Source organism: Peromyscus eremicus, chromosome 7, assembly GCF_949786415.1.
Source record: "Peromyscus eremicus chromosome 7, PerEre_H2_v1, whole genome shotgun sequence".
NCBI lineage: Eukaryota > Metazoa > Chordata > Mammalia > Rodentia > Cricetidae > Peromyscus > Peromyscus eremicus.
Genome location: NC_081422.1, coordinates 26,934,808 through 27,057,535, shown reverse-complemented (window position 1 = coordinate 27,057,535; position 122,728 = coordinate 26,934,808). Strand labels below are relative to the sequence as shown.

Sequence of the window (122,728 nt, the reverse complement as noted above, 5' to 3'; positions counted from 1 at the left end):
GTAGAATGCTCTGGTATATTTCACAATGATTTCTTTCCCTCTACTTCTGCCGGGGGCATCAGGGAATCTTTCTCAGTATTTACTATGAGAACCTGATAAGCTCATAAAAACCTAGGACTCTTCCTTCCCCAATGTTTGGATCCCCTGGAGTTTTTTTTTGTTGTTGTTGTTGTTGTTTTTTTTGTTTTTTTTTTTTTTGTTTTTTTTTGGTTTTTCGAGACAGGGTTTCTCTGTGTAGCTTTGCACCTTTCCTGGAACTCACTTGGTAGTCCAGGCTGGCCTCGAACTCACAGAGATCCACCTGGCTCTGCCTCCCGAGTGCTGGGATTAAAGGCGTACGCCACCACCGCCCGGCTTCCCCTGGAGTTTTTAAAAGTGTGTGTGTGTGTATGTGTGTGTGTGTCTGTCTGTCTGTCTGTCTGTCTGTTTGTGTATGGATGGGCATGTGCACATGAGAACAGGTGCCTCAAGAGGCCAGGAGCATCAGATCCCCAGAGCTCCAGTAACAAGTGATTACGAGTCACCCAACATGGAAGTTACTGGGAATGGAATTTGGATCCTTTGCAAGAGCCCTCTAGCCCTGCCTTGGAGGTTTTTCTCTCTCAGATTCCTCCATACTGAGCCTCCAACAATTCATCACAGTTTACGTTTTCCTATCCCAGCTAAGCCCGGTTCCCCTGAAGGGGAGCCCGTCAGTCTCTCCAGTTGTGAAGGCAGTTCGTTCCATGACCTTAATTTTTGATGAAGGGACAGCTCGAGTGTAGGAGCATGGCTCTGGCAGGCCTTGCCCTTCTCCCCAACTCCCTTTGCATTGCTAAAACAAACAAACAAACAAAAACACATTAGATTATATTCTTGAAGCTAGCCACCAAGGTCTAGTCCCTTATTTGGCCACTTCCTCCTCCTGAGGCCGACTACCAAAGTTCAGCTATCAAAGTATTGAAGTCCAGCAATCAAAAGCCCCCACTTGGCTCACCCAATTAACCTGCCCAATTAAAATTAAACCCCTCATCCTAACACGGGTTTTCCCTTTACCTTTATAAACCACCATTTGCCTATTGGCCATGCATGTCTCCTCTTTATCCAGAGGCCGTCCTTTGTCCCTCCAGAACAAATGTCCCTGCCCTCTCTCCCTTGTCCCTTCCCCTCTTCCTCTCTCTACTGCTTGTCTCTTATCCCTACCCTCTGTGCTGAGAGCTTGGTCTTGGAGGTCCTGGGCCCACAGTTCCTTTCAGTTGAGTTTTCAATTTGTTCAGGAAGATCAAGAGAAATCTTTCAAAGTTCTGAAATGTCAGGTTGGGAACCAGAAACTAAAGTGTAGTATTTTGAGGAGGAGAGTGTTGAGACAGGGTGCAATATTTAAAAGAAAATGTTGAACCAAATCAGTAGTCCCTGTACACACACACTCACACACAAAATAAGAAACATGATTATTAAAAAAATATTTATTAATTTTTACACTTGCTGGGTAGCACAAGACTATTAACACTATAACTCAGTGACTATACAATAAGTGTTCACATTTAAATAACAGCATAGAATCAATACTTTCAACCAATGGGCCAGCTACAGCATCTCATTAGGTGCTTCTTAGCTCCAGATATTTTGAGAATCTTTTTTTGAAAGGATAATTCCAGGTCAGAAAATAATTCAAGAACATCAAAACAGAAAGTCTTTCCAGAAAAACAGGAATCTTACATGATGAAATATCCATTTCTCTGGGCACAGACTAAACAATAAAAATGTAAAAAATCTATATCCAACCCACTTCAAAATATTCACACTGTACTGAATACTGCAGTCTACAGTGTCGTTGATGTATCTGGGGAGAGATCACCATGTAGACATACACATCCCCAAATCAGGCTGTCAGAGGGATTAGACTCTGCCATCCCTTCTGATGCCTCGGGATAAATTCATAAAATACCTGATCTTAAAGTGATGATGTCTTCACTGTCACCCACATCTCTGGTTGATGATAGATATTATGGTATTTATTTACTCCACATAAGAACCAAAAAAGGAAAAAAAACTTAGAAGGAAAAGAGACAAAAAAGTCCTTCAACAGTATTTTTCCTGGGTATTTTAAAACTTAAAAAAATAAATGACACAAAACCAACATTCCTTCAGTGATTGGCTTGTTATTTTAATCACTGGGCTATTCCTGAGAAGAAGGGAGATACCTTGCTGGCTCAAATAAAGAGAATCCAACAGGCCTAATTTATTTATTTATTTTGTTTTGTTTAGTTTTGTTTTGTTTTTCAAGACAGAGTTTCTCTGGGTAGTCCTGGCTATCCTTGAATTCTTTGTAGACCACAGTGGCCTACAACTCAAGAGATCTGCCTGCCTTTGTCTCTCTGTGCTGGGATTAAAGGCATGGGCCACCACACCAGCTCTAACAGCCAAATTTAAATTACAAAAACTCAAACTGTACCTTTGAGATGATCTAGTGCTCTTCGCCTTCCAAGTCCCTCTGGCTGAGACCCTGGGATAGTTAGTTATTACACCACAGGACTTTGGGAACCGGAGTCTTGCATTTTGTGACTTGGAGTCAACATTTCATGTTGAAAATATTGTTACCTTTTTGTTGTCAAAGATACAGAGTCCATTTTCAGTTTCCACACATTTTTGAGGTAATTTTCTCAAGTTCTTTTCATGCCCAAATATTCAGACATAGTCTATGAACGAGATCTCAAAAGGAAAGTGCAGGATCTACATAATAAAGTGACTTCAAAACCAAATATTACTTTCCAGGAAGGCATCTTTACCACACAGAAGATAATCTATTTCTTAATTCACAGACCCAGTTTTCCCTCAGAAATGTAAATAAAATAAATTAGTTAACTTCATTTGAAATGAACTTAGGTCTTCCTGATCTGGAGTGATAAATTCACTCTACAATAATTATTTTTAAAATGTGTGTCACAAAAAGTTGTTAAAATACAGGCTTTTCAGATGTCTTATGGGTACAAGTGGAATGTGCCATAGAAAGAGGGCAATATTCCCCACTAGGGCCACAGCAAACAAGACTCCCAAACAGGAACACGTAGAAGACAACTATCACACAGAAAACTGCTTTCCTCTCCCAACTAACTGTTACTATTCCTCCACACCCATCCTTTTACCTCAATGTATTACAATGGTCCCCTTATTTTTATTTTTGCCCTAAGTGGGAAGTTGGTCATCTTTAACAAGATCTGGGAGAGTTACAATATGCTTGAAATTTAAAATGCTTAGAAAGACGAAAGGCCACCTTTCTACCCAACTTCAAAGAATCTTCATTTTTAAGACAGCATTGAAAGTACTAAAATACACCCAATGCTGTGAACAAAAGTGGGATGTAGGGGCTAGAGTTGTAGCTCAATGGTGGGGGACCTGCCCAGCATGCAAGAGGCCCTGGGTTTGATTCCCAGCATCACAAAAAGTGTTATACATATACCTGATGAACCCAGTAGGAGTAAGAAACTCAACCTTTATTAATGAGCAGTAAATGGATCCTGCGAGGCAGGACAAGGTTTCAGTTCTGTCTGTCTCTCTCTTCATATGCATATGTATATATGTGTCTACATATATATACTGCATATATACATGTAGATACATATATATTCAGTTTATAATATTTAGTAATTTTTCATGGAACTACTATCTCCTTCTTAAACACAGTTAAATATAACCGGAAGCCTGGAGGCAGAGCTTTAATGTGGGGGCTTTAAATCCTGTTGAGATCATGCAGCCTTTTGTCTTCCGGGGAGTCTATGCTTGTGGAAAGTGAGGCCAGATCTGCCTGGGGTCAACATCTGTGGGGAGCACCACCACTGCCCAATAGGTTTCCCCAAACAAGGGAGTTTAAAAACAACTGCCATGATGGTGCCTGACTGTAGTCCCAGCTACTTGGGAGGCTAAGGCAGGAGGATCTCATGAGCCCATGAGTTCAAGGTTACACTGGGCAGCACAGTGAGACCCCATATAGGAGAGAGAGAGAGAGAGAGAGAGAGAGAGGTCAGCAGTAAGAAAATTTTTAGATGACAGTTTTTCCTTCAGAACACCATCATCAAAACTTTATCTTATCATTTTAATTTTTTCATCCAATAAGCTGCCTTTGTTAAATTACTGAAAACTCAAATGCATGAGATAAAGTGGTTCTGACCTAATCACACCCATGAAATAAATGCTCCTCCTCTTTTGATGCCATAGCTTGGATTTCAGAAGTCCAATGACCATGGACTTGGTACATCCTGTGTCCACCTTTGGTATGAACATAATATGCCACTTAGTATTTCCACAAAGGGACAGTAAGGCTTGTCAGTGTGTTCAAAAACGAAAACAAAACAACCAACCAGCTCAAGAGCAAGGCTGAGTTTCTCCATCTGGAAGTCAACTTTCCCTTGAAAGAGCTGCGTTCCATGGCAGAAATCCCAAGGGTTTGAAGAGTCAATAAGGTAAAGATGACCTTGGCAAAAATCACCCCTGGCATATTGTGTCAAAACTGTAGTTCCCAAACTCTTGAGTAAGTAATAAATCTTTAAAAAGAGGTCTAGGTGTTTGAAGCTTCAGATTTCGAATAAAAAGATGTGGTTTGAGCTCTGACTCCAGGTGCAGGATGAAGGCTACGGCTTGGTGATATGCACTTCGCTGCTCCCGTTCCCATTGGTGGTGGTTGTGATGATATACTGTGTGGTCTGTTGTTGGCTGGGGCTTGTAGAGTCCAAGGAGTCACTGTGTGTAGAGGGTTGAACCTGGACTGCACCGGAGAGGGTAGAGGTTTGCTTTTCCTCCAATTCTGGTTGACTCTCTGATAACACATAATGACCCTAGAGCAAAAGAAAAAGATTTTTTAAAAGAGCTGGGGTCTGGAAGAGAGCGAGGGAACTACTGGAAGAGAGGAGGAGCAAGTATTCAAAGAAATACTTCAAGGGGACCCAGATAGGTACCTATGAGAGATGCTTGACCTGTGTCCTTTAGGGAGGGTGGACAGGTCATGGTAATTGACTCCAAAGGTAATTCAAAGGAGCACCTTTGCTGTGTCATCAGCTAACACAATGAGGAACCTTACAGACATTTGTAGCATGGTGGTACCTTACTTGACAAAAGAATTTTTTTTTTTTGAGCCAGAGTTTCTCTGTGTAGCTTTTTGCGCCTTTCCTGGAACTCACTCTGTAGCCCAGGCATGTGCCACCACTGCCCGGCGAGTTTTTTTTAATTAAAAAAAAAAAAAAAAAAAAAAAAGTGCTTTTTAGGAGTTGCTCCTGAGAATTTAGAAATTTTTAAAATGTTGCCAATTAAGTGTTAAAATTCATCCAAAATGAATGACAAAGTCTCTGTAAAGGGGCAGACTGGTGTCTAAGACAGGTCTTCAGCATTAATGGTTCCCAGCTAATGGAATTTCAAAGCCTAATAACATTTGAAATAATACTTAATGGGGCCGAGGAGACAGCTCTGTCAGTTAAGTCTTTGCTGCAAAAGCAAAGAGAGCCGAGTTCAAGCCTAGGACTGGACCCTGCCGCAAAGGCCAAGTGTCGGCACACTCCTAGTAGATCCCGGGCCCAGAAATCCATGAGCTCCAAGTCAGTAAGAGGCCGTTTCATTAAACAACCTGAGGCTGACCTCTGGCTGGCCTACACACACACACACACACACACACACACACACACACACACACACACACACGATATATTAAACGAACCCTGAGTTTTAGTTTTCCAAGTAAAGATGTTTAGAATATACTAGAACAAAGGCTGGTGAGATGGTTCAGCAGTTAAGGACATATGTCCTCTGTTTACAGAGAGAACACAGGTTCAGTTCCCACATCTGAACTCAGCTCTAGAGGATCCGATGCCCTCTTCTGGTCTACTCAGGTACCTGCATTTACATGCATGTACCATACCTACTCCCACAGACATACATAATTAAAAATATTTTTAAATCTTTAAAAATAAAATAAAATTTGCTACCCTCCTCAAGTATGTACATTCTACTTGAGAACAAAGGAAAGGGGTTGGGGTGTAGGTCAGTGGTAGCATGGGTGAGGTCCTGGGTTCAATCTATAGCACACAAAAATAAACAAACAAATAAATAAATATTTTAAAAAGTGCAGGAAGAATATAGTCTTAGAATACGGTGCCTTGCACTGAATAAATTTAAGGGACTCTCACATTGTCTTTACCTTTTTCTCATTTTTTTTTTCCTTTGATCATGAGAATTTCATACATATAAGCTGGGCATTTATTCATTGTATTTTTTTTTTTTTTTTTGAGACAGGGTTTCTCTGTGTAGCTTTGTGCCTTCTTTCCTGGATCTTGCTCTGTAGACCAGGCTGGCCTCGAACTCACAGAGATCCTCCTGCCTCTGTCTCCCAAGTGCTGAGATTAAAGGCTTGCGCCACCACCGCCCTTGTATTAGTTTTTTTAGATGAGCTCTTATATAGCCCAGGCTAGCCTTAAACTCACTATGTAACTGAAGATGACCTTGAACTCCTGATCCTTCTGTTTCCACCTCCAAAAAAGCTTGGATTACAGGCATGCACCACTACACTTAGCTTTACATTAACATTTTTGTTGTTGTTGTTGTTGCTGTTTTGTTTTGTGAGACAGGGTTCCTCTGTGTAACTGTCCTGGAACTCACTTTGTAGAGCAGGCTGGCCTTGAACTCACAGAGATTCGCCTGCCTCTGCCTCCTGAGTGCTGGGATTAAAGGCGTGTGCCACCACCACCTGGCTATATTAACATTTTTAAAGAAATAATATTTCAGACAGAAGGGCAACTGGTCTTCTATGGAAGCAAGATGCTCATAGGTGTCCCTGTCCCTCAAAAGCCCATGTTTTAGTTTTTTGTTTGTTGGTTGTTTTATTAGTTTTTTGTTTTTGTTTTGTTTTGTTTTGGTTTTTCGAGACAGGGTTTCTTTGTGTAGCTTTGTGCCTCTCCTGGAACTCACTTGGTAGCCCAGGCTGGCCTCGAACTCACAGAGATCCGCCTGGCTCTGCCTCCCGAGTGCTGGGATTAAAGGCGTGCACCACCACCGCCTGGCTTTTTTTTTTTTTTTTTAAAGGCAGGCTTTCTCTATGTAGCCCTGGCTGTCCTGGAACTCACTCTGTAGACCAGGCTGGTCTGGAATTCACTGTGTAGACTAGGCTAGCCTCAAACTTATAGAGATCCAAAGGACTCTGCTTCCCAAGTGCTGGGATTAAAGGCATGTACCTACTAACACCCCACCCCTGCAGAGAGCATTTTTCTTCAAGATCTGTATTCTAGGGGCTGGAGAGATGGCTCAGTGGTCAGGAACACTGGTACTTCCAGAGAACCTGAGGTTCAGTTCCCAAAATCTACATGGCAGCTCACAACTGCCTATAACTCTAGCTTCAGGGAATCCCTTGCCCTCTTCTGGCCTTAACAGGCACTGGACACTTAAGTGTACAGTGTATACATATATAATGGGTATATTATGTATGTACATACATAAATGCAGGTACACACACACATAAAAATACTCAATCAAATTTTGAAAAAAATTATGTACTATTCCAAATAACTTAGAGATAAGCCAGCATAAACCCATGAAAATAAAAACATAGTGCATATAATCAACATTGTACCTGCCCAAGTTAAATATGCTAATTGATGGTCATGTCTCCCTCTCTCTCTCTCTCTCTTTTTTTTTTTTTTGAGACAGAATTTCTCTGTGTAGCTTTGCACCTTTCCTGGAACTCACTCTGTAGCCCAGGCTGGCCTCGAACTCAGAGAGATCCGCCTGGCTCTGCCTCCCGAGTGCTGGGATTAAAGGGGTGCGCTGCCACCACTGCCCGGCGATGGCCATGTCTCTTTATGTAGTTAAATTATGTCGAGTAGCTCGGTACTAGCCAAGCATGAATGCTCATGACTATCGTCATACAAGTTCCAGGCCAGCCAGGGCTACATAGCAAGACCCTGTCTCAACACTCCTCTTCTCCCACAAGAGCTCTACAAGCCAGGAATGTTGGTGGTACCTGCCTGTAATCCCAGTACACAGGAAGCTGAAGCAGGAGGATTGCAATTTTAAGGTCAACTTGGTTTACATAGTGAAATCCTGTCTCAAATACACACACACAAAACACACACACACACACACACACCATATAGCTGATTCACTGTATTCTCTCCAGTTAAAGTCCTGTAATATTTATAGAAAGTCCATAAAATTGTAATCGTATGGATAGATCTGGGAAGTCTGTCGTAGTTAGGAGCTGAATCGACATTCCCTGTGCACAAGCCTCCTGAGCAATGCACTAAGGACAAAAGAATAAAGAACCAGTTTGCGAACCATCAACTATGAGAAAACAGACTACAACAGCCCTGGCAGAGACTTACCGGAGTCACGGCTTTCACTTGCCCAGAAGTGACAGGAGTTGCTACGCCACTGTCTGTGATCACAAACTGACCCGGGGGCAGTGTCATCATTTGAATTTCAGATGCTGAAAACAGGAAATAAACAAATTCAGTGGTCTTAGATTTTAGTGTAAGTGCTGTAAGAAGCAAATGCTTCTCTCCTTATATTATGGGTTATATCCCAGTAAGTCCATGAACTGAAAAGACAGTAAAGTGGAATGCATTTAATACACACAATCAGGTAGGCACTGTAACACACACCTTTAATCCCAATACTGGGGAGGCAGAGGCAAGGGGATTTCTATGAGGTCAAGGCCAGCCTTGCCTACATAGTAGTTGCAAGGTAGCCAAGGCTTCAAAGTAAGAACCTGTTTTTAAAAAAATATTATATATACAAAAAGAACCCCACATAAATTACCAAGCATTATAGCTTAGTCCATTCTACCCTAGGCATATTTAGAACCTGTATATTAGCCACAAGAGACAAATCTACCAGGACAAGTCACAGCAACAAAGTAAGACCCCCACCTGAAAAGCAGAAACCCCAAATGGAGACTGTTGTGTTCTTGTCACACCAACAGTAATCCTATGCTGAAAATCCTGCATGCACTGGGCCTGCTGGCCCAGTCTGTAACCCAAGCACTCTGGAGGCTAACACAGGAGGGTCTTGTTGTTGTTGTTTTGTTTTGTTTTTGAGACAGGGTCTCATGTATCCCAGGATAGCCTCAAACTTACTGTGTTGCAGAGAATGACCTTGAACTTCTGAGTTTACAGGCATGTGCTCCCATGCCCAGTTTATGCTCTGCTATGGCTTAAACTCAAGGACTCTTGAATGCTAGACAAATGCTCTACCAGCTGAGCTACATCTCCAGCTTTGGCTACATAGTTTGCTTGAGGCTTGTCTGAGCTCTATGGGACCAAAAAGCCAAGAGAAGAAAGATCCTAAGTGCTAAGTTGGAGACCATCCACAACTGCCAGTGCTCACATTCCTACTGAGATAGTTCCCAAGGTTTCCAACGCTTGCAAGACCTTATGGCAGTGTGATCCCCACCCCTCCTTCATCCTTTTTGTTTTGTTTTTTTATACCCGGTTTCTCTGTGTAGCCCTGACTGTCCTAGAACTCACTCTGTAGACCAGGCTGACCTGGAACTCAGAGATCGGCCTGCCTCTGCCTCTGGAGTGCTGGGATTAAAGGCATGCGCCACCACATCTGGTCTGATGTGATTTCTTTCTTTTTTTTAAATAAATTTATTTATTTATTTTCCCTGACGTGATTTCTTGAGTGACTGGACCTCTAACAATAATTGCATGTGTGTGAAGAGGTTAATACAGAGGGACCAAATATAAGAAACAACCAATGTCTCCTCACTCAAAAGTGGCTTTCCAAATATTCACAAAGATAAATACTCAACTTTTGTTTTGTTTTGTTTTGTTTCCGAGACAGGGTTTCTCTGTGTAGTTTTGGTGCCTGTCCTGGATCTCGCTCTGTAGACCAGGCTGGTCTCAAACTCACAGAGATCCTCTGCCTCTACGACTAAAGGCATGCTCTTGTTTACTTGTCTGTAACAGTGTCTTTCCATGCAGGCCTGGCTGGCCTGGCTATCCTCCTGCTTCTCTGCCTACCAAGTGCTAAGATTACGGGCTGAGGTTACAGGTGTGTGCTACCATATCCAGCATAATTTCTTTTTCTCTGTATAAAATGTTTCTACCTAATTAATGAGTAGGAATAACAGAATCCAATCAGAGTACTACAACTTTGCAAGCCCGATGAAACGAAGAACCTAGAAACTATAAACACTAGTGGCTCCTAACATCACAGGAAGAGAAGCAACCCACCCCCACACCAGCTGAGTGCCCTGGGGGAAAAGAATCTGACCCTGATTAAGCTCTAGATCTAGCTGCTAGTCTACAGGAAATAAACGGAAGTACGTCAAGCAATAACATGAGGATGCTCCCAGCAAAATCCAGACAGGAACTACAGGACATGTAGCCAGTTTCTTTAACACAGACACACCAGCTGCAAGGGGAGAGCAGGGACGTCGTGTGAAAAGAAGCTCCAGAGATGCAGTCAGCTGCAATGCATGGCCCTTGCTCAGACTCCAATTCGAACAAGAAATTAAAAACCTTTCTCAGGCAATCAAAGAAGCATGGATACTGACTGGGTATCAGAACTATATCTGAAGATGTTAAAGAATTATTTCCATTTACACAGAGAAACCCTGTCCCGTGGGGGGGGGGAATGAAAAGAGAAGATTTCTATGTATTTCTTTAGACTAAATAATAGCAATAGCGCAAATATATATATATATATATATATATTCAAATACATATATATAGTCAAATATATATATTTGGGTTTTGTTTATATATATATATATATAGTCAAATATATAATATATATTTGTGGGTTTTTGTTTTTGTTTTTTTTTTTTGGACAAGGTTTCTTTGTGTAGTTTGGAGCCTGTCCTGGAATTCACTCTGTAGAACAGGCTGGCCTTGAATTCACAGAGATCCACCTGCCTCCGCCTCCCAAGTGCTGGGATTAAAGGCGTGCGCCACCACTGCCCAGCTGTAACAATATTTTTTTTTAAATGTTTTGGACTAGGGATTGCTCAGTAATATAGCACGTACTTAGCATATGCAAGGCCTTGTGCACCAAAACCCAAAGTTTATTGTGGGTTTTTTTTTTTATTTATTTTCTTTTTGGTGTTTTGTTTCTCTCTCTCTCTCTCTCTCTCTCTCTCTCTCTCTCTCTCTCTGTGTGTGTGTGTGTGTGTGTTACATGCATGCACATGTGGAAGTTAGAGGAAGACATCACTTATCTGCCTGTTTCAACTGTATTCCCCGTATTACAACAGGGTCTCTCACTGAACTTGAAACTCCCTTTTCACTGGGCCGCTGACCGGTGTGCTCCAGTATCTGCCTGTATCCACTTCCCAACTGGGGTTACAGGCGTGAGCTTTTATTTGGGTACTGGGATTTGAACTATGATCCTCATACTTGTGTAGCAAGTACTCTCACCCACGAAGACGCTTCCCCAGCCTCCTCTCTGTTTTTTGGAGACAAGGTCTCAAGTAGCCCAGGTTGAGGCTGAGGATGACTTTGAATTCCTGAGTTTCCTCCTCCACCTTCCAAGTTCTCAGATTACAGGTGTGTGCCACCGTGTTCAGTCATTTCATTTTAGATACATACTAAAATGTTCAGAGCAAAAGGATGTAATAGTTGGGGGTTGGGGAGAAAGATAAGGCAAGGCTAAGCAGGACTTGGGAACTGGTTAAGGCAAACAGAGGGTACACAGGGTTCATATACTGTGCTCTCCACTGTGCATAACTCTGGAATCTTTTCCTAATAAATCATTTCAGTCCCAGAACATTTTTCTCAAGTTAGAATGTTAATTTGTGCTATGATTACTGTATGTATATACATCATTTCACTTTCTTAAGTAAGTGTAAATATCAGTCGATCTGCCAGGTTCTACTGGCATTTACTGAGTAAATGTCTTTTCCTGACAGAAACTAGAATTAGTCCTCATTGCAATCACCAATATTTCACTGAAAAGATTGGAAACATAACTAAACAGTAGAGCTTGCTCTTGACTCCAGGCCAAATCTACAAAACACAGACAAGGATGATCAGAACAAAGACAGGCCCTCCCAAAGAAACCAATGATAGAAGGTCAAAATGTGGTAGTGCATGGCTGTAATCCCAGCACTTGGGAGGCAGAGGCAGGTTGTTCAAGGCCAGCCTGGTCTACATAGCAAGTTCCACAGCTACATAGTAAGACCCTGTCCAAAAAAATGATCAACTTTCCTTTCTCGGTCAGCCTCTAGTTCTCCTACTTGCTACTGCTGGGGTCTGTCATCTGGATTTCTGATCCTTCACTATCTGCAGTGATAAAGCTCTCATAGCTGCCAACTGATACCCAAGGCTCTTATCCAACTGCTGTACAGCTATGTCTTCCAGGGAGAAGAGAGGTAGCCTCCCAAGGAATCCTACTGGGCTCAGGAAGTCCAAGAAATCCACCAGGTCCTGGAAGTGTAGAAGTTCCAAGACTCACAAGGCCTTCCTACGCTGGGAAAGCAGCTGGAGAAGAGGCCCTCCATGGAACTAACTGCAAATTAGACAGGGAGCTCCAAAGATGCTGCTCTCATGGGTCACCATCCATGCTGGAGATGGCTCTGGGGTGATGAAGCTGCCTCTGTGTCACCTGTAAGGAACCTTTCATCCATGCTCCTGTAGGCAACCCCAACATACTCATGAGTTTGCCAAGCTAGACTTGGGTGGAACACTTTCTGTCTGTCAGTGCCCCATCTGGGATAAACAGACATGTCCTCATTTTCTCCAGGAAAGGTCACACAGCCTCACTGGCACCTCAACAGGGACTGACAGAAGCAAAATGAGTTGAGAAGAGTGGCTGCATCGCAATGGTCGGTGACACATGTGCCTGAAGCCAGTCCAAGTGAGGGTTGTGCATCTGCGGGAGCAATCTCAATATGACTACCTTTTCCCATGACATACAGGATGATGTGCCTCTCCGCTATAGTGGCAACTGCGTGTTTTCAGAAATAGATGACAAGATACGTAGCCAACGCCAAGCTATTTGAGAGCAGGGGTGAGGGGAGAGCAGATCCCAGGACGGCCATCTTCCTCTCCATAACATGGAGTAGCATATCCTGATGATAAGTGAGGTCTACCACATAAGTACAGGAATGTCCCTCCCCAACAGCTGATGTGTAAGAGAATATATGTCGGTCCCTGAAAGTAACATGTTTGAGATAAGAGAATAAACAGACTGTGACAGTTGTTGTATGGTCTTTGCTCCGGGCAATAAGACACTCATGCAGCCGAGGCTAAACTGTCTGTCCAGAAGGAATTTTCCCATGTAACAGTGGAGTTACAGTGGGAAAAAACATAAGGATGCCACCCTCAGCACTCACCTCTGATTTTGTGGGGGAAATGGGAAAACGGGAGGATGAGATGAAGTTATTGGCTTGTCATATTTTAGAGCTCATGGAATGCATGGGAAAGAGAATCCAAAAACTTGGAACCTGTGGGAAGAATTAGACAGCAAAAAAGAAGAAAAGGAGTAGAAGCCATAGAAGAGACCTTAGGTCTGACCTTTAATACAGAGGAAGAGAAAATCTGATTCAGCATGTGGATGAGTGAGCTTAATCATGGCCAGCACAGGAAACTATGATGACCAAGAGTTACTCTGCCTCTGAAATGCTAGACTGGGAAAGACTTTTAAACAAGAAATGAAATAACCTTGTCTCAGTCTGGATTATGGAACTGTGGCATGTAGGGACAGATGGGATCAGTCTGAGTGCTACAGAAGCAGAGAAACTAAGAAATAAGACTGTCTATCCTTCCTTGAAACAGATGCTGTATAATCTAACACAGACCAAGGAAATAGGTGTCTCATAGACTGGCTCATACAAGCCACCAGAGACACTTGGTCATCACTGTTTGGGGTTCCCATCAACATCAGGAACCAGAGGACAATAGTGGAAGGGCAGTTATTACTAAAGAAATTGAGTAAGAGAGAGGCAGAGCTTGGTACTCAGGTCACTGGTTCACGTTCTACTGTGTTCACCAGAGTTAAGAAGTTACTTCAGGGCTGGAGAGATGGCTCAGAGGTTAAGAGCACTGGCTGTTCTTCTAGAGGTCCTGAGTTCAATTTCCAGCACCCACATGGTGGCTCACAACCATCCGTAATGAGATCTGGTGCCCTCTTCTGGCCTGAAGGGATACATGCAAGCAGAACACTGTATACATAATAAATAAATAAATCTTTAAAAAATAAAAAATAATCCCAGAACTTGGGAAGCTGAGGCAGGAATTCAAGGCCACCTGGTATGTTCCAGTGCAGGCCTGCTTGAGCAAACAAAAACAAAAAACAAAAGCAAGCTCATAATAAAAAGCATTAAAAAAAAAAAAAAAGAAGTTACTTCAGCATGGACTTAGGGACTGGTAGAGAGTTTTGGTGACTTTGCTGTGTCCCATAGCAAGATATGATGTTGATGAAGAAGGAGAGGCTCTGGCAGATCTGAATGACTTAGTGCAGCAGACCCATCAGGTTTATAAAGTACAAAAGTGATCAGGAGGGAGATGAGAGAGGAACAAAGCAGACAAAGGAGCCTGTTGAGTCACTCAAATGCAAATGCAGAAAGACTTGTGTCACAGTGACATTCCTAGGAAAAAAGCTGACACTAAATCAAATGCTGTGTTAGTGAACCTAGAAGGCTTTAAAGCTAGAGCTATAGTTCACAGAAGACATAATGATAAAAAAAAAAAAAAGGTGAAAAAGATTTAAGCTTATTCTAGGGGAAACCAGTTAACTAAGTAAAATATGCTACATAAATTGTTCTCCTGAAAGTATACTGGGTGTGGAGATTATCCACTTAGCCTTGACCCTTTCAGCAGCCAGCCACAGTGCTGGCCTGTCAGAGCAGAGCTAGAAAGCCAGTTCAGTGGCAGGCACATCAGGATAGAATGGGAGTCCTGGTCCCCACTTAGGCCTGAGTCTAAGACCCACCAAGATGTCTGGGGCTGGGGATCCCATGCAGTAGCATTACCCCGGGAAAAGAAGGCTGGAAAGTCTTTGTGGGTTTCCACTGAGGCAGGAAATCATTGTGGAAATCCATTGCGGGCAAATGGAGAAGTGTCCTCCTCCATGCTGCTACACCCAACACTGCTCTTTCCACAACTGATGCCAGTGATGGACTTTTTCATGCTATATTAGACCTTTGTAGTATCCCCTTAGTCACTCAAGACCAAAGAACGCTTGGAGTGGACAGTAGCAGGCCTTAGAGCTCCTGCACTCCCCCCTGTAAAAAAAAAAAAAAAAAAAAAAAAAAAAAAAAAAGGTTCTATTATATAAAGCCCACTGTATCTCACGGATTTGGGAAAGTATCTTAAAGAACAGCGAAATCGCCGGGCGGTGGTGGCGCATGCCTGTAATCCCAGCACTCAGGAAGCAGAGGCAGGCGGATCTCTGTGAGTTCAAGGCCAGCCTGGTCTACAGAGCAAGCTCCAGGACAGGCTCCAAAGCTACAGAGAAACCCTGTCTCGAACCCCCCCCCGCCCCCCCCCCCAAAAAAAAACCGAACAGCGAAAACAACAGTTGAAGAGTCTAAATGAAGGCACATGGTATGGACGGGAAAAGGAGTTTCCTCGGAGCTATAGCTATTGAATAAAAGCACAGTATGAGTTGTTTGCCAGGGGGTCCCTAGAGACCTACAAACCATAACGCTATCGCCACTGCTGTTGGTTGCATGCCAAAACAAGGTGGTAAGACCCTATTGCTTCAAACACTGTACTTCTTGGCTCTAGGGCGTGGAAGGCTGGAATGAGGTTGGAAGCTCCCTTCTGCTAGCTGGCTTTCACTGTTCTGACTGCATGGAAGGCCCAATACACTGGAAGGAACTTATGCCTGATATTGTAAAGCCAGGACAAAATTTGTAACTGGAGAGATCATAGACTGTTACGAACTATGTACACAGGGGAGCCAAGGCTGGCAGGACCAGGGCCCACCACGTGGAAAGTCATTCACACCTAGGCACTGCAGCATCTGCTCGGAAATGGTTTATTATAATAGGAGATAAAGAGGCAGAGAAGACATAAAGGAGAGAGAGAAAGAGAAGTGTGCACACCTCACGGCGGGAAGGAAGAAAGCAGAAGGGAGAGAGGTCAAGGGTGCGAAACCTCATGGGAGGAAAAAGTGGAAGAGAGAGAGGAAGAGGAGGAGTTTTTCCATAGAATGAGGCTTTTACGTGAGGATGCAGGGCAGTGCCAAGGGGTGGGATTTCAAGGGGCAAATCAGAATATCGACAATAGACCCCAGTGGGGAAGTAACTGTATAGACAGATGTGATGTGTCTGTCTGTCAAACTCTTCCTCACCATTTGTGTTTATGGCTCTTTTTTGCAGGGACTAGTGCTTACTGCAGAGAATCCTTACTGGTCAAACTTCTAAGACTATGGTGTGTTATAGTAATCCAGTAGCTCAGCCAGAAATGAAAGAAAATAATCAGGCATCTCTATCACTTGCTCCATGACTCAGGAAACATGGTGGAAAGGGGCAGAAAGAATGTAAGAGCTGGGCTGGAGAGATAGCTCAGAGGTTAAGAACACTGGCTGCTCTTCCAAAGGTCCTGCCTTCAATTCCCAGCACCCACATGATGTCTCACAACCATACATAATGAGATCTGGTGCCCTCTTCTGGCCTGCAGGCATATATGCAGGCAGAACACTGTATACATAATAAATAAATCTTTTAAAAAAAAATGTAAGAGCTGGTAAAAGGCCTAAGTGTTGTGTAGCCAAGGGAGACTTACAAGACTTGGAGAGCCAAAGAAAAGCATAGGGCCCACAGAGTGCAGTGGCTACAAGCTCACCAGGCCTCTCTCCTGAGTTATAGAAGCAGTGAAAATTGCTGGGGAGAGACTCTCTCCAGCAGAGCTGACTACAGATCGGGTAGACAGCTCCCGGGATGCAGATCTTATGAGTTGTCACCTATGCTGAAATGGGCGTTTGGGTGATGGACCTGCTTCTGAGTCGTCAATAAGTAACTACACCTATAAGTAATCCTCCTGCAGATAATCCCAGCAAACTCACTGGTTCACTAACCTAGAGTTGGGTGGGATCACTTCTGTGAGTTGTTGTTGGTGCCCTACCTGGGGTGAACAGAAGTTTGTTCATGTTCAACCAAGAAGTTGTCAACTCTCACCCCTGACAATCAACCTTTTCATGCTTCCAGAGCATGAACCTCAGGATTCCAGAACATACTTCTCATATATACTAACCTCTCTGCTACATGATAATCTCAAAGCCTTTAGGAGAGGCAAGACAGTAAGGTGCTTTAGCATGTAAGCTCTGGAGCCAGGATTCTTGGATTCCAATCTTCTGTTGATTAGTTATGTCTCTTGGACAAGTTATTGTATGTATATATTTTGATATACCTGGGTTAGAGTCATTCCTGCCACACAAGAAGATCTGAATGAAGTTGTATGAGGTTATTTAATGAAGTAGTATGAGGTTATTACTATTAACATCAATATTAATCTTTATATATTGTAGTGGATGAGATGAAAATGGCCCTGATAGGCTCATAGATTTGAATACTTGGTCCCCAGTTGGTAGAGCTGTTTGGGAAGAATTAGGAGGTGTGTCCTTGTTGGAGGAGGTGTGTCATGGGGGATGGGCTTTGAGGTTTCAGAAGTCCACGCCATTCCCAGTTAGCTATTTCTGCTTCATGGTTGTGTTTCAACATGTAGGCTCTCAGCTACTGCTCCAGCAGGATGCCTGTCAGCTGCCATGCTCCCCACCATGATAGTCCTGGACTCTAACCCTCTGGAACTGTGAGTCCCAAATTAAACACTTTCTTATATAAGTTGCCTTGGTCATGGTGCTTTGTCATGACAATAGTAAAGTAACTAAGACACATATACCCAGGGTCAAGCATAGTGATTAGTACATAAACAGGCATTCAATGAGACTCTGGGTTTGATTCTCAATATGAAAAAAAAAAGTACTGGTAAAAGGGATGAAGCATCACCACCAATATAGCCCCTATCCATCTATTCCACACCTTAAGTCACCTCTTCACAGATTCCAATAACATATGTAAAATCTCTGGAAATATCAGACTGGCATTCTGGATCAAAACACTGACCTGAATTTTGCTTTGACATTCATTCAAATACACATACCATAGAGAACTAAAAATGAGCAACAGATACTTCAATCCAAAAACCTATTATAAAGCTGATGAATTAAGACACATGGCCAGAGATTTCCCCACCCATGGACTGTCCCGTTCTTCTTACAATAACCACGGAAGGAGTTCCAAGCATTGGGGAGGTATGTGTGTTGTACGGAGGAATTCTGCTGCTGCTGTAGAGCCTGCCCTTGTGTGGAAGAACTGCCTTGGATATGAGAAGGGCTGAGCCCTGGCTGTGCTTGCTGAGCAGAGGGACTCAATGGCTGCCCAGCTACCTAGGGAAAAAGAAAACAAAAGAAGGAAATGTGAAGTTCCAGTAGACTTCAGACTCCTAAGTAATCTTTTAAATAAGAGTAGAATTAATGAAAAGCAATCATAACTCTGAAACATTGTATTGTTTTCAAAGGGTAATCTACAAAGATATTAAAACAATTAATTTCAATAAAATTGCCAGGAAGGCAAATGAGTGGAAGTATATAATTGCTTACCTAGCTAAGCTTAAACCAAAAGAGGTGAAACCGCTTGCCTACTCACAAAGGTAACCACTGTGTATAAAACACAGCCCAGAAGTCATGGGTTCCATTGAATTGCCTTGGCCAGTCCACCCAGTGTACAACTAAGCGTAGGTGCACACCAGCTATCTGCTGGAGAAGCCGTCTCCCAATTCCAGTGTCAAGTCCACACTCCACTATCTGCCATTAAGGCCTTTGTAGTCCAACTCCTAACTACTTTCCACCTCTTTCCAAATATCACTTCCTGTTCCTAAAAAGAATAACAGTTTCCTATAAATGCGTTATAATTTCCCATCTCTTTGTATTCAAATGTTATTATTCAATTGTACTCAAAATGCTATTTAGAACATAATGCTTTCCCTCAATGTCGGGCCAAACATTAAAAGACCTAATTAAAAAACTAAAGGACAGACGTGTCCTTGATACCCAGCTAACCAGAGTTGTTCCCTTCTCTGAATTTCCATACCTTTCTCTACCTCTAAGTGACAGACTCAACCTTATTCCACAATCATTGTCCCAAGTCACAGAAGCAATTGACCTACTGCTGTAGAATGGAAAGGCTGGTGTTTTGTTTTGATTTGGGGATCATATACCACAGAGCTCCCCTGGCAAGCCAGTAACTTCATAAAAAAATGTTTGCAATTACAACATAAAAAGTAAGGGCAACAGTAAAACTGATAAAGTGCAACTATAGTGACATCATCTCAATGGCCAAAGATAATGAGTTCACTGCTATTAATCTGATGGTCCCTGACGGCACCTGAGCTCACTGCATGCATCACCTAAGGAGAAATATACCTGGGAGGATGACGGAGCTGCAGCGGTGGGCTCTGTGACCTGGATGTGCTGCACCTGGATGGCATGCTGCGTGTAGGTCTGAGGATCATGCAGCTGGCCGACATCCACGGTGGACTGCTGAGAGTGCTGTGGGGAAGTGGCCTGGAGGGAAAAAAGAACGGAGTCCAAACCGAATACATACTAACTAAGGTTAAAAGAAATCCCCTAGAGAGAGAGGTCACCTGGGAGGCAAAACTGGAGAGAGGTTTTGAGTGTGAGGCCAACTGGGGCTATGTAGTGAGACTCTGTCTTCCAAACAATAAATCAAAGTTTGGGCTTGGTGGTGTATGTCTTTAATACAGCACTCAGGAGGCAGAGGCAGGTGGATCTCTGTGAGTTTGATGCCAGCCTCATCTACTATAGAGCTCAAGGCCAGACAAGGCTACATCAGTAAGACCCTGTTTCAAAATAAACAAACAAACAAACAAAAACAAAAAAAAACCTAAAATAAGTAAATCAAGTAAAGAATTGTGGGTGACAGGGTTACAGTGATAACTACCAATTTTCAAACATTTAAACTGTATTGGTTTCAAATGTTTTAGAATGAATAATTTGAAAATGACAATGTTCACTTACGTCTTAGGTCTGCTTCCTTACGGCATAACTGCTATGGGATGGTCTGTATGTCAAATGTGTTGCTGATTGGTCAATAAATAAATCACTGATTGGCCAGTGGCCAGGCAGGAAGTACAGGCGGGACTAACAGAGAGGAGAATTGAGAGAACAGGAAGCTGGGTGAGGGAGACACTGCCAGCCGCCACCATGACAAGCCGCATGTGAAGATACCGGTAAGCCACAAGCCACGTGGCAAGGTATAGATTTATAGAAATGGATTAATTTAAGCTGTAAGAACAGTTAGCAAGAAGCCTGCCACGGCCATACAGTTTGTAACCAATATAAGTCTCTGTGTTTACTTGGTTGGGTCTGAGCAACTGTGGGACTGGCAGATGAGAGAGATTTGTCCTGACTGTGGGCCAGGCAGAAAAACTCTAGCTACACATAACTAAAGGGAACAGCAGTTCTGACAGACATCCTTCTCTAGTCTCCAGTGAGCAAGAGTGAGTTAGTCACTGTCTAGTAGAGGACACAGTAATAGCTCTATTCCAGATGGAGCCGACTGGGGCTGGAGGGATGGCTCAGCAAGTAAGAGTACTTGTTGTTCTTCCAGAGGACCCGGGTTCAGTTCCCAGCACCCACACCTCACAATCACCTGTAACCCCAGTTCCAGAGGCTCTAACACCCACTTCTGACCTCCACAAGCACCAGACAGAATGTTTTAATATATATAATAATAATATATACTAAAGGAGCTGATTGATATGAAGACTGAATCAAAATTACTCCCTAAAACCTCTCACTGGAATAAATTATTCAATGCCCACATAGGTATTTCTCAAACTAGCTCATCGTGAAATAGTCAGCCAGGTTACTAAGAGACAGGATATTGCTAGTGACACCTATTTCTGGAAGAGGCGTCACTAGAGCTCTACCAGCTGGCTGAGACACACAGGAGCTGAGACCTTCTGACCACAGCAGAAACCTCTTACTCTTCTGAGCCCAGAGCCATCATTAGGGCAGAAGGAAGAAGACAGTGGAGATGTTATTCTCCTAATGCCTCAAACCCAGCACCTCTACACAGCTGCACCCCACGGAAAGCCAATGATGCTTTCGGTGACCCCTGCTATATCATGTTGGCCACTGGCAATACGGCGTCCACAAAGGTAAAGAGAAATAAATGTCCCAGTACCGGAGCCACCTGCAACACTTGAAGCTGTATGTGCTGAGGTTGCTGCAGCCCAGATGCCGACTGAGACACAGGGATATACTGAATCCTCTGGTAGTCCCCCTGAGGTGTTCGGTAATCTGTCGTTAAGGTCTGGGACAGTTCTGTCATTGCCTGAGTTAGCAAGTCTGTTGTCTAGAAATTAAAACAAAACAAAACAAAAAAACACAGAACATATTAGTAACAACACTGTAGCAACACGCTGTAGCAATTCCAGTGTTCTTAAATCCTATAACAATTCAGTTTAGCATAAGGGTCATCATAAATACAAACTGGCCTGAGAGCCTGAGTCTGACCCAGTGAAGCTGCTCTGGAGCTTCTGACATTATCACTGTGAAGGGTAGCATTAAACATGATTAAACACATCCTGCTCCTCCTTTGGCAGAGAGATTTGGAAAGCACTGGCAAGAAGACCCAAGCATAAGCACAATGCTGTAAGGTCTCGGGCTGAGGGCAGCGGGCCCACCTGCGTCAGTCAATAAAATGATGGACATGGCTTTGGTGTTTAGAGAGGATGCGCACTGCAGGGACTACAAGGCTCTTCCTAGTCATCCACTTACCACCACAGTCTCTCCAGTGGCACTATCTGTGGTTAAGACAGCTGGGGTGGCGCTGATCACGGCTGTCGTCAGCGGTGTGTGGATGGTGTTGGGGAGCTGGGCGTACTCTGGATGTTTCTTTCGAATGTGCTGGACCATCTTGGTCTGGAAAATGAAGGAAAAAGAAACAATTACTGCAGCTAAAGCAGGAAAAGTATAAGTTTAAGGCCAGCCTGGGCTAATAGCAAGAACTTGTCTCAAAACAAAGCAAAAGGGACAATGATCAGAATTAGCCACTTTTTCATAGGCAAGTCCTCTAAAGGTTCTTAAAGCATTTCATTTGATGCCTTTAAAATGTTGCCTGTTTGTTTATTTTGCTAGGCACAAATAAGGCTCACCTCCTTGGGAAGTTAAAGCAGAAAAGATCACTTGAGCCCAGAGCTGAAGGCCAACCTAGGAAATACAGAGAAATCCTATCTCCTAAATTCAATAAAAAATCCCAGCAGCACTGACAATGCTTGAGAATAACCAGCACCAAGAGCAATACAAGGGTATAGGACGGGGGAGAAGAGAGGAAGAGGAGGAAGAGGAAGAATAGAAACTCATACAGTTCTATACCATCAAGCAGCATCCAAAAAACCTCCCGCTTGTTCCCAATCCCATGAATGCCTGAAGCAATCAGTCACTCCTGGCCCACAGAAGTGACTTCCTTTTCAAGAACCATTGCAGTTCCTGAACAGTGATTCCACAGGCTGAGCTTGTAAACTGTGAGGCCGACACTCGAATATAAGGTCCCGAGCAGGCCAAGACAAAGGAAAACAGCTGAGTGCTCAGAAATAAACAGCAGTAATTTGGAGGAGTCCACAACATTCCCTTCCCATTTTCTGTTGTGGTCCGTGCCTATATAGGTCTTCTCCAGGCCAGCCATTCAGCAGCAGCCACGTAAGACACCTGGATGAGAAGTCTATCTATTAGAACATCGCTGGTGTAAAGGTTCTGATGTCAGACTTGGGCAGAGCCGTACCTTGCTGCTATACTGCTTGGAGCAGTGTGGGCAGCAGACAGGAGGGGTGGCGATGGTGCCAGTCAGCTGGGTGTGGGTGCTCAGCATAGGGTCAGGCTCTCCAGGGCCAGCAGGACGAAGTTTCCGAATGCTTGGTGGGAGCTCAGCTCCTGGATGGTTCTTCAGAATATGGGCTTTGCGCTTGCTGGCACTCTTATAAACCTGCAGTTTAAATATTTGGCCATGAAAGCAATGTACGGTTCTACTTTCTTTTTTTCTTTTTCTTTTTTTTTTTAAGATTTATTTATTTATTATGTATACAGAAGAGGGTGCCAGATCTCATTACAGATGGTTGTGAGCCACCATGTGGTTGCTGGAAATTGAACTCAGGACCTCTGGAAGAGCAGCCAGTGCTCTTAACCTCTGAGCCATCTCTCCAGCCCGGTTCTACTTTCTTACTTAAAGCAAAATAAAAAAATTCATTCTAAGGAAAGGAGAAAAATGTATTGATATAGGCCCAAATAAAACATATCAACAAGCTACAGTATATGGCGGGTCATGCCTGTCATCTCAGCTCTTAAGAGACTGCAACAGGAGACTTCTGGCTGAATGCCATCTTGGGCTACTCAGTGAGTCTAAGGCCTGTGTGAAGTAGAGTGAAACCCTGTCTTAGAATAAGAAGGTTGTCGGGTATGATGCCCACACCTAGCTCTCAAGACTCAAGGGCAAAAGGATTGCAATGTCGAGGCCAGCCTGAGCTATACAGCAAGACCCGTCCTAAAAAACCTAGAGCTACGGATGTGAGTAGTGTATATTAGAATTAAGAGAATCTAATATAGATATGCTAGGCAATTCCTTGAATTTTCTGTATAAATCTAAAATAATAACTATAAAAATATCCTTTCTCAAAAGTCTAAAAGATAAAACCACACCCAACAGCCTTTGTCTTTCTGTGTAACTGCAACAATACAAGCAGAGAACTCGCCCACCAATCTTTTCACCGCCTACTCAACCTACTAGGAACCTCAATCTACCACCTACCTTACAAGCTGACAGACTGTTTTACAGCTTGGAAATTTCAAATGAGTTCATATTCTGGGCTCTTGGTAGTAAGTATTTGTTAGCATTCAGGCATCTGTACTGGCCTGCTCTCAGGGTCCTGACAAGATATATCCTCAGCTGCAGCCACTAAGAGCACCCCTGTACACGTTCACTACGTTTCCTTATAAAGGTGGGCCTTGCCCACTTCCCGTCTCTTTCTCTTTCTTTTCCTTCACTCTCGATCCCAGGGACCGGTCTCTGCTCCCTTCTCTGGCCCCTTCTCTCCCTTCCCCTCAATAAATCTCCCATGTGGGCCCTGTGGTATGGTGTGACTCCTTCGTGCCACTTTTAAAATACAACCTTTGGTGCTGTGACTCCACAGGCTCTCCTGGCAGTCTGAGAGGTGCCCAAGACAGCCCAACTTTCCACCTAAGGATTGCTGGGACTCTCCATCCAACACTGACAAATGGTAAGCCCCTCCCCACACCCTTTCTTCACTGCTGGCCATTGCCCACAAGTGAGGCTTCATTTCTTGAGCACAGTGTTCACCTTCTGGCTTTTCTCGAAGTCCTAGTACCAGGTGACTGTGTCTCTCTCTGACTCTTGGCCCATGGGCCCCTGCTTTTTTTGGATGACGTTCCACTGAGCAGCCTGTGTCTCCTCATTGGTCCTTGCTGAATTTCTGGGATGCTAGAGATTCCAGCCCTTGGATCTTCTCTACATCACTCATGGAAAATGCGCCTACCACTATACATACCACTCAACTTAAGGACTAAACTTACCCGCCTTTGCCCCAATACCTCTTAGATATCAATTCAAATGGCCGCTTACTGGCACCCCATTTCCCAGTATTTCACAGGACCTTTGTAACTTCTGTCTGCAATGCAATAGATGGAAGGTGGTACCCTGTTTTCAAGCTTTTCCTAAGCCCTTCTCTCTGTTCTTTCTTCCTGCTCTCCTCAGTTCCTGCTAGCTACGAAGCCTGCTGCTGTGCATCCCTGTTAAGCTGCATGTCCCCTGCCCAGCCTCTGCCAAAGCAGTTACATCGGCACCCGTCTTCAGGTCCTTTTCCTTTACAAGTGCCCGCCAGGCAGAGCTCGTTCTCTCTGCCTCATCTCTTGCCTCTTCCTCCTCTCCTTGCCTCTAATTCCCTCTCTCGCCTCTTCTTTTCTCTCTTCTCTTCCTCTCATCTGCCTCCTCTCAAGTCCCCATTCTGATGCGGTCTTTCATTCTTTCACTCTTTGCCCTCCCCCTCCCAATAAACCTCTTGCACTAACTCTGTTGCATGTACCATGTTTGCTTAGTGGCATACCTTGGCAGGGTCCACCAAAGGTACCCACTTCATGCTGTGACCTTATCTGCCCGCTCCACCCGCAGCAGATCTGTTCTCTTCCACCTGCAACAAATCTGCTTCCTCATTCACGACAGCTTTGCCTTCCAGTCAATACCAACAACCGGTCTCTGGTGGGGCCACCCGCCTCTGACCCTTCCCCTGGATGTGAGGCTTCATTTCTCAAGCACGGGCCTCTCCTGGCCTTCTGGCTTTTCTTCAAGTCCTGGTACCAGGCGACTGTGTCTCTCTTGGGCTCTTAGCCCTCAGCCCCTGTTCTTGTGTGACAACGTACTGAACAGCTTGTGCCCACTTAATCTGATCCTCCCTGGATCCCTGGGATGCCAGAACATTCAGGCCTTTGGATCTTCTCTCTGCCTCCAAAAGAGCGAGGAGGTGTACGATAGTTCCCAAGGATGAGGCAGAGAGAAGATCGTACACCTCCTCGCTCCCATTGGGATGTCTTTTGGAGACCCACTGACCATTCTTTGGACTAGGCAGTTGGGGAACCGAGAAAGAATTCTCATTTTCTTTCTTTTCTTTGCTCAAGACCTGCTTGTGTCTGTCTGCTCTTGCTCTCTAAGTATTCTGTTTGCTGCAATGTGCAAATCAGAGACAGAGAAGCCAGTTTAGTCTTGCTCGGCACACACTGGTTCTCCCTTTCTATTTACTCAACTCCTGTTTAATTCTGTGTGTATGTGCATGTAACTAGTAACAGCAACCACATGGCTCTCCTCCATCTCGGCTGGTGACCTCATCATGATTTCTTGTGAGCTCTAGGGAGCTGACTTGGATCCACTTTGAACAGTATCTTGCCAGGTCCAAGTGGCACCGGACAGTTCCACAGAGCCTGGACAGCGAACTGAAACAGCCAGCTACCCCAGGATGTGGCCAGTGTCCTAGTTTTCTCAGGTCCCCCAAAGATGACCGACACTCCCAGGCCAGCAGGAAGCAGTCTCGAGAACACAGCGCCCTCATCTCTGCCTTACCTGCTACCTCTTTCTAACTCCTTACCATTTTTTTGTTTTGTTTTGTTTTGTTTAAAGATTTATTTATTATGTATACAGCATGTATGACTACAGGCCAGAAGAGGGCACCAGATCTCATTATAGATGGTTGTGAGCTACCATGTGGTTGCTGGGAATTGAACTCAGGTCCTCTGGAAGAGCAGTCAGTGCTCTTAACCTCTGAGCCATCTCTCCAGCCCATCACCTTTTTATAATAAACAAAAAGGGAGGAATGTTAACATTCAGGCATCTGTACTGGCCTGCCCTTAGGGTCCTGACAGGATATACCTCAGATGCAGCCACTAAGAGCACCCCATGTGCGCATTTGCTACATTTCCTTATAAAAGGTGGGCCTTGCCCACCTCCCTTCTCTTTCTCTTCCTTCACTCTCGTCCCAGGGACCGGTCTTTGCGCCCTTCTCTGCCCCTTCTCTCCCCTCCTCAATAAACCTCCCGCAGGGGCCCTGTTGTATGCTGTGACTCCTTCTCCCCGCTTTGAAAATACAACAGTACTCTCTATTGTAAACATCACAGACAGAAGGGATAATAAGAAAACAAAGTCAGTGAATTCCTCAGGAAAAAAATGGCTTACAATTAATTTTTAAATTAAATTTTTGTAAAAAAAAATATGTGTACACATGTATATCAGTGTACGTGCATGTATAAATGCAGGTGCCCACAGAGTCCAGAAGACGGTATCAGTGCCCATGGAAAACAGGAGAGGGCATCAGATCCCTTGGAGCTGCAAGAGACTGAGCTGCCCAATGTAGATGTTAGCAACAGAATCCTTGGCAATAGTGGTAACTGCTTCTTCTTACCCACGGAGCCATCTCTACAGCCCTTGGCTTACAATGAGGCTGCCTTTCAGCCTTACTGTCTAAATGAAAAACCCCAGTAGGCATCCCTCCAAGGCCTAAGCTCCCACTCTGGCAGCCTAGCCAGGAGGAGGGTTTTATAAACCTTTACCTTATCACAATACTGACAGAAGTAATCGCGGTTGGGTTTTATGATGGGGAGGGTTAACTCAGGCACCTCTTCTATCTTCATGTCTGGATGCCTCTTGGATAAGTGATTTACCTGGAAAAGAGAGAAAGAGACCCACAGAGAGAGTACCATTACAAACAGAAATTAAACAGAAGCCTCTGGTAATGAGTGCTAAAAGTTAAACTCTGAAGCAAATGCTCAGAACAGTAAGGCCTTTGCCCAGAGCCAGCATCATGAGACACACTGGACACCAAAGTGTCAGTGGTCACTGTTATCAGTAAATCATTCAGCAAATGACTGAAGGTTAGTTGGTCAACTGGAGTCCCATCAGCAGCCTCTGTCTAAAAATGACCATTAGGGAAAGGAAAACTGCCTAGCATGAACTTCCTGAAGAATGAATCTGATGTAAACCTGGCTTTCATTATCAACTGTCTTACCAAGACTGCTGAATGGATACAAAGTACGGTTCTAGATTTGAACTACTAAGACTTTCTAACCACGGTAGTAGAAACATATTCTGTAACTGCACTGGCCCGAGTCAGCTGAAAACAATGAGCTGTCCTGACGCTCCCCTAATCTGGGACCACACTCCCTGCACTGAAGAGAAGTTTCCTTACGTCACTGCTGACTGGACAAAGAAGACACTGATAGGGAACAGTGAGAAGGAGATAAAAACCCTACCAGAAAGAATATTCAACCAAGGAGAGGAGGGAAGTAAAATGAGACAAGACCAAGAGATCAAGTAAAGAAAAACAAACTAATAGTGAATAGTGACAGAGGTCTAGGGATGTAGCTCAATGGCAGAGCACACGCCAAATAGGTACAAGGCCCCCGGGCTCCGAGCATCAAAAGGGGGAAAAGGAAGGGCATGGGAACTTCCTTTCAAAAGGTCATCCAAAAAGTGATTCAGAAGGGCAAAGCGTTTCTGTCACAGAAAGCAAAGAAGCTCAAAGCGGGGAGCTGCTTGCTTTTCTTCTCCCCAGCCACTCACTGACACATCCACAGATCTACTTTGTTAAGGCTCACTGCCACTGGCAGGATGGGGTGGATCTGGAGACAGGAACTTGTTCATCTGGCACTGACCAGCATTCCTCGCCTCCGGAAACCCATCATGCAGAGACGGCACTTGAACGTGAAGCTGTCGTAGTCTGTGGACGTGATGCGGGGTTTGAAGGTCTTGGAACGGCTGATGCGGTCAGCTTTCTTGGCCTCCCTTTCAGGGTTATGCATCCTTTGCATGTGCTCCCGAAGTTTGTCTTTTCGCTATTTGGAGAGATTTTGTTTAAAAAGGGGCAGGAGCAAGAATAGAAAATTTTTAATTGAAGGGTAATTTTTTTTTTTTAAACCAACCGTGATTCCTGGGAAACCCACCAGCCACTTCAGCCAGGGAAATAGGTAAGCTGACTGCAGATCTTCACTGCTTCCTCCTCTCCTCCAAAATCAGTCCCCAGGCTCATCCCAGCTCTGTAGCAGACACCTGCTTTGGCATCCTCTTCCTCTCTGCCCCCACCTCCAGTGGATCACACATATCTTCCCCTGCAAACTTCTTTCTGCCCCACTGATCCCATTATCTCAGCCCCTAATTCCAGCAGGCATTCCCTGGGAACCAGCCAGCCAAGCCTGCCAGAGAAGCAAGTAGACCAGCAAAGCAGGTAGACAGGCTTCAGATCTCTACTCTCTCTTCTCTCCTCCACACCCAATCCCCCAGTCTCATCCCCAGCTCTGGAGCAGACGACCGTGGCCTCTCCACACTCTGCCCTCACTCCGGGGGGACTGAGCAGACCCTGGTGGGACACCCTGCTTTCCTCCCTCCTGTGGACCCCTCGGCCTCCACCTTCTAGCCCATCTCCATTCCTTAGTGTCAGCCCCCAGTATCTAGAAACACTCCCCCAACAATGACAAGATCAGACATCAGCACCTAGAATTATAATAGTCCTGAGCCCAAGGTTTCTCTGTGTAGCCCTGGCTGTCCTGGAACTTGCTTTGTAGATCAGGCTGACCTCAAACTCAGAGATCCTCCTGCCTCTGTCTCCCAAGTGCTAGAATTAAAAGCGTGTACCACCATTGCCTGACTATTACATATTTTTTTTTGTTTTGTTTTGTTTTCTGAGACAGGGTTTTCCTGTGTAGTTTTGGTACCTGTCCTGGATCTTGCTCTGTAGACCAGGCTGGCTTCGAACTCACAGAGATCCGCCTGGCTCTGCCTCCCGAGTGCTGGGATTAAAGGTGTGCTTTACATATGTTTTATTTGTAGGGGAGACTCACATGCCATGGTGCGTGTGTGGATGTTAGACGACCACTTGAACGAGTCAATTCTCTGTGTGTAGGGGTCCAGTAACTGACTGAGGTTGTCAGTCTAGGCAGCAGGTGCCTTTATCCACTGAGCCATCTGGCTGGCCCAACTCTTTTTGTTTTTAACTTTCTTAAGCATTAAAATAATATCTGGTGCCAGGTGGTGGTGGGGCAGAGGCAAGTGGATCTCTGTGAGTTCAAGGCCAGCCTGGTTTACAGAGTGAGTTCCAGGACAACCAGGACTACACAGAGAGACCCTGTCTCAAAAAAAACAAAACAAAACAAAACAAAACAAAACAATCTAGCAGAAAATAATAATCCAAAAGTATAGTGGCACATCTCAGCACTAATCAAGTGGAGGCAAGGGATCAGGAGCGTAAGGCCAGCCTTAGTAACACATCCCATTTGAGGCCAACCTTGGCTACATGAGGCCAGCCTAAGCTACATGAGATCTTTTCTCAAAGTAACAACATTAATAAAGTGTTGGAGGGATGGGCAAATACTAACATTACAACACAAGGATTTCTTTACAGAGAACGTCGTTTTTATGGGTTTGGAGATGTAGCTTATCAGTAGAGTCTGTGACTAGCACACACAAAGCCCTAAGTTCAAACCCCATATCCAATACAGAAGGTGTGGAGAGGCAGAGGAAAAGAGGAAAGGGGAATAAAAGAGGGAAAAAGAAGATATGGGTGGTGGTGGGAGGGAAAAGGAGAGAAGAGGAAAGGACAAGAAAAATGAGATGTAAAGGAAAAATGTGAATGGAGAGAGGCGAGGGCCTGGACCACTGGGGATGACTTCAAGGCTAGAGTTTTGTCACAGCAGCTGAGTAGGGTGGTGCATACAGGAAGGGAATGGGGAATGGGGACGGGAAATGGGGAGACGGGAGAGGAGAGGGAAGGGAAAGGAGAGGAGACGAAACTATGGCGGTCCGTACTGTGGTGCTGTGTGCCTGTAATCCCGGGACTCGGGAGGTAAAAGCAAGAGAACAGTAAGCTTTGAGGCCAGTCTGGCCTACCTAGAAAACATCATCGGGACAAGAAAACAAAGAAAAGGAAAGGTGGGAGGGAAGGAGGCTGGAAGGGAGAGAGGAAGGAGAGGAAGAAGGGGAAGGAGGAGGAACCAGAAGAAGGAGGAGGAGAGAGGGAAGACCCCAACTCAATTTATACTCTTCACATTGGTGGTCTTTAAAAATCATATGCATGCATGTGCACGGGGCATGGTTTGCATGCACAGGCCAGAGGACAAGCTGTGGGATCAGTTCTCTCCTCCTACTGTATGGGTGCCGAGGAACACACAGCTAAGCACGGTGGCAAGCACCCTACCCTAAACCATCCATCTTACCACGCGGTGTGTTTTCTGAGACAGGGTCTCAGCTATATACCCAGGCTGGTCCTTAATTTGCTATATGGCCTAAGCTGACCCCAAACTCATGGCAATTCCCCTGTGTCAGCCTCCATACGCAGCTCATAGTGGAACTCTTCAGAGATTTCAATCATGACGATACACTGTAAGCCATCACAAATATAATCCATAATTGGTCTATAATGGATGTACCACAAAGCTTACGTTTCTTCTCTTTAATGTTCATATTCTATAAGAACATACCTCTTACTTGTCCGCTCCCAATAATCTCCAGTTTCTTTTTACTTTTTTCATCTTATTGATCACTAATGTGGCGAGGACATTCAAGTACCACAAGCACACAGAAGGGCACAGGACAACTTTTAGGGGTAGCTTCTCACCTTCCACTGTGGGATCTGGGTATCGAACTCAGATCCTCAGGTTTGTTGGCAAGCGCCTTCACCTACTGAACCACCTCCCATCTTCCCAGTCTCTCGGACGAGTGACCACAGCCAGCTTAGCAGTGCCTCGCAATAACGAATACCTCCAAGTTCCCGCAGACTTCTTCCCCTTGGTTTCTCTTTCATTTCAGGCAGGTTGAGGTTTCATTTTGTTTTCTTCTGGGTTCCCTAGGCACCACCAACTGGCTTGCCATTCACTATATAGCTCAGGCTAGCCACAAGTTCATGCTCCTTCTGCCTCTGCCTCCTGAAGAGTGGGATTCCTTGCCAAACTACTTAAGTCTTATTAGAGCCCTTGAAATCATTGCATCCTCCAGAGCAGTCTAGCCCCTCTGCTCCGTCCCTCAGATATCTTTCTTTCCATATCCCATCCCTGCCGGGAAAGATCCTGCTTACCCACAGGCTCCCATCGCATAAATGTTCAACAATGACCACGAAGACCTCTTGATTTAACTAGTAAGTACCTGGACTGGTCTCTTAGGCCTCTCTCCACAACAATCTAGTTCTACTGACCGTTCCTTAGGACATGTGCACAAAACCATGAAACAGGCCGGGGTCTGTCCTTAGCCTGACTTAATCCTCGGCAGGACAGTCCCCTCAGGCTGCAGGCTGGCGCCCTACCTTAAACTGCTTCCCACAGGTGGAGCACAGGAAGTCCTTGCGGTCGGAGTGCCGGAGCATGTGCAGCCTCAGTTTGTCGGGGCGGCAGAAGGCCTTGTCACACTCGGTGCACTGGTAGATCTTCTCCGAGTGGAAGCTGCGCACGTGCTTCTTCACCTGGACAGGAGGACGGGGTGCTCAGGCCAGAGGAAGGGACCAGCGGCGGCGGTGACGCTAGAGGGAGCCAACGCACCGCTGAGGACGGCCAGCAGCCTGGCCAGTCATCCAGTCACAAGGGACGACTGCCCTGGGCAACACACGCTGTCCTTGTCACAAAGAAACAGCACAGGCCAGAGAGCCCTGTGCATCTGAACCTCCCAGGTATCTCACAGGGAGAAAGAGCACTGCCTCAACCTTTGTACAAGTTTCTTCTTCTTTTTTTTAAAGGCTAAAATGCGGGGTTGCTTTGGATTTTAATGAATCTTGCCTATAAGAAAACAAAAGTCACCGTGCGGTGGTGGCATGCCTTTAATCCCAGCACTCGGGAGGCAGAGGCAGGTGGATCTCTGTGAGTTTGAGGCCAGCCTGGTCTACAGAGCAAGATCCAGGACAGGTGCAAAGCTACATAGAGAAACCCTGTCTAAAAAAAAAAAAAAAAAAAAAAAAAAAAAAAAAAAAAAGAAAGAAAGAAAGAAAGAAAAAGAAAACAAAAGTCATTTGTTCTCATTTTTGTTTCTACATATGCAGAGGTAGGTAATCTTGCTTTATTAGTAGCTGACCCTTTCAAATCTTCCTATAAAAGCAGGTCTGGGATATAGCTCGCTATAACACAACTGCCTGTGGCCACACACGCTTGAGTCCTAAGTTCAGTCTCAGCACTAGAAGAAATGGGTCAGGTTCTAAAGAATGAAAGATAGGAATCAGATGACATTGGCAGTCGTTCATCAGTGAACACTGATTTCCTTCCTCCTGACTGAGACATGTTTCCTTTACTTCAGATCATTTTATAGCTGTACCCTGCCTGATTCAACTCCAGTACGTGGGTGGGGGTGGAGGGCACAGAAGGACTTAGGTTCTGAGCTCTCTTAGCTACAAATAATAAACGAAAAAGCTTTGGGAGGGGATACAACTCAATAGTACAATGTGTGCTTAGCATGTAGGATGCTTTGAATCCAATAGCCAGCACTAATGTGGGGGGCAAGGGGAGTAAGTAAGCTGTGGACAGAAGCTAAGCAGAAAATCTAGCAAACTGTTCTTTAAAGCACCCGGCTTCCCTAAGGTTGGAGTTCCTTTTGCTACTGCATTATGCCTTAACAACTTAACCGTGTGAAGAAAGACTTCCCAAGACTCCCACTGTTAGAAGAGCTATGGTTAAACCACAGTTCTTTTGATTTTGTAATTTTTAAAGAATATTTTTATGAGATACTGTGATTTAATTATTTACTGAACATAAAAATAGTGTCACTTAAATTAAATCAGGGACACTCTGGGACTTCTCTAGTCCGTGCCTCACACAACAGCATAATTATCTGCCAACTCTCTGTTTCCTTTCAAGATACACAACCTTAGTAAAGCAAGACAGGAAACCAGAATGGTAGAGAGATGTTTACCATCCAGAAATGAAGGAATATGTTCTATAAATTCTATCCTGTTTTATGATTAATAGATATCTGACAAAAATTTTTAAAAGGACTTTTTAAAAATAATAACCAGAGTTGGTGTTTCAAGATTTTTTTTTTACGTTTATTTTTAGTGCATGTGTGCTACAATGAACATGTGGGGCTCAGAGGACAATTTGCAGGGGAAAGTTATCATGTGGGTTCCAGGAACTGAACCAGATCATTGGGCTTGGCAGAAAGCATCTTTACCCCTTGGCTATCTTGCCAGCCCCAGATCTCATGTTTATTACTAGAAATATAACTTAAGACACTTAAATAACAGTAATCTGGAGAGCTAAGGAAAATAATACTCTGTACGTGAAATGTAGTTTGAAACTATTACAAAGTTATTTCAAAAAAAAAAAAAGATGAAAATATAGGTGCTGGATGGTCTCAGTTTTCCAAAAATGGAAGTTTCTTTTACCCAAAGACAGAAGCAGACAGGAATCTCAGGCGCAAACACTCACCTGGATAAAATCTGGGAACCGTTTCTTACAAGTTGGGCAGGTGAAGTAGCCATCATTGATATGAATGGCCACATGATCTTTCAACAAATCAAGGCGGTCAAAGGATTCTGGGCAAAAAATGCAAGAGTAAGTCTTCTGGTCTGAATGGAGCTTCATGTGGCTCTCCAGGGAGGCGCTGCTGATGAAGCCCTTGTTACAGAGGTCACAGGTCAAAGGGCAGCTCCCCTCCCGCCCATGGAAGCGCAAGTGTTGGTCCAGTTTGTCCTTTTCCCTGAAGGCCTTCCCACACTGCAGACATTTAAAAGGCCGGAAGGACTTCCGGATAAATAAATGCTGAAGAGCTGCATTCTGAAAGACACAAACAGAACCGTGTGGTGAGGACCAAGAGTGACAACGGCAATCAGACTTCCTAGCAAAGCTGAACTCAAGCTCACACAAAAGGAGTCTGGTGAGAACGGCTCAGCCTGAGGCTATCCCAAAGAAGGTTGTCTTGAAGAGACAAAGTTTTGGGGGTTCACTTCATGGGGGTTCATTTCATATCTTTTTTTTTAAATTTATTTATTTATTATGTATACAGCGTTCTGCCTGCATGTATCCCTGCAGGCCAGAAGAGGGCGCCAGATCTCATTACAGATGGCTGTGAGCCACCATGTGGTTGCTGGAAATGGAACTCAGGACCTTTAGAACAGCAGCCAGTGCTCTTAACTGCTGAGCCATCTCTCCAGCCCCTCACTTCATATCTTTACATGTGTACTTCCTTTTGAAAGGATTTAAGCATATTTCAAAGCATTTTTTGTTTTTTGTTTTTTAAGACGGGGCTCACTATATAGCTCTAGCTGTCCTGGAACTCACAGAGATCCGCCTGCCTCTACATCCCATGTGCTGGGATTAAAGGCATGTACCACTACAGCCTGCTCAAAACATGTTTTCACACAGGAAAGTAAAAAAGAAAGAAAACAAACCCAGAGCAGAACAGAACAAAAATTAAAGATTTGGAAGAAAAAAAACTTGGGTAAATCACACATGCATGAATGAGCCCAGAGTATGTCAGTCAAAAGTCCTTGATGAAGGAATCTGAAACATTTCACAATCAAATAACAGAAACTGAAGGGCAATTAGGCCTTCCCCGGAGGGAGGCAGAGAAAGAAATAGGTATGGGGTTTCTTTGGGCATAAGAAATTAAATCAGTGGATTTTATGCAATGTGAATTACTGGTCTCGATGTAAGACAATGAGCTGAAAGGAAAATGAAGATTTATGGGAACGCATTTGTTGGTGGGACATGACGTGAACACACCATAAATGGAATACATGTATTTCAGTTCTCTACCACAGCAGTTGGTCAGTTCTAGGTAGAATGCCGCCTAACAAAGCTATGCCCACCGTTGTGCTTCCGGTCTAAACAGGTCGATTCTACTCTTTCCTTTTCAGAACAGACTGCCCTTCTAAGGCTGGTTAGTGATCTTGTAAATCCATGCAGTTGTCACAGGGACCCCAAGCCAGAAAAGACAGACACTCAGTGGAATCTGTCAAAGCTGCTAGACAAATAACTGGCACTCCACTGGGAGCAAATCCCTACAGATATCATTCACACAGAGAATACAGAATCAATATTTGTTCTGCCACAAGGGAGACTCATTCCTATGTTCCTCAAAGCACAGAGGGCAAAGGTCTAGATGGCTTTCCGGTGGGGAAATCCTTCAGCATGGACCTGTGAATGGGTGTGCCTGGGCAGCTAGAAGGGAAGAGTCACTGAGAGATTAATGGGGGAAAGCAAAATATTTATTTGTGATTCACGGAAATTTCTGAACATGGTCCAATTCACATAACAGGAAGTGTCTCTCCAGGCTTCTCTAACAAGGCCAAGAGAGGCATTTGAAGGTGCTACCTAGTCATTTATTTGGAGTGCTGAATGGAAATTCTGTTGTCTTCCTAATTTGATGGGGGCTACTTGAAGGATAGGAGTAGGGCATCACATTTTATTCCTTTCTGTGTCTAGATCCCTTAATAAACTACTTAATCACAGGAAGTCTCACATATTGGCTTGAAAATTAATAAAATATATTTCAGATAAAATTCTACACTTATTCCGAGGTTCTTCTCTGCAGTACCCACGACAACCTGAAGATCAGATCTTTATGCATCAGCCAGTTGCTTGCCTTTCCTCAAGCTGCTTGGCAGTTCTCTAACCCTTCCAGTTGACCCTGACACTCTCTTGGCCAACAGCTTCTTCCTATTTTCCTCCCTTTCAGAATGCTATGGAAAGATGCCAGGTAAGCAGATGCTCCTCTACAGCTCAGTGAAGATCGGGATCTGGAGCATGTCTGCCATGGAAGAATCTCTTCCTTGGTCCAGCCTCGCTCAGGTTTCCAAGGACAGACCTGCTGCACAACAGTGGACGGTCCCACAGGGGAGTCCATTTCTGCTGGGTGCCAAATCCAGAACTCAGCTTCGTTTTGCTCCATTATGCTCCTCAGTCTCCTGTCATTTCTGATTAGCATGAGTACCTTTACATACTTGATTGGAATGGAGCAGCCACCTGGCTCTCCTTCCTTGGTCCTACTGGAACTCTTATCATCTGTCATTTCCACAGAGCCCTGAACACTGTCTGAGTGTTCAAGGGCCGGCCTGCTTCTGTGTGAGCCGATGGCACTCGTGTTACAAGGCAGTGAGAGCACTGGGCTGCCCCCACCTTTGACCCACTTCCAGGCTGGCTCTGCTCAAAGGTAGTTTCCCCTGTGCACAGTGGGCTACTCCCCCCCCCCTTGACCTACTTGCAGGCTGATTCTGCTCTAAGGTAGCTCTTTTGTGCACAGCCACACCTGGGCCACGTCTAGAAGAACCATCACAAACAAGGAGGCTGCACACAGATGCAATATGGGTCTCCTAGTCCCTGACCTCCCTTAAGTCAGTGTCGCCACACCGTAAGGTACAGTAGCTGCTCAAAGGACGCCAAGATAGTATCTTCCTTCTAAACTCCGTTACACTACAGTGACTTCTCAGAGAGGAGTCTTCATTTGTTCAATGATTCTCAAGTTTGACATGAAGAGCTAAGGGAAGCCACACTCTTAATTCATTTTCATACTACTGTGATCCTGACACTAAAGCGAATAAATCAGCTTGTTTGTTGGGTTTTGGTTGTGTTAAAAAAAAAAAAAATTCTATCATGCACCCAGCTTTCAAAACCTTTGGTGGGCTAAACCCGCCCACCACCCCTCCCTCTGCACTCTCCTTCACCGACACCCGTACCAGACACTGTCTGCACTGTACCAAGTACATCTTGTGCCTGGGCTCTGATCCTGTGGTTGACTTCCTACGGAGTTATCTACCTTCCACAGGAAGACAGTTTTCCAAGGGCCTGTCTCCTACCTACAAATTATTTCCTGCCTTCCCCATATTGGGACTTTTATTCATCTCAGTTCCTAGAGCGGTCACAGGCTGCACTTGTACATTTGACACGGAAATGCAAACCGCCCTCTGTCAATGAATGCTGGCTCCTTATTAGACTCTGAGCCCCTAGAGCCCCAAGCTCTGTTGGTGCCCAGACACTGCTGAACATGCAGTCCGAGTCTAGCACCACAGCACAGATCACTGCAATTGTTCAGAGCTGGAAGGGGCCTTGGAGATCACTCAGTCCTAGTCTTCATCTGCACAGGAAGAATCTGCAGCCCACAATTTACTCACTTGTCTATTTGCAAATAAATTCTCAGTATCATTAATTTGCATTTACAGAGGCATACAAATGTGTTCTCCATCTGGATTTAGTAAGTACAGGATGCAAGGAACAGCGGGTCAGCAAACACTTAAATAACATTCTGTTATGTGAAACACAGGAAACAAACCTACCTGCAGCTCCAACTGAGCAGGCAGCATTAGAGGAGAGAAAAATAGTTACATTACCAATTGGACTGGAAGACTTCCCTTCAGTTGGTCATTACCAATCTGGATAAAAAGATGAAAAAATATATAGCCCTACTTTTTAGAATGTGTGAGAGGAAAAATCAAGACAGATCACCTAATATAGACCTCCAAAGGCTTCACACATGTGGCTTCCGCTCTGATGCAAGGAACCTAGTGCTGGAACCAGTACCCCACCTCTTAAGAACCAAAGTACACAAACAGCTATACTATGCTTTTACATTCCCAGCTTGATGACAGTGTAAGCTGTGATTCTTTTCCCTTCAAAACAATTAAAGGGAGGAAGCATTTCCCTCAACTTGGTAGGCATCAGAATTACCAAAGGAACAGTGAGGGTGGGTAGCTGGACAAGAGGACAGGTACAGACTGGGAAGTGATGTCAGTGATGATGGACAGGAGGACAGGTGCAGACTGGGAAGTGACGTCAGTGATGATGGACAGGAGGACAGGTGCAGACTGGGAAGTGACGTCAGTGATGATGGACAGGAGGACAGATGCAGACTGGGAAGTGACGTCAGCGATGATGGACAGGAGGACAGGTGCAGACTGGGAAGTGACGTCAGTGATGATGGACAGGAGGACAGGTGCAGACTGGGAAGTGACGTCAGTGATGATGGACAGGAGGACAGGTGCAGACTGGGAAGTGACGTCAGTGATGATGGACAAGAGGACAGGTGCAGACTGGGAAGTGACGTCAGTGATGATGGACAAGAGGACAGGTACAGACTGGGAAGTGACGTCAGTGATGGACAGGAGGACAGGTACAGACTGGGAAGTGACGTCAGTGATGATGGACAGGAGGACAGGTGCAGACTGGGAAGTGACGTCAGCGATGATGGACAGGAGGACAGGTACAGACTGGGAAGTGACGTCAGTGATGATGGACAGGAGGACAGGTGCAGACTGGGAAGTGACGTCAGTGATGATGGACAGGAGGACAGGTGCAGACTGGGAAGTGACGTCAGTGATGATGGACAAGAGGACAGGTGCAGACTGGGAAGTGACGTCAGTGATGATGGACAGGAGGACAGGTGCAGACTGGGAAGTGACGTCAGTGATGATGGACAGGAGGACAGGTGCAGACTGGGAAGTGACGTCAGCGATGGACAGGAGGACAGGTGCAGACTGGGAAGTGACGTCAGTGATGGACAGGAGGACATTTGTTCACATCATTTCTCCTTCAGACCTACAGTTATGAATTCTTTTTTTTTTGGTTTTCGAGACAAGGTTTCTCTGTGTAGCTTTGCGCCTTTCCTAGATCTCACTCTGTAGACCAGACTGGCCTTGAACTCACAGAGATCCACCTGCCTCTGCCTCCTGAGTGCTGGGATTAAAGGCATGCACCACCACCACCCAGCTAGTTATTAATTTTTGAAATTATATAGAGCGAGACAAAAGTTGTATGTATTTCGATTACTATTTGTTCACATGATATATCTTTCGGTCCTCTAGTTCCGAATTCTTGAAATTATATAGAATAAGCTGAGAGTTGTACCTACTTCAACTCTAGGACCCTCATAAAGGATATTTAAACAGTTTTCAGAGCCCTTTGAGGCTGTCATGTGACTAAGAATGTGTAAATGTACTGTTAAATGAAATGCATTTCCAAGGGCCCTTCTAGCTTATAGGCAAAGAAGCAGACCAAAAGAGGGAGCAGACCAAGTCTGTCTCACTCATAGCAAGAACCCAGCCAGGAGTCACTATCCCTATCTCCAAAGCACACCTTCAATGCTCTGACTAATCATCATTAGAAAGAAAGGAAGAAGAGACCAGAACAACCCTAAGCTAACATGACCATCCATCTAGAAAATGTAAAGGCTAGCAAGCTTGTGTGTGTGTGTGGGGGGGGGGGTTTCTCTTTTATGTACAAGTCAAGTATCTACAAATCTTTTTACACATTAGCTGCCACAAACACAAGTGTATATCCTTACTTGTTGTCGACACAGACGTCACACCAAACCATATTTCTTTCCATACACCCTCACTGCAGTTCCTAACTCAGGCCCAAATGCAGTCCACAACATAACAAAAGAAGCATGTTAGAAACGGAAGACAGAGGACCTCTGCAGCCTACAGTCTAGAGCCAAGACACCGACAACACAACTGGCATAGTGACCAGCTCCCAAATGGCTGCTCTGCTTCAAGCTGGGCCAGGTGTAGATCCTGAACCTGACACTTGCTAGTCCCCCTTGGAACCACAAATAACCACATCTAGTTCCCCATAATTCCCCTGAGAGCTGTGACCAGAGAGAGATTAGAATGGCTGTGAATATCAACATTTTAGGTTGGTAAATAGAGCTTAGGGGAAGAACCCCTGTTCAGCCTGTGTAAGACCTTTGGTTCAATCTATAGCACCAAAAAGAAAGAGAGGAAGAGAGTGAAAGAGAGAGAGAGAGAGAGAGAGAGAGAGAGAGAGAGAGAGAGAGAAAGAAAAAAGAAAGGGGGGAGGGAGGGAGAAAATTAAGTAAAATATAAGTAATTATTGTAGTTAAATACACCTAAGTCCTTATTTTGAAACTCTGAATTCAGAAATATAAGGAGCTAGCCTATTTTAAGGGTACTAGTCCATGAGCGGCCCAAAGGCCGGCCTCTGTGTGCCATAACTATGTTTGTTGATTGACTCTAGGACAACCATGTCAGCTTGCCATGAACAGAAACACTGAGAAAAAGCACTTTTGCAAAGTAAGGCGATACAAAGGGCATTTGGAAGGCTAGATGCAAGATTTCGAAGTGAATGGTCACCAGGCTGGGCCACAAAGCCCTGAGAGAGCTGGCCAGGAGGAGGAATGTAACCAGCTAGCCAGGGAGTGCATACTTTCCCACTTACTCGGATCCGTTTGGCCCTTCGCATATCATCCGCTGTCAAAGTGGTCTGGGCAGGCACTACAGTCTCTTCTTGCTGTGGCTGCAGGTGCAAGGTGTGAGTTTCTGGTTCCTGCTCCAGAGAAGTCGGGGTTTCCTGTGGCAGCTGGGGGATTGGGATGGACGCTTGTTCTGGCTGATCCAGTCCGTTCAGAGCAGCTGGTTCAGCCTCATCGAACTGCTCCTTTGTGGGGAAATGCAGCAAGTCCTGAATTTTGCAAACACCAGGAGTTACCTCCCTGTCTCCATAAAGATCAGTAGTACAAGGACTATTGGCTCAAATTCAAATCATTGCTATTTAATTACTTAAGAGGAGGGTCTCGCTACATTTCTAGGCTGGCCAAAACCTCCTAAGCTAAAACAGTCCTCTTGCCTCAGCTTCCTGAGCAGCTAGGACTACGGAACATGCCACCTAGCCTAGCTACAATTTTTAAAAAAATGGTTAGCATTATGGTGCAGAAAATAATACTCTTCCTCTGAGAAAGTTAACAGGTAAATGTGTGCAGAATGCAAAAACTGTAAGACATCTCTGGTCACAGAACAAGGAAACTGACACAATCTTTCTGGAATATCAGTCATTCTAAGGGATTAAGTGAATTAAGTAAAGCCCTCCTAGAACACCTCCAGTCAATTTCAAATCTTTAGGACAGCAAAGTTAAATCTGTATTGTAAGCAACATTCGAAAATACATTTTTTGGGTCAGGCAGCGGTGGCACACGCCTTTAATCCCAGCACTCAGGAGGCAGAAGCAGGCGGATCTCTGTGAGTTCGAGGTTAGCCTGGTCTACAGAGTGAATTCCAGGATATCTAGGCCTACACAGAGAAACCCTGTCTCAAAAAAACAGAAACAAAAACAACAACAAAAACCCCACTGTTCCAATCCCACTTTAGTTAACAGGACAATACTCTAATACGACAGGATTATAAACATCAGAAGGTACTTCAAGCCAGGCACAGTGGAGTATCCCCAAACAAGCGTCTAGAAGGAGCCCCCTGGACCGCAATACCTGTGTCCCATCGTCACTCTTTTCACCATTTTCACTGGTGATTTCCAAACGGATAAATTTTGGAGGACGCCCGGGTCGCCGGCCTGGGCCGAATCTCCTCTTGCCTCGACCCCTTCCTCTGCCTCTTGTTCTGGGGACAAGAGACTGGGTTACATACAGTCACCACGTGGCACCCCCAGCATCACTCCCTAAGCGGTTCTAGTTGCCCTCACCTCATCACTCCCACTAGCTCTTCCTTCTGATGGACACCACTGCGCTGCTAATGTGTGCTTCCTACATCTCTCACCTTTTCTCTACAGCCCAGAGATGTCTTAACAATTTGGGGGGAAATAAGAGCTAAAATAACGACAACACGTTGCTTTTGAAAGGACTTGAGGAACGCAAACAGGACAGGCCATGCTTGCCCTACTGCTCGCTCCAGGATTCAGTCCATTCTTCTTCCTCCTTTCCTCGGCTCCTACTCCTTCCCAGAAATGTGGCTAACTTCACAAAAGTCTTGCTTTCCACAGCTTTCTAGATAGTCAAAACCAATCTCTAATTCAACTGTTCCATAACGAGTTAAGTAAACACAAACTGAAGTCATTCCCTTTATCTGATTCCCAAAAGGCAAAATGTCCCTATCAGATGAGACTCCTGGGCTGGGGATGAAGCTCGGCTGGTAGAGTGCTTGCCTAGCATCCCCAGGACTGCATATGCTAGATATGGTGGCACACACTTGTAATTCCCACACTCAGGAAGTGGAAGCAGGAGGATCAGAAGTTCAAGATCACCCTCAGCCACATAGCAAGTTCAAGGTTAGCCTGGACCACAACAAACTGTATCTCAAAACAATGAGAGGAGGGGGAAGGAGGAAGGGAGGAACAGAGGGAGAGAGAGAGAGATTGGATTACATACAGTCAGCAGTATAGCACTTGCCCAGCATGTGTGAGGCCCTGGCTGAGGCAAGGAGTGGGGCAAGTGGATTCAGAAAGAGCATCATACATTTATTTTGGAAGGTATGTGTGCCGGCTCACCTTGACTGCCAACCTGACTAGGCTGAGATGCACCCAGGACATTAGCAATGCACACCTGTGTTGTGTGTGCATGACTGTTTACAGAGAGGGTTTACTAAGTGGGAGAGAGCTGCTCTAAATACAGACAGCACCACCCCACAGACTGGGAGTCTCAATGTTCTGAAAAAGAGACTGCTACAGCACAGGCGTCCTCTCACTGCTGTGTGGCACTGTGAGGTGCATTAGCTCTTCTCTGTCATGCCCTTTCCACCATAGAAGACTGAAATTACAAACAAAATAATCCTCTCCGCCTTGAATTATTTTTCTCACTTACTTTGTCATAGCAATGAAGAGCTAACATGGCGTGTGGGGTGCACATGATATCAATGAGATCATGTTTCACTCTTCCATGCAGCCATTAAACAAATATATTTTTCCAGGAATTTTTTTTTTTTTTTTTTTTTTTTGCTTTTTTCTAAGATGGGGTCTTACTATGTTGCCTAGGCTGGTCCAAAACTCCTAAGCTGAAGGGATCGTCCTGTCTCTGTGTCCACCTGACTTGTCACTACAGGCACCCAACACCTCACCTGGACTCCGGGAACTTTTAAAAGATTCTTTATTATGGAAAATTCTAAATATAGGTAAATGGAGAGAAAAGAATTATGAGCCAATATATTCATACTCAATTTTAAGACTTATGACCAGTCTATGCTATCTATATCCCCACTACCTCCCTACATATATACCCATTAAAGTTCAGGCATACTTTTATCTGTAAATACCTCAGGGACCATCTCCAAATCCTAACAATTCTACATATGTGTGAATGCATATAAAAACATGATGGCATTATCACACTTAAAAATTTGATAGTTGTGCCAGACGGAGGTGGCACATGCCTTTAATCCTAGCACTTGGGAGGCAGAGCCAGGCGGATCTCTGTGAGTTCGAGGCCAGCCTGGTCTACAGAGCGAGATCCAGGACAGGCACCAAAACTACACAGAGAAACCCTGTCTTGAAAAAAAAATTTTTGATACTTGTTCATTATTAGTAGTATATATCCAAAATTGGAACTTTATTGGTCGTGACAAATTTAACAGGTAGTTAGTGAACATTTTATCTATGTGTCAAATGCTATGCTAAAGCATCAGAGACATCACAATATATGTGACAGTTCTTGCCCTCGGAGATCAAGCAGACACTGCAGGCATGCCAACCAGAAGTCATAATGTAGTACAAAAATATTACAATGAGCCATGTACACACTTTTAGGATATGCGAACATTGTGTTGTTCCCTCCCAAGACCTTCACTCCTGTGGTCACACCCTAGCCCTTGTCATTCCTAGTATAAAACTCCATTATCCCAAATCCATGCATTGTCCACCAGAAATTATCTTCTCGCTCTCCAGATCGCTCCCTCTAGTATCTGGATTTGGCTTCTAGCACCCACTTCTAACCCTGTCCTTCTTCTTCCACAGCAGGCACTCCCAGACCATCATTATAGTCACACTGTTTGCTTTTGATCCCCACCCTTATTGCTGCTTCTTCATTTTCCCTGTGTTGACGTGTGTAATGAAACCACAAGCCTCTATCGTTCAGTTCTCTCTCTACTAGTACTCTTGTAGCTGGAAAACAGCACACATACTTTCCTATTTGTGACCATGATCCCAAGATGGACACTCAGTATTGCAGGCAATTACATGGTTCCACCCTAGAGCATCTTTTTTCATACTTTTCTAAATATGGTTTTATGTCACTGTCTATCTTTCCAGACCCTATAAAAGTGGACCTGTTCCATTACTACCACCTTTCTCTAAATAAGTCTCATCCTCCACTTGACCTGTTGAATAACTTCTATCAAGACTCTCCGTCTTCATTCTTACCCCTGTATTAGCTAGACTGATGTTTTCATTGTATCCTAAAGACTATCCATCACACTTTTGTTAAGTTTAAATTTTGTACCATCTGAGCCGGGCAGTGGTAGTGTACACCTTTAATCCCAGCACTTGGGAGGCAGAGCCAGGTGGATCTCTGTGAGTTCCAGGCCAGCTTGGTCTACAGAATGAGATCCAGGACAGGCACCAAAACTACACAGAGAAACCCTGTCTTGAAAAACCAAACAAAAAAATTTGTACCATCTGATCTGGCTCCTGCCTACTTCATCCCACATGACTCTCCTCTGTCTCTCTTTTTTTTTCCCCCAGAGCTGAGGACCAAACCCAGGGCCTTGTGCTTGCTAGGAAAGTGCTCTACCACTGAGCTAAATCCCCAACCCTTTTTTTTTGTTGTTGTTTTTTGTTTTTTTTTTTTTGTTTGGTTTTTTGAGACAGGGTTTCTCTGTGTAGCTTTGTGCCTTTCCCGGAACTCACTCTGTAGCCCAGGCTGGCCTCGAACTCACAGAGATCCGCCTGGCTCTGCCTCCCAAGTGCTGGGATTAAAGGCAGGCACCACCACTGCCCGGCTCTCTTTTTTATATAGTGTGATTAAGCATATAATTTACTCTCATGAAGAAATCATAGTACTGGGAAAAGTGTGAAAGTCAGAGACACATATTACTTTAAATGTATATGCTGTCTTAAGAATTCCTGATTCAGGGGGCTGGAGCATTAACTCAGTAGTTAAGAACATTGACTGCTCTTCTAGAGCACCTTGGTTCAATCCCCAGCACCCTCACAACGGCTAATAATGGTCTGTAATTCAAGTTCCAGGAGATCTGACGCCCTCTTCTGGTCTCCACCAGAGCACGCATATGGTGCACAGACATGCATTTAGGCAAACCACCCACAGATATAAAATAAAATAAATAGTTAAAAAAAAATAAGAATTCCCAAATCAGAATCTAGTTAAATGAAATTTATCTAGGGTAAAACAATCTCCCAATGTAGGTATGAGTTATTCTGGAAAAAATAAATAGCAAATAAAGAAGATATTTCCCGCCAGGCGGTGGTGGTACACACCTTTAATCCCAGCACTCAGGAGGCAGAGCCAGGTGGATCTCTGTGAGTTCGGGGCCAGCCTGGTCTACAGAGTGAGATCCAGGACTACACAAAGAAACCCTGTCTCGGGGAAAAAAAAAAAAAGGTATTTCCCAAGGTATTCAGCAGCCTACCTGGTTAGCGATACATATATGCATTGTGTACATACATACATACATACATACATACATACGTACACACACGTACATACACACATACACACGTACACACACACACTTTCCCACATCAACTGTGGTTTAGAAGCATTAAGAACCAAGTCCGTGAGCCTTTGCCTCATACTCTTACCTGGTAAACACGTCTAGTTTCTCATCATGAGAATTGAGATGCTGCTGCAATTGCTCTGAGCTGATGAACCGACGATTGCACTCATAGCAGGGCCAATTCTTCTCTTGCTCCCGAAGAACTAGCCATGAGAGAGAAGTCATAGTTTATGGCTATGATCAACAGACACCAGGAAGATACAGCTCCTGCTAGCTCTACCAGTCTTTTTTTTTTTTCTTTTTCCAGAGCTGAGGACCGAACCCAGGGCCTTGAGCTTGCTAGGCAAGCGCTCTACCACTGAGCTAAATCCCCAACCCCATGCTCTACCAGTCTTATTTCATGGTAGACAATAACTGCTATTTGAATTAATTTCTTGTTACAAAATCAAAGGTTTGGCAGAGAACTGGTGTTTAGGATCTTATTCTCTAAAACTTTTATATAAGACATCAAAGGACCCACACTATCACACCACCCTATCTCACCCCCTCGACACACAAAAAAATCTATTAAGGAGATCTATGCTTAGATAACTTCCCGTTTCAGATCCAAGACTCATAATTAAGGGAATGTCTTAGCACAGCAAATGTCAATGTCCAATACAATCTAGCAAAATGTCCAACCGTATCTCCCAAGCCTGAATATATGCATACCCCATGACCCAGCAGCAACTCCTTTCCCACTTGTACACCCAACCAGAGTGTGCACAGATGCCTCCTAAAACACACACATAAGAGTAAGTCCAGCTGTACTCAAGACAGTCAACAACTCCAACAGTTGTATGATGGGGAAAAATCTGATACCCTTTATGCCTGGTCCCTTGTGGGTAGCCTCTAAGTCATTGGAATTTCCTGAATGATAGGAGTCGCTCATCCTACTTGACTTTATTCTGAGGTGTCTCAAGGTGGGAGCTGATCTGGCTAGAAAAACATAACCGTGCGATTAGAAGGTTGGTGCTTTGGGCTTGCTGATGCCAGTCATATGTCAGAAAGGAAAGGAAGCTAGCGACTGAGTTCAATCACATGGCCAACTGCTCCACTAGTCACACCTATACAATAAAGCCTCAATAAAAGCTCTGGACAACAAAATTGAGCCTTTTGGTTGGGTACAACACATCACTGCTCCAGGAAGGCTTATGTCTTAGAGACACAAATACTCCATTCTGAGACTCTTTATGTTTCTTTATTTGGCTGGTCCTGATGTATATATATATCCTTTATATAAAACTCTAATCATTGACTTTAGTACTTTCCTGGGTCCCATGATTTGTTCTAATAAATAATGAAGCCTGCAGGGGTATGGGGAGTCCCCTAAATTGTGGCTAGAAGTATAAGTGGCATGGGAACTTCAGAACCCTGGAGCTGGTGTCTGAAGTGAGTCTTGTGGAAGACTATGCCTTTAACCCTTTTTTTTTTTTTTTTTTTTTTTGGTTTTTCGAGACAGGGTTTCTCTGTGTAGCTTTGCGCCTTTCCTGGAACTCACTTGGTAGCCCAGGCTGGCCTCGAACTCACAGAGATCCGCCTGGCTCTGCCTCCCGAGTGCTGGGATTAAAGGCGTGCGCCACCACCACCCGGCCGCCTTTAACCCTTTAATCTATGAAATGTGACCTAATTCTGGGTACTTACCATCATAAATATATCACACAACTAAATCTATAACAAGGTAGACAAACTGTTACACAGTCGTGAGTAGAGTCACTAACAGCACTGAAAATATAAAAATTAATATTCTATATAACAATGTGGATGTATCTCAAAACTGTGTACACCTAGAAGTTAGGGGTTTGGCTCAGTGGCAGAATGCCTGCTGAGTAAGCCCAAGGACTTAGGTTCAGTTCCCAGCTCCAGGAACAAAGAAAACAGCATGTCCAGGCAAAAGATGCTCAAACACAAAAAATGTGCATGTACCGTATCATCCTGTTTACGAACAATTCGTTCATAAACAATTAGTGTGTGATATTAGAAATCAGGACAGTACGCTTGGGAGTTTTTTGCTCAGGTGTGTTCACTGTGAAAATTAACCAAGCTGTATACACTTCATTATTTGTGTACCTTTCTGTAGGTAGATTATACTTCAATCACATTTACATTAAAAACAAGGTCAGTGCTTGCCTTGCTATGTATGTATTCAGATATGATTAATTCCAGATAGGAATCTTCCTCTGTCTCTAAGGTTCTAATTTGATAACAGGAGGAGGTTTTCATTATATTAAGTACTATTTTCAAGCACCCAGGAAAGAAACGCAAACCTGCCACTGTAATTTGGTGCTAGGATTAAATGGAGATGTGTAGCTCTGAGAAACCTGCTCTGGTGAGCTATACTGAGATGGGAAAATCAGATGGTACATAAAGGTATTATATGCATGTAAAAAGGCACACACAAAAGTCCAGGCACCTTTCCTTTCTTCTTCAGATATATCATGGATTTTCTGGTTCACGAACTCAGCATAGGAAGCAGCATACCACACCTGTAAGAACCAAGGACACCATCAAGAACCAACAGATGTCACCAGCTGTGCTTTGCATGCTTAAATTACTTCTCCTGCCTGCATATGTGGACATTTCATTAACACATCTATTAGCAACAACAGCCATACTGAGCCCCCAGGATACCCATCTGGCAGGTGACCCATCAGGACATCTAGGATCCAGATACATTGCCTGTTTTCTTCTTCCTTCTTAAAAATTGTTTGTGTTATTTAAAAATTTCACAAGGCTAACATTCATAGTATCTTTACCTAAATAAAGTTCAAAATTCTACGTTTAAATATGGGTTTTTATACAGCTGTAATCATAGACACTGTCACTCAGCTTAACACCAGAACCATGGGGCTATCTGGGGCTGTATCAAATGCTCCTGTGTTCTCCTGGGACTGGTCTTCCTTCCTATCCCCTTAGCCTCTGCATCTGTCCATTCTCCCTAGCTGTCTCCTTCCCTCCAGCCCTGTCTACATACCATCTGCATATTGCTGCTCCTCAAGGCTTAGTCTAAACCCTGAGCCATCTTCTTTTCTCTATGGTGTCATACCCATTGTCAACCAACTGTATGTCAATAACTCCTAAACCTTTTTTTTTTTCTTTTTGTTTTTTGTTTTTTTTTTCCCCCAAGAGTCTCATGTATCCCAGGCTGGCCTCAAAACTCAGTAAGTAGTTGAGAATAGCCTTGAATCTCTGATCGTCCTGTTTCTAGATCCTGAGTCCTGGGATTATAGGCTTATGTGCCATATGTGGTTTATGTGGGTTTGAAGATTGAACCCAGGAATTTATGCATGCTTTGCAAACAGTCTACTGCTGAGCCACATCCCTAGCCCTTTTATATTTTTATTTTTAGACAGGATCTCACTATGTTGCTCATACTGGCTCTAACTTGTAACCTTCTGCCTCAGCCTGTTGAGTAGCTATGGCTGACATGCTCAGCTTTCATCTAATACTTAGGCAAGAATGGTTTTTGCTGCCTTGTGTTTGTAGTGCTGGGAATGCATCCCCTTGTATGAACTAGCAAAGTGCCCTACCACTGGCAGCCCTTCTTATGCCCAAGTTTAAATGTCCTACTCCCAACAGGTGCTTGGACTTAAAACCTACAATGTCTTTTGTTTCTCCATTTGCTTCATAATCTTTAGCAAGGGTTGTCCTCAGATGTGACACACCACCTATTCAGTGTTTCAGCTACCAGATTCATGCCAGCACCATCTCTTGCCTAGATTACCACCTGACCTTCTACTTTCCTTCTTCTTCTTTCTCTTCTTCTTCTTCCTTCTCCTGTTTATTTTATGTATATGAGTATTTTGTCTGCATATCACATGTGTGCTTTACCTGAAGAGGCTATCAAAGGCTTTGGAACTGGAGTTAGATAGTTGTGAGCCATTATGTGGTTGCTGAAAATTGAGCCTGGGTCCTCTACAAGAACAGCAAGTGCTCTTAACCCCAGAGCCATCTCTCCAGCCCCATGGTGGTCTTCTTAAAACACAAATGGCTTTCGTTGTATGTGTTTCCATTTGGCTTCTTGTTTTATGATAAACCCAAAAGGCTGAATCCCCAAACAACTCTGTAATCTCCCTGCTACATTGATACATACCTCAGCCCTTGTCACTACCTACCAACAAGCCCAGAGGACCTGCTCTCAGCTACCCAAACATGCCCAGTGCTTTCAGGCCAGGAGCTGTCCTGACCCAGGCATGCAGTGTTGGTCCCTCCCTTCTGCCATCCATCCTCAGCCTTTGTCTCTTGGTGAGCCTTCAGATCCAGCATATCCAAATTGGTCCCTGCCCTGTTACTTGCTCTCTTTGTACCATAACACTTAATCTACTTGATATTGTTTGTTTTACATCTTTCTGTTTAGCTCTCCCTCTAGATACAAGTCTGCTAACACAGAGAAAGCCTGCTTTTTTAAATGTAGGAAAGATACCAGAAGTTCAATATGTATTAACTGCTAAATGAATTAATCATGCACAATTTTTATGTGCATTAAATATATGAGGGTATTTATATAAGGGGAACTTCGGTAGAACAACATCTGAGTTCCACTATTCCTTAACTATGCCCTCTGGTTATACTATTTTATGAAGTTTGTCATTTTCCTATTACAAATTCTGTCCTAACCCATTAGTTCCAAGATGTATGTTTTTCCGTATCAGAAATCAGAAGCTGGGCACAGTGGTAGACATCTAGAATCTCAGGACTTGGGAGAGGATGGGGCAGGCTGAGTTTTAGGACAGCACAGAAACCCTGTCTCAAAAAAAAACAAAACAACAAGCCAGGTGGTGGTAGCTCACACCTTTAATCCCAGCACTTGGGAGGCAGAGGCAGGCAAGATCTCTGAGTTCGAGGCCAGCCTGGTCTACAGAGTTAGTGCCAGGGCAGCCAGGGCTACACAGAGAAATCCTCCTGTTAGAGGAGGAATCAGAAAGTATGTCACACGCCAGCACCCAACAGCCCTGATGAACTAGTGCTAGTAGCCTGCGCATCACTTCTGAACAGTCCCTTAGGCTCTCCTTACTTCCTACTGGGCCCCGTGACCTGTAAACAATTGCTAGGCAGTGCAAGCAAAGCCCCTGAACCTGTCATTTCCCTCAAGAATAGAAACTTCAAAGCAAAACAAGGTTGGTGAGCATCTGCAGACTCTCACTAAGGCACCACGCAGAATCGTCAGGAAGTCCCTGATGGTTTGATCAGAGACCACATTAATTTCTATGCACAATTCAACTCTGGAGAAATCCAAATGAATGGGAAAGTGCAGTGTCCAGACCTGCAGACAGGAGAGCAGTCATGTGGGAAAATATCCCAAAAGCAAGAGTGTGATACTTACTTTGAAAATATTTCAGGGTGTCCAAGATGGTGGGATAGCCTGTGATCCCAGCACTGGGAGGCTGTGACAAGACAGCCAGTCAGTTTGAAGACAGCATGGGCTACACAGTGACACAGGTCAGCCAGGCCTACATAGTGAGACCCTGTCTTTAAAGAAAAGGACTTGGGGCTAAGTGTGCCTTGTTATTCATGCACCAGTGGGGCATAATTTGTAACTGAATTCTAATCAAATATAAAGTAGCTTCCTTGATAATGATGAAGTAATCATTTTACTGATTTTGTGAGGGGACTATAACAGAAAAATGGACAACAATTTTCTTAATGGAGCATCTAGAAAGCTATTACGTCTTAGAGTCACGAAATATAGTATTATTGTATTCTAATATAGCTAGCTTTTCTTTTTCCAGAACTGTTTCCTCAGATTAACTGAAGGATTTGTCTCACTTGGACAAGAATATTTTTTGTATCAATTCAGAAATATTCATACTATACAAGTACTGTAACTCTGTAATCAAAGTCTCTGTTTTATTCATTCATTCATCCACTCATTTTTTCATTTTTATTTATTTATTTTCATTCACTCATTTATTTATTTATTTGTGTGTGTGTGTGTGTGTGTGTGTGTGTGTATACACCTGTGTACAAGTTCAGGGAAGGATATGTGTGCAACAGAGGTCAGAAAAACCCTCAGGAGTTGGTTCCATCTTACCACCTTGTGGATCAAGGGACAGAACTCAAGTCATCGGGCCTGTGTGTGCCTTTCTGTACCTGCTGAACCATCTCACAGGCCCTGGTGTCTGTTTTCTGTTTGTTTGGTTTTGTTTTTTTGAGACAGGGTTTCTCTGTGTAGCCCTGGCTGTCCTAGAACTTGCTCTGTAGACCAGGCTGTCCTCAAACTCATAGAGATCCATCTGCCTTTGCCTCCTGAGTGCTGGGACTAAAGGCATGTGCCACCACTGTCCTGCTTGGTGCCTGTTTTTCTAAAACCTTCATCTTCGTTATACCTTACCCATTTAGTTTTGCTAATTTAAACTAACAAAGACAGTAACTCATATTTTGTCTTCTGCGATGTTGAGGATTCAACCTAGAATGTTACACACAGTAGGCAAGCGTTCTCCACCAAGATATAGCTTCAACCCTTTAAGCATTTTTCAGATTATTGAGAAATTATTTTAACTTGTCTTTACTATTTGTTTCTTCCAAATAAGGTCTCTTCCTGCATTTCTCCATAGGTATCTAGTGACGCTGAATTGTGAAAAACACTCTTCCTGTTTTCATCTAAACATGTACACTGTATTATAAAGATTTCCATTTAATTGCTTCCTTTCTACTGTTTTTGTTTGTTGGTTGGTTGACTGGGATCTTTTTTTTTTTTTTTTTTTTTGAGGCAGGGTCTCCCACGCAGTCCTTGCTGGCCTATAACCAGCTATGCAGACCAGTCTGGCACTGAACTCTGCCTTCTAGTGCTGAGATTAAAGGCATATGCCACCACACCCAGCTTTGTTTGGTTTTTGTAGTGCTAGGTATCAAACCCAGGGTATTGCTTATGCTAGGCAAGTACTCCACCACTGAGCCAGATTCCGCAGCCTTGGTTATTTATTATACCTAACTATTCTTATTTGGTTCTGTCCATCATTACCCCTAGAGTTCTGTCTGCTGTTTTCCAAGAGAACCCAGAACTGGGGATGCAGCTCAGTGGTTCTATACCCAGCACCCAGATAAGAGGGGATGGAGGCAAAGTGAGCAAAACGATATTTCCACAACTAAGAAACATTCTTTTCAGGCCTTTTTCTTTATTATGTGTGTGCCAGAAGCTACACTGGTGGTCTACACCTGTAGTCCCAGCAGCTGGGAGGTGGAAGGAGGAGACCAGCAGTTCAAGGTTACCTCTTAGCTATGTAGTGAGTTAGAAGCCAGCCAGAGCTACATAAGGCCCTGTCCCTTAAAGGTGTGGTTTCTAGAAGACTGACCACAATCCAGTGGATGCCCACACTCCCAGCAGAAATTGGAATCAATGGGTTATTGTTTTTTTAAGGATACAAAGTTGGGGAGTAGGGAGAGGCAGGTAGATCTGAAAAGAGTTAATGGAAGGAAGATGGAGTGACAATGACCAAAATACATTGCAGGGGACTATCAAAGAATTAATAAAAGTACTTTTAAAGACCCTAATGCAAATGCAAACAAACAAAAGTTCCGTGTCAACTGAGCACAGTGGACTATGACTATAATAAGAGTACTAGGGAGACTAAGACTGGGAGAGTCTTAATTTAAGGCCAGCCTGAGCTGTGCACAGAGACCTCACAGGCTGGGGGTGTAGCTGAGGAGGTGACTTCTTGCCTGTCATGTACAGGTACACAAATTCAACCCCCAGCAGTAGGAAAAAAAAAAACAACAAAAAAAAAAAAAACCAGAATGTTCACTTACATACAGAATCGTAGCACAATTTTTATTATGTCATTGATTCATAAATAAATTCTAACAATTATCCTCAAAAAATTATTTCTGAAATCAGAAGCCAGCACATAGAATTCTTTGAAAAAGTTAAGTTGTTAGATAAAGAAAAGGAATCTTGGACATACGTCTGAATTTCATTTTACAGAATCTCCCATTTCCCAATTCTTCCTTAGTACATACAGTGGCACTGGTGACTTCAGTCACCCTGTCACTGTTGCCAGCTCCCCACCCCCACCCCCTCCCCCCCAGCCCCTGCAGTTACAAGGCACCTTCCCCACACTCAATGCCTTGCTGTAGGCCTTTGATGAACACAAAAGTGACCTATTTTCATTCTGTTTTGTTGAAAGGATTATTAAAAGTATTCAGTGCACAGTACAGTCAGCCCTGCTTATTTGGGGTTTCACCAAGTACAGAATGAAAATATATGAATAAAATCATCACCCATACTGAAGTAAAGACTTTGTTTGCCATTATTCCTATACATTAAGTATAATGATTATTTATACAGTGTTTGTTTTGCAGGAGATGTTATAAATAGTCTAGAAATTATATGAAATGTGTGGGAGAACAGTCATGGGTTCTGTGCATATACTTATAGAAGAGACTTGAGCATCCATAGACTTGTAACTGTGGGGAGAAGAAGGGTCCTGGAAGCAAAAGGAAGGCTGAAATCACTCAGTAAAAGAAAGACAAACCAGGAAAGGATCCTTTTATAGGAAAGAGCCCTCATCATCACTGGTTAGCAGGCTGCTGTGGATCCTGTTTTGTACCTTCAGTTCCTGCTTGGGCTCCACGTTCTTTATTGTTGTATAATACACATGGTGGCCATACTGGTAAGCTACCAGGTTCTGTTCTAGGTGGTTCTGGGCTGGGCGCACAAACATCATCCAGTTACAAAGGGTCTCATCAGACAACTCAAACCACAGGTCTTCATGCAAATCCCTGTCTTTTCTGTCTCCTTTATCAAGAGAAACCTGTAACCAAAGAGAAGGTAAACTGAACTGAAGTCCTCTAGGAAGGCAATACACATTTGTAACCGCTGAGCCATCCCTCCAGCACCGATGGGCTATACTTTTCTTTTAAATATGTTCTTATCTTGTTTTTTGTGTGTGCCTGAGTGTTTGTCTGTGCACCAAATGCACGTGGGAGCCCACAGAGGTCAGAAGGAGCACCAGATCTACTGGAACTGTAGTTATAGATGGCTGTGAGGGGCCATGCAGGTGCTGGGAACAAAAGCCTGCTCCTCTACAAAAGCAGCAAGTGCTCTTAACAACTGAGCAGTGCTCCACCACTGCCATTCCCTCTGAAATATTCTCTTTTTTAAAAAAATAATTTATTTAACTTCATTTTATGTGAATTGGTGTGAAAGTGTCAGATCTCCTGGAACTGGAGTTACAGACAGCTGCGAGCTGCCATGTGGGTGCTGGGAACTGAACCCAGGTCCTCTGGAAGAGCAGCCAGAGCTCCTAACCGCTGAGTCATCCCTCCAGCCCCATGTGAACTATTCTTTAACACAAAGAACGCCACAGGTCAGACCCGTTCCAAGACTGAAAGTGTCTCAGTGCAACCGTTCCAGGACACGGAGTATGTGCAGCCACAGGCTTCTCCATATTCTAGTTCAAGTCTTTCTTTTAGACACAGGGTCTGGATATGTAGCCCAGGCTACCCTGGAATTCACAATCCTCCTGCCTCAGCCTTACAACTGCTAGGATTATAGGCGTGTTTGCTCCCACACCCAGCTCTAAAGTAAAAATTTTTTCCAGCTAGGTTCACATGTAGCCCAGGCTGGCCTCAAACTCACTGTGTAGCCAAGAATGACCTTGAACTCCTGATCTTCCCGTCTTTCCCTCTTGAATGCTGGGATTACAGGGTAGACAAGCACTGGACCATGTAAGCTATATCTCCAGCCCTCTACTATCATTTTGTTCAGAATAGAAAATATAGTTGGGCGTGGTGGCATGTGCCTTTAATCCCAGCACTTGGTAGGCAGAAGTAGGTGATCTCTGTGAGTTCAAAACCAGCCTGGTCTATATAGGGAGTTCCAGGACAGCCAGGGCTACATAGAAAGACCCTGTCCAAATATAAATAAATAAATAAACAAACAAACAAATAAATAAATAAATAAATGAGAAAGTACACCAAGGCCTCTATAAGAATAATAACTATTAATAAATAAATGAATGAATGAATGAATGAATGAATAAAATAAATAAAATTAAAGAAAAAATACACCAAGGCCTCTGTTAAGGGGACTTTATGTCCCCTGCCCCTAGCCCTAAAAAAATTCATTTGAGAATCCTGTAACTCTGATTCCTCAGAATGTGACTATACTTATGTCAATACCTTAAAGAGGTGATTAAGTTACCATGGCATTATCAGGGGAGACTGTAATCCAACAAGAGGGAAAACGAACATAAACATAGGGGGTAGAACCTGTGAGGACACATCAGGGTGACCCAAACCCTTTGAGACCCAAGAAGAGACTGCTGAAACCTGCCCTGCCAACACCTCAGTCTTGGCCTGGCAGCCTTCAGAACTTTAAGAAATGCATTTCCATTATTTAAGGTACCTACCCAGCAGGTGTATGCAGACTGCACATGTGTGTTCATGCATGTGTAGGCCAGAGGGGGACACTGGCTATCTTCCTCAATAGCTCTTTATTTTATTCACTAAGGCAGTGGACCCAGAGCCTGTTGTTCAGTCTAGCTAAGCAGCTCCAAGGACCCCGGCACTACCTTCAGATTACTGGGACTGCATGTGGGTCACCATACCGTCTAGGCTTTTTATTATTATTTACTACGTGTGTGTGAGTGTTTTGCCTGAATGTATGTCTGTGTACCACATGCACGCCTGGTGCCCATGGAAGCCAGCAGAAGGCACTGGCTCACCAAGGACTGGAGTTCCAGATGTTATGAGACACCATATGGGTGATGAGGATCTGAACTCTGGTCCTTGTGCTTGCACGGCCAGTGCTGTACCTCCCCAAGCATCCTGGGATGTTCTAGGATGGAAGCCCAGCACACTACTTCTGGCTCCCAGGAACCACCTATCACCAAATGAACACACAGTGCCTCAAGCAGCCACCCTTACTGTCTCTCGGTTTACTGAGGGCAGAGGGCAAGCTTCCATTTAAGCAACTTAAAGCATGACAAGAAAACTACTAGCGAAAAGCTAGTATGAAATGGAAAGAAGTGAGTGCTTCTTGGAAAGTCTTAACGGAACAAGTGAAGCAGGAGAAAGACCGAGTTACCTTGAGATGAATGTAGCAGTCTTTCAGCTCTGACCCCCTGACCAGAGGCCCCTCCACAGGACCAAACTGGGTGCGCTTGGGAATCCGCCTCTTGGAGAACACTCCCCCAAGGAACCTATCTATGTAGAGGACCAGAGGCAGACTTGCTCTTGCCCGAGTGAGCACAGGCCGGTTAGGGATCGGATGCAAGGGGCCATGCTTTGGGCACACAGAAGAATGTGCGTTGTTACACTCTTCACACCCTGCAAAAGAAAGAAAGCTTGAAGAAAAGTCAAATGCCTCAAAGCTTCTTGGTCCAATGACAAAGTGCTAAACTTAAAAACATCCCAAATCTACCTTTTCAGGACAAACTTCAGTTGACTCCTACAAAGGTTCTGCCATTCTACTGGAAGGCATCACCTTCCACAGCTCAGTAAGAATGGTATAATCCCACCCACCCCCCAAATCATACTAATCTCCTTATATCTGCTAAAAGTACTATGTAAGTTAAGACCTTTCTCCCTGCTGGATAGTGGTTCAAACAGTGGACACAATTTACAAATCAATTCTAAGAAAAAAATGAAAAGCTTATTAGTTAAATGTTGAGAAATCTGATGAGACACAATTATTTTAACACAGCTGTTGGGGGATCAACCCTGACAATACTGTTTAATCCACTTCCTTCCAGGGAGTTTGAGAAGCTATAACACAGGGGCAGTCTAAGGCTAACAGAGTGCTGTCCACTTCAGGGTGCAAGGCCTGAGGATGCTAAATTAAACATCACCAGGATCCCCTCCTTTATTACTAGACAGCACCATTAGTCTAATCCTGGAGGGCCATGCATTTTCAACTCACGCTGGAATCTGCCTCCATTTGCCTCAAGCCAGGCGTGTTCACTCCCTTTGCTAAAAGAGCCCAGAAGATATACTCAGGGCCACAAATCAGAATAACCAGGCCAAACAGAGTTCATACTCATCACGCCCCACCCCCTCTGGCTATGTGGTGACCTGGTTTAGGTATTCACAATTTCTACAATTTTCACTTTGTATTAATATTTACAAGATAAAGTAGGTTTCAGTGCATTTGATTAAGGAGTTGCCTTGAAAACTTGAGAATTCAAAGAAAAACAAAACGAAGTTCTTTGTTACATGGGGCTGAGTACTGGCCCCACACAGACAAGTTTTACCAGCACACAGAGAAGGCCTGTGAGGGGGGTGCAAAGCCACAAACTCTGAAGAGCCTGGGTCACTCAAGTGAACGAGGTCAGTCTTTGCCACATGGGCACGGAAACCCACAGAAAGAAAACAGTGAGTTGGTAGGTAAACACAGAAGGCTGAGCAAGAGGCCAGAAGGACAATTTAGGGTGGGACCAGCCACCCAGAGCTAGAGTCCAGATCTCCAAGGCACTCAAAGTTATGACCTTGAGAAAGAGGCCAACCTATAAAGGCTGTAGAGTGCATCTGTGCTCCAGTGCCTGAGAGCATGTAAGCATTCTTAAAGGATTCCATGAAAGAGACAAGCAACACAGCGCAAAGACCTGACCTAGCCAACTCACTGTAGCAACTTAAGCCCTGCTGTGGACTCCCCATTGCCCACTCACTTGACCCTGGACAGGCACCTAACCTGTTCTGGGTTTCAGACTCTTTTTATCAGTAAAAACAAAAGCAATGGTCATGACCTCCCTCCCAGGGCTGCTGGGAAGACAAAGAGAGATGATGTGCCAGTAGATGGGATGGACAATTTCTGTGCACACGGGTACACTCACACACATCTTCCTGGGAGAGTCCAGGGCCTGCACTTACACAAATCATGGGGGTCAAAAGGCCGGGGTGGGTCAGGCTGCCAATCATCCACATCGGTGTCTTCAGCATCCTCTTCTTCCTCTTCCTCTGTATCCTCATCCTCATCTTCTTCCTCTTCCTCTTCCTCTTTTGCATCTAGTCTGGCAATTGGGTTCTGCAGAGTTGCCAGAGGGTCGGAAGCATCCACACTCTCAATGGAAGGCAGCACCTGGTTATGTACAGGTAATGAGGCTTGGACAGAAGCTTAAGGGATAAAGCAAGCAGGAACCTGTCTTAAGTCGATTGGGACCCACATACATGCATGACATACATACTCTTGGAAGAATATGTTTTTTACACTAGCTTCTTACAAGACTCTGAAAAAACAGCTTCTGTTCACAGGTTGCAAGGAAAAATTTAACTCCCTCTCAGATGTCTAATGCCCTTATCTTTCAAGCTCCATCCTCCCTCATCACCTTCTGTCTCACATCTGGGCAGACTGAGAAGCCTTGGTCTCTCTGTTTGACACACACAGGTCCAATTTAGTTTGAATTTGAATCTAACAGGTTTAAATCTAGTTCCTCTCCTTGCTTGCATAAGTCATTTCACATTGGCTTAATGGACCCGCCCTACCTCCCCAGAGACTTCAGGTGCACACACAGCATCTTTCCATTGCCTCCTTCAGAGGATGTGTGTGGGATCATCAGTCTTCATATATGAATGAAATCTGGGGCAAGGGTCCCTCCTTCCTTTTAGAAGTGACTACCATGCCAGGCGGTGGTGGAGCACACCTTTAATCCCAGCACTCGGGAGGCAGAGCCAGGCGGATCTCTGTGAGTTCGAGGCCAGCCTGAACTACCAAGTGAGTTCCAGGAAAGGCACAAAGCTACACAGAGAAACCTTGTCTCGAAAAACTGGAAGAAAAAAAAAAAAAAAAGAAGAAGTGACTACCATGCAGGGAAGTGAATATATGGTTTCTTCAATTACTTTGCTTTTCTAGAAACTTGTGTGATGTACACATAAATATGTGCATGAGTGGGTACATTTGCCTATGCATGCATACGTGGGGGGGTCAGATATAAACCCTGAGTTGTTATTTGGGTTTGGTTTGTTTTTTTTCAGACAGATTTCACTGGATAACCACCTTGGCTGACCTGGAACTAGCTTCATAGCCCAGGCTGGCCTCAAACTCATAGAGATTCACCTGCCTCTGCTTCCCAAGTGCTGAGATTAAAGGCCTGTGTCATCACTGCCTGGAGAGTTGTTATTTTTTTTTTTTTTTAAAGCTGATCTTTTTTTAAAAAAAAAAAAAAATTGTGTATACAGTGTCCTCCCTGCATGTATGTCTGCAGACCAGAAGAGGGCACCAGATCTCATTACAGGTGGTTGTGAGCCACCATGTGGTTGCTGGAAATTGAACTCAGGACATCTGGAAGAGCAGTCAGTGCTCTTAAGCCTCTGAGCCATCTCTCCAGCCCAAGTTGTTATTTTTTTAATCATTCTCCATCTTTTAAAAAAATTATGTATATGTACATGAATGCAGGTGCCCACAGAGGCCAGAGATGCTGTATCTCCCTGGAGCTGGAGATAAAGGTGGTCATGAATCCCCTGATGTGGGTGCTGGGATCTGAACTTGGATCCTCTGGCAGAGTAGTATATACTCTTAGCCACTGAGCCATCTCTATAGGCCCACTTAATTTTTGAGGCAGGGTCTATTATGGAACCTGGAGCTCATTAATTCGGCTGGACTGTCTGGCCAACAAGCCCCTGGTATCTACCTGTCTCTGACCCTGCAGCACTGGGGTTACAGGCACTCACCACCATTCCCATTTCTGTGTGTTCTGAGAACTTTTTTCCCACTGAGCCGCCGGCCCAGCCCTGCTTGTTACCTGTCAGAGACAGAATTACTATGCTGCCCAGGTAAGCTCTCCAAACCCCTAGACTCAAGTGGTCCTCCTGTCTCCTGAGTAACTGGGACTACTTATTTCGTCTTCGTGTTTTGTTTTGTTTTGTCTTGTCTTCAGTGCTAGGAAGGGAGCCCACAGCTTTCTACACACTAGGCAAATGTTCTACCACTAAACTACATCCCCACTCCACTTTTAAAACTAAATACAGGGTATAACAAGTTGGTACAACTTCACAGCTGATAGTTCTCCTGGGAAACACTCGGAGAGGCTTAAGTGTTTTGGAAAGAATGAAAGGGGTGAATGTTCGTTTCCTCGTGCTCAAGTCAGTGTTGCAAACAAGCAAACATTCAGGTAACATACAGGATTGAAGGTGCTCAGCACACATGCAGGACAGAAATGGCCCCTACAAAATGAGTGTTAAAGCGTTACAGACCACCTGACCATATTCAACCCATGTCCTTCTCAGTCAGGTAACCATTTAAACGTTCCCTCTGCTCTCTTCTCTGTCTTCCCATATGCTGCTTCCCTCTGCTAGGAAGCTATTCCCTCATCTGCCTTCTAAACGCAACCATGTTCCAGTTCCCCAACAAGCCACATCTGGTGCCCTGAGCCTCCTATGCTCTGAAAATCTACCGCCGTTGGAGCCGAAGTCTAGTTCTCCAATAGCTCTGGGCCTCATTTCCTCCTGGAGCAGCCAGAACATTTGGGAACAGCCTAATGATATCTCCCTGTACATACCTTTCTGTCAGAACCTAGGCCTTTCCCCTGGGACTCAGGAGAAAAGTCTAAACTTTCACGTGACACAAATATTCAAGGACTCAAAACCCCTAATTCATCCGATCATCTCTCATGCCGGCAGACTTCCAGCTGATCGTCTTGCCTGTTTATTCCCCAGTGAATTACATGTCTGTGAATGTAGCATCAGCCCACACTTAGCATATGACAGCCACCTTCCTACGGCAAACTTAACTTGGACTTAGAGATAATGGGTCATTTTCTACTCATTCTCCGTCCTCCAAACTTAAATAGTTGATGTTTACTTACATGAGGATTTGCATTTATCTCCAGAGATTTTCATTTTATTACCCTGTTTTGGAGGGTTTTTTTTGTTGTTGTTGTTGTTTGTTGACACAGGATCTCAATTAGTCCAGGCTGGCCTTGAACTAGTTTATGCAGCCACGATGACCTTGAATTTCTGATCCTCCTGCCTCTACCTCCCATGTAGAAGGATTCCAGGCTCGTATTATCATGCCCAGTTTAACTACTTTTATTTGTTCTTCTAACATATCCAGACTTTGTAGATTCTCGATTCTGACATCTGACCTTTACCATGGCTCACAGTCTTGCCAAACACCACCTACTTTGTCCACAATTAGGCATTTTCTTGGGGGGTGGGGCAGAAGTTGAAACAGGATTTCTCAGTGTAGTCCTGTCTGTATTGGAACTCACTCTGTAGACCAGGCTGCCTCAAACTCTGAAATCCACCTGCCTCTGCTTCCAAAGTGTTGGGATCAAAGGCGTGTGCCGCCACCCCCAACAATGATCAGGCAATTTTATGAGAGTCCATCTTGCCTCTCCAGCCACTCCTGAGAGAATAGAACAGGCTCTAGAATCAGTCAGAGAATACAGTCCTGGCCTCCCTTGAAAGTTACTAAACTTCTGACCTCAGCTTCTTCATTTAGGAAGTGAGCATGTGAATCAAAACTATTTTGATTCTTATAAAGCTTAAGTGAAACAGGGCCTGGAAGAGACGGCCCAGCCAGTAACATGCTTACAGTTTAAGTGTGAGGACTTGAGTTGGGATCCCCAGTTCAGCGATTAAGAGCACTTGCTGCTCTTGCAGAGGCCCGATTCATTTCCCAGAACCTAGATGGCAGCTTACAACCACCTGTAACTCTAGTTCCAGGGGATCCAACACCCTCTTCTGGCCTCTGTGGACACATAAGCACATAGTCCACATCTATACATTCAGGCAAAACACCTATACACATAAAATGAAAATAAATAAATCTTTTAAAAGGCTGGGTACAGCAGCATGTACCTGTAACCTCAGTGTTGGGGGAGGAGGCATGGAATCTGGAAGAGCCCCAGAGCTCACTGGCTAACCAGCTTAGGGGTAGGGCAGTGAGATGGTGAAGGAGCTAAAATGCTTCTTTGCAAGCCTGGTAACCTGAGTTCAATCCCCAAATCCCACAGTATCTTCTGACCTACACACCCCACAGCACGGAGCAAAGCAAATGAGGAAAACACCTAACACTGACCTCTGGCCTCCACACATGTGCACTCACGTATGAACACATGAACATGTACCACGTGAAACACATGTATGCACCACACACATACAGATTAAGAGAAGCCATCTGTATGTAAGGACAGTAGTAAAATGTTTGGCACTTAGGAAGTACCTGGTAACGGTAAGAGCATATTTTACATATGTTTCTTCTTTTTGTTGTTGCTTTGTTTCGCTTTGTTTCAGTACTGGCACTGGAGTCCAGGACCCTATTCGTGCTAGGCAAGCACTACTTACTAACTTATGTTCCCAAGCCCTAGATTTGTTGTTCTTTTATGTTTTTCGAGACTATAATTTTTTTTAAAGTTAGTCTCGCTATGTAGTTCAGACTAGCCTTCAACTTGTGAATCTCTTGCCACTGCCTCCTAAAATCTGGAATTACAGGCATATGCCACCACATCTGGCAACCCTTTCTTTAAGAGTCCCACATAGCCAGGCATGGTGACTTTAATTCCAGCACTCAAGAAGCAGAGGTAGCCGGGTGGTGGTGGCGCATGCCTTTAATCCCAAACTTGGGAGGCAGAGGCAGGTGGATCTCTGTGAGTTTGAGGCTAGCCTGGGCTACAGAGTGAATTCCAGGAAAGGCCCCAAAGCTGCACAGAAAAACCCTGTCTCGAAAAACCAAAAAAAAAAAAAAAAAAAAAAAAAAGGCAGGCAGATTTCTTTGAGTTCAAGGCTAGACTAGTCTCTATAATAAGTTCCAGGACGGCCAGGGATACATAGACCCTGTCTCAAAAATCAAAGAGAGCTCTATATAGCTCAGAATGACCTCAAACTCATGAATCTTTTTGTTTTGTTTTGTTTTTTAAGACAAGGTTTCTCTGTGTTGCCCTGGTTGTCCTGGAACTCACTCTATAGACCAGGCTGGCCTCGAACTCACAGATATCTGCCTGCCTCTGCCTCCCAAGTGTTGGGATTAAAGGTGTGTGCCACAACCACCCAACTGAACTCATGATTCTTGTCATCACCTCCCAAGTAGCTGGGATAACAGATATGCACCTGCATGCTTGGCCTGCTATGTTTTAACATGCATTCATTTAACCCAAAGGCCTAGACTTTTCACAACATTCTATCTCTGTACCTCAGGGCCTTTCAGAAAGGGGCAGGGAGGGGGGGATCAGGAAGATACTCTGCTTCAGCCTCAACAAACACAGCATGGATGCCTCCTGAAGGTGAGAAAAGGAACAGGAGGTTTCTGGCAGTGCAACCTCCTCACCCTCCTCAGCACAACTTGCAAGGAAGCAACTTCATTTCCACTCATCACCTCGAGCAATTTACTACACCGCCCTCTACTCTAGGCCACTTAAACTCGAGATGCTGGGGTCAGTGATGAATGTCATCACATACTGAACCACAGCACATATAGCCCTCTGCTCCTTGTAAATTCTTCATCTCTCTGCAGAGCCCACCAAAAAGATGCACTCGACAACTCAGAGTAATTCTAAAGCTCCAAGTTTTCTCAACAGATATGGTTACGAGAACTCTGGTTCAGCAAAGCTGCTGCGGGCTTCTCGACGCTGCTGAGAAAGCTGACATGACAAGTGTAGCGACGACCTTTCCCACGCTTCTGCATTAGCTTTGAGGACTACTGCTGAAGCAGACATGAACACAGAGTACGACCTGAAGCACAACCAACGTGGAAAAGGCAGGAGAAGCATCAAAGAACATTTCCGGGCAAGAACTGTCTATCTGTAGATAGCACAGACCTGAACACACAGTGGGCTGCTCTGCAAACTAGGTTAATTCAAATTCACCTGCTATTTACTGAGCACTAGGTATGCATCTAAGTTCCACTGAGATGAGGTATGCTCTCAGCCCCTAAACTGCAGACATGAAATTCAAGTTCTGCCACTACTTGGTTTTTCCACTATGTCACAACAGCCCCTGTGGAATTTAGTCTATTCAAGGAAGGCAGCAGAGGAGATAAACACCCCCTACTTCACCCCTCCCTGAATACTAGGCAATAAGCTAACTATGCATGCTCCTGGTAATGGCCAGGCAGTGGGTAAGTGACCAGTGTGTGCCTGATTTACACAGAGGAAAAGAACTTAAAACAAAGCTGTTAGTCCTGTACATTTCAACCACTATACAATCAAACACAGTGAAAGGAAAAAGAATTTGCTAAACTTGCTGTATACTTTCTTCCCACTTAATGGCACCCTGTGATTAATTCCAAATCTATCTCTGCATTTCAGGACACGATTCATCTGAGAAGTGAAACAGGAAAAGACACTGGACAGCAGTGAGTATGACAGAATGCTCTGTGACTCCCACTGAGCCCAATTATCAGGGAAGCATGTTTTCATCTCTGTGTGTGGGGAGTCCCACATGCTCACTTTCGGGAATAAAGAGGAGTGGGCGCTTCCATGTCTACACATCACTGCTACCTCTTCTAAAGACAAAGAAATGAACACGCAAGGTCTTCCCATCACCAAAGACAAAAACGAAAGCTTTCCGCTAAGGCAGAAAGAAAGACACAGACAGGGGTGGGGATGTAGCTCAGTGGTAGAGTGTGGGCTCCACTTGTACAAGGACCTGAACTTGATCCCAGAATGAAGAAGAGGATGGAGGGCAAACTCAAGCAAGGCTCTAAGCCAACAACTACAGTCACACTAACTTATAATGCCATGGTTCACAGCGTTATCTAAGTACAACTTTCCTTTCATACAAAACATCAAAGGACCAGATGTTTCTGGAGATTGGAGAAGATGAAGGGCCCTTTGAGGTGCAAATGGAAACAGACCCATCAATTAAAACATGCCTCAGTAGTAAAACAACAGAACACCATTTGTCTATCAGATTGGCAAAATTTGAAAAGAATTCAAATATACTAGTGGTAGAATGTTGAAAACTGGCATTCTCCTATAGTTGACGAGAATATAAATTTCTTCAATAACCCAGAAGCAATTTACAAAGAACTGTCAAAATTATTTTCTTAAACAAGGCATGGTAGCTCACACCTGTAATCCCAGACCATGAGAGGCTGAGGCAGGAGAGTATCATATTTGAGACCAGCTTAGGCCACACAATTAAGACACTGTCTCAAACAAACATACTGTTTTCTTACTCACAAGGACAAATCTCAAATGCATTAAACAGAACAATGCAACAAACTTCATATATGTGCCATTTAGACTCAAAACACCAACCGATCTCCCACCCTCTTTACTAGATTACTGTGAAACAAAAACTACACACACAATATATATATGTATATGTATATATAGCCTGTCATCTTTAAATAGTTCAATGTGTGTATATGTATTTATATATAATGACCTTTATAGTTTACATATTATCATTTCTAAAAACTTAACTATTCTTTAGTATAATTAAAAATCCATTAGTGTTACTATATTTCCCAATTGTCTCCCTCTTTTTTTTTTTTTTTTTTTTTTGGTTTTTCGAGACAGGGTTTCTCTGTGTAGCTTTGCGCCTTTCCTGGATCTCGCTCTGTAGACCAGGCTGGCCTCGAACTCACAGAGATCCACCTGGCTCTGCCTCCCGAGTGCTGGGATTAAAGGCGTGCGCCACCACCGCCCGGCGTCTCCCTCTTTTTTTATACTTAGTTTTATCTAATCAGGATCCAAATGAAAACCATATACAGCATTTACTGATACATCCAAGCCTGTTAGTCTCCCCTCCTCTTCTTTTCCCTTGCGATTTATTTGTGGGAAAAGTCAGGAGACATAGCTCAGTGGTAGAATGCTTATACAAACTAAAACAAAACAACAACAAAATCCAAACAGGTTATCTGGCTTGGATGTAGCTCCACTAATACAATGTGTGCTTAGCATGCACAGAAGCCTTGGGTTTGATCCCCAGGACACATAGAGTGTGATGGCACATGCCTGTAATCTCCGTGTACGGAAGTGAAGGTGAGCAGATCAGAACTTCAAAATCTCCTTTTGCTCCATAGTGAGTTCAAGCCCAGCAGCTTAGAATACAGGAGATCATCTCCACAACAAAATAAGCAAAAAAACCAACAACAAAACAAGATTAAAAAGAGCCCAGGTCACTTCTCCTGGAGTCCATGGGCTAGATTTCTCCACTAAGTCTCATATGTCTTTTGACTCATCCAGTATGTCCACCGGGCATCCTGTCAGCTTCAGAACACCCTACAGACTTGGTCAGATTCGGGTTTGATTTGCTGGGACGAACTCTCCACATAATACGACACAACAGGAAGTATACATCACTAGGAGGCACACAGTAACAGTCATCTCTCTTCCATCATAGGAAAGCCGAGGTACTCGCTACCATCTGGTTTGTCCATCAAAACACCCCTCATCAGTCTTTTTCAGGCTGCTATTGACAGCAACCACCCCAAACCACACTTCATTAATTAGGGGATGAAAATGGTGCTGTGTTTCTTGTCTGGAAAAGAAGTTTCTCTTTCAAGTAACTGATGAGGAACTCCTGGAGAGTGTCCCTGGTGACAGGCTTGCCAGCTTTCAGAAGGTATGGTGGTGTGCCTGTCTTTGTCTCTCTGTTTGTCTCCGCCTCTCTCTCTTCCTGCCTCTCTCCTGAGACAGAACCTAGCTATATAGCTCAATCTGGCTTAGAACCTGTGACTCTCCAAACTCTGCCTCCCAAGTGCTGGTATTATAATGACACCAGGTCTGTCCCCCAACAAAAGACACTTTTAAAACTCATTCTTCTACTGGAAACATGAACAAATATCCTGTTTGTCTGATACAAAGACTCACTGTTTGACCCAGGCTAGTCTTGACCAGGTGGATCAGCCAATTGTCCTGTCTCATCATCCCCAGCAATATATGCTTACTTCTTACAACTTCCTTAACCAACCACTTCTTACTAGCAGGCTATTCCAATACACTCATGCACTGTGTTAGCATTATGTTCTGCTTTGCTTTGTTTACATTAAAGAAGTTAGATAATGGACATTAAAAAATAAATAAAATAAATAAAAATTTAAAAAAACCACTCAGAGATGGCATAGGGGTAGAAGGATTCTGCAGGAACATGATAGCCACTCTATACTCCCAAATGTCACAAAGCGTTTTTTATTACCTGTTGAGCTGTAGCATCCTGTTGGACATAAGCTACCTGAGTTGGATCTGTAAACAGAGTCTGGAGGAAAACAAACAAATGTATCAGTAGATCTTAGACTGCTCACCCACACAGGAAGAAATCACTCTGCTAAGCACCAATGTAGGAGAGTTATCTTGACTCACAGCTGGTAATCCTTCATTAATACAGAGATAAAGACAGTGTTCTTGCACTTGCCTGGAGTCTTTCATTCAAAAGGCTCCAGAGATTGAATAAGCAGCCATCCCAAAGGCTAACATCCTTCAATATTCTACTCTCGAGCAAAGCCTTTCTTGGGGATGAATGTCACAGCTAATTAAAACAGCATGACATGAAAACATAAAAGACACGCCATGAACAGAGTCCACCATTTACATTGAACTCTGCTCGCAGAGGAGATTTGAGTCAGTAGAGATGGACTGAGAGGTAGGAACACAGAGAAGTATCAGGAACACAGGTTTGTAAGCCTTTACAATATGAACATATGTTTTTCATTAGAAAAGTAGAAAAAACATAAATTGAATATACAGCCCACAGGCTCTTTCTTTCTTCTTCTTCTTTTTTTTTTTTTTTTTTTTTTGGTTTTTCCAAACAAGATTTCTCTGTGGGGCCCTGACTGTCCTGGAACTAGCTCTGTAGAATAGGCTGGCCTCCAACTCACAGAGATCCTCCTGCCTCTGCCTCCCAAGTGCTGAGATTACAGGCCACCACCTGTAATTACAGGCCACAGGTTCCCATTTTTTTGTTTTTTGTTTTTTAAATAAAGCCAGCAGGTATAATAATAATAATAATAAAGAAATTTAGTCATTATAAACACATAATAACTAAAGGAGGAAATGTCCATATTGTTACAGCTAAGATATGGTTAGTATCTGCAATCAAGAAAAAGTCTCTTTTCTACATCATTTGAAAGAATTTAATTTGCCCAAGACTTTGGTAAACCTATGGAACTAAAATAAAAACTGAGCTACACAAAGAAACCCTGTTTGGGGGCGGGAGGAGAAAAAAAGAAAACTGGTTCAATCTGAATTCCAGAAGAACATGAAGGAAAGTTGTAGGAAGTCAAAATTTTTTCAGTTTGACATTTGAAAAATTATTAAAATTCAGACATTTAGTAACATTATAATAAACTAGCAGTTAAGTACAAGGCATCCTTTACATATGCTCTCTGGTTATACTTTATTTTGTTGTTGTTGTTATTGTTGTTTTCTGAGACAGGGTTTCTCTGTGTTGCTCTAGCTAGCCTGAAACTCACAGAGATCCACCTGCCTCTGCCTCTTCCTTCTGCTGGAATTAAAGGCATGCACCACCACCGCCAGGCTTGGTTGTACTTAAATACAGTTGGAGAAATAACATTAAGCCAAGACACTCCAAAAGGACCACATGAGCATTTGGCAAGTTCATTTCTATATGGACTAGAAATGTGTTAAAAGGAAGGGAATCTCATTTTTTCTTAGAAGTGATATGAGCCTCTTGATGAAATATTATATAAGGACAATTTTATGACAAGGGTCATACTATAAAAATATGCATTTAAAAAAACCAAATGAAGCCAGGCAGGGTAGCAGGTGCTTTTCGTCCCAGCATTCAGGAGGCAGAGGCAAGCAGATCTCTGTGAGCTCACAAGGTCAGCTTGAACTATGTAATAGTGAGTTCCAGGACAACCAAGGCTATGTAGAAATGTAGAAAAACCCAGCCTCAAAGATAGATAGATAGATAGATAGATAGATAGATAGATAGATAGATAGATAAATGCTGTTTAGGGAATGACATTACAGGCCACTGGTAGAGCATTTCTTAGCATGCATAAAGGTCTAGGTTAAAATGCAATACAAAATGAAGAAATAATAGTAGTACAATGTGTTGCATACTTACTATATCCTCAGCCTTCATTAGTATGTGTGAGTATGGTAGTAAGGCCTGTGAATATGTACTGTAAGTAACACATATATATGTATGGAACACGTTATAAATACTTTGTACATTGTAAAGTGCCAACAATATTTGTGGAATATCTGTGTCACTCTTTTAGAAACTCTAAGTCAGTGGCAAAAAACAAAAGCCATATTGTAAAGCTTTTGTGAGAATGTGCCTTGGCTTCTGTTAGAGTTCTATAAACCAGTAAGTTACTAACAAATAACAGTAGAAGCTGGTAGGACCCTTTGCTTATACACTGAACTGAAATAATCCGGAGGCTTTCATAGAGTCAACTGTGATTTACCTAAACACTGTGTCGTGTGCAGAACACAATGCTTAGTCTGAATACTCAGGAAAGGTAACAAATTGATAACCACCTCACTGGTCACTGGAGAGAAAGCCTGACATGAGACTGGGGTTCTAACTCATTTTTGCACTCAACTGAAATAAACGAATCATCTCTTTCATTGCCAAGTTAGTTATATGCTCCTTGACAGCACAAATCTTATCTGAGTGTTTATTGAATCAAAACATCTAGGATAACAACTGACCCACGGCAAACATAAGTAATTAGTGTATTAATTAATAAACAAGTCAAAACCCATCCTTCACATGCCTGTGCAGCTTCCACCGGGTGGATGTAGACCAGTGTGTGCTCTGGACCGTCCACTGATGTGTAGGAGGCACCATCTGCTGTGTACACCACCTGCTGGGGTGGACGAACTTGGTCATCGGTGTACACAATCTGAGCCACAGTGCCAGCATCCGGGACAAAGTGCACCTGGGGGAAAAGCAGGCAAGTATGTAGCATCTATCCTTATAAAGCAAAAGCAAGCTCACAAAGGCATATGGTCACCAAGCGTAACTGAACTGAAATATCCCTAATGCAAGAAAAAAGAAGACTGATGTGCCTTCACCCACGCTGAGCTAGAGACCAGAAGGCAGGATGCACGGACCTTGTCAGTAATTTACTGCTTAACATTAGAGAGCTGACTTGAATTCTTTTGCCTTAAAAACCCAATGCAAATAGATAACTTCTGGTGACTCATGAGGAGGCAATTAATTGATCCTGGAAAAGTGACTGCAGATTCCTGCATGACACCACTGACAAAATACAAAACACACATGTGATGTAGCCCTAAAAGCAATTGCTTTCAACACATCATAAAAATTCTATTGAATAATGAGTAATGCTTTTCAGCAGACATATTAAAATAAGGTCACTTTTACTCCTACACGTTATTTCATATGTGAAGGACATACTGCATGGAGGCACATCAGGAAATGTCACTGAATCAATGGGGGTGATGCAACTCTTCCCCCACTAGCTAAGTAAGAAGCTGAAAACCCTAATGAAGTACTGTTAAATGGTCCTGGTCAAGTAGTTCGGCTGTCCCCAGGGAGATAATCATCTGTGTCCTAATACCTAAAGAACTAAAAGCAAAACTGAGTTGTATAAAAACCTCTCTGAGTGGTCAGCAATAGAAGATTGACTCTGAGGCTCCAGCACGGCATTTGCCTGGTGTTTGAAATGGAAAGTCTGCAGGCAGACAACCGAGCACTCATCTGGGGGAGAAATAACTGATGTGCTGATGTTGCTGGGTGGGCATCCTTGCTCCTTTACTGACTTGCCTCTGGTCCTAATGTTTTCTATGGCAGTGGGAAATAGTATATTTCACAGATGACACATAAACTAACTTAATGCCCAGAAAGAATGCCAGAGGCCAAGTATAACTGAGCACCATAGGAATCCAACAGATTTCCTGCTAGGTGATTAGCCTGTCTTCTGTATACATTCAATTTACGCCTGAAGATAAAGCATACACATGGGGGAAATTAGGTTCACAGCGTATCTGCACAAGTTTCATTGTCATAAGGAAGTCCTGTGACTTCAGATTGATAATCTTGTAATTTTCAGTTTTCTTATTCATACCAAAGCTTTAAAATGGGAGAACAGATATTTTCCTCAAAAAAAGGAGAAGGCTAAGCTTTTCTATTTGGCTTTCCTCATGGAGCGTCTATAAATAAGAATTTGCAGAACTTAGGAACAGAAATGACTGGAAAGAAGGGGTACAGTGTGGTATCCTGACCTCAACTCCCCCACAGGCAAGGACCCTGGTCATCACAGAACCTCACAAAAACATTTTGTTTGGTTTTGCTCTTTTTTTTTTTTTTTTTTTAAAGACAGGGTCTCACTATGTAACCCCGACTGACTCGGAATTCACTAAGTAGAGCAGACTGTCCTTAAACTCACAGAGCTCAACTTTTCTGTCTACCCAGTGGGCAGGTGCCACCACGCCTCACCTTCTATCTTCCTTTTGGGTAAATAAAATACATAAAATCATGAAAGTAGTCATCAAAACAGTTTCCATGGGAAAAGTAGTGTTCTGAGTTATTCTGCTGAAAATACCTCTGGAACCACTTTTCTCTGAATTTTAGGCTGCAACCTTTAAATCTTATTATATAATCATTATTACTTATTACAGCATTGATTATATAGCCTAAATTAAGTAATATTTGCACATTTAAATATTTCAAGGTTAACTTTCTGATTTTGATAATAGTACTAGGATTACACAATTTAGTGAAAAACTGGATCAAAACCTTATGTTTATACTATTGTTCAAAAACGAGTTTATGGGCCAAGCATGCCTCCCATCATCACTTGGGAGGCAGAAGCAGGCAGATCTCTTTGAGTTCGAGGCCAGTCTGGGCCATATAGAGAGTTCCAGGACAGACAAGACCCTGTCTTAAAAGGGACAATAGGCCACTCACTTTATAAGCACACCTTAGGCTTCATCACTCATGAAAAACTGAACCCCTACACTGGCTAGTGAAAAAGAAGTCAGCAATGGTTTGAGGTTTTCAGGATCAATAGCACAGATAAAGGAGGGTAGTTAGACAGCGTCTACCAGTAATGTGCACAGGTGAAGCCTACGGTGACCAATGAGTTCTTCTACCTCACAGGAGACCTGTCAGTGAAGCAAAGTGCTGATGCAGTCCAGCGTCTCACAGCCAATTCTCACTTGGGCTCCCTCCCAAGCACTCTCACTACAGAGACAGAGACGCTGGTATTTCTTTAGCTGTCAGCATCCACCCGGCTAAAACACTGCCGCCAGCAGTGAGCTGGAAGAGGCTGTCCTTCACCTGTGCAGTATTCTGTTCATGGTCCGCAGACGTCGGCCACACATGGGAGCTTTCATCTTTGGAATCCATCTTCCCCGTTGGACAGCTCCAAGTCGGAGCTACCTACAGTAGCAGCTCAGGAGAGAGGACACTCATTTGACTTGTACATCCTGTACACACGTGTTCATGGAGGGTAGGAAGGTCTCTGCAGTGTGCCTGAGGAAACACAGGAAAGGTTTGAGTGGGTGGCTGCATTTTAATAAATTACTTTCAACTGACAGAGGGTGAAAAGTTTCATTACAAGGCAACACATTTAGGCAAAAGGGTAAAAATATAATATTTGTGGCAATAATATAATGTATTGCATACCTACTATATTTTGGACAATCATTAGATGTATGTATGTGTTTACACGCATGCATTGTATATAGAATGTAACCCTCATTAAAAATATTGAAGGCAATCTTTGTTCTTTTGAGAAAAAAAATTTTTTCCATATATTAGCTGCAGGTTATATTGGGCTCCAATCTGATTGCTGTATAGCCCAAGATTTTTCATGGTAGACATGACCTCGTATACCACTACCACTTCTACTCAGAATGAAGAGCAGAATAATGAAAACGGTAAAACAAGGGAGAAGCAGCTGATGAAAGAAACTGGACTGTTCAGGTCATGGTTTGGTGAATGCAAATACAAACCTCGTCTTCCATCCTGTCAGTACAGGAATGAATAGTGGGCAAGTCGAAGCCTTTCCAAACATCAACACGCAAAAAAACCTACATTTGAAACCTCTTCTACTTTCTAAGATAAGACTCCTTAAAATGTTATTTTCTAAAAGATTTACTCTGAAGCTGCCTGTGCCGACTACAGAGCAGCCACCTCAGCACCTGTGGCCAGCCTGTTCCTGCCCTCCTCACCCTGCCCTACCCTGTCCCTACCATGTTCAACAGTACCTGACATATTGCCAAAGAGTGGAACTTAAAGGGGCACGGGGAACTTTCTAGACAAACGGGAATACCCTGTTTCTTCAATCTGGACTGAAAAGGTTGTTATGCAGGAAATAAATGTGTCAAAAACCTTCATTGAGATTCTTCAAATAACATGATTTACCAAGTTTACTTTCCTTGTATATGGCATACGCATATTATATATTAGTATATAGTTACTAATATATTAGTTACTTTTCTTCTGCTGTGATTAAACACCATGACCAAGGCAACTTAAAGGGAAGAGCTATTTGGGTTTTCAGTTCCAGATTCGAATCCCTAATTGTACGGTAGAGGCAGCAGGCAGGCATTTTAGCTGACAGGATGCCAAGAGCTCACTTCTTGAACATAAGCACAAAGCAGAGAGACCAACTGGAAATGGCCAAATGGCTCAAGTCTTTAAACTCTCAAAGGCTGCCTCCAGCAACATGCTTTCTCCAACAAGGTTACTGGGCCTAAACTTCCCCAAATAGCACCCTAACCTCCCTGAATAGTTGTACCAACTGGGGATCAAGCGTTTAAATACAGTGTGGGACATTCTCATTCAAACCACCACAATGTGCTTGCGTGTGTGTGGGGGGGGGGGTACTTGCACGCACGTGCGTGTGGAGGGCCAACGCGACACTGTCTTCCTTAATCACTCCCCACTTTATTTACTGCAAGGTCTCTCACTGAACACAGCTCACTGGCCAGCTTGCCCTGGGAATTCCGTCTGTCCCTTCCACATGCAGAGACTGCAGGCTTGCCACCAGCTGTGTCTGGCTTCTGTGTGGCTCTGGGGACCCACACTCCAGTCTTCATGTTTACAAGAGCTTTTCCAACTGCACCATCTCTCCAGTCACAGTTTTCTCTCTTTTCTCTCTTCACCTCAACCATTTCAGAGTCAATTACAAACACTGCGTCTCTGCCTTTTTTCCCTTTGATGGGGTCTTGCTAAATTACCTAGGCTAGTCTCAAACTCCTGGGCTCACATGCTCTTCTGTGGTCTTCTTTCCGAATGACTAAAGTTACAGGTGTGTGCCATCCTCCAGCTTACCTCCAAACTCTTAAGGAACTCGTTCCTAAAACTGAGACCATTCTCTTGGAGGCACAGGACCACAGTCAGCATCACAGAGATGACACTTGAACTGCCATTTCACTTTACTCCCAGACCTTCCTAATGTTTTGTCAGCCATCTAATTCACCGTCCTCAACAGCCACAGGAACATTTTCCTCTCTGGCTCTGATCCAATCTGGCAGCAAACACTGTTCACTGTGTGTGTGCTCACTGTCATGTCCCTGTCTCCTTCAGTCTAAGAGCTTCCTGTTCCTGGTCTTCTGTGACCTTGACACTTTTGAAACACACAGAATGGTCTTCAGCTTACCTGATGTTTCTCCATGGTTAGATTCAAGGTATTTTTATCCCAAAAGATATGCAGTACCCTTCCGATATGAGAATTAGAAAAAGTTTTCAACCTGATCCTTCTAAATACTCAAGTGCACCTAGCCGTGAGAATACTTCATGGACCGGGCAGTCACACCCATGTCCTTGCAAAATGGACACAGCCCCAAGTCCCCACTCTTTGTTTTCATTTCTGGAAAGGCGCTTTGTACTTAGAGGGAAAGTGGAACCCAGGACCTCACAAGGTGATAAGCAAGCACTTCACACTAGCTAATGCCTAGCCTGTTCTATTTCTTTCATCTTAATTTTACTTATGTCTAGTTTAATAAGTATTAAATACAATCAGCTGAAAATTGAAAGGACACAGTGGACAATCACCCTCCCAGAATCTCTTAGCCATTTTCCAGGAACTTTACAAAATCTGTTTTTCCTTCCAAAGGCATTTCATTCACATACAAGCAAATATATATACAATATTTGTTTGTCTCCAACCACAAACAAATAAATTATTGATTCCTTACAAAGTAGCAACTCTTCTACATTTATTTGTTCTATAAAACAGCCTATCTCGTGCACTGTTCCATCCACATATATTTTCTTCATTTTTTTGTGTGAATATATTGTAATTTATTAAACCACCCTTATGTCAATAAATGTCTAGGTTCTGGGACCTGGGAGATGTCTCAGTACATAAAGTACTTGCCTAGTAAACACGAGGACCTGAGTTCAAGCCCCAGGAACCATCTAAGAAGCTCAGTGTTGTACTTGGTAAGTTCTACACCAGTGAAAGACTCCAGGGATTGGAGGCGTGGGTGGTAGTCAGTTTCTCAGGACTGATGCCTCCACAAGTAAGTGTACATCTATGCATCCACATCCATAGCCAATTCTTACACACAAATGAGTACTGGGGTTAAAGACATGGACCACCACACCGGGCCATTTAGGTTTTCTTTGATCTTTTACTATGACATGTGACATGATGCCAATGAACTGAGGACATCTCTTGGGATTGCGGAGGTTAGTATCTCATATTCTTGTTTCTAAGAAGATACCGCAGCAGTTGAAGTGGCTGTGTGCACGGACATCATTATTAGTTCTGAACTCCCACACTGGTGCTCACCTACCCTGAACCTAGTACTCTGAGTGCACCTGAGGTACAGCGCACAGGAGCACTAACAAGTGTCTGGGACAGCCTCAGCTGGGAGAAGGTGTGGAGGGTGTGGGCTCTTGACCTGAGTCTTAACAGCACAGCTAACCTTGGGCAAATCCCAAATGGCCTTTCTCTTTTTTCTCTGTGAAATGGTCGTCATATGTTTATGGAGAGATGACATAAAACAGTAGTTGGAAAGTGCTTTAGCATAATGTTTGCTACATAAGAAGCAATTGCTTTGCAAAAGTTATCCAATCCTGTTACAGTCTCCTCCCTGCCTATCTTGAGTCTCTAAATTCCTTAAAGTCAATGGCTATGTTTTGTTAACTGCAGACAAGAGGAAGGACTTGGGTGATTGTTGTTGAGTAGTTTAAAGATGTCCTGCTGTGCAAGGGGAGGAGGGATGATGGAGGAGACGATGCCTAACCTAGAGGTGCTCTGAGATCACTTCCTAGAGATGAAATGTAATAGATGTTAGGAAGAAAGCAAAAACCAGAAGAAACAGGACAATCATTCCAAACTGAAATGTCATTGTTAAATCTTACTGGATCAAGAAAGGGTACATGATGTGAGACATCTGCAGCTACATAAAGCAGGGGTTGGGAGTGGCTGGTATGGGACTAACTCCTTATGGTGTACAGAACAGGAAAGACACGGAACAGTCACTTTGTTTCTAGGAAAGTAACTACAGTAACCTTCAGTAATAAGGATGAGAATCACATCCACAGAGGCAGTTCCCAGTAAGTTCAGTATGCCCATAGCAAATAAAGCCTGGTGTGGTATCAGGAAATACACATTTGGTCTTTGTCGCATTTATCTGGCAGGTAAATCTTAAAACCCTGGTCTCTCCAAAGGGTGCCAATGTTAGCAACCTGGGGAGGTTCAGGATAGGTGCTGGTTGCCAAAAAGGCCAAGGCAAGACTAAAGTGGCTTCTGTTCTCTGCATGTTGTCATCTGTCCAGGCTCCTCAAATACCTTCTCAGTCATTTTTAGTTCCCATTCTGCCATTCACTCACTGTCCTGTCCCAAACTCTAAAAATGTCGGAGATGAGACAGAAAACAGACTGAAGATTACACTCAGCACCAAAGGCCAATGACTTAGTCAAGCATAAGTCTCCAAATGACAGTTTAGCTAGCTTCAGGATGGCGTCCTGGGAAGAAGCACATCTGGAGAGAACAGGAAGCCCTCCTCCTACCTTGCCCTGTGCAGTATGTCGTCATCTGGAGTTCACTGGCATCATTTGTAATATCTTAACAACAAGCCAGTAAACATCAAGTGTTTCCCTGAGTTCTATGAGCCACCCTTGCTGTGGGATGTCCTGTATGTTGTGAATATATGTTGCTATGATTGATTGATAAATAAAACACTGATTGGCCAGTAGCCAGGCAGGAAGTATAGAATAGGTGGGACAAACAGAAAAGAGAGATTGGAAGGTGGAAGCTGAGGGGAGATGCCAGCCTGCCGTCCAGGGAGCAACATGTAAAGGCAACAGGTAAAACCACGGAACACGTGCGACATATAGATTAACAGAAATGGGCTGAGTTAAGTGTAAGAGCTAGTCAGTGGTAGGCCTGAGCTAATGGCCAAGCAGTTTAATTAATATAAGTTTCTGAGTGATTATTTTATAAGTGGTTGTGGGGTCTGTGGTGCTGGGCAGGACTGGAGAAAACTCCAGCAACACACCCTAGTGAAGAAATAGAAGTCCAGAAGGGGTGTGGGGAATGTCAGCTTAGGACAGGCCATCAGAAGCACAGGTAAAACAATCTGGAACTGTGGCTGGCATCTCAAATGGGCAGCAGCCTTGAGGACTGAGCCATCAACCTGGGGGAGCTAAGCTATCTACAGGAAGACAGCATCCCAGCTGGATTGGATTTGGTTGGTTTGGGGTTTTTGTTGTTGTTGTTGTTTGTTTTTTCCTTTTTTCCAAGACAGGGTTTCTTTGTGTAGCCCTAGCTGTCCTGGAACTCACTCTGTAGACCAGGCTGGCCTTGAACTCAGAGACCCACCTGCCTCTGCCTCCTAAGTGCTGGGATTAAAAGTGTGCACCACTGCCTGACTGGCTGGTTTTTTGTTTGTTTGTTTTTATGAAATATAATGGTATCTCTTAGCATCAGCATCTTCAATTCAATAAAACATGGAAATACTTGTGATCACCAGCATAATGGCAAACGTTCAAGAAATGGTGACAAAGCTTTGCACCCCCGGTGAACACTGAGTACATTCGTTAGTCTGCAGTGAGCACTAAGGAGAAAAGGGTGACCACAGCCCTGCCCCACAGGACTCAGCATCTAGTGGGAGAGCGGACAACCAGCTTCTCAGCTCACTCTCCATGACACCCACATGCTAAAACTGATAGTGGTGGAGACTATGGAGGAAGTCAATTTCTCGAATGTCCAACCTCCTCAAACACCTTCTTGTCAGTCATTTTTCAGTTCCCGTCCTGTCACTTATCTACTGTCCCATCCTTCAACATCTATCATCTCACTCCCTCCATCGGTGGGCCATTCTCAGCTAATGCTGCTACTCTGGAGCCTTCTGGGAGTCCAGAAGCTCCTACCTCCACTGCCTCCAACTATTAGAGAAAGGATATAAGGAATCCAACTCTATGGTGTAAAAAAAGAAAACTGGCTTCAGGGCTTAGGAATAGCAGAGTGCTTGTCTAGCACACTCAAAGCCCTACATTCAGTTCCAAGCACTGCATAAAAGCAGTCATGGTGGCACACGACTGTACTCACAGCACTGAGAAGGTAGAGGCAGGAGGATCAGAGATTTAAGGTCATCCCCCACTACACAGTGAGCATGTACCCAACCTAGGCTACATGAGACCCTTTCTCAAAAGAAAAAAGAAAAATTAATTCCACATCTATGGTTCTCAATTACGTTCTGACAACAGAACATCATGAAATAGTTCTGTTTCCCTATATATCGTTTAAAAAGCAAGATGAATCAAAAAGGATACCACAAAAGCACTTGCCACGCAAGCCTGACAACCTGAGTTCAATCATGAAACCCATTAAAGGTAGAAGAAGAGCACCAACTCAACCAGATTGTCTTCTGAAATGTGCCATGGTACACATACACACACTAACACACATACACACTCATACAACAACAATAAAAAATGAATCATTTTAAAAAGTAAAGAGCACTTATTACACTTGCAGAGGACCTGGGTTCCATTCTCAGCACCCACATGGTGGCTCCTAACCATCTTAACTCCAGTTCCAGAGGATCTGATACTCTCTTTTGGAGTCTTCAGGCATCAAGCACTTAAGTCATGTACACATGCATATGCAAGTAAAACACTCGTACATATAAAACAAGATAAATACATATTAAAAATAATAAAAGATAATGGTGCTAGGCAGAGGGCTTGATCGATAAAGCATCTGCCACTGTACATTTACAAATGGTTAAGTGTCAAATATTTTTAGATGTTTCTCCATAATAAAAAATTGAAAACCAGTAATAATTACTGTCCTACTTCTTCATGGTGGAGATGGGATGTGACAGGTCTCTTTACTCACAACTATGAATGAATCCACGGCCACCAAGAGGTAAGTCTTGGCACAATCAAAAACAACCCTGCCTCCCAACCCTTCCTCTACCTGGCCAAATTGGCATTGTTCGCTCACTACCATTGCAGTCTTCTGGGCCCAGGTCTTGACCTGTGGCCTTCTGAAAGTCTCAGGACCCAATCTGCTGCTCAGGCAGCAGGCTGGCTGTAAAATCAAAGAAGCCAGCACCCAGTAGTGAACAGCAGGGAACAGTGGCAGCCAACATGACAGCATGGAATCTCCAGGTTGAATCTCTCGGCTGCATGCTTTACTCCTGGAGCTGCATTAGCACCAGAGCTGGAGTCAGGGGAAGACAAAGGGAGCTGGTCTCAGGAAACACTAGTTACCTAAGGTGCCTGCCTCTAGGACCTTTGGAGGAGGAAGGAGGGGGAAGGGAGGGAAGGAGACAGAAGTGGGCTGTAAGGGATGCTCCTGTCTGGCTCCCTGAAATGTGAGCACAGGCCATGCTGGGACCCTAGCTTAACAGCACACTCCCATACCCCCACCCTCACCTGGTTTCTTATTTCATAAATTCTCAGGCTTTGGATCTCTGACTACTGACCTGATTCAAATAGGGTTTTGTTGTTCTGTTTGTGCAAGACTTAGGAAAGTCCTTGTCAAGGGTTGAATGTGAAGTGCCCCTCCCTGCAGCCTGTTGGAATACTTGATCCCTAGCTGGCAGCGCTGTTTCAGGAGGCTGTAGACCTTCAGAATGGGGGACCTAGCAAGAGGAAGTGGGTCATGGGGACCACAAGGTAAGGTTGTACAGCTTGGCCTTGTTTCCTGCCCTTTGTTTCGTGATCAGATGAGATACAAGCGAGCAGCTGCCATACACTACCCCACCATGGAGCCATCTACACAATGCCTTTCCTGCCACACTGTCCCTCCACGATGTCCCTCCTTTTATCCACTCAAACCTCTCACACCAAAACGAATCCTTCCTGCTTTCTGTTGCGTCTTTGAAGTCAGGTGTTCCATCAAAAGTAAGTAGTCACAGTAGAAGCTCCTCCCAAATGCAAGCCTTTCCCAGGGCACCCAGCCCTGTGGGGGTGGCTAGAGGGAGCAGCTGGCTCAGAGCTAATCACAAGGACAAGACATTGAAGATAAATAACTCAAATTCATCTCAGCCGGGATCCAAGGAGCTCACACTGATCAATTCAGTTCGTTAATTTAGCGCCCACACCAACCCAAAGTTGTTGTTTAACACTCAGGTTCAGGAAACCTAGAGCAGCAGACAGTAACAAGCCAGGCAGCTGGTGACAGCCTCGTGAGGAAGAAGCACCACGTTCAAGTTGAGAACAAGTACAGTGAACATAAAGAGCTTTTGTTCTGTTCATATTTGGAATGTGTGCTAAAGCTTTTACATTTAACTGATTCCTAGAACAAATAGCCTTAGAATTCAGGAAAGAAAACACAACTAAGCTTAACTCTAACTTGTGAAAGGAAACTGAAGCAGAAATACAATGGACAAATAACAAAATAATGCATAGTTCAGTACAAGTTCCCTATTCTGACTAGGAAATGCAAGGCTATTAGATCCTTCAAATATGCGCTGGCTAGTTTCATGTCAACTTGACATAAGCTAGCATCATTTTGGAAGAAGAAACCTCAATTGAGAAAATGCCTCCAACAGATTCTTTCTTTCTTTTTTTATTTTATGTGCATTGGTATTTTACCTGCATGTCTGTGTGAGGGTGTCAGATCTTGGAGTTACAGACAGTTGTGAGCTGTCATGTGGGTACTGGGAATTGAACCTGGGACCTCTGGAAGAGTAGTCAGTGTTCCTAACCACTGAGCCATCTCTCCAGCCCCAGGTGCATTTTCTTGATTGATGATTGACGTGGGAGGACCCCTGGGTTGGTGGTACTGGAGTGGATAAGAAAGCAGGTTGAGCAAGCCATGAGGGGCAAACCAATAAGCAGCACTCTTCCATGGCCTCTGCTTCAGTTCCTGCCTCTAGTTCCTGCCCTGACTTCCCTGGATGATAGACTACAAGCTGTAAGATGAAATAAACCCTTTTCTCCCCAATTTTCTCTTAGTCATGGTATTTTATCACAGCAATAGAACCCTAACAAAGACAATATAGTCTCTCAGTTTTGAAAAGAATTGCAACAGATTGCTAGGACTGCTGTGGAAACATAGGAATGAGCAGTCACATGTGTATGAAACAAATACCACTACCTTCCTGCCTAGTGAGGCTTCCCAAGAGCCTTGAGAGACCCTATGTCATCTGCTCATCACCTCAGTAGCTGAAAAGGTCTACTCTTGGTGTGACTTTGGAGAGATTATCACCTCTGGTGACCCAGCACCCTCAGGGCTCTCCATCCACACAGCACGGTGTCTATCTACTATACCACTCTGACTCCAACTAATGAGCTACTGGAAACCCAGAAGTGGGGTGGAAAGAAATATAGCTAAAATATTTTCCTAATTGCAGTAGGAAGTAAAATGTAGACAATTTAATTAGGCTATATATGCCTGAGAAGCTGAAGGCTTTCATAAAGGGTTTTAGCAAATTTTTAAAAAAGGAAGAAAAAAGAGGATGGGGAATATTGCTTCGCAGTAGAACACTTGCATGGAGGGTCTGATCCCCGGTACTGCAGGGACAAGTGAGATTATGCCTCTGACTAACAAAACTGTTTATTTGCTTCTTTAGTGTTTGGGTTTTTTTTTATTTAAGCCTTTATAGGCTTGGGATAGTTCTATATAAACAGAGGTATAAAGTTAAGACAAGTAGTAAGCCCACAGCACTAAGGGCTGCTGCATGTGTCTACCGAGGGCACATGTAACAACTGGACAAATGTCAGCAGTGGAGCTAAGAGCCAACGCTCCAGCTGTAAAAACAACAAAACCACTTCAGAAATAAAACATTATGCCATTGGTCGGGGTGGGTACTCAGAAAAGCATTCAGACACTGGTGAGTAAGCAAAGGCAGATCAATTTTTGAGTAAACAGCCTTGTGATTTATGACAGTGAGCAGTTTCAACTCCAAAACTGTTGTAGAATGCCTCCTAAAGAAATGTTCCTCGGGGCTACCTGTTGCTCTTGCAGAGCTCCCACACCTACAAGACAGCTCACAACTGCCTCTAACTCCAGTTTTGGAGATGAGATCCTCTCTGGCCTCCACAGGAACCTGAAAACATGTGGTGGACACAATGAGCGGCTGGAAACCCAGGAGTGGGGTGGGAGGAAGTATGGCTAAAATGTTTTTCTAATTGCAGTAAAAAAGTAAAATACAGATAATTTTAGCTAGGCCATATGCCTGAGAAGATGAAGGCTTTCATAAAGGATTTCAGCAAATTAAAAAGAAAGAAAGAAAAGAAGGTTGGCACACACATATACAAAATAAAAACTAAATACAGAGATTAAAATCTTTAAGGAGCCGGGCGGTGGTGGCGCATGCCTTTAATCCCAGCACTCGGGAGGCAGAGCCAGGTGGATCTCTGTGAGTTCGAGGCCAGCCTGGTCTACAGAGTGAGTTCCAGGACAGGCTCCAAAGCTACACAGAGAAACCCTGTCTCGGCAAAGAAAAAAAAAAAAAAAAAAAAAGATCTTTAAGGAAGGAAAGAAGAGGAGGGAGGAAAGAAGAAAAACAGGAAGGAAGGAAGGAAGAAAAGAAGCCCTGTCAGCTCACTAAAGAGATGGCTCAGTGATTAAGAGCACTTGCTGCTCTTGCAGAGAACCTGGGTTTGGCTCCCAGCATCCACATGGCAGCTCACAACCATCTGTAATTGTAATTCCAGGAGATTTTACACTTTCTTTTGGCTTCTGCAGGCACTGCACATACATGGGTATATTTACATACATGCAGGCAAAACACGTATACACATAAAATAAAAATAAATCTTACAAGAAAAAAATGTTCTAGCTGATTTTCTGACCACCACCAAAAAAGATATTATGTAACCACAAGAGCTGAACTACTATTTAAGCATAAACAGACAAAAAGACAGACTGGGAAGCAGAGAAGAGAAGCAGGGCCGGACAAGGCTCAGGGGTGAGCCGGGGCGGCCGGACAAGGCTCAGGGGTGAGCCGGGCGGCGGGACAAGGCTCAGGGGTGAGCCGGGGCGGCCGGACAAGGCTCAGGGGTGAGCCGGGGCGGCCGGACAAGGCTCAGGGGTGAGCCGGGGCGGCCACTCCTTCTCACCCGTGAGTCCTTCGAGTCCTCCTCGCCAGGCCATAGCTCCTTGCTCTCCCTGTGCAAAGGCTTCTAGGGCCATCAATTGAAGTTCTTCTTCTAAAAAAGGGTCTTTTTTTCCAGTTAGAGTTAGAGCACTCCTTTCTTCATGAGTCAAAGGAGGAAGCAGCAAATCTTTCCTGTTAGCACAGGGAATGTGGACTTTCCCCCTCTAGTTCAAATAAGAACTTTTCATGTACCAAAAACAAAGGGGCTCCTCCCATCCCATTTGATAGTCTCTCAGGAGGCAGTAGGGCTCCATCAAGTCCTTCAAAGAAATCCCTAGCATTCACTCAAAGAAAAGAAAAACCCAGGTGATGAGACTTGTTGGGGGTCCGGGTCTGTCAACCCCACATGAAAATCCTTGAGAGTTCAAAAGGGCTCCGTGTGAGTTCTAAGGAAGGACAAACCTTGATGTCTGTCTTTGCCATTTCACAAAGGATGGCTGCTTGCCTGATAAAACACAATTTCAGAGAGAAATTTGTCAGCGGGCCTCTATTCTGTTCTCAGGAGCTACTAGGTAGAGCCTCCCAGCAGCAGTGTGTTGTGTTGCTGCAGAGCAGCAGGCAAACCACAGCATCTGAGTTGGGACAAATTCACTACGTAAGTGGAACCCTCTGTCTTTTTTCCAGGCCCACTGTCCTCTCTCTGGCAGACTACAGAGGCACCGTACCTCACAGGTTGAGCTGTTTTATGGCCAGTCTGTGGTCAGGATGGGTCCACCTGAGGGCCAGCCCTTCCAGTGTAGAAGGGGCAGTTTCACAGTGTATTTGAGGGACCTTGGACCTCAGCTTCTGTGTGTCCAGTGGCATGAGACCACCACACATCCCATTCCTCTGTTCACCTGTGTTCAGACTTCTGGCTATGTCTCTAGCTCTGGAACGTCGGCCCCGGTACTGACTGCATTAGTGACCCCTTCCACTCCAACTGCTGACTTTCCCAGCCTGGTGACATTACCTGAAGCTCGGAAGGCTTCTCTGCCTCTCAGCAGCTACCAACAAACTCCCCAGCCCCACAGGGAGGAGGTAGGTGCCAGAAGCTGGGCTTGTTTTCCTAAAGATCTCCAGGAGCTGGCCAGGACTGGGCTACTCTTGCAGGAAACTGTGATTTCAAATGTTTTCTCTGTGGTCAACACTCCTGTTACCTTATGACTGTGTTTATCAGAAACTTGAACTTCCCAACGCCAGTACAGGTTGTCCCAGACAAGAGTGACACTGCTTTATGGCCTATCCGTGACATAGCAAAACAATCTCATAACCAAGATACAACTGGGATCCTGGAATATTCTTCTCTTGATAAAGAAAAGGAGCAAAAAAGCACCAAGGAAGCCTTACAACAGAGGTGGTGTCTGAAAATGCCCTACTTTTACATATCCTAACTTTGAAATCGAATGACAGTTTTCTTATTTTTTTATTTATTTATGTATTTTGGTTTTTTTTTCGAGACAGGGTTTCTCTGTGTAGTTTTGGTGCCTGTCCTGGAACTCACTTTGTAGACCAGGCTGGCCTCAAACTCACAGAGATCCACCTGCCTCTGCCTCCCGAGTGCTGGCCCGGCCGAATGAGTTTTCTATGTACATAATTTTTCACATAGCAAAGAGAGAAAGTATTTAAAAAGCATATACCTAATAGAAATTTATATAGAGAATAAAAAATTAAATAATAAAGCTGGGTGTTGGTGGTGCATGCCTTTGATCCCAGCAGAGGCAGGCAGATCTCCAAGTTCAGGGACAGCCTGGTCTATCGAGCAAGTTCCAGGACAGCCAGAATTGTTATACAGAGAAACCCTGTCTTGGGGGGAAAAAAAGAAGGAGGAGGAGGAGGAGCAAGAGGAGGAGGAGCAGGAGGAGGAAGAGGAGGGGGGAGGAGGAGGAGCTGGAGGAGGGCAGGACTGGACATGTGGCTCAGCAGTTAAGAGCACATACTGCTTTTGTAAAGGCCTGAGTTCAGTTCCCAGCACCTACATCAAGTGGCTCACAACTGCCTGAAACTCTACTCCAGGAGTATCCAAAGCATCAGATCTGGACAGTGACTCACATACACAGACATACACATAACTAAAAAATAGTTAAATAATTAAGATCTGAGTAAACATTTTTCTCAGATAGTTACAAATGACAATAACATACAAAAAGATGTATAAGAGCTGAGGGCATAGCTCAGTGGTACAGTCGGAACTTATATGTGTAAAGCCCTACCTTCAGTCTTCAACACAAACACACATACACACAGTATCTCAAGGGGAATAAACATATAAAATCCCCAAAGGGAATAATGTGATATGAGATGTTATGTAGTTGAACCTCTGAAAACGCAGTAAGTAGTGTGTGATAGGTACATGCCTATAATCCTAACACTGAGGAGGGTGAGGCATAAAAACTGAAAGTTCAAGGCCAGCCTATACATATACATACATTATACATATACATATATATATACATAGAGAGAGAGAGAGAGAGAGAGAGAGAGAGAGAGAGAGAGAGACTGTCTTAAAAACAAATAATAAAAAGAAACGGAGGAAAGAAAGGAAAAACTACGGTAAGTGAACAAAGCCAGTCACAAAAGACCACTTACTGTATCTTTCAAGTCCAGAACTGGTAAGTCTATACCGACAAAATGTAGACTATTGACTCTACAGGCAGGACTGGGAGGGAGCTAAGGGGTACACGTTTATTTGAGGTGATGAAAATGTTCTCAAACTGAACATATATGTGGATGTATTTTTAGACAAAATACTGAATTAGAAAAAAATCTGACAGACTTGTTTTAAATAAAAAGTAAAAGTATCCCTCTCCCATCTCTACATAAGGCCACTGTTGATAGTCTCTTGTGAGCCCTCTCCTGGTACACAGACTCAACACACAGAAACCAGCTGAGTCTATAAGCACATGCCTAAGTAGAGCCATACAACATGAGTCACACTTTAATATGCTGTGGGCATCTCTGAAGATACTTAAAGTATTTGTAGTAAATACCACTTTTAACATGGTAGATGTGGCCAAAACTTACTCAACTATTTACCTACTGCAGGACTTTCTTTGGTGGTGGTGATTCTAGGGATAAACCCAAATGCTAGGCAAGCACACTACCACTGAACAACATCCTACTCAATGTTTTCATTTTTACCCTTATTTAAAATGTATATGCAGAAAAACCATCCATACATTCAAACATAAGGAATGTCTTAGTAGAAGGAAAAGTATTGGCACAAGACACTCAAGACCAAGCTCTCAGCACAAAGGAGATTTATCTGCCCTGAGGGACAGAGGGCAGAGAATAAGAGACAAAGACAGGAGATAGAGGGGGAGGGAGAAGGGGAAGGGAGCAAGGGAGAGGGGGAGGGGTATTTGTCCCAGAGCAGAACAGAGGACTGCCTCTGGATAGAGGGGAGACAGATGTGGCACACAGGAAAATGGCAGATTACGAAGGTACAGGGGGAAACCCTGTGTTAGGGTGAGGGGTTTAATTTTTATCGGGTGTGTTAATTAGGTGAGCCAAAGGGGGCTTTTGATTGCTGGACTTCAATACTTGGATAGCTGGACCTTGGTAGTCAGCCTAGGGAGAGGAAGTGTCCAAATAAGGAAATAGGTCTTGGTGGCTAGCTTTAGGAATGTAATGATTTTTACTAAGGCAGGGGGAATTGGGAAGAAGGGCAAGGCCTGCCAGGGCCATGTTCCAGCTGGCCAGAGTCCTTCACTTAGGAGCTGGGCAGCTTACTCAAATGACAAGGGAGCATTTCTAGAACCCAGGAGTTTGTGGCCACCTTAAACAGTGTAGGGAAACTGCTGAATTAAAAAATATTCAAAATAGGCCGGGCAGTGGGGGTGCACGACTTTAATCCCAGCACTCGGGAGGCAGAGGCAGGTGGATCTCTGTGAGTTTGAGGCCAGCCTGGGCTACATAGTGAGTTCCAGGAAAGGTGCAAAGCTACACAGAGAAACCCTGTGTCGGAAAACTGAAAAAAAAAAAAAATTCAAAATAAAGCCAGGTATGGTAGCATATGCCTTTGGTCCCAGCACTTGGGAGGCAGAGGCAGGTAAATCTCTGAGTTTAAAACCAGTCTGGTCTAAAAGTAAATAAAATAAAAATAAAAATAACTTAGCCACATACATGTTTATTGTTCATGTGTGTACAGGTGTTCAGGTGTTGGTTCGTGTGTGTGTGTGTGTGTGTGTGTGTGTGTGTGTGTGTGTGTGTACGTGCAGGCCAGAGATCAAAGCTGGGTATTTTTCCTCATTGCTCTCCACCTTATTATTTTCAAGCAAGGTCTCTCACTGAACCTGGAGCTCATTAACTCAACTAGACTAGTTGGCCAGGAGGCCTCCGGGATCCTCCTGCCCCGACCACTACAGTGCTTGTATCACAGGCATGTACCACTGCCCCTGCTTTTATGGGGGTACTAGGGATCAAACTCAGGTTCCCAAGCTTATGCAGCAAGTAACTTACTGACTGGGCTGTCGTAATTTTAAAACGGTGGGAAGGAGTCACAACACACAACAGGGACCAAGTGGGAGGTTTATTGAGGGAGGGGAGAGAAGGGGCAGAGATGGGGGGCAGACAAGGGGGCAGAGCAAAGGAAGAGAAAGGAGACAGGAGGTGGGCAAGGCCCGCCTTTTGTAAGGAAACATAGCAAATGCGCACATGGGGTGCTCTTAGTGCTGTAGCTGAGGAATATCCTGTCAGGACCCCTAAGGGCAGGCCAGTACAGATGCCTTAATGCTAACACAGGCCATCTCCCCAACTCTACTTTACTTTTATTTATTTTTAGCAGTGATAGGCTTGGACCCAGGGTCTGGTGCCAATGTTCCCAGTGAGCTATGGCCCTAGCTCCACAGTGACTATTACTTAACTTCTTTCCAGCTTTAGGTGCTTTCTGAACCTTTTCCTTTCTTGTCTGTTTTTGGTTCTGGAAACAGGTCTCACCATGTAGTCCAGGCTCCCTTGAACTCACTCTTCTCCCGCTTCTGCCTCCTGAGTGCTAGGATTACAAGTTCCTGACACCATGCCCAGTTCCCAATTCTTTTCAATAGCATTCAGTCTGGTTTGTTGGTTTGTTAGTTTGTTTGTTTCTTGGGGGTTTTGTTTGTTAGATAGCCCAAGCTGACCTTAAACTCAGTGTGTAGCAGAGGATGACCCAGAATTCCTGATCTTCCTGCCTCTATCCCCTAAGTGCTAGGATTACAGGCATATATCAGCATGCCTGGCTGCAGCCCGTGTTTTTATAATGAAAAGTTATTTTCATTATCATAAAATATTAAATTTTAGTTGTTTGTCATCATTGAGCTAATCTTTATAGAGTTACTCAGTGTCCACTGATAATGACCATAGCTTAGGAAGGACTAGACACAGTGACAGTTAAAACTGAGCAGACCTTTGTTTCTACACAATTGATGCTGGCACTACACTGTAAACAGTCCTGCAGCAGCCGAAACACTGCAGCAATTAAACATTTTTACTGCATTAAATTTCCAAGTCTAACGTTATAGAGCCCTCTTGGAAACTCCCATCAGCTTCATGCCTTAGCCATTCAAGAGGAAAGCTTCTATTGGTACTGCCTGGTCTCACTTTGGTTTTGATACTAGAGATCAAACTCTGCCTCAGCAAGGCTAAGCATTCACTCTACACTTAAGCCTGGCCCCAAGGCCCTGGTCTCACTTTCCATGAAGCGAGAGTGATGTGCAATGTGCACTAGAAGCTGGATGAAGCCTGGTCCACCACTGTATCATGTTCCGGCTCTCACTCGGTCTGCTGTCTTCCTCTATCACTCACCACTTTATCTGATTTTTTGAGACAGGGTCTCTTCACTGAACCTGGAGCTCAAGGACTGGCTAGACAGGCTGGCCAGTGACATCTAGGGACACACCTGTCTCTCTCCAGCTCTGGGGTTACAGGCACATGCTGCTGTTCTGAACTTAGGTCCTCACACGCTTTATCTATTGCGCCATCTCCTCAACCCCCAAGCTCTCACTCCTAAAATGGACCATTTCTTTTCTTCTTTTTGCTCAAAGTTGCTCCCACCTCAACTCCCAATTGATGAACTTGTCTCACATGTCACTGGGAAACAGCTCCCTTTGGGGTTTACACACACTCACTAACCCTTCCAGTGACAATGCAGGAAACACCCCAGTCAAACCAAATACTAGCCATGAGCCCAGGTGGCTGAGAGCCAGCCTTCTTGGGCCCTGACGAGCTCTTCCTTGTCTCTCCTGCACTGTTACTTCCTTCCCCATGGGAACACCAGCAAATATTCACTAGAGTCTCCTATTTGTATTGAATATACAAGCCAGGCCTTGTGGTGCAGGCCTTCACTCTCAGCATTCAGTAGGGGACACACACACACACACACACACACACACACACACACACACACACACACGGGGTTTGGGAATGAGGGCTGGGTTTTAGGTCAGTGATAAAGCCTTTGCCCAGGATGCATGAGGTCCTTGGTCTGATCTGATCCTAAGTACTTGAAAAACAAGTTTGAAGATTCCTAGGCATACGCTGTATGCTGATAAAATGTTTACAATGAACAGTTTCCCATGGACCCTGTTTCCTACCCAACTACCTGTGTCTCTGTTCACTCCTTCTCACATGTACTGAAAAAAGATACATGTTGTTCATCTCCATTGCCTCATTTGAGAATATACTTTTTTTAATTTATTTATTTTAATTTCATGCTTATTGGTGCTTTACCTGAATGTATATCTGTGTGAGGATGTAAGATCCCCTGAACTGGAGCCACAGAGAACTGTGAGCTGCCATGTGTGTGCTGGGAATTGAACCAGGGTCCTCTGGAAGAGCAGCCAGTGTTCTTAACCACTGAGCCATCTTTCTAGCCCCAAGAATATACTTAAAACAAAAAAGTATATCCCAAACTGGCTTGGAACTCACTAGGTAGCCAAGAATGACCTTGATCTGATCACCATGCCTCTGTTCCCTAAGTGCCAACACACAGGCGTGCACCACCGCAAGTGGTTTAGGTGGTCCTGGGAGCTGCACCCAGAGTCGTGTGCATGCAAGGCAAACACTTTACCCACTGAAAATACATCCCCAACCGAAAACACACTTTTTCAAATGTATGTGCCAAAGGCAAGGCTTACTCCACACTTCTCATCCTACTGGGCCTTTCGATGGCGTTCACAACTTCCTTAAAACTCTGTCCCGACTCCGTTCCTCTGGCCTTCCTCCTGTATCCGGAACATCTGCTTCACAAGCCCTCGGCCAGCTGGAGCTGCAGCAGCTGTGTTGCGCAGCTTCTCTCCGGGCCCCTCCTCCCCTGTAGCTTTATACCCTCCCCAGGCTCATCTGCCCCTAGGACAAGGGCAACAGTTGTCTCTGCCTGGATGCTCTGGGCCAATATTATGGAAAATCTAATTATTTTTCATCATCCAGCTGCCAAAGTCACTGTTACCTCCTTGGGTGGTCATTTTGCACATCCTCTCTCACCTGCCTCTCCTTTAACACTCTGTTAGGCATTACCATCAATTAAAAGGACTGGGATCTGGGGTGTGGCTCAGTGACAGCACTTACCTACCCTGTATGAGGTTCTGTGTCCTATCCTTAGCACTGCAGGAAAAGAAAAAAGGCAGGAAGCCAAGCATGGTGGAGCACTCCTTTAATCCCAGCACTCAGGAGGCAGAGGCAGCAGATCTCTGTGAGTTTGAGGCCAGCCTGGTCTACATAGTTGAATCCCAGGACTACATAGAGAGACCCTGCCTCAAAAAAACTAAAACAAATGGAAACAAAAAGTCCACTTAGGATGAATTCTCATCAACTAAAAACCTACTATCAGGCAGGGCACAGAAGTGCATGCCTTTAATCCCAGCACTCAGGAAGCAGAGGCAGAAGGATCTCTGTGAATTCAAGGCCAGCCTGGTCTACAGAATGAGTTCCAGGACCAGCAGAGCTACACAGAGAAACCCTGTCTCAAAACAAAACAAAATCTGTTATAGTTAAAAACGACCTACAACTGCTACCACAGTGAAGAAATTATGTGTGTGTACAGTATCAAAATTTATACTGAGCTTGAATGAACCAGAAAGGGGGAAAACACCGGGGAAAAAGCAGAGTACAAGTGACTCTTTCTGCAAGTGAGAATATCCTGAGAGGATCTGAATTCTTGCCGTCTAGACAACTGAAGGTACAGAGTTCAGCTGCTCTTAAGTTATGAAAAATTAAACTCAACATCAGTTCTTGTGAATGCAAAGAATTAGCTGGAAGATGGGCTGGAGAGATGGCTCAGAGGTTAAGAGCACAGGCTGCTCTTCCAGAGGTCCAGAGTTCAATTCCCAGCAACCACATGATGGCTCACAACCATCTATAATGAGATCTGGTGCCCTCTTCTGGCATGCAGGCATACATGCAAGCAGAACACTCTATATATAATAAATAAATCTTTAAAAAAAAAAAAAAAAAAAAAAAAAAAAAAAAAAAAAAAAGAATTAGCTGGAAGCCAAACACAGGGAAGGAATTAAGAAGTGTGACTCTCTACTCCATGGCCTGTCACTGGTGACTGGTAGCTTCTGAGTGTTTCCACACCCACAACCTGCCACACTCTCCGAACAGTGCTACAAGGTCTGCTCCAACATCCCCATGCCCTGAGAGGAGGCTCTGCACCCAGTGCTTAAAGCAGGCTGCAGTGGGCATGGGCAAGTCCAGCTGTGGTGATTCTTGAGGCTGGCAGCCAGGTAAGTTAAGTCACTCCAACTTAACCTCTCCTGTACAAATGATACCAGCACAGTTATCCCTGCAGTAGAATGGTGAAACTAGGAAGCAAGTTAAAGATGGCTATGGTATGGCTCAGTGCTGTGGCTTAGCATGCACGAAGGTTCAAGTCCTAGTACCAAAAAATAAAAAGTATATTAAAATGGAATTATGTAAATGAAAACTACAGAAAGTACTAAATGCCATAACTCATACACCGGAACCATCAAAAATGCCCCTTGTCATCAATGTGGTTGTTAATAAAATTGCCCATAGACCCTAGTAATTCATGTTCATTCTAGGATTAAAAGGAATGAGAATAGTTATAAGAAAAAAACATACCACACATTCTTTCTGCTCTTGCATAAGCAAGGTATTCTTGAAATTCAAAGCATACAGGCTACAAACTGTGAACTCGCCACTAAATGTAAAGGTTTGTCCAGTCAGAAAAATAGCAAAACAAAGGGCTGGGAGTTTAGTAGTGGAAGAGCACTTGCCCAGCTTGTATGAGGCCCTGGCTTTGATTTCCCAGAATAAAAAATAAATAAATAAATAAATAAATAAATAAATAAATAAATAAATAAATAAATGAATGAATGAAGTTGAACATAGGTTTGGGGACTTCAGTTTCGGTAAAATAATGATACACCGCATCATCTAGTGAGCTCCTAATCTAATGCCAGGCCATGTTGCTGCATTACACAGAAGTGATTCTGTTCATGACATTCTAGTTTCTGTTACCCTCATGTCAGTAGGAGATCTTCGTTTTCTCAGTTTATTCTAAATTTGATGGAGTAAGATGAGAACAAATGGTGAAACTAGAGAGAAACCAGGACCCTCACTTGCTCTTGGTGATATAAAATACTGTAGGCACTTTGGTAAAGAGTCTGGCAATTGATCAAGAGTTTAAACAGTTACCAGATGATGCACTGGTTCCTTATGAAGACATAATAAACCCTAGTGGAGTAACGTATTTCCCCAAAGAACGTGTACATAAATATTCATAATGTTATTCATAAGAGCTAAAAACTGGAAACAATCCAAGTACCCATCAACTAATAACAGGATGCATAAAATGTAGAATATCTATATACATACCCATAAAAAGGAATGAAGAATTGGGAGGTTAAGGCAGAAGGCCAGCAACTTTGAGACCAGCCAGGACTTCACAGACAGCCCATATCTCAAAAAACCAGCGACCCACGCTCCTACAGCAGCCTGTTTAAACTGGGGGGGAGGGGTTTGCCAAAACTGAAAAAAGGAAGAAAGGGAGGAGGGAGGGAGGGAGGAGAAAGGAAGAAGGAGGGAGGAGGAGGGAGGGAGGGAGGAGGAAAGAGGGAAGGAAGGAAGGGAGGGAAGGAGGGAGGGAGGGAGGAGGAAAGGAAGAAGGAGGGAGGAGGAAAGAGGGAAGGAAGGAAGGGAAGGAAGGAAGGGAGGGAGGGAGGGAACGAGGGAGGGAGGAAGGGAGGGAGGAAGGGAGGGAGGCAGGGAGGGAGGCATGACAACGGAAGGAAGACTGACTGGGAACAGGAAGATCAGTAGGAGGGGGACAAGAAAGGATTAGGGGTAAATACGTTCAGAATATGTTATACACATGTATGTAGTAAACATAATGAAATGCAGTATTAAGTATAACTAACATGTATTCATTAGAAAACGAAAAAGGGATGAAGCACTCATGCATGAGTGGTGACGGGACAATGGATGAAGCCTGGCAGTACTATACCATGTGAAAGAGCTAGTTAACAAAGAAACATGTAACGAATGGAACATGTTCCATGACTCCACTGACACAAACCTGCAGAACAGGGAAATCATAGACACACAAAATAGAGACCAGGTGCTGATGGCTTGGGAGTCAATGAGAGAATGAATGGTGCCAGCTAAGGGACACAGATGGGGGGGGGGGGGGCGGGGGAGGGACAGAGGGAGGATGGGGGGGAGACGGGGGTTAGGAGAATGTTATAAAACTGGTTGTGGTGAGGGTTGCACAATGTGAGGATTTGAAAGTCATTAAGTTATACAGTTTAAATAAGTGGATTGTACAGTACATGAATTATAGCTCAAAAAAGCTTTATTTAAGTGTTGTAGATGGAACTTCGGGCTGAGTGCACACCAGGCAAGAGCTATACCACTGAGCTAGACTCCAGTCCAAAGCACTTTTTGTTTCGTTTTCCTGAGACAGGGTCTCACTTTGTACGTAGCCCAAGCTAGTCTGAAACTTAGGCAAGACTCCAACCTCGGCCTCTTGCATGCTGGAATTACAGGTATGAGCCACCATGTCCAGCTCCAGGGTTTTTTTATGATTAAAAAGATGGAAGTTGCCGGGCGGTGGTGGCGCACGCCTTTAATCCCAGCACTCGGGAGGCAGAGGCAGGTAGATCTCTGTGAGTTCGAGGCCAGCCTGGTCTACAGAGCGAGATCCAGGAAAAGCGCAAAGCTACACAGAGAAACCCTGTCTCGAAAAAACCAAAAAAAAAAAAAAAAAAAAAAAAGATGGAAGTTTAGTCAATATAAACTTTTACAAACAGAGAAAGTGTAACTTTTATCACCAGAGTAAACAAGGAGGCATTTCTGGTGGGTTTCTTGAGAATTCCACGACAAAACAAAACAACAAAACCCTGAGGAAATGCTTAGGAACTAGTAACGATGAGGGAAAGGGACAAAACAAACGCCCAGAGCTGAGGAGATGACTCAGGGGGGAACAGCTCTTGCGATGCAGGACAAAGATCAAATCCCTAGCGCTCAGGTGATGTCCAGAGCAGGCCAACCAGCCTGCTGTTCAGGATCAGTCACGGCAGAAGGCAAGGCCTGATGCCTGAGGCTGTCCTCCGGTCACACACATGTGCATGTTTGCACTCACACATGCAAAGTTGTTTTTTAATTTTTAACTTTTTAAGCATCAAACGGGCTGGAGAGACAACTCAACGATTAAGAGCACTCCATGATTAACCTGGGTTCGGGTCCCAGCTCCAACATGGCAGCTGACAACTGTCTGTACTCTGTCACCTCGCTCTGCAGGCACCAGGCAGCACATGGTGTACAGACATACATTCAGGTAAAACTCTCACATACATAAAATAATAAAATAAGTCTAAAGAAAAAAAAGAAAGAGCATCAAACAGAGGTGAAAATTGTGTGTGTGTGTGTGTGTGTGTGTGTGTGTGTGTGTGTGTGTTTGTTTTTTAATAGAAAGGTAAAAATTTTAAACTCCATTCAATTGGTCTACCTACAGTTCCAAGGTTCATGAACCAGTTTTTCTGGTTTCAAACAGAAGCAGGTGAAAGGCAAATTCCAAGGTCTGACCCTTGAAGAATCTCTCGCAATCAGTTGCACAGAGAGGAAAAAGCAGAGGAATCTTTGAAAATCTCCAGGTGATCCTTGTGTAAGCCAGATCTAGTTCCTGCACAGCAGAGAAAGAAAAATGCACAATCATTCTAGAAGTAACTTGAGGGCTGATTACAATGAGGCCTCTGATAACCATGGGGCAAAGAGCTCAAAATTCTTCGCCACTTAATGATGCGAATAAATATTCTTACACAAACTTCCAAAGGCCAAAGCTTCCACCTCAAAAAAGGAAACAAACAAACAAAAAAAAAAAAAAAAAAAGAGCAGGGCGGTGGTGGCGCACGCCTTTAATCACAGCACTTGGGAGGCAGAGCCAGGTGGATCGCTGTGAGTTCGAGGTCAGCCTGGACTACCAAGTGAGTTCCAGGGAAGGCGCAAAGCTACACAGAGAAACCCTGTCTCGAAAAAAAACCAAAAAAAAAAAAAAAGAAAAGAAACTTGGGCTCAGAGGGTACAGAAAGGCACTTAACACCAAACCTACCACCTGATTTCAATCCCCGGAATCACCACTGGTGGAACAGAACCTGCTCCTGCAAGTTGTTCTTTGACCTGAGCATGTGCACGTAGATGGATGGACACGGACACACACACACACACACACACACACACACACACACACACACATAAAACCTTTTTTGTTGCTAAACAATAACTTAACAAGAACATTTACATCTTCCTTCAAAGAATGCTACTCACCGGATTCTTTAATCTAACTGTGGGTCTTTATGTCTTAGAATCCTGGAGGAGGTAGGGGGTGAACTCTCTTTACCAACCAGGGTGGTTTCTGGGGATTTACTTTCCAGCTTCCCCTTACTACATGGAAACAAGCAAATCTGTACCAGACACCTCTGACACCTGAAGTGAACTCTCAATGTAAATATGGACTCACGGAAGTCATTTGGAGACTGAAAACTGGCCGCAAACAACTCCCTGACCAGTACCGGGCCACCCGGTTATCCACTACAGATAGAGTCACAAGGCTCTCAGCGCTTACCCTTGAGCACCCTCACGAACAGCAGCATCACTGTACACAACTCCCGGAGATCGATGCCACCGGTGGTGAGGTGTGCCTCTGCACGGATTGCTACGTGCCCCGCTTGTCTCAAACGCCTTAGTTAAAGTAGCACTCACAGTAGCTAAGTAGGAAACTTGTAAGCGGGTCTTCTGCAGCCTCAAAAGCTGCAGGTAACTATGCCTCAAATATAACAAATCCAACCCCAAAGATAAAATCCTGGAAGTATAGACAGAGGTACAGTCTGAAGTAGTAACTGTTTTCTCTAAGTTCACTCGAACTTTAACCTCTGGGGAAAACAGTCTTGTTCAGAGACCGAACCATTATTCTGACTCAGGACTAAAAAGCTAACTGATACTGGTTTGAAGCCTCCCTTATAGCTAATTCACAGCCCATGTAGACAGGCTAATGAGGGCCTCACCTGCTTCTCACTTCCACATTTTCATTCCTTGACACAGTTACAAGTGAAATGGGTAAAATAAGTATTTTATTAACAAAGTGATCAATCCAGCTAGATGACATATTGAGGCACTTACTGCTTTTTAAAAACTCTATCTTAGGTTAAGGATCTAGCTCAGTGGTAGAAAACTTGCCTAGAATGCATAAGGCCCTGTATTCTACCTCCAGCACAGCAAAAAAGAACAAAACCAAAACTCTACAGCTGGGCATGGTGGTGAATGCCTTTAATCCCAGCACTCAGGGGGCAGAGGCAGGAGGATCTCTGATCTCTGATCTGTGGAGCTCCAGGAGAGCTGGGGCTACACAGAGAAACCACATCTCAAAAACAAAACAAAACATCTTTATCTTGGGTAAGGAGATGGCTCAGCCTTGGGTAAAGCGCTCATCAGCCAAGCATGAGAACCTGAGTTTGGATGCCTAAAACCTACATGAAAGGCCAGGTGTGCTAACACACGCCTGTAATCCTAGCACTGGGGAGGCAGACAGACAGGATCAAGGGAACTTGTTGGCTAGCTAGTCTTGTTGAATTGATGACCTCCAGGATCAACAAGAGACCCTAACTCAAAAAATAAGGTGCAAAATGATAAACATGTAATGTTCACCTCTGACCCTCACATGCGTGCACACACACATCCACACACAATGCACTCATAGAAAACCTCCTTCTCACCAGCACATAATTAAGGTCTCTAATAAACTTCCATCTCCTCCTTCTTAATAAAACTCCTACGGTAGGTCAGCAATCTCTGGTCTGGTATTCAGACATGCAAGCCAGGACCCACTCACACCCTTAAATGGTGTTATTTTGCAGCTCAACTGTCCTGGAACTCCAGAGCATCCTGCCTCAGCCTCCAGAGGTCTGGCATAACAGGAGTGCACTTGCAACCCCTGGCTGTCACCAGGACATTTCTTAAAGTGCTTTCTCAGAATGCAGTAGTGGAAAAATAACAGACCTGAAAGCAAGCAAGGTTTCCTTATCTGGACAGCTGAAATAATACCTCGTCTTTCCTAGCTCACAATGTCATTGTTAACATAAAGGGCGATATTTATTATTGTATACAATGATAGTATAGTGTGCAGTGCAACTGTTAGTTCTGTTAAATTTAAACTGTGGCTACCACAGGGTATTAGATCATGAAACTGACTTATCCAGAAAAGTCTTACTTCATTATTAAACAACTGACTTGGAAATAAATATCTCTTTACTATAGGCATGAGTTTTCTCTTTCCTGATCCATTTTACAAGATGTTTAACTTCAAAATGATAGAATTTCTAAATGATGTGATGAGGTTTTTTTTTTTTTTTTTTTTTAAAGACAGGGTCTCACTAGTAGCCTTGGCCTGGTATTTGCTGTGTGTTCTAGGCTGCCTTGAACTCACAGAGATCCACCTGCTTCTGCCTCCCGAGTGCTGGGACTAAAGGTGTGAGCCACCACTGCCTAACTAATTCACTTTTTTTTTTTCCTGCATGAAGAGGCGTTTAGAAATCAGCTCAGAGCCACTGAAATGACTCAAAGGCACTTGGCAGCCAACTTGAGGACCCAAGACTGACGCCAAGGCCCACACAGTTGAAGAACACCAACTCTGCAGTCTGCTGACCTCCACAAGTGTGCTGTGCCTTTTGTTCAGGTGGAGCCTAGATGTTGGACTCATTTATATATGCACTACAGGAGTTCAATGAGATCACAAAACGGAGAACTCTTGACAGATGCAGCTCTTCATTTTAAAAATCAGCATAATCACAGTTCCATTGGCTCAAAATGCAGACTGTGGAAATTCAATGTTACCCAAGTAAACAAGGAGTGGGACAGTAATAATAGAGTGGCTGCCATTACTGAACATCTTGCAGGTGCCAGGCACTGTGAAATGCCCTTTAAATATCAGCTTTCAAAAAAGTCCTCACCACAACCAAGAACAGCTGCTTGTCCAAAGTCAAAACACTACGTGGGGCTGAACTCCAGACCCATGACCACAGCACGGGACCTCTTCCCCCACTGCAGCAACAGCTTTCACCCCTGGCAAGGCCGCCAGGCCCTAGCAGCGTTTGCATTTGCTGCTGTCTCCCGGTTTCCACCAGATGATGAAATCACAAGGCTAGACTGCATCTCAAGGGAAGGAGAGCAGGCTGTAATTTCCTCAACCCACAAAGAGCTTTAATTGAGCAAATTGCTCAAAAGCCAGCGAACTAAGTAACTACAAAGCCATAGTGAAGAGTTCTCGTTGGACAAAGAAGGAAACGGGGTGTGTGTGTGTGTGTGTGTGTGTGTGTGTGTGTGTGTATACTTGAGAGTGTAGACCAGAGTGTGCACTTGTAAGTGGACATCAGAGGACAATCTCACGTGTCACTTCTCAGGCACTGTCCACCTTTCTGATGTTTCCTAAGACAAGTTCTCTCATAGGCCTGGATCTCACCAGCAGTGAGCCTCACAGATCCTCCTGTCTTGGCCTCCTTGGTGCTAGGATTACAAATTCCACTGGTACCTAACTCTATTTTATACTTTCTTGGGGCTGGAGAGATGGTTCTTAATAATGCTGCTTTCCAAAGTAATTGTGCCAAAAAACACACTCCTACCAGTGTTGTATGAAGATCACTACTGTCAGCATCCTTACAATTTGGAGTTGCCTACTTCAACTTGGGTGTACGGGAATATATCATTGTGGATTTAGTTTATGTTTCCTTAGTTACTCACAAGGTTGAGCAGATATAGACATAGAGAGATAGAGATAATATATCTTAGACATGTGGATTTCTCATTTTCCATGTTCTGTTGAAGATGTTGCCTGTCAATCCATTAGCACATGCAGCGCCTTGCTCAAGAGTCTCTTCTCTATGCAGAGGCCACGCATATACTCTCCTCCATTAACTTCCAAAAGCTTTCTCATTTTGCTCTTCACCTGCTTCCTGGGTGTTTGAATATGTATGAGCCTATTTCTGGACTGCTTATGGTGTTCAACTGATATATCATTATTAATTTGTCAAAAGCAGTATTACATTGTTTTAAGTATTACTTCTTGGTCTCTAGCAGAGAAGTTCCCAATTCTCTCTCAAGAGTAGTCTGCCCTTTCTTAGAAGCAACTTGTCTAATTCTATATTTCTGCTGGGTCTACACTAAGCACATAAATGTTTTCAGAGTACTAACACCATGTTACTCAAAGTCACTCCAGAAAGTCTTTAGTTTTTTGGTTTTTTTTTTTTCTACAAAATCTTACACATGGTTTGCTGAATTTAATGTTATCTGCAGGGGTAGAACTGTAGACCAGCAATAGAAGTCTAGCCTGCCCTGTGTTAGACCTGCATTTGATCACCAGCACCACCAATATTCATATGTATCTGCTACAGTGTATAACTGTTGAAAACCATGGATCTGGAGGTGGGGGTATGAAAAATATTTAATTCTTAAAGTGTGCTGGGTGCATGGCAGTGCACATTTTTAATCCCAGCACTCAGGAGACAGGTGGTACATCTCTGTGAATTCAAGGCCAGCCTAGTCTACAAGTGAATTCCAGGCCAACCAGCATTACATAGTTAGACCCTGTCTCAAAAACAAAAATAGCCAGGTGGCGGGGCACATGCCTTTAATCCCAGCACCCGGAAGGCAGAGCCAGGCGGATCTCTGTGAGTTCGAGGCCAGCCTGGTCTACAGAGTGAGATCCAGGACAGGCACCAAAACTACACAGAGAAACTCTGTCTTAAAAAAAAAAAAAATTAAATAAAAAGTTAAAAAAAGTTGGTCAAAGGGAATGAAGCAACAGCTCAGCAGTTAAGAGGGCTTACTGATCCTGCAGAGGACCAGAGTCTGGTTCCCAGCACCCACATGGTGGCTCACAACCATCCCTAACCCCAGTTCCGAGAGACCTAACATCCTCTTCTGATGCACACATGTGCAGGCAAAACACTCAGACACATCTTTCTAAAAGTTAGTCAAATATTTGGGGGAGAGGGGGCACGCCATTAATCCCAGCACTTGGGAGGCAGAGACAGGAAGATCTCTGAGTTTGAGGCCAGCATGGTCTACAGAGAGAGTTCCAGGACAACCAGGGCTACACAGAGAAACCCTGTCTCAAAAAACAAAAACAAAACAACAACAACAAAAAGAGCTAGTCAAACATACTACAAATTTTAGTTACAGGACAAAAGAAATCAAGTTTGCACTGAGCTGGAAGTTTAATCCCAATGACTAGCCTTCAAGATCCTGAAAGGTACAGTGTAGGCCAGCAGGAGAGAAAGAGCATCAACAGCCTTAGTCAACTGTAGGTTCTGCACACTACACTACCAACCTGCCAGGCAAGATGTATCCACAGGTGGAGCAGTGGTATAACTCTTATGGGAGGAACCAACCGTTTTGTGCTTGGATTTGAGACAGGCTCCACGGGAAAGAATTCCTACCAGGTACTGTCAACCTGGTGAAAAGCCTGTGGCAAGAGAGATCATAGGCCCTAGTGGGAAACTACTAGTGTTTTGCTACATGGATATAATATATCCATCAAATTGCTTTCTAAATATTTATATTTATGCCCATAGACAAGTACTGCTGTCAGCCTTGCTCAGAATAGCTTCTTTTTGCAGCAGGTGATGGTTACCACAGAGATTCATAACTGGTCGAAGTGCTGAGAATAAGTAATTGTTGAATGAAAAGTCATAAATGGGACAACTTCAACATATACACTCTCTTTCTCTCCCTCTACATCTCCCACCCCCACACCAATGTTCAGAAAACATCCAAGAAGGGATAAGGGGGTGTTGAAGCAATGGCGCAGTGGTTAAGAGCACTTGCTGTTCTTGCAGAGGTTCTGGGTTCAGTTCCCAGCACCCACAAAGTGACTCACAACTGTCTGTAACTCCAGTCCTAGGGGATCAGACATCCTCTTCTGACCTCCACTAACAGCAGGCATACACATGGTTCATATACATACATTAAGGCAAAACACTCATACATATAAAATAAAATAGACCTTTTTTTTTTTTGAGACAGGGCTCTGGAACTTGCTTTGTAGACCAGGCTGGCCTCGAACTCACAGAAATACCACCTGCCTCTGCTCCCAAATGCTGGGATTAAAGGCGTGTGCCACCACAACCTTGCTCAAGAGTCTCTTCTCTATGCAGAGGCCACGCATATACTCTCCTCCATTAACTTCCAAAAGCTTTCTCATTTTGCTCTTCACCTGCTTCCTGGGTGTTTGAATATGTATGAGCCTATTTCTGGACTGCTTATGGTGTTCAACTGATATATCATTATTAATTTGTCAAAAGCAGTATTACATTGTTTTAAGTATTACTTCTTGGTCTCTAGCAGAGAAGTTCCCAATTCTCTCTCAAGAGTAGTCTGCCCTTTCTTAGAAGCAACTTGTCTAATTCTATATTTCTGCTGGGTCTACACTAAGCACATAAATGTTTTCAGAGTACTAACACCATGTTACTCAAAGTCACTCCAGAAAGTCTTTAGTTTTTTGGTTTTTTTTTTTCTACAAAATCTTACACATGGTTTGCTGAATTTAATGTTATCTGCAGGGGTAGAACTGTATACTCTTCCACCACTTATACAGTGACTCAACTAAACCACATAAACAGAGAAGGGAGCTGGTCTGTGGTGGCCAACACCTTTAATCCCAGCACTGCGGAGGCAGAGGCAGGTGAGTCTCTGAGTTCAAGGTCTAGGACAGCCAGGGCTACACAGGAAAAAACCCTGTCTTGAAAACCAAAAACATAAAAAAAGACAGAAAAAAATATGGACCAAAGTAACAAAGAAAAGCACCCTATTCATTTTCCTGCTCCTACCGCACCTGGACCCTTGGAGAACTGCAATGGAACCACTCTGCAAAGATTTGGTTGGCCCAAGCTTGTGTGTGCAGTGATGTTGGGGGGTGGGGGTGAGGGTGGGGGTGCGTGCCATGCACTGGGGACTGAACTCAGGGCCTTACACACACCAGTCACACTCCGCCACTGAGCTATATCCCTAGCCCTAACATTTCATATTTCTTAACTCCCTAGGCTAAATTTCCATTTGTTAATCTGTCAGAGATTAACAAACAGAAACAAGTTCTGCATGTAGGAAAGCAGATAGCTAGACTGGGAGTGTCTACATTTCTAGAATGTTCAAGTGGCAGTAAGTATGTTGGCATTCACATTTACAACAGGATGCTTACTCGTTTTCACCACATAATTTTTACCAAATGAAATCATACAGTCACCATGCATTTACTACTGCTGAAAATGTAAACTTACTGAGGAATGGAAATTACAACTCAGTGTTTCTCCGCCCTTAGTCAGCTCTACTTGTCCAGAAACCTATCCTTTCCAGTTGTTTTTGCTTTATTGTATTCATTGTGTGCATGTGTGAGTGTGTGTTTATTGGCCTGACTGCACATGTGGAGCTCAGAGATCATCTTCCTCTATTGCTCTACACTTTCTTTTCTTTTCTTTCTTTTTTTTTTTTTTTTGGGGGGGGGGGTGTTGTTTGTTTGTTTGAGACAGGGTTTCTCTGTGTAACAGCCCTGGCTGTCCTGGAACTGACTTTGTAGACCAGGCTGCCTCTGCCTCCCGGGAGGTGCTGGGATTAAAGGCGTGCTCCACCCGGTTCATACCTAGCTTTTATGTGGGTGCTGGTATTAGAACTCAGGTCCTCAGGTTCACACAGCAAGCACTTTATCCACTGAGCCATCTCTCTGGTCCCAAGGTTTTGCTTGTCTTTTTGGTTTGGTTTGGTTTGGTTTTTGGTTTTTGGATACAGTATTTCTCTGTAGCCCTGGCTGTCCTGAAAACCGCTCTGTAGACCAGAGTGGTCTAAACTCAGAGATCTGCCTGTCTCTGCCCGAGTGCTGGGATTAAAGGTGTGTGCCACTACTGCCCAGCTTGCTGGTGTCGTGCGCCCCCCCCCCCCCCAACAGGGTTTCTCTGTGTATCTTTGCGTCTTTCCTGGATCTCCCTCTGCAGACCAGGCTGGCCTCCAACTCACAGAGATCTACCTGGCTCTGCCTCCCAAGTGCTAGGATTAAAAGGCATGTGCCACCACCACCCGGCTCATTTTACTTTTTAAAAGCAAATCCTGGGTCAGTGAAACGATGTTAATCTCAAAAGATGGGAGGAGAAAGACCACTAACCCAAATCATCATGGCCAAATTAATTAAAGCAAGCTTTGTCATTCGTACATGGGCTGCTTCCCCCTGAGGTGGGATTCAAGAGGTCAAGAATGCATGTAAGGAAGACAAAGCTTATAGCTCAGAGGTAGGGGGTTTCCAAATGGGAAATGTGGTGGGCAAAATAGGCGGGTTACAGAACGTAACATAAGCGTAACAGGTTAGTCCTAAGGACCTCCTGAAACAAAGACATGCAGGATAGCCATAACAGGTAGTCATCTAACCTCCTGAAACAAAGACATGGTTGCAGGATGATTATAAACAACTTTTTGAAACAACGACATGGTTGCCATTCCTGGAACAGGCAGTACAGAGCCATTAGTAGTTAAGGTTACAGGTGGGGCATAGCCCAGTCCTTGAGAAATACAGGTTTAATCATAAACAGAAATGAATCCCGCTTGTTTTTACTATAACGTGGATTTTAAGCCTAAAATGGAGCAGGTTCTTCAATGGCTCAGCAGGTAAAGCTGCTTGACCTGAAGGTCTGGTCCCCTGAGTTTATTCCCAGGAACCCACATTAAGGTGGAAGGAGAGAACGACTCTACAAAGTACACCTGTACCCCATCCCCAACAGCTTTAAATAAATGAATAAAGAAACAAACAAATAAGTGCTGGGTGGTGGTGGCGCACTCCTCTGAGTTTGAGGCCAGCCTGGTCTACAGAGCAAGTTCCAGGACAGCCAGGGCTACACAGAGAAACCTTGTCTCAGAAAACAAATAAAAAAGGAAAACGAGCTAGTTGTGCTGGCATACACATTTAACTAAGCCCAGGAGAGGAAGCAGGCAGGTCTTTGAGCCAGGCCAGCCAGGGTCTATCTACAAGCAGTGGTTCTCAACCTTCCTAATGCTGCAACCTTTTAATACAGTTCCTCATGTTGTGACCCCCCAACCATAAAATTATTTTCATTGCTACTTCATAACTGTAATTTTGCCACTGTTAGGAACCATAATGTAAATATCTATGTTTTCCAATGATCTGTGAAGGGTCATTCAACCCCGATTGAGAACCACTGATGTATAGAGTTCAAACCAGCTGAAACTGCACACTGAGACCCTGCCTCAAAAGAATAGAACAAAGCTTGGAGTATCCGTGCTCAACTTTAATCTCCTTTAATCCCAGCACAGACAAGCAGCTCTCTGAGTTCCAGGAAAATCTAGTCTACATAGCAAGTTCCAAGCCGGCCAGCACTTCATGTCTCAAAATAAGTAACTTTTTAAGTAAAATGAATAAGAAAATTACTCTTTCAGTTCAGTGGACTTCATGTGGCAAATCACCATGAAGTATTTAGGCACCCATCTACACACTTAAAACAGATACTAAGCCACACAACGTGCTCACACAAATATTTTGTGCACATTCATACTTTTAACACACAGCTTTATTAGTAAGGATTTCCTCTAGTCCTACTTTAGGGGTTCTTACTTCTTATGCTGTTTCTATGATGATTATGTGTGATTGTTAAAACTAGAAGAAAAAACAGGCAAGAAGAAATTGGCCAGTGCCAATCAACTGAGGTTACACTGGATTGACACTCCATAATCACTAAGTAAAATCACTTAGGGGCCTTGCCTTACTTTTGACATTCTCACCTATGTTCAGACCTGCAAAACAACGGGCAAATTACTTTTGGTGGACCATTAGTAAAAAGAAATCATTTAAAAAAATCATTAAAACTCACAAGTAAAAAGACTTGCCGGGCGGTGGTGGCGCACGCCTTTAATCCCAGCACTCGGGAGGCAGAGCCAGGCGGATCTCTGTGAGTTCGAGGCCAGCCTGGGCTACCAAGTGAGTTCCAGGAAAGGCGCAAAGCTACACAGAGAAACCCTGTCTCGAAAAACCAAAAAAAAAAAAAAAAAGACTTAATCTGAAAAAAAAAAACTCTTTAGAAAAAGGTAACTACTTCAAAAAGTGGATGCTAGTGGATTAACTGAGTCACGGTGAAAAAGAAAATCTTGATCCAAAATAAAAATGTAAACCTACTAAATGGCAAGGAATCGTTCCCGTGAAAACAGTTCAGTCTGTGTCAATTTCGCCTCCATTTGTAAAATGTAAACTTAGTAAAGTTACTAAATATACCAGATTGAGCAAATATTGTATGTTGCTTTGCCCCCAATGAATCCTGATTTTATGTTTTCTCAATTCTGGAGCAACAAATAAGTACAGTTCGTGAGTGCAGAAGGTCCTGTAGTGGCAACGGTGGAGTGGATGGGCACAAAAGAATACAATGTAATGCTGCACACCCCCGGGCACACAAAGACCTTACTGCGGCAGTGGCGCGAACAGGTTAGTCACGAGCGAGTTTGTTTTTAGTGAAAAGTAGATACAACTGGCCTTAAGCACAAGACTGGTGGGAGATGTACAGGCAAGCTTTAACCCGTGTAAGGATTCAGGGCATGGGATTTAGCTGGATGAATCTCATCAATGACACCACAAAGCCACCTCTCTACCCACTAACTTAAGTGTACGTATATACTGGTTGAAAATGGGTTGAAATCCAACTAATCCACCTAACACGGCTAAAAGAAATGGCACCCAATTTCAGCAGCCTTCGTGCGCCGGGAACGCACACCGCAGCTATTCCATTTTACCTAGTACCTAAGTAACCTGGCTCCAGACTTTTCCTCGTTTTAGCATTAGCTCAAGGAGAACCCGGCTAAAAGAGACTGGCCTCGCCAGCTCTGCAGGTCCTCGGCCTCCGCCCTACCCAGCCCGCCACCGCCTTTGCAGACCGACCCGCCAGGGCCTTCCCCACACCGTCGCGGGCGGGGCGGCAGGGAAACGCAGGCCGGGAACCCCGCGCCAGGGCCCACGGCCACGCGCGCCGCCACCCCCCGCACGGGTCCCGGCCGGCGGACACCCGCCCGCCCAACCGCCGCCCGGCGCGCAGGCAGCCCAACCGCCGTCCCGGCCCAACCAACGCGGGAGGGGAGGAGAGGAGCGCACGGCCGGCGGGGCATGCGAGCCGCTCGGGGGGCGCGGGGCAAGCTGCGCGCCGGGGAGACGAGGCGGGCGGCGCCCCAGCCCGCGCTGGACGGACGCGGGGCCCGGACGGCTTCCCGGAGGGCCCTCGCCCCTTTTCGCGTAGAAGGTGCAGATGGTTTGACCCCCCACCCCGAGCGAGGTGCCTCGTCCCAGCCCCGGCTGGACTGTACCATCGGGCGGTGCCGCCGGGATTGCTCCCCCCCACCACTACCATCAGGTCCCCCCCCACCCGGGTCCGCGGTCGGTTGGCCCCGGCCGGGCGCTGAGACGCAGAAAGAGCTGGGCGCCATTTTGGGTGGGACTAAGCAAAGACGAAACACTCTCCCAGGCGATGGGATACTCTGGACCCTGGTTTATCCGGTTCCCTTAATCCTTTAGGTACTTACACGACGTGGGGTGAGGGGAGCTGGAAGATCAGCGGGTCCCGGATCCTCTCTCCCTAGGGGTGATGGAAATCAAACCCCCCCGCCGCCTCCAGGTGGTTCTTCCCGCCGCAGAGTGGGAGCAGCATAAAAGGCGGGGTCTTATTAGCATAATCTGCCTGGCAACCTGATCTCAACGCTATGTGATTGGCTAAACTCTGAAAGTCCCATGCTGTGCCTAGAGACCTGGAACGCTGGGCCGAACTGACAAGCCCAGATTTAAGAGTCATGACGAAAATCCTGGGACGTTAATTCAGTCGGCAGAGAAGGCAAAAGGAGATTCACACAATGGCCCAATGACAGAAGGCCTCTTTATTTCGTGCTCTGCTGTTCATGTAAAACCCAATAGAAGAGCGGGTCTCTGGCGGTGCTCGCTTGCGTTTGTACTCTAAGCCAATCAGAAAGCCCCACTCTATGCATTCAGGGTCAAGGCCCATCGGAGAACCCTGGCGGGCAAGTGGAGGAACAGGGTCCAATGTGCCTGAGTGTCCACCGTGGAAGACCCAATGCGAACCCTGGCTCCCAGCCCACCTAGCCCCCCCACCCTTGGGTCCTGGGAAGCTCTGGAGGTGTGGGCCGTGCATCTACCCGCCCCGGCGCGGACTTGTAGCCCCTCGTGTGCCCGGGGGCTCAGTATGACTGGGGCACGCCTTTCCGGGACCACAGAAACCGGTTAAACAAACTGCAACCCCCGGGCCTATCAGCCTTCCGGAGCAAGGGGACTCTGCCATCAGTCCCTGCCGTCCCCTAAAGCGCCTACACTACACCTCTGTTTTCAACCCTTTACCATTTTCGAAGAGTATTTTTCGAGAAGCAATCGGGGTGAGGAAGTGTCTCGGTTGGTAGGATGCTTTGCCTGGCATGCACTAAGTCCTGTGCTCAATCCCCAGCACCCCATAATCCTGGGGTGGTGGTGTATCCGGAGGTTAAGGCCCTAGGAGCAGAAGTTCAAGGCCAGCTTGGACTACTTGAGACTGGGGGCGGGGCGTTAATCAGCACTGAGCAAACAAAAAAGACAAACTCTTTTTTAACTGAGGACATCCACAGCCAACTGTCCTTTAAGACCGCCTTCTCAAGCCGGGCGGTGGTGGCGCACGCCTTCAATCCCAGCACTCGGGAGGCAGAGCCAGGTGGATCTCTGTGAGTTCAAGGCCAGCCTGGGCTACCAAGTGAGTTCCAGGAAAGGCGCAAAGCTACACAGAGAAACCCTGTCTCGAAAAAAAAAAAAAAAAGACTGCCCTCTCAGAGTACAGCCAAGTGCACAGAAAAAAACCCAGGCTTTGGAATGACAAGCTGGAAACTCCCCACTGACAACACTAATAGCAACCAAAGGTCAGAGACCTTTGCTCTTTTTGTCTGCAGAGAGCGGTTTCACTGTCCATGACCTGTACTTTGCTGTGCTGTTTTGAAGATGAAGTAAGGTCATACTTTTAACATTCTCTTCCGACACTGGTTGAAACTTAGAGAAACAGAACGGTTAGTGATGATAAAGCCTACAGAGTGACGTGTAATCCCAGTTCTTGAGTGCAAAGGCAGAATTGTTTGAGGGTAACCTGGCCTACATAGTTCCAGGCCAGCTAGCAGTATTCAGCAAGATTCAGTTTCCAAACAAAAAACCCCTACAAAACTACTGGCTAAGCAAGAAAAAAGAAGTACCACAAAGCAAAAGACTTGAGGATATAAAACATCCACAGGGAGAAAAACTAAAATCCATTCAAATATATGGCTTACAGTTTTGTTTAAATAACTGAAAACAGTGAAAAGCTGAGGCCAGCGTCCTGCTTTTAATGCTCAAAGGCATGACAGCCTTGGGAGGTAGGAATTGATGGGGATGTCACGAATTGTTCTTCCGTAGACCCCTTTGGGAGCAGCACTGGACATGGAATAAGGGCCATCAGTAACTAAGCCTTGCTGCTAAATTGAAAAGAAAGCACGGGAGTGAGGCTGATGAGGACTTACATTTGTCGAATGCAGCAATATTTGCTCTCCTCTCTGGGTCTATTAACAAGAAGCCGTTTGCTTTTGGAATGGTTTTAGTAGCTAAAGAAGTCTCAGGGAGGATCCCTCGACATCGCCAGAGGTAGATGTGGCCTTGGAAGGCTGCCATGCCCTGTACCCGTGGCCTCTAGAGATCCTTTTGAGATTTAACCATATTATGTCTTCTCTGATGGATTAAGAGTCTCAGAGGTCAGGTTATCAGAAATGACACGAAGGAAAGGTACCAGGAGAGGTGGTGCTATCTATCTAAATGGGTCTTAAATAAACACTCTAAAACCTTTTTCTCTTTTATAACCAGAGTAAGATTACTGCAATATATGAGGAAGCCAGTCTTTGTTTCTGTCTGCATGTTTCTTTTTCTTAATGTCTTAGTTATTGTCACATTTTCAGATGTCTTCACTACTGTTTGTGTGTGTGTGTGTGTGTGTGTGTGTGTGTGTGTGTGTGTGTACTGTTAGGTCTCAAACTGGGGGCAAATAGCTAACTGAGGTGTCCATTAACATATCAAAGCAGACTGTGGTCACCAAGTTCTCCCTGCATCCCTCCATCCCTACCTGTTACAGGGTTATGGCTGGCATACCCCACCACCTACCTTAAACTTCTCCAGCCCAGCGGCTGGGCTGTCCTTACCCCAGCTGCCCTTCTCTATACAATCCAGCCTCTATACAATCCAGCCGTTTTGGTTACCTGCACTTTTTGGTCTACCGTCTACTGTCCTGGCCAGTCTCTGGGCCCAGGATTTCCCTCTAGGTCAGCAGCTCCTCTCCTCTTCTCCCTTCACCCACTCTCCTCACGTAGCCTAGCTCAGCCATGTTCACTCTGGGCTCTCCCAGGTGTCTCTCCCTCTGCCTATGCTCTCCCTTTCATCAACAATAAACTTTCTCCTCCACCATACCTAGGAACAGTCATATCATTTCCTTTTTTATTTCTTTTCTTCATTCATGTACGTGTGTGAGCATGCACGCGTGCATGTGTGTGCGCGCGCGTGCGCATGCTTGTGGAGGCCAGAGGTCAGCTACAGGCTATGGACAGCTACCCATCTTGTTTTTTAAGGTACATTTCCTCCCTGGGACCTGGTACTAACAGATCAAGCTGGGCAGTCTGGCCAGCGAGCCCCAGGATCTGCCTCTGTCTTCTCAGTGCTGAGGATTACAGGTGGGCACTACCAGGTCGTGCTTTTCTGTGTGGGTTATATGTTCCTCAAGTTTGAGCAGCACACACTTTATGGACTGGGTGATCTCCCCAGCTCGAAAACATTATTTATTTATAGTATTTCAGAATGAACTTGGTGCCTCATGCCTGCTAGGCAAGGGCCTTACATTGATCCATATCCCCAGCCCTCTTTGATTTTTTTAAATTTTCAGGCAGGGTCTCATTAAGTTGCCCTGGCTGGTCTTGAACCCACTCTATAACCTCCTGGGATTATAGGCTTGTGCTATCAGGCCTGTTCTAAAGTTTTGATGGGCACAAATATTTTAATGATGCAGCAGTCTACCAATTTTTAAAATTTCAACTGTCTGAAGTCTCAGAAACTGCTTTTTATGTGGTTTTTAAAAAAATGCACACATAACAAAATTTCCTGTGCAGTGAATGTATGGAATATGTACCACGTGCCATTCACTGCTCTAAACAATGAAGATAGGAGAGAACAGAAAAGTGCTCTCATTAAGATTCCAATTAAAAGGAGGCAAGAGAACAAAATTCACAAATAATTCCAAGTGATGGTGTTACGAAGAAAATAATGCAGGAAAATGCCAAGGAAAGGAATGCTGACTGTGGAAATGTATGTCAAAAAAAAAAATCCTCCCACTGCTGGGCAATGGCTCTGTGTTAATAAATAAAGTTGCCCGGGGGTCAGCGCTATTGGCAAGCCGTGGGAAAGCAGGGCAGTGGTGGCGTACGCTTGTAGTCCCAGCACTTGGTGGGCAGAGCTGGGTAAGTCTCTGTGTGTTCAGGGATACAGCCATTATTGGATACACATGCCTTTAATCTCAATAGCAAGCATGGAAAACCTGGAGGCCTATACAGACAGGCCGTGAGGAGGCGGTCATGTGGTTGGGTTTACAACCAATGAGAAGGCAGAACAGGAATTCTATATAAAGACTTTAACAAAGGGGTAGTTCTGGTTCGGAGAGGTAGGACCACTGCAGGAGGAAGGGTAAGGTTTTAGCTCTTAGCTCTGACCTCTTGGCTTTCTTCTTTGCATTGGTTCTGTGTTTCTTATTTAATAAGAAGGTTGATTACATCTACAGCTCTGTTTTGTTTTGATTTTCCTGAGACAGGGTAGCCATGTATTTAGCACTGGCTCTGCTGAAACTCAGTATGTAGACTAGGCTGGCCTTGAACTCACAGAGATCCTACTGCCTCTGCCTCCCCAGTGCTGGGAATAAAGGTGTGCACCACTATATCAACTAGGTGATGGCTTTTTTTGTTTGTTTGTTTTAATTTTTGTTTTGTTTTGTGTTTTTTGTTTTTGTTTTTGTTTTTTGTTTTTTTGAGACAGGATTTTTCTGTGCAGCCCTGGTTGTCCTGGAACTGGATCTGTAGACCAGGCTGGCCTCGAACTCACAGAGAGCCGCCTGCCTCTGCCTTCCAAGTGCTGGGATTAAAGGTGTGCACCACCACTGCCCCGCTGATGACTCTGTTAATAGAGATTTTCTCTGCAAACACAGGGACCTGAATTTTTAATTCCCAGAACCCATGTAAAAGATCCTCAGCACCTATGTAAAAGCCAGACATGGCAGTATACGATCATAATCCAAGCCCTGGGGCCGAAATGCTGGGGGATTCCTGGACTCTCTGATGAGCTCCAAACCAATGCAACACCCTGTCTCAAAAGACGTAAATGGCATTCCTGAGGATGACATTTCAGGTTGTCCTCCAGCCTCCATAAGTGGTACACACACACACACACACACACACACACACACACACACACACACACTTTTAACAAGAAGTCCTCCTAAAATACTAATAAGAGTGGGGACTAGAGCCAGGTGGTGGTGGTACATGCCTTTGATCCCAGCACTCGGGAGGCAGAGCCAGGCGGAGGAGCTCTGTGAGTTCGAGGCCAGCCTGGTCTACAAAGTGAGTTCCAGGACAGGGCCCAAAACTACATAGAGAAACCCTGTCTAGAGAAAAAAAAGAAAAAAAAAAAAAAAAAAAAGAGTGGGGACTAGCATAAGGCAAAGGAAACCAACAATGTTAAGATTTGGGGAAATATTCCAGCCCATGAAAACAGCCTAAGAGTAAAAGGCCAGTGAGATGGTTTAGCAGTAAAGACATTTGCCATGCAAGCCTGATGACCTGAGCTTGATTCCTGGATCCCATCTCATCGGGTGGAAGGAGAGAAGCAAACTCTACAGTCTCTATCTGCTGACTTCCATGTACGTGCCGTTGCAGGCATGGTATGGTACAACACCCCTTCCCCATCATGCAAACACAAAAACTTTAACCATGGCATGCATGTATTCAACTATTCTTTCATTGTAAAACTGAAGGCTTACTATATACGCCAGGAGGCACTGCATTGGATGCTTTGCAATTCATCAGCTGACCTCTACACCAAAGGATAGAGCATAAAAACCCATGGCTTTCTGGAGCTTCCCCTCTGAGAAGGAATGAGAAAAGCTAAGATTGCTGGGATACAGGGCAAAGGGCAAAGTCACCAAAAACAACCTGGGGAAATAGGCAGGGGACATCATACAGGGCTTTGAGGCTATGCTATTGTTAGATGGTTTGAATGCATTTTAAACAAGGAAATGAACTTTTACCCCCCTTTAAGATAACTGCTTCAGGATGCTTGTTTATTGGGAGGGGGTAGAGTAAGAAATGAGACAAGGAGTCTGTCCCTGCTTTAAGCAGGAAATGATTGATGTGAGGAGGGCGTGGGTAGACTTACAAATGGACTAGATATGGGACTGGCTGGTGGTTAGTAATAACAAGACAATGAGGGATTGACTCACAAAGTTAGACCTGGATGATTAAATGGTGATGCATTAACTGAGTGAGATGAGGAGAGAAATGGTTAGAAATTTCACTGTTCTCAGCCAGGAGGTGGTGGCACACGCCTTTAATCCCAGCACTCAGGAGGCAGAGGCAGAGGGAGCTCTGTGAGTTCGAGGCCAGCCTGGTCTACAAAGTGAGTTCCAGGACAGGCTCCAAAGCTACACAGAGAAACTCTGTCTCGAAAACACACACACAAAAAAAAAAAAAAGAAAAGAAAAGAAAAAAATTCACTGTTCTCTGATATTCATGACAAATTTAAAAGCTCTTGTCCTAGTCTTGGGGCATGGTAGCACTCACCTGTATTCCCAGCACTCCAGAGGTAGAGGCAATGAAGATTGGGATCTAAAGGGTAGCCTGAGTTACATGAGATCCTAATTCAAAAATAAATAAATGAATTCAGGTGTGGTTATACACGCCTTTAATCTCAGCCGGAAGGAAGGCAGAGGTAGGTGAATCTCTGCAAGTTCAAGACCAGCCTTTTCTACAAATTGAGTTCCAAGTCAGCCAGGACTACACAATGAGTCCCTGTCTGAAAGAAAGGCAAGCAGGAAGGAAGGAAGGAAGGAAGGGGTGGAGAAAGAGACAAAATAAGTGAATGGATGAATATCTTTTCAAATTGAGGAAACACTATGGTTGTTGGGATTGAAGGGGAAGACAGGGTTTCTCTTGTATAGTTTTCGTGCCTGTCCTGGAACTTGCTCTGTATACCAGGCTGGCCTCGAACTCACAGAGATCTGCCTGGCTCTGCCTCCTGAGTGCTGGGATTAAAGGCATGCACCACCGCTGCCCCTAAAGACTGGGTTTAGAAAGACAATTTTAGTATTCACCAGATTTTTTTTTTTTTTTTTAGAAACGGTCTCTAACCCAAGCTGTTCTCTAATTCCCTGTATAGCTAAGGAGGACCTTGAACTTGGAAACCTCCTGCTCACAATTCCCACATACCCCATTTATGCAGCTCTAGGGCCTCCTGCACGATTGGCAAGCACTCCACCAACAGAGTTAACATACCTGGCCCTATTCACCAAATCGTAAATTGTGTTTAAATGTATATGATTGTGGCTGGAGACATAGATCAGTAAGAGAGTGTTTGTCTCAGTATATAGGATTAGATGAGCCCTAATTAGATCCAGCCATTTACTGAAGATTAGAGCCTGGCAAGGGACAGGGTGCTGCAGGAAGACAAGAATGTCTAGGACTGATCTGTGTGGACCTGCTGAATGTAGAGGTGGGCAACGGGAAGCTGAGCGGGGCCGGGTGCAATGGTCCGTTCCAGTCCATTCCTGTAATCCCAGCACTTAGGAGCCTGAAGCAAGCTCTTTAGTTTGAGGTCAGCCTAGGCAGTGACCCAGAAAGATCCTATCTCAAAATGGGAAGTGGCTTAGTAACTAGTAGAGGCGTTGTTTCCATGTCCTCGAGACTCAGAAGGACAGGACAAAGTAATCACTTGAGCTCAGGGGTTCAAGACTAACCTGAGAAACAGAGCAAGACCCTGTACCCAAAAAATTCAGCTGGGTGCTAGAGAGGTGGTTCAGTGGTTAACCTTGTAGAGAACCCAGGTTCACTTCCCAGCACCCACATGTGAGAGCTCACAACGGCTTGTAACTTTAACTCCAGGAGAGCCAACCACCTCTTCTGGCCTCCTTTGCCGCTTGCACTATATGCAGATACCCAAACAGACACACATAAATACACAGTTAATTGTTTGTTTGTGAGACAGGACCTCACTATGTAGTCCTGGCTGGCCTGGAGCTCACTACGTAGACCAAGCCGGCCTTGAATTTACAGAGATCAGCCTGCCTCTGTTGGGTTGCTGGGATTTAGGACATGCACCACCACAGGTGCCTCGTAATTAATTTTTTAAATTCAATTAAAATGGCTGAGCAGGTCAATAAAACAGGTGAGCCAAAAGAAGAACGTGTCTGAGGAACCAGGGGACATAGTGGTTGGAGGAAGATGTAGCTGTCAGCTACAGCAAATGTCACTGAGAGATAAAAGGGAAGACAGGCTAGTCCCTTGATAAAAGCACCCTTAGGGGAGAATTAGGAAACACAGTAGGAGATGTCTGAGAAAAGCATAAGGATGGTGACAGACATCTGCTGCCAACTGTATCACAGATAAGACACACTACCAACAAATCAATTAACCTGCTTCTCTCCCACCCACCCCCACCTCCAGTGTGCTGGTCAAATCAACTAACCTGGGCCCAAAGCGAAGGCAGGAGGAATTAGAGTTCCAGGTCAGCTACAGGGCAAGCCCCTGTGGAGAGACAAGAGCTGGAGGGAGGGAGAGAGGCAGAGAGAGAAATACAGAGGGAGGGGAGGAGGGAGCGGGAGAGAATGAAGGCGCTACACATGCTATTTATAAAAGATTCTTTTTTTAATGTATCACAAAGCTGGCAGGAGGGGCTCTGCCTAAGCGTGCGTGACGCTCTGAGGATCCCCAGCACCAAACAAGCAACAGCACCAACACAAAACACCAGAGCCACCCGGGAAAGGGCAAAGTTCTGACCCGGGAAGGCAAGCCCAAGGCTGGAGAGAAATGTCACTGGGCAGTGACCATAATCACGAGGAAAGTTTTCGACAGTCATGGTGGCGTATGCCTGTCATGCACTCAGGAGGTGGAAGCAGAAGATTGCAGGCACAAGGTGAGCCAGGACTACCATTGAGACACTCTGTCTCTAAAAGCAAAAATGTAGCTGGGCATCATGTCACACAATATGCTGGGAGCACTCAGGAGGCAGAACCCTGAGCGTAGTCCTGTGTTTGAATTCCTCCTAGGCTACACAGCAAGACCCTTTCTTAGAAAAAAGAACAAAGCAAGGTTTTTCTTCAAATAGTATCAGTGGATGCTAACACTATGGGGTAAAATGTTGGCACTTCTGTATCAACAAAATCAGCATCAAATCCTCCACACACAAAAAAAATATTTGTTTTTCTTTTGGAAAGCTGGCGTCAGAAGCTAGAACTCCAGCATGGTAGACAAGTTCTGTAAATGTTACAGAACTATGTCCTGAACCTCATAAAAGATATGTTTTAGTTATAAAGGGAAAAGGAGTAACTTCACAGTGAGAAATTTAGCAAAAAACTATCTTCATCTATGATAAAGCTGCTATGCTAAGTGAGGACTCATGGTTCCAGCTGCTTGGGAGACTAAGGCAGGGGGATAACTTGAGCACAGGACTAGCCTGGGCGACATAGCAAGGCCTCTAATTTAACACACTTAGGGATAGACAATAGCTTCTGTATGCTTCTACAGATGATCCTCTGAGAGCCCTGCAACCTCCCTGCTGAGACACAGCTATCCAAAATTAGCAACTGGAATCTAATTAGAAGGAAACAACAAACAACCTAAAATTCAGGGACATTCTATATCACTGGCCTGCTTGCTCCGTAAAAATACTAATGGATCCTTTTGTGGTTCATAAGCTTGATGATTGGGTTTTTATACCACATGTGAGATCTCCCTGGAGCCTTATTATATGGAAACATGACTCATCTGACATGGAAAATGTATTAAGATAATAAAAGGTAAAGCCCAAGAAACTGCTCCAGATTAAAGAGACTTAAAAAGACATAATTTAATATATTCTCTGAATTGGATCAGACCAGGAACATGCATGTGTAAACATACATATGTGCACACAAAATAAATGTAAAAAAAAATGTAAAGGAAAACAAGGGAGGTGAAATGTAGTTTGTTTGGCAGAGTCTTGCTTAGCATACATAGTTGCCTGGGCTCCATCCCAGCATTGTGTACACCTGGGGTAGGGGAGGTGAGGCAGGAGGATCAGGAGTCCCAAACCATTCTTAGCTACATAGCAACTTGAAGGCCAGCCTAGAATACAAGAAGAGAGAGAGAGAGAGAGAACGAGAGAGAACACAAAGACATTGATCACAATGAGGAGGACTGCCTGCTTCTGGCTCCCAAGTGCCGGGATTAAAGGCATGTGCTACCTTGTCTGGCCTTGTTTATTTATTTATGTATTTATTTATGTTTTATTTATTTATTTATTTATTTATTTATTTATTTATTTATTTATTTGCACACTTGTCTGTGCAAGGGTGTCAGATCCCCTAGAACTAGAGTTATTGACAGATATTTATTTATTTATTTATTTATTTATTTATTTTATGTGCACACTTGTCTGTGCAAGGGTGTCAGATCCCCTAGAACTAGAGTTATTGACAGATATTTATTTATTTATTTATTTATTTTATGTGCACACTTGTCTGTGCAAGGGTGTCAGATCCCCTGGAACTGGAGTTATTGACAGTTGTGAGCTGCCATGTGGTGCTGGGAATTGAACCCAGATCCCCTGGAAGAGCAGCTAGTGTTCTTAACTGCTGAGCTATCTCTCCAGCCCCTTGTCTGGCCTTCTTAAAGTACTTCTTATAGTAATTTCTGCCCGCTGTCAAGAAGTTAATTCCACATTACAGAGTAAGTGAAGGGGCTTGTGGGATGGCTTCATGGGTAAAGGCTTGCTGGCAAGCCCGGGGGCCTGAATTGAACCCCCAGGACCCACATAACGAAAGGAGCAAAATGACTCCCACAGATTGTCCTCTGACCTCTATACATGCACCCTGGTGTGTGTGCACACACATACATGTACACAGAATGAAGTGTAACAAACACTTCTTTAAAAAAAAGCAAGTGAAAACCATGTTTTGCTGAGACAGATGAAAACCACTCAAACGAGGTTTAAGAGGAATAAAATCAGATACTGGAAAGGGGCGCACAAGGATCACACTTGTTTTGTACCCTCACACAAAGACATAAAAGGTGTCCCAGAGCTCACAAGCACAGACCCAGGGATTAAAAACACATCAGCTATCAACCTGTCCTACCAACCAAGGCAAACAAGAGTCAGCCTGGACTCACCAATGAGCTGCCTACCACTGAGCTCAGACACTGGCCAATCAGGTTGCCAGGCTTGGTGGAAAGTACTTTCACCTGCTAAACCACCTCAACTGCCCACCGGCGGTTTTTTGTTTGTGTTTTTTTGTTTTTGTTTTTGTTTTTTATTTGTTTGTTTTGTTTTTTATGTGTATGTGTATTCTGCCTACATATATGTCTGTGCACCACATGAGCACCTGATGCCTAGAAGAGGGTATCAGATCCTCTGGGACTGGAGTTACCTTGAGCTGCCAAGTGGGTGCTGGGAATTGAACCCACGTCCTCTGGAAGAAGCGGCTAGGGATCTTAACTACTGAGCTATCTCTGCAGGGCTCTCATTGACTTTTTAAATGTTGGTCCTAGGATTGAATTCAAGTTCTCATAATTACAAATCAAGCATGTTACCAGCTAGCTCTAAAATCACCAGCCCTAAAATCACTATTTATCAGTAATAGAAAAGACTGCAAAAAATCTGCTATTACGAGATATTTGCCTTTGTGGCCCAGACTGCCAGAGATTTTTAAAGTCACTGTAAGAGATAGGAATAGCTAAACTGTTTTTCCTGCTTCCATACACTCAATACAGCACAAAGACTTCTGTGACCCCAATACATACCCAGTACATCTCCTGCAGATACCAGATGGGTACCCTCCAATTCAGCTCTGGCATAATGTACCTGGAGATGGAATCAGAACCCACAGGTTGAAGACTGAGTTCCTAAGAGGCCCCTCTTCAGACACCAGTCGGGGTCCCCACAAATCATCATTGAATTCAATTTGTTAAAATGGTTCACAGAACTCAGAAGGGTTAGAAATGCTAACTTAGCCCTTAGGATGCTAAGTCAGGAGGGTCACTGTGAGACCCAGGCCAGCCTGAGCTACAGTGGGAGACCCTATCCCAAACAGTTAACAACAAAATTGGCTAACTTATTATAAATAAGATTGCAGATGGTACTGACGAACATGCATATAGAACAGATGCATAGGCAAAGGACTTTGATAAAGATTGGGACCCACTCACTGCTCTTGATTCATAACCTTCTAGTAACCTCCAAATGTTCAGAAATCCAGAACCTCTGAACCAGCCCCCTTTGGGGTTTTGTGGAGGTTTTATTATGTAGACAGGGTTGATTAATGATTATGTCATTGGCCATTAATGGTCAATTTAACCTTTAGTGAGCAGTTTAGTCCCTCTTACTACTTTGGAAGTGTAAGATGGGCCTGAAAGTCCCAGTAGTATTGGTCTTCTTAGAGACCAGTCCCATCCCAAAGCAACTAAGTCCCCCATTTATCTCATTGGCATACAAGACATTTACCACCCCCGACACACTCAAACGGTTTTAGGACTAATGTGGCAGGAACCAGGGACAAAACCCAGATACACATTTATGTCACAATAGCTCATCACAAAACTGGATCGTGTTCATTAGAGTCATAGATGTTGGAGGAAGAATTGTAGAGACCAGAAGAAGCCTGGGAAATTAGTCAGCAGAAACAGAAGCCGTGTAAAAGATTTCCAGTCAAGTTGCCTCTCTCCCTGTGAAACAGAGTCAAAGGAAAAAACAGAAAGTGCACGAAGTGGAAAAGAATTTCCCATCAAGCATTTCACTTCAAGAAACACCTCTGTGGGGAAGATTTGCTCTGTTTTAGAAAACAAAAGTATGGCCTGATTCTAGAATCAAATTCAAAGTCAAAAAAAATTTTTTAAAGCAAAACTTAAAGCCCTCTTTGGATATAATTGAATGTGAGAGATTTTTGGATCTTAATTTAGATGTCACTATGAGGGAAGCTTTTTATTTATACTAACAAGCTTGGCAGGTTTATGTGTACAGACAATGGCAAACCCTAGGTAGATTTAGATGGAGGCTGCTACCTGAAAAATCAAAACAAGATAAGAGAGTCGGGACCTTCTGTCCCCATCCCCTAAACGTTAAGCCCATCAACAATAGGTAATGATCTAATCAGTTATGCCTCTATAATGAGACCTTCATAAAAACTCAAAAGGACAGAATTTGACTAACCAGTATAAGTTGAGCATGTTCCAAGAGGGTAGCTCACCCTCCCCCCTTGCCCTCTTCACGCCAGCATCTGGAGTTTACCAGTAACCTTTGTAGTATCCTTCCCAACAAGCCACTAAGCATCAAGGTCTATGAGCTGCTTTAGTGAAGAAATGGAACCAAGGAGGAGCTGTGGGAATGCTAGCTTAGAACAGGCCATCACAAGTGCGGGTGAAACATCCTGGGATTGTGGCTGGCATCTAAAGCGGACAGCAGCCTTGAGGACTGAGTACTTACCCTGTGGGATCTGAGGTGTCTCCTGGAAGATAGCATCTGAGATGGACTGTTTTGAGGATGCTGGCTCAGAACTCCTTGCTTGCTTGCTTGCCTGCCCACCTGCTCGCCTGCCCGCCTGCCCGCCTGCCCGCTTGCTTGCTCTATGAGTATGTTGAAGATCCTATACCTTTTGTCACAGCATTTTACTGTGTTGCTTAAGAGGAGAAACTTAATCTGGAGGTTTCCTCAATATACCCGCAGAGCTCTGTCCATTCTGGTTATAGTGATCTCATTTAAAGGTGGGCTGTGTAGGGAAAACCTTTATCAGAAATATGTCAACTGATTGCTGAGAATCAACACAAAAGGGAAACTGAGATAGGAAGCATACTTAAGAAATAGAGAGGACAGAAGGAAAAGCCCCCTCTTCAACTTTCCTAGTTCTGGTCTCTCACCCTGGCTGGCTGACACCCGCGCAGCTTCAACACTGACCAGGCCACCTGCAGAAGAACTCTACCCTGCTTCTTGAGAGAAATGCCAGAAACCAGAGTGTTAAAGATGGCTTAATAAGCCTGCAGTGGTGGCGCAGGCCTTTAATCCCAGCACTCGGGAGGCAGAGCCAGGCAGATCTCTGTGAGTTCGAGGCCAGCCTGGTCTACAGAGTGAGCTCCAGGACAGGCACCAAAACTACACAGAGAAACCCTGTCTCAAAAAAACAAAACAAAAAAACAAACGAACAAAAAAAGATGGCTTAATAAAGGACCGGAGAGATGACCCAGCAGTGAAGAGCACTGGTTGCTCTCCCAGAGGACCCGGGTTCAATTTCCAGCACCCACGTGGCAGCTCATAACTGTCTGTAATTCCAATTCCAAGTGACCCAACACCCTCACATGGACATACATGTAGGCAAATCACCAATCCGTGCACCTAAAATAAAAATAAATCATTTTTTAAATGATGGCTAAAGAGCCAGTGTGTGAGTCCAACCTCCTTGTGGTGTATTAATAAGTGGTGACGATCCCTTTGACTGGTGTTATATCTCTGCTATGATTCCCTTCTCCAAAACAGTCTCCTTTTCAAGGACAGAACTCCGAGAAGAAGAAGAAAGAACACACCAGTACGTACTTCCTCTAATTCCTAAGCTTAGGTTCAGATGACGAAGCTCGAAGCCCTCAGCTCATGATCACACTGGCAGCGACTGCTGAGGCTCTCGGGTGTGTTTC

General features: G+C 44.3%; 1 protein-coding gene and 1 pseudogene across 1 annotated transcript; one reads left to right on the top strand and one right to left on the bottom strand.

Annotated features, from left to right (window-relative positions):
* Positions 1 to 4,541: 4,541 nt before the first annotated feature.
* On the bottom strand, positions 4,542 to 108,410 carry Prdm10 (PR/SET domain 10). Its single transcript, XM_059267564.1, has 22 exons — positions 108,302 to 108,410; positions 73,047 to 73,241; positions 70,516 to 70,680; positions 67,965 to 68,024; positions 58,755 to 58,962; positions 56,974 to 57,215; positions 54,494 to 54,697; positions 48,361 to 48,433; positions 45,994 to 46,111; positions 41,720 to 41,849; positions 40,678 to 40,920; positions 33,934 to 34,281; positions 31,830 to 31,985; positions 28,195 to 28,374; positions 27,094 to 27,204; positions 22,772 to 22,972; positions 21,769 to 21,912; positions 21,173 to 21,343; positions 19,387 to 19,527; positions 18,183 to 18,351; positions 8,340 to 8,443; positions 4,542 to 4,811 (listed from the first exon to the last, which is right to left on the bottom strand). Exons 2-22 carry the CDS (start codon positions 73,113 to 73,115, stop codon positions 4,608 to 4,610), a joined length of 3,441 nt encoding a protein of 1,146 aa, XP_059123547.1. The 5' UTR covers positions 73,116 to 73,241; positions 108,302 to 108,410; the 3' UTR covers positions 4,542 to 4,607.
* A 9,338-nt stretch (positions 108,411 to 117,748) lies between these two features.
* On the top strand, positions 117,749 to 117,844 carry LOC131915767 (small nucleolar RNA U13; annotated as a pseudogene).
* Positions 117,845 to 122,728: the final 4,884 nt, after the last annotated feature.

Bases quoted from the DNA above. Each gene is read 5' to 3' on its own strand.
- Prdm10 (XM_059267564.1), bottom strand. From the start codon at position 73,115: ATGGATTCCAAAGATGAAAGCTCCCATGTGTGGCCGACGTCTGCGGAC. The intron at 8,444-18,182 runs GTAAGAAGAACG...TCCTGTTTTCAG, and splicing joins GAACTCCTTCCGTGGTTATT to CATCTGAAATTCAAATGATG. The intron at 4,812-8,339 runs GTAAGTCTCTGC...CTTTTGCTCTAG, and splicing joins AAGTGAAAGCCGTGACTCCG to GGTCATTATGTGTTATCAGA.